The sequence below is a fragment of the Myxocyprinus asiaticus genome, chromosome 5 (assembly GCF_019703515.2).
Source record: "Myxocyprinus asiaticus isolate MX2 ecotype Aquarium Trade chromosome 5, UBuf_Myxa_2, whole genome shotgun sequence".
Taxonomy (NCBI): domain Eukaryota; kingdom Metazoa; phylum Chordata; class Actinopteri; order Cypriniformes; family Catostomidae; genus Myxocyprinus; species Myxocyprinus asiaticus.
This window is the reverse complement of record NC_059348.1, coordinates 29,201,555-29,345,733: the sequence shown is the minus strand read 5'-3', so window position 1 is coordinate 29,345,733 and position 144,179 is coordinate 29,201,555. Positions and strand designations below refer to the sequence as shown.

Genomic DNA, 144,179 nt, shown 5'->3' with positions numbered 1-144,179 from the left:
TGTTTCTGTTTTCAAAGTTCTGAAACAATAACGAAGCTAAATTATTGAATGATGTGTCTGATGATCCATTTATCAAGACTGCCTGAATATGAATAATGGATTGTGAAAAGATAAACAGTGAACACAATAAATGTCACTTGCTTTTCACTTAATTTTGACTGTATTCTTTCTAAGGCACAACCATACATTTTTATTTGAAAATGCATTTATTTCACTACGCCTCTCATCCACTAGACTAAAACAAATAAATTATCAGAATTTAGTAGACTCTCTGACTAAAAGCAGATATTATTATTACAATTTTATTTTTCAAAGTTTGTTACAAAAACATTGAGCAGCAAAATGAAAGAGGAAATCCCTGCTGATATGTAACAGTCCATCCAAGGTCAAGAAGACACATAAATAACCACACATGCAACACACACAAACAAGCATGAGTACATTATATTTTAGTATAAAAAGGATAAAGTGACTAGGCCTACATACTATTCCATACATGTCAAAAAGCGTTCATTAAGGACTCACAGAAAAGTGGTGTGATGTGATTGTTTACCTTTCCATGTTTCTAGCCCACACTAAAAACTGTCCCATTTCTTTTGTATCAGCAAGTCATTAGTGAACAGCAACATGAGTTCCACTTGAACAGTAAGGTCTAATTCCTTGTGTTGAAATAAAATCCTAAATAAAAAAATTAAAAATGTAAATATGGTTGGAAGTTGTCTGGACTTATAAGAAATCATAATATGTGTTTGATCTTGATAGAGGCAGGCAAATGTTCCTGCACTTTCAATTTTGTGAAAATGGTGGAAAACAGAAACCCTAGAAACATTTATTAATTACAGCTTGATTTTGAAATTCAGTTGGGCTAATCATGTTTATGGGACAGCATTCCTCACAGATTGTGCATATAGACTCAATTGCCCCTCAAGTCTGTGTGAGCCTTCTGGCGCTCCACTGCACTAATTCACCTCAGATGCTCAATGTGAGATAACCAAGAAGCCAAGAAGTCTTCTCTCACCATCCACTGAAGAAAAAAAAATATTCACATTGGATTTCTCCTAAAAGAAGTCTGTAGTGTTCCTGTTTTAGCCTACAGTACCATCCTTAGTCTTTAAATTGTCTGTTTGTTTGCAAGTTTTTAAAGAAGTGGTCAGGTTCTGGGTGGGGCTGACTAGGCTCCCAATCTTTAGCTGAGATTGAAGACTTGTGGTGAAGGGACAAATCTCGGCTGAGGCTTCTGTCCAAGAGCAGGTCAGGGTGGGGTGGGGGAGGCAGAATCCCTGGGTCCAGCTCACTGGTTGAGGAGCAGAGGGAGTCTGTTTTGATGGGACGATAATCATGTAGGTAGTCCTGCCTGGGCAGTGTTCGGCTGGTCTCATGGACTTCTGTGCTACCATTGGAGGTGCTCCTCCAATCCCAGGTGTTCCCATTGCCTGAAGACAGGCGCACCAATGCGTGGTGAGGGGCATGCGCGTCGACCGTGACAATGCTGGTGCTGTCTCGGTCTGAGGGGATGCGGTAGTGAGGAGACTCTGAGCCTGTGCTGGAAGTGGCACAAGAGGAGGCCGTTTCTGAGGACTTGGGTGTGGTAACTGTTACCAGACCGTGTTGCTTAGACATGGCAATGACCTGCAAAACCCGAGGCTGGTTGGGCAGTCTTGGAGGTTCTGGGGTGGCTGCTGGTACCAGACCTCCCTTCTCTGTCATGGACAGCCATTTAGCCCGTGTGGTTGCACTTTTAGGTGAAACTGGAGGCGGTCTGGTGGCTTCTTCAGGGATATGAACCAACTGAGGTGCACCAGGCCTCGGAGGCATCATCACCCTGGCACTCCCTGTTGCCGTTGCTGCGGCTGCTGCTCCCCTGGTTGATTGCACAGTTGGATAAAGGGAGGATGGCATACCCAGCTCATCTTCAGCTTCCCCCTCAACTCCATCAACTCCCTCTGCAGTAGCTCCTTCCTCCTCATCATCCCTCAGGCTAAGACAGTGCATTTCCATAGACTTCTGCTTCCATTCAGACACCAGCTGTTTAGAATGCTGAGAGTCCATTGGCACATGAAAAGTCATGTGACGCTGGGCAGGCTCCTCCATTGCATTTGTATTGACACGTGGAAGCGTGTTACTGAAGGTCACCATGGTCTCCTTCCCCATTGGGCTGCGAGGAGCCAGGAGCTCCACATCTGCACTAGCTCTCTTCAGGCTGCCCATGGAGGCCTTCTCTTGGCGAACCTTACGGTTCAGGCCAGCGACATGTGGCGGCGCAGACAGTTCATCGTTGCTCTCAGAAGCATGGGCCTTTTGGTACACTGAGTCATGGCCACGCTGGGTCAGTTCTCTTAGAGGATCTTTTTGTGGAGGATGGGTCTGCTTCAATGGCCTAGGGTAGGACTCTTCATTGGACTTAAAGTTCCCAACTGCATATAATGCCTGGAATGTGGGAGAGATGGGAGAAAGTGTTGTTATATGAGAGTCTACTACTTTTCTTAATCTGCCATTTTTACCTTTTGAAGAGATTACATGAAGGATTACATTTCACATAAGTACCAATCACACAAGGTTCCCCATTGCTCCTTTAAAGAGCTTTAATATAGAGTTTTTGGTTTTTAGTCCATGTTTATTAGCTTTGAGGTCATCTTGAACCCTTAAATGCATGGGTGTTTCAATAAACATTAATACATACCTCAGGTCTTTAGTGTCCTGGCAAGTATATCTATCACAAATGGATCTACAAAATACCCAGATAGTGAAATATTTTAAAAATATTTTAAAGACAATTAGAAAATAATTGCATAGAATATACTGTGTTATATTTTTATTTTAGTTTTCATATTTCAAAGAGATGATGCAACAAAATTATAGAACAGGATTCATTACTTCCATGCTGAGATTCAGCTGGCAGCAAACGCATACTGAGCCACACTTAACACATAAGCTACACATAAAGGAACACATATGTAATTTATCAGGCACTTACTGAGTCTAAATAGACATACAACTTAAATTTTTTTTATGAATAGCAATATCATACTGTTGATGTGTTACTTGCTATAGTTACTTCCACGATGGCTCTATGCCCAAAAGCAATGTCAAGTATAAATCTAGTCAATCACTGAAGCAACAGCACCATATGGGATAGTGATATGGGATAGTGATAATTCACCATTGTTGCACAGAAAATCGACATGATATAGTAGTAATTTGTATGAATAGAGTACTCATTTGTCTTGTAATAACCAATTAAATATACAGGTGTATGCTGTGATAGTATACTTTCATAGATATAAAATAATCACAAAAATATTTTGTGACACCTTTACATATCTTGGGTCACTAACGACCCTTTACACTTTTAACAATTAAGCAATTAAAAATATATATATATTTAGCAAATTTGGCATGTTTTTTTTTTGTTTTTTTTGTTACACTACTCATAAGAGAAAGGTTGAGGAATACTAAGGAGGCAGGGGCATAATTAAAAAAAAAATGGATGAGTCAAAGGGGGTGGAATGAGGTCCTGGGTCACTAAAGACCCGAGGTATGCATCTGAGGGATATGCAAGTGTATTCATATACGTTGACAAAATTCACTTTAATAGATGTCTTTGTCTTCTGGGGAAATTATATTTAATTAAAATATTGATGACTGTTTTTGCACTACACAGATTTTTGTCCAATTAAATGCTCTAAAAAATGAGATTGCTCCTCCACCTTATCCCACCTGCAGCCAACTAGCAAGTTGAAAATTATAGTTCATGGTTGTGACGTAACTAAAACCTATTGTTTATTCTTTTTTATTATTATTATTAAAAAGAAAAAATGGACAAGCCCTTCGATATAATCTGCCCAAACTTTCTTTTTCAATAGGAAATATGTCAGCACAGTAATGAAAACTGCACTCGTCAAGAAAATTCATGGGCTCTTTAAAGAACTTTAAAGCTTCATTATTTTTCCACTTTTTTCTATTGATTTTTTATCTTTTACTTATTTTAGATTTTAATAGAAATGACACTTTCAGAAATTATTTCTATGCTCTTGACGGGTTAGAGCGAATATAAAACAGAAGCATATCACACAGTGAGGACACAAAGTGAAAAGATGACAGAAATTGAAAAAGAGCTGTGAAATTGTTCCGCTGTAAAAGAATCTGGGAGGATTTCTCTTCTTCCATCAGAATAGAAATCCTAAATATAGAGCTTGCAGCAGACAGATTATAAAACAGTGCAAAGAGGAAGACAAATAAGTCTTGAGATCCTCCGCAAACCCAGAATTTAAGCTGTCAAAACAGTAGACAATTAAAAGACTCACTAGATAAACAGCGATGCCAGCTCCAATCACAAAGCCCACATAGACGTCAATAGGGTGACTTCGATACTGGGTGATCTGGGTCAAGCTGGCAAGGGCTGCAGCCATGGCGAATGCAAACACCAGCACAGGCTTTAACAGTTTGGTGCTGTCTGAGATGGTTGCATTGAAGTACATCTGACAGCAGAGAAGACAAACATAAGTACGTTCACAACAACATGATGAATATGCACATAAAAGCCCATCTGAAATGACCTCTGAGATCCTAACACTTATTTCCAATTAGAATCAAGCAAAATATTCCAAATGTAGTAACAACAGCTTGTCTGCCTCTCTTCACAGTCCAGAGAGAATGATTTCATTAACAATAGGAATCCCACATTGAGGTCAATGAGGCATAACTAACAAAAGAAGACTAATAAGCATCTCAAGCTCTGCAGCTGGGAGACACCAAGCTGGCTGTGGCCTATATACTCCAGCGTGCACTTATTAGGGAATCAGCAGAGGTCACTCATCAGCTGACCTCGACTGTGTCCAAAACCTATAAAAAGCTGCACTCGCAGACAGTATACAGAGGTAGGAAGGTATCAAGGCATGTTTGATTCCAATGTTCCCACTAAGATGCATTTCACTGGTCATTTTTTGACTGCAGCATAGATGAAGCCTTTACTGCCTATAAAATTCCACACTACTGTGCTTGCAGTTTGGCGACAGGTTGAAAGAATTAAAATGGTATCTTATTGAGCGGTTGAAAAAACACTCAATAAGCGTTTTTTACGTACATAAGATTACATTTCTAATGAGAAATAGTCATTAAATATTTGCAAATATATATAAAGCTCACTTGAATTTGTTCTACATCATTAGATATGATGTTGTGATGCCTTGGAAGCTGGTCTGAAACCAGTTTCCATAGAAGGTACTGTCATACACGAAGGCTGAAAGTACCTCAAAAATATGCAGATTCTGTCGTCATTTATTCACACTCATGTCGAATTTGACTTACTTTCTTCCATGGAACACAAAAGGAGATGTTAGGCAAAACGTAATGGTTTGATGGAGTCAGTCCCCATTCACTTTCATTGTATGGAAACAAGAGCAGCATGACATGAGGTTCAGTAAATGGCAACATAATTTTCATTTTTGGGTGAACTAACCCATTAAGTCAATGACTTACTTGGCAGCTAGGGCCACTGTTTTCCATTGCTTAGTGCTGGATCCTTCTAATACCAGTGCTAGCTCTTGGATCGCAGTGGTACGACATTTTTCAGATTAGAAGTATTTCTGTCAGATCATATTAAAATCACTTTAAGTTCCCTGAGGAAAAGGAGTAAAGAGAAATTCTTACGGATATGTAAATGGCTGCGAAGCCAGACAGAGTGGCGTGCTGGGAAGGGAACGTTTTCCTGATAACATAGAGAGAGAAAAAAGTGGCAGGGACTTCAGGAACACATAACATGAATAATCACAGTTTTAGCATGTAAGAAGAATATGTAAATCAGCCAAGCAAGACATGCCAAGTAGGTATAGCTGCAGGCCAGAGATTTTCAAATGGGGCGGAATCTCCAAAAGATGGTGAGGTTACTCCAGAAGGGGGTGGGGTAACTCCACAGGGGGCTGGTCCAACCCCAAAAGGCGATGACACCACACACGGTTAGGGAACGGGTTAGGTTAGGGACTCTCTATACTTTTGCTGGTGGTTTGGAGCTCCCGTCCATTTTTGGAGCTCTGCCTGCAGCTATATCCTTCTCAGACATGCAGAAGGATTGCATCACGCTTCAGTGAGAAAAGCACAATATCATATATCTGTTTGATAGCTTCTGTGTACTGCGTTGACTAAGAGCGATTTGGAAACAAAGAAGGCATATATCCATTGGTAATACTTGCTGGGAAACATTGTGAGGGGATAAGCAAATAAAACATTAAATAAACATCAAAACTAGACGTATATCCTCTTATCTATTCCACACATTGGATATGCAATATACAGTATGACTTTCCCCCCTCTATGGCCACATACACACTTCAACATTTTGGGAGTGACACCTGCATTTAAATGCAGGAGTGAATTCCCTAAATTTTCATTTTGTGTGTGTACAGAAAACAGGAGTCATTCCTGAAGTTCTGATGGTTTACATAGTGATGCTAACAGTTTAACCCAAATGGTGTTAGCTATTTTTGATGGAAGAAATATTAGCTGCCGGAGATGTATTACATCCGGCAATTCTTATACCGCTGTCAAAAGAAGTGTTTTGTTTATGCTGTTTAATCCTAAAACTGGCAAGAGTGGAAAATGATTAGCAAAAAATCATTTCATGTCACTTTTTACATCATTTGGACTTAAGTAACAGATCTCAAAAGGAATTTTTGATATATTTTATATATTTGGGATTTTATGAGTTGTATCTCCCAGGATATGTTGCCCTATTAAGATACAAAAAAATGATGTGAAAATCATCAATATTTCTGTGTTTTATTTGATGCAAAAAATGATTTGACTACCCCTCTTCTTTTAAAACACCATGGGTTAGTTTTAGGTCAGGCTGACTTAAAGATCACAGAAAATTTGAACCAATTCTTGTGACCCACATACTCAAAACAGACCCAACTATGATAAATGATCACAAGATTGGGTGAGAAACATTACCATACCCCTATAAGACACTTAAGATGATGTATCTTGTGGTGCACGTTGCCTGTTTTAGGGTTAAGCTGCTTCTTTTAAGCAGCGTGCACTTTCTGGACCATAATACTGTATTTTAATTGCTCCAGGACTACAGGGCTGGTGGATCTGCAAATGAATCAAGACATGTACATCTGTTTCTGTCATTTTTCCAGCATCACACTTTAGACGAGCTGTTAGTGTCCAAAAGAGGGTGTCGACACTGCATTAACTGGTTGTTCAGTTCGGGGGTTTTTTCCCAACAGTCTGCTGATTTAATGTAAAAGCAGTTTTTTGGGAGTGAATTCAGTTGTAGAATGCTACTGTCTCTCCCGTAAATATCTTAACTCTTAAATATGGAAATTCTGTCATCATTTAGTCACTCTGACGCTGCTCCAAACTTGGATGACTTTCTCACTTCCATTGAATACACAAGGAGGTGTTAGGCAAAATGACATTGTTTGTAAAAAATGTCTAACATCTCCGTTGTTCCATGGAAGAAATTAAGTCATACGGTTTTGGAACATCAGTGTGAGTAAATGATGACAGAACTGTAATTTTTGGGTAAACTATCCCTTTAAGCACTAAGAAGAGGAGTGGCAACCATATTTAGCTGCAGTGTATACATGGCCTATGTTTGAGAAAGCTGGTGTTGTTTTGTATGTAACAGAGTGTTGCTGTATTCACCTAGCTGACAGGATGGCATATTGGTCCCGGCCAGAGCAGATGTCCTGGGTTATGTAGAGGTTTTTATCACAGGCCACACCAGGCAGGGTGTAGTTGGGTTTGCACACGGTGAGGAAGAAGGGTGCATGGTAGCCAGTGGCCAGTTGAATAACGTCAGTCACCAGTGCCGTGGCGCACAGCCCAAACACATGAACGCCTGTGACGGGAAGAGAAAGCGTCAGTGCGGAACCGTGCTAACAGAGACAGACTGAGCCAGGCTTGTTTTTATGTGTGTGTATGTGTGTGTGTGTGTGTGTGTGTGTGTGTGTGCGTGTGTGTGAGTGTGAGTATTACATGGCAAACACTACACCATATGCTTCTTCAAAAATAGATAAAAAAAAAAAAAAACTGTAAAAGTGCCTGAATGCTGGTGAGCATCTGAATAATGAATGTCAGAGCTCGTAAATCATACAAGGTCCCAAATTCCTAGTATTAAAAGTTAGGATTAGACATCTAGTGGAGCATTAAATAGTTTTCTACAAGCTCAGGATAATTCAAAGTGGTTTTGTGTACTATTTTTGTTGTTACAATAACCAGTGAACAAGTCAACAAATAACAAAATAACAAGCCTTTTTGTATTGTTTATTTGTGATATAGCAATTTACATTACATGGCCAAAAGTATGTGGACACCCGAACACCATACCTACAGTACATGTGCTTGTTGAGCATTTAATTTCAAAACCATGTACATTAATACAGCATTGGTCCTCCCTAACAGCTTTAGCTCTTCTGGAAAGTCTTTCCACTAGATGTTGGAACATGGTTGTGGGGGTAATACTCCCATTCAGACACAAGAGCATCAGTGAGATCAGGCACTGATGTTGGGTGATGGGGTCGAGCTTGGCATTGGTCTTCCAATTAATTCCAAAGGTGTTCAGCGGGGTTGAGGTCTGGGGCCGGATTCACGAAATGTTCTTAAGAAAAAAAAATTAAGAAAGTTCTTAGGATAAATTATAAGAAGTTCGTTTGAAAGTTCCTAAGTGCAATTCTTGAAAAATTCTTAAGAAGTACTCAAATATTTTCTTAAGATCATCTTAATTTTTTCTTAAGAATAAAATGTTTGGCTTTGACATTGTCTGATCAGCCTGCTAATGGAGTTGCCTTGTCTAATAGCCTACAACAAATTCAATACTTCAACACTGGTAAATCGTAATGATACTGTGAGGGTTTCCACAAACAGAAGGGAAGAAGTTCCCAGGGAAGTGGGTTTTCCAGACTCAGGTAAGGCTTTTAATCGGCCACTTCAATGCTTTGCAGGGGTGTCAAACTTGGTTCCTGGAGGGCCACATTCCAGCAGAGTTTAGCTCCAACCCTAATTAAACACACCTGAAGCAGCTAATCAAGGTCTTCAGGAGTGCTTGAAGATTACAAGGAGGCATTTTGGAGCAGGGCTGGAACTAAACTCTGCAGGGCTGCGGCCCTCCAGGAACTGAGTTTGATACCCCTGCTTTACAGCTTCACAAACTCAACAGTCTCAGAGGCACGTTGGCACTCAAACTCATTAGCTTCACGAACATAAAACACATTAGCTTCACAAATATTAATCAGCTTTCACGAGCACTGTAGGCTCCCTTGTGCCAATCTCTCTCTGCTGGTGGCATGGCCATTTATATGCCACTCTCCCCATGCTCACTGGAATTAGAGACATGTGTTAGACATAATCTAGCTCAGGTCTAAGCGCCCTTACCGCTTTCTCTCTCTCCGGACGGATGCTTGACCACGCCCCCCGCTGCCACAGATACATTTATCTATTCGTTTTTTTAAAATAGCAAGCACCTCGCAATCATTTTATTATTTATTTAAAAAGTGTGAGATGTGTTAGTTTAATGACATTAACCGTCATAGGAGAATTTACTTGCTGCTAAACATTTGATCACTTTTAATTTGACATGGAGGAAAAGGAAAGAAACAAAAACTTCAGCAGACAAGAGCTGGAATTTCTTGTTGAGGAAATTACTGCAAGGAAAAAGTTCTCCTTGGGAAGCCTGATAATAGTATCACGTCAGAAATTAAAAGGCGGGTAAATGGGAAAAGGTGGCGGAGGCTGTCTTCGCTGTGCCCGACTCCGATAGGGATGTGGATGGGGGGTGAAAAAGAAAGTCTCAGCATTCTAAAGTTATAATTATTATGTTTCTATGAACTCTAAAGATCATGGAGAGAGAGTGCTATATGCAGCGCATCCTTTGAATAAGCATGAATGGTCACCACATTAAGAAGCTTCAAAACAACATTTATTGTTTGAATTTGGTGATGACATTTACATGGTTTACAAGCTGAAAATAAAAATATCATTAAACACAAAACAGTCAAAAAGGTTTTTTTTTTGGTCTAAAATCACATTTCTGCGTAAACAGCCCATTGTGACTTCAGACTCAACATGAAAAACCCAGTAAATTAATCAAACATCTTACCTTTTAGGATTTAAGACAACTGTTAGGTTATCCTAACTTTAAGATGTTATTTACTGATAAGATGCTATTTTTAAGAGCATTTTTTTTAAGAGAATTTTTTTTTCGAGAATTTGAATGCGTCTTAATTTTTTCTTGAGAACAGTCTCAAGAAAAAAGATAAGGACTTTCTTAATACGTTTTTTCGGGAATACAAAATATTTTTAACTTGTTTCTTATGTTAGAAATGAAGAAGAAAATGGTAGTTAAGAAGAAATTTCTTCTTAAGAACGTTTTCGTGAATCCGGCCCCTGGGCTTTGTGGAGGCCAATCAGTTCTTCCCCACCAGACTCAGTAAACCATTTCTTTACGGACCTCACTTGTGCACAAAGGTGTTTTGGTATGACTCATTCTTCTGTAAATGTTTGTCTAAGGAGATTGCATGGCTGTATGCTTGATTTTATGCAGCTGTTAGTAATGTGTGTAGCTGAAATAGCTAAACCCATTAATTAGAAGTCGGTGACTGCATACTTTTGGCCATGTAGTGTATCTTTATGGAATTACCCACGAACATACCCACAAAGCGCACTGTCCTGCGTAAGAAGGAGTTGAAGTTGCAACCTCCTGCATTTATACTGCTTTCTGAACCAGAGCGAATCTTCAGCTTGGACTGTATGCAGTACATCAAGGCCTCTCCCAGCATGATCTAAGCCAAAAAACACACACATAGAAATAAGACCTGCCTGAAGCAAAATTTCAGAAATCCAATCTGTCAAGTGTATATGTAAGCTTTATACAAAACTCAATCCTTGATCGTGCAATGCACTGCATCATTTGGTTAAATACAGAAACAGGATACTGTGTAATACTCACAGTAGCTACACTGAGATAAATAGGTTAGGCCGTTTATGAATAGAGGATGAAAACTCACAGACGCTGCAGGCCCAGCGAAGGCCAGGCTGAGCAGCATGAGCAGAGGGATGAGCTCGTCTCCCGTTTCCACATAGGGCATACTCAGTGTGTGGTCATGGCAACGGAACCCTACTTTGGCCGGTTGAAAAACGTCTGTCAGCTCCAAGAAGTAAAGAGAGATCATGGAGGAAGCCACTATTGGCAGCTGAGAGACACAGACAGAATGATTGGTTTATGGAAAAGGTGGCATGGGAGGATTATGGCAAGTGGAATCAGTCAACACTTCCTGCTTAAAGGGATCATTCACCTAAAAATGAAAATTCGATCATTGTTTACTTGCCTTCAGAGTTGTTCCAAACCCATATTAGTTTATTTCATATGTGGAACACAAAAGGAGATGTTAAGGAGAATGTTAGTCAGTCAAAATTTACTTTCATGGTATCGCATACAATAAAAGTGAATGGTGACTAAGGCTTTATATAGCTAATTTTCTGCTTAACATCTCCTTTTGTGTTCCACGGAAGAATAAGTGGTTTGGAACGACATATAGCGTGAGTAAATTATGACAGAATTTTCATTCTTTGGGGATTGACCCTTTAAACACAATCACAGCATTAGACATATGTACACATTTTTAAACAGTTTGAGCATCCAAAAAAGTCTAGCAGTCACTAATTACCATTTTCCATTCAGACAAAAAAAAACAAAAAAAAAAAAAACATTTTAGAATGATATTTTTAAATCAATATTATCGCATTGAGAATAAGAAACTATTTAAGCCCAAATAATCTTTGCTGGAATCCTGTTTAAAGCTCTTAACCCTCTCTAAAAACATGCAGTTGACATCACCTTAAACAGGCTAAGAAGCACATCATTCCTGTTTCCAGCTCATTATTCACTGTGTGTCAAAACAAACAGCATCTATGGCGCTAAATATCACTTCTATGACAACTTCACACTTGTAAGTCATAGCATGTGATTTATTACAGTTAAGATGCAAATTTCATTTTACAGGCTCAGAATTTACACATCATCACATCGTAAAATTGTAACTTGAAGAGACATGTAAACGGCATTCTACTCTTGTACAAGAAGTCAGTGGTGCGTAACTATGTCACTACAATGATCGTGCTTTTCTTTAGGCAGTTTAAAGGGGAAACTTAAGGCAATTAAAAGTGCTTAATAGAGACTGTCAAAGCTTCACCACAACAGTTTGAATACAGTGACATATGAGAGCATACCTCCACAAAATAGAAACAAGGCAGCAACGTCATGCTGTCTTTGGGTGGCTTCTTCTTGGGCTTGTCTTTAGGAGACATCATTTTGGGGTTTGGTCGAGTAAAATCTGAACGTGATGATAGTCAGGAAAAAATAGGAAGAGCAAACACAAGATTATTCATTAGATACCTGCTGATAAATAAGATACACAGAGAATTAATTCAGTTATTAAATGGATAGTTCCAGTCCTGGATGGTTATTAGTCAGTAGCACTTATTGCAGTGATTGTTTTGTTGCATAGCTACGGTCTGTTATCTCACAGCTATCTTCTAGTGAAAGGATGACACTTGCTTTATAATGAATTTGCTTTATTAAAAAAGTGTCCTTGATGTTCTTATTATAACTGTTTATGAAAGCAATTCAGCACTCTAGGAAGTGCTATGTTGTAAATTGACCATTAGCTGTGACTACATTCACAATATAGTGTTTTGTTGCTTAAATATATAAGAAACTGTCTAATATTTGTGATATTGAATACACAAAAATTTTTTAACCTCAAACATTTTCTTCATGTGGTAACATCTACATTAACTGGTTTGATTCAAGTCAAATATAATATTTAACATGTCTGAATCAACCTGAATGCATTAGGTTACCCCAACAAAACTAAATTTTAAGGGTTAGATCATGTAGAAATAGCTCCTTAAGGTATAAATTGCAGGTTAACATATTTTACAACTTAAGGTGTATCCTACAACCTTAAGTAACTATTTGTCCCAACCTTAAATGTTATTATAAAATCTAAGCATTCAAAACAATATGGTAAATGGCTCACTGGACATGCTTGTAAATCATCTATCTAAGCATGCAAATATTCAGTGCAATTGATGCAGATGGGTAGACACAAAGGCACACTACATTCAGGGAGTGTAAAATTATTACACTCATTAGTGTGGCATTACAGTTAAAGGAATAGGTCACCCAAAAAAGAACATTCTCTCATCATTTACTCACCCTTATGCCATCCCAGATGTGTATGACTTTCTTTCATATGCTGAACTCAAATGAAGATTTTTAGAAGAATTTCTCAGCTCTTTTGGTCCATACAATGCAAGTGAATGGGTGCCAAAATTGGGAAGCTCCAAAAATCACATAAGTCAGCATAAAAGAAATCCATAAGACTGGTTAAATAAATATCTTCAGAAGTGATATGACAGGTGTGGGTGAGAAACAGATCACTTACACATTCTTCTTCTAGTTTTTGGTGATTCGCATTATTCATGCATATCGCCACCTACTGAGCAGGGAGAAGAATTTCAAGCAAAAAGAAAGTACATATATATTGATCTTTCTCACCCACACCTATCATATTACTTCTGAAGATATGGATTAAAACAATGGAGTCATACGGATTACTTTTATGATGCTTTTATGTGCTTTTTGGAGTGTCAAAATGTTGGCACCCATTCACTTGCATTGTATGGACCTACAGAGCTGAGATATTCTTCTAAAAATCTTCATTTGTGTTCTGCAGAAGAAAGTCATACACATCTGGGATGGCATGAGGGTGAGTAAATGATGAGAGAATTTTTATTTTTGGGTGAACTATCCTTTTAAGGTTATATCTGTCATGTCAATCTACAGTATTTAAAAATGTATATATACCAATGTAACTACAAAAAACACGTGGCTTTACATAAAAAATAAAATAATATAAAAATCTGTATTTCTTCCATATGTAAACTGCATTTTTTCTCTTGAGGTCGATCAAAAATAAATTATAAGTGACACTTAAAGTCACAGTATGTGGTATTATACAGAGGCGATAAAAATCAATTAGGAAGCAAGGCAGGATCAGGCTTTTAAAAAAATCCCCATGCATGCAATGAAAGAGCCACTGGTTTGGGGGTTTAAGGATATAAAGCGAACTTTTTATTTGGCAATGAGAGTGCTTTAAATTACATGACACAGCAAAATGTCCTTAAACTGTTCAAGATCTTGTGATGTTTAAAAGCACAGTTTACAAGGGCTTCAAAGACGGCTCTTCAATGACACGCTAATGCAATCCAACCAAAATGTTCAGATTAGTGGTTTTGGATGTTATTACAGCATGCCGGCAGCAATTAATGAGACAGAGTACAGAGCCAGTCAATATCAGGATTCGATTCCACTGCTTAGGTATCAGATTAAAAAGAAGGTAGTGACTATTAGCAATGTAGATGTTAATTTTTGCATACGACCACACAACTGAGTACAGATTTACACTTCGCAATTCTGTATTGACATAGCATGCAATGGCCAGAATAGCCTCGTCGCTCTAGCAGCAGACAGCTAATGAAAGTTGGGTGACACATGGTGGCCATATCAGCTTTCACGCCTCACACTGCACAAACAAAGAAGGCTCCTTTCAGGGGAGAGGGGGACTATTTATCCTGCACAACTTTGTTTGTCTCTGGAGAGTGAGGGGGATATGGAGAGGGTTGGGAATGAACAGACTCAAGTCAGTGCTGTCAAGGAGTCTATTGGCTGGCAAATAAAAAGTAAAGCAGCAATCAAGTCTGCCTGTGAACCTCTTCAGCAATATGTTAGAGCCAGTGGGAAGTTGGTACTAAATAAATATGTACTACGTGTAGAGAAAGTGAGACAGATCTCTCAACCCATTGAAGGGATCTATATCAAACCATTTCAGTGTCCCTGGCCCGACAGTTAATTTTTTTTTTTTTTTTTTTTTTAAAGAACTTGAAAGAGTTTCTGCAATTCTAAGGCCCTTGTGCCCGGTATCTAAGACAACCTAAAATGCTTGAGTCCACACTGAAGTGGAGGAAAAGACTTAAAGGAATGTTCCGGGTTCAATACAAATTGAGCTCAATCGAAAATATGTGTGGCATAGTGTTGATTTCAACAAAAAATTATTTAGACTTGTGCCTCCTCTGAAGATTTATATATATATATATATATATATATATATATATATATATATATAAAGTGGTTATTTTAAGGCACTTACAATGGAATTGAATGAGGCCAGTCTATAAACGCAGAAATACACATCATTTCAAAATTATTTATGATTTTAATGTGAACAAATCACATACTAACCTTATCTGTGTTAAATTATGTCACATATCCAGTATTACAACTTGTTAACCCAATATTGGATATAACTTTACACAGATAAGGTTAGTAAGATATTTTGTCACACTAAAATCACGTATAATGTTTACTCTTTGTGGCTATACAGTACTTTTAAAATTATAAGTAAACTAACCCTTTAAAATAATGTAATGTAATCATAATCCTGATTTGAGCATCCAATTTCAACACAAATTTTCGCTTTAAAAATATGAGCTGTGATTTTCATCCTGGGAATCACCAGCTGAACCAGAGATATGGGGTCAGACTCGTGATCTACTGTACCAGCTGCGCTGTCCACTACATGGTACTGAAACTACTCTGACAGCGCATATGAGCAAAGCTTTGACACATTGCTATAACGGAGATGTAATACTATTAAGAGACAGCTGTTCACGAGGAAGATAAAAGAGGCTAATCGATGTCGTTCTGAACACAAGAGACACCACGGGACAGTTTGATTCTTTGTCTTTTAGTACATATTTTAACATATCTCACATGATGCAACGTCTGCAAATACAGTATTACATATTAAATTGTCGCGAAAATTTTGGCACTGCAAGATGTCCTCGTGGTCAGTTAGCAACACACTACACACCTCTCCTCCTCTCCTGAAATGGTGACATTAATTATTTGGTATTTCGTACAGAACACCCAGCTCAAAGGGTAGCCTACTTTTTAATTTTATATGCATTCCAGAATACTAATTTATATATATATATATATATATATATATATATATATATATATATATATATATATATATATATATATATATATATATAATAAATACTAAACTGCCCCGAAATCTTGATTCTCAGGTTGCCTGCTTTGTAACGGCCCCCAGTAACAGGCTCTGTCATCATCAGACAGACAAGACTGATCTCACCTCTTTGGTGTTGAAAATTCATCGACTCCCTCCGACCCCGTCTCCTTCGCTTCGTTCGTCTTTGGTGCTCCAGCTTTCCTCAGTGGCACTTAATCCATTTCACGCTTTTACAAAATATATTTGTGTTCACTTCACCTTGTTCGTGAAGGTAAGTGAACAGATAAAAGTATGAATGGAGCCGGTATATTTCCTCAACGTAGCAAAGTCTCAGAAGTGGATGTTGGCAATTTCCTCGCAATTGTGATGGGATTCTGGAGCCACTCTCTCGTGGAAATCTCCAACACAGTGCTTTCGGATGAGGCGGATAGTAAACGGAAAAGGAATGCAGTAGCTGTATAGGGCACCGTGAACACAAAAGGCTACTGGGAAGGGGGGTTTCTTGAGAGAGGGGAAAGTGGAAAAGAGGGAGGAGGCAGAACACTTTTTAACACACAAACACACTCACGCATGCATACACACACAAGGAGCTTCGTCTTTCTCTCTTTTATTTCCATTCACTTTTTAATAATGTTTTACTAAAGAGATGCAAAGACGCGAGAGATTCTACACATGGTCGGATGTGACCGAAAGGGTTAGGGGCCGTTCAGACCGAACGTGTTCTTACGTTTAAAAAAAGCTAGACGCAACGCATATAGGGTAAACGTACTGTAGGAGTCTCACGTTGACGTTCTTTCCCTACCTGACACGGCGTCTAAAAAACGCAAGACGTCCGTCTGGCGCATGTTTACATAGAATAACAATTGAAAAACATCGAGGATTTGACGCGTTCGTTGAGAACGGCCCCTTAAAGCGCTCCTCTCTTTGTGCATGTGCAATCGTCTGCTCCATCACTGGACGTTGGTTATTACATTTAGGTGGTAGGATCCTTATCGGAGCAAATATCATATGTGGTTTCAGTTATGAAGCTCATGGTCTTTGTTTATTTGTTTGGGATGGGGCCTCGTTTTGACCATGCGACGCGCCCCTTTGTGTCAAGGCATGTTTTAAGTGAAAAGCGGACAGCAGCACATGGCGACGCACGCCTCCAGTGAGCAAATGTCACCACGTCACAGACGCACGCTCGCTCCTCGCTGTTTTTCGATGAGTGAATGGCATCTTCCTTGCTGGAGACAGAGGGCAAGCATATGCGCCTTTCTGTTCCAAGATTATCTTATATTTTCAGTAGCATTGTATTTTTTGTTTATTTTTGTTTATTTATTTTTTTTACATTTCACGGTTGCAAACCCAGTTTCTTTCTTATGAATATCTATATTAGGTGTATTGAATAGATAATATTGCAATATGCTAAAACACACTATATCCAGTTATAAAAATAGCAAAAAGTCAGAGGGTTTATTTAAAAAAACAAAACAAAACAAAAAAAAAAACAGCTGTTTTTGTTTTAAGATGCAAATAATGTTTTTAGGTAGGCTAATGCTTGGTTTCATAAACAAATACCAGGAAATGTGGTTTGTGATTAGCAAATTTACATTTATTTATGTTGAAATTTATAAATGGCTACATTTATGTATACTGAAATCTAAATATAAGATGAATAGCCCTCGGTTTCATTTAAATTAAGTTAATTTGTATAGCACTTTTTACATATTGTTCCAAAGCAGCTTTACAAAAAAAAAAAAAAAAAAAAAAAGGAAAACGTAATAATAGAGAAATAGAGAGAAAAAAAGTAGCCCATAAGTGACCCACTAGGTAAATTCAACAAAATATATTGATTTCCTTCACCTCTGGTAAGGTGCAAAATAAAATAAAAAAAATAAAAAAAACGAAATAACAGATTAAATCTCTCATGTAAAATTTCAGCATTATTTCATACAGCACACATTGCAGCTGATGCGCTACAGAGCACTGCATCAAGGGGCAAAAAATAAAAACAGCTCCTCCCCCCCTGTTTCCCCCCTCTCTCACACAAGAAAAATAGGGGGGTCTCCTTTCAGCAATAGGCTCACCATTGGTTTCCCAGGAGACTGTATTAGGCCTCTTGGGCAGTTCTCCTATACCTCAGGATTGGGCCCAGCTGCATGGAGTTAATAAAATCATCACTCAGCCATTCAGTCTCACTCCTCATATCCTCTCTAACCAATTAGTCGCACACCCTATGTGGCTTGACCGCCTTCTCAACACGTTTCACGCTCTCATCAATTTCATACACACTCATTACAGACTCAAAATGGAGGAAGAGGTGCTGCTAGACCTTGCAGCTTCTTCCACCGTATCATTGTAGCAATATTCAAGAGCTTCTCGCTTGAAAAGATCTTCCACAGATCAGTCTTTATGTAATGCTTTGGGGATCAGTTTGTTTTCTGACAGCTGACCTAATTATTGTGTCCAGATATGCTGCTCTGGTTTTCCCAGGTCTGTTTTTATGGGCTAGCAGTGAATGATTGTATCAGGATTGATTTTTCCAAGCTATCACATCAAAACATATCTCATAAAGACATGTACTTCAAAGAAATAAGAAGAGTTGTATAAATGTGTGGTGTGCTGTGAGGGACCAGCTCATAAATCAGGGTACATATCCACTGGCATTCCCATTTTCTTCTATAAGAGTATAGCTCCCTGGATATGTGTCCTGTTTTGAAGGCTGTATGACATCATAGAGGTGAAGGTACCATACCATGATTAGATTATGGAGGGGTGTAAATTGAGGTAGACACTATAGGGTTGAATAAAAGGAGGGGAATTAAACCTATTCCTTTCTATTTTATATATGTAGGTTATGTGCACAAAGCTGTAAAATATTTCTGCTATTAATTGCAAATTAGCAGGAAATACAGTTGAATTTTTTTCCTATTGAATCTTCATTGCAGTTGCTGGTAATGGAAATCCTAGAAAGATTGAACATCTTTTCATATATTAGACCTGTCCTGTGCCACAACACTACAAAACAGCTCAGGAGACCCCTTGTGGAGGAAGCCTGCCATCACAACAGTTGGTCTTTTACAGAATCCTGTTTGACACCTTGGATTTCTTGCTTTTGTCAAATGCAGTCATGATGCAATCACAGTACATTGTATTCTGGAGGCAACGATTCAGTCAATGTGATTGAGAAACCAAAACAAACATTTATTAAGTTTTATTTATATTTATTTCCAAAAGCAAAGACATTGCTGGGGTGGGGTGGAATAATATGGTTCAAAACAGTGTTACTATGAATGCAAATTTAATACAGTGAAAAAGACACTCTATTAGCATAACATAAATATATATATAAATAAATACAAATTTCCAACATTCTTTTGAATGTCCATGTACTAAAATATTTGATGCCATGAGTGTACCTTCATTTACTATTACTATTATTTTGAATGGCCATGGAAAATGAAGCAATGTGATAACAATTTTACCTGGTTGCAAAAAGTAGTCTGTTAAATTACCTGATGAACTTTCACCTTTTGCTGACCCTTTATGCTTCGCAGAGCTAAAGTGTGCTTCTAAATCACTTGCACCTTTATTAGCAAATGACACATAAGTGCCAGCTTTACATGTCATACATTCTGCTTCCCACGGATCTCGACCTGGATGAAAGCATGGGAATTTTTAGTGCAAATCTTCTGTAAATTTGCACTTTCGTTTGGGCATTGTTTCCACTCAACTGTCATTTGCTGCTACTGTCAAGCAACTGTTTGATTCTGAACACAACGGCGCTTCGTGCGTTCGCAGAGAGATTGACAGGCAGGAATTTGGCCAATAGTTGCTGCAAGCCTCTTATAATCGACCAATTGGTGTGCGAGAAGGCGGGACTTACAAAGAGGGGTTAAAGCAAATATGCTGCACACACGATGAAGTATTAGACCAGATGCACATCATAATGCAACTAAATCCGAATCCTGGACATTTTCGCAAATGTAGAAATCCCGTACGGACGCTTTTTTTAAGATCCGAAAAAGAGGACATGTCCGGGAAAAAGAGGACGTATGGTCACCCTACCTAATCTCGCTCAGCAGTCGCTGCTTATATAATATATTGGCCCCGTTTACACTTGACATTAACATGCAATCACCACGATCCGATCAAGCAGATCAGATCATCACCTAATCAGAACACAGCGCATTTACATTCTCCCCACATCAAGTAGCTCTGGTGTACAGATAACTTATCGGATTCCTTTCCCCCCCGCACAATAGTATTCAATAACGTCATCAAATACGCCCCCACCACTATTATGACTGGAAAGATGTAAACAAATAATTACTTGTTTCTCCGGTAGTCCGGTACCAACGAGAAAAAAACAAAAGAAATTCGAAACATAGTGACTGCAACAACATTTAAGTATAAATATAAAAGTTGGATAATATTTCACTAAGTGTTATGAGAAGATAAGTATAAAGATAAACGTCTCCGGTTACACATGTAACCTCGGATCCCCGAGATGAAGGGAACGACGACCTAGTTGAATCCCTTGTATCATAACGTCAATCTTATGATTGGCAATGAGGTTTGAGCCCCGCCCTTTTAGGTGCGCATTTACCCTATAGTTGAAGTCAGAAGTTTACATACACCTTAGCCAAATACATTTAAACTCAGTTTTTCACAATTCCTGACATTTAATCGTATAAAACATTCCCTGTCTTAGGTCAGTTAGGATCACTACTTTATTTTAAGAATGTGAAATGTCAGAATAATAGTAGAAAGAATGATTTATTTCAGCTTTTATTTCTTTCATCACATTCCCAGTGGGTCAGTTTACATACACTTTTTAAGTATTTGGTAGAATTGCCTTTAAATTGTTTAACTTGGGTCAAGATTTTTGGGTAGTCTTCCACAAACTTCTCACAATAAGTTGCAGGAATTTTGGCAGATTCCTCCAGACAGAACTGGTGTAGTTGAGTCAGGTTTGCAGGCCTCTTTGTTCGCGAATGCCTTTTCAGATTCTGCCCACAAATTTTCTATCGGATTGAGGTCAGTGCTTTTTGATGGCCACTCCAGTACCTTGACTTTGTTGTCCTCAAGCCATTTTGCCACAACTTTGGAGGTATGCTTGGGGTTATTGTCCATTTGGAAGACCCATTTGCAACTGAGCTTTAACTTCCTGGCTGAAGTCTTGAGATGTTGCTTCACTATATCCACATAATTTTCCTTCCTCATGATGCCATCTATTTTGTGAATTGCACCAGTCCCTCCTGCAGCAAAGCACCCTACAACATGATGCTGCCACCCCCATGCTTCACGGTTGGGATGGTGTTCTCCAAACATAACGATGGTCATTATGGCCAAAACAGTTAATTTTTGTTTCATCAGACCAGAGGACATTTCTCCAAAAAGTAAGATTTTATCTCCATGTGCACTTGGACCAATGACGTGACGTGCAATTTTGATGTCCAAACCTCTTTATGGAGTAAAAATTTTAAATTTATAAAAAAACACATTTATTGAATCTATTAATCTCTGTTTAACAAATTATATGAACATGTAATGAGGGTTTTACAAAGTTTAAGAATTATTAGACATTATAGTCACACAATGTTATACTGGATAACTGTCCGGACCTCATGGTGAAATGCAAAAAAGCTACAAAAAGTGTTAAAAATCAAATAAAACCTAAAATCTCTGCCACAGGCATTACTGTATGAGTGTTGCCAACAATATATTTAAATATTTAAAAAAATATGACATCCATCTGATTGTTATGCTTTGGAGCATTCTGTCCTAAAACTAGCAGTCAGCCAATGTCATCCGGGATAACAAGCAATCTGGAGCAATTTTATGGGGCATTTTATTTTGACACGTTATTAGACAGGATGTTACACAATCAGGAAGACCCTGAATGACCCCCAAACAATGGTGAAAGGTTAGTAAGTCTCTCTTAAAATGTGTTTAATTTACCCTTTTTGCCCACTGGTACACTATGTAATAATATCCCGTGTCATTTGGGATAACGCTAAAAAAACATATATAATGTTAATTCTATGCAAATGTGTTTATTTAATATGAATTTACATACTTGGAAGTTGAAGGTCAAGGTTGCAGATTTCTATAGGTAGCCAAAACAACTGCCTGATTAAGGTTCAAACTGAGTTTTGTCATACCGGATAACAATTTTGTCATATAGGATAACAGTTTTTTTCTGTTAGCCCATAACAGATGACACATGTTTGACATTATATTCTTTTTATACAGTTTTCAGCTTTTATTTGTATAATTTCCATTCTTATTGTGATATTAACACATTAAAGAACATTGTTTAGTTAAATACTAACAAATTATATATTAATAATAATATTAAATTATTAAATTATAATTAAATTAAATGATTGTCCAACCTGTCATATTGGGAAATCTGCCCCTTTAAGAAAAGGCTATCCACTCTAGTGACATCATGATGCAGTTTGATCATCATGGCTTCCGTAAATATTTAGTTTATACGTAAGGTTACGTCCTACCTAAATTTAATGGTGCAACACTCAAATATTTAGTAGTGCGTAAATTGTGACTTAGTGCCCATTTACACCACAACTAGGCTAAGTTGAAACTTACGTTCCCTATCTGTCACTCACTCGACGTTGGTGTCGATGTAGTGACACTAGGGGTCACTCTTGGGAGCCCGAGACACCTCTGGTCTTTGATAAAAGGCCAATGAAAATCGGCAAGTGGTATTTGCATGCCACTCCCCCGAACATACGGGTATAAAAGGAGCTGGTATGCAACCACTCATTCAGATTTTCTCTTCGGAGCCGAACGGTCATGCTCATTGAGCTGAATAACACTGTTCATTCACCTCTGCTGGATCTGACGGCGCATTTCAGCGGCTTCTCCCTCCTCTGCACTGGTGCACTGCAGAGAACGCCCCTGGGCGCTTCGGCAGAAAAACTAGAGAGTATATTTTCTGAAAGAGCATTTTTCCCCTCTAAAAGAGTATATTTCTCTAAAAGAGCGCACACACGGAACGTCTTTTTAAAGACGCGTCTTTTTAAAGATGCCTTTCCGTTCGTGTGTTATTCCTGGTTGCGGTCGTTTTCTCTCAACTTCGGATGGTCATGATCGCTGTCTCTCGTGTCTGAGCGCGACCCACACGGAGGCAGCGTTTATGAATTGCTCATGTTCTCACTGCGAGAACATGACCATGGCAATGTTGCGGTCGCGGCTTGCTTTCGTAAGAAAGCAAGCCACCCCAGCGGCTCCCCGCCTTGGTCCTCCTACCTACGGGTTTGAGGTCAGCGCGGCTGGCGCTGGGGGCGATTTGGGGACCTCAATGGGATCGCCTCCGCCGGGTATCCCCCCGCGGACCTCCCATTCCTCAGCACGCTCGTCTGCCCCAATCGGGCTTCCGGATGAGTTCGCCGGCTCGTCGCACAGCGAGTCTGGCTTCTCGTTCGAGGCCCACGAAGATGATGAGCTTTCGAGCGCAGCATCGGAGAGCGGGCTTGTCCAGTCGGACGCAGAAGCCTCAGCTGGGCTTCCCCCTTCAGGGATGGTCGCCCAGTTACAGGCCGACGCCGAAATGACGGACATGCTTTCCCGGGCGGCCGCGAGCGTCGGGCTAGAGTGGAACCCTCCACTCTCCCCTGAACCCTCGCGGCTTGATGATTGGTTTCTGGGCTCGCGGCGCCGCTCAGACCGGCCGCACCCCGCTCCAGTGCCATTCTTCCCGGAGGTGCATGAGGAGCTGACGAAGGTGTGGTCTCCGTAGTGCCCTCCCCTTGGGAGGGACACCCCCCAACTAGACCTGGCGGCCCAGTCAGATAATCCCCCTTCTTTTTTTAGGGAGTGGAAAAAGAGAAGGGGAAAAGAGGCCACGACTGGGTTAAGCCCGTCTCTATCAGTTTGGGTAGTCGACTTGTCCCCAAAAAGGGCCGTTCGACACTCATAACTATGTTGGGGGAGGTTACGTGTCGACCTGGTGCGCTGGCTATGAGGCACACAGCAAGTCTGCCCACCACACACCGCCAGTTCACGTAACACAGTTCAGCCTTGTGGCGTTTTGTATAGGGACCCCTAGTGTCACTACATCGACACTAACGTCGAGTGAGTGACAGATAGGGAACGTCATGGTTACTGGTGTAACCTCCGTTCCCTGATGGAGGGAACGAGACGTTGGTCCCTCCTGCCACAACGCTGAACTATCCGCTGAAATGGCCGGACCTTATATCGGCTCCTCAGCGTAAAACCTGAATGAGTGGTTGCATACCAGCTCCTTTTATACCCGTATGTTCGGGGGAGTGGCATGCAAATACCACTCGCCAATTTTCATTGGCCTTTTATCAAAGACCAGAGGTGTCTCGGGCTCCCAAGAGTGACCCCTAGTGTCACTACATCGACACTAACGTCTCGTTCCCTCCATCAGGGAACGGAGGTTACACCAGTAACCATGATGTATAGCTGGTGCAACCGGCCCCTGAGGTGAGTGAGTAGCTTACTTTCCTACTGACAAATTTTCCATAGGTTTGCTTATTTGCTTGCTCTGCCCAAGCTTAACATGTTAAACCTGTTGGCATAAAGTATGCCAGAAGTGATTAGAATAAAATTTTTGCAAAATATGTAAGTTTAACTATACCAAATTTTCTTCAACAACCAGACTAGCTAGTTAGCTAGTCCCATTTTGTTGTAAGCTAATATGCTAACTGAAGCTCAAAATGTTGTAAACTCATAAGGTGTCATATGGAGTAATAATTTCAGTCAGTCGGGATAATGCTGATTATTTCCCTTAAAATGCATAATTTCATTTTATGGAGTTGAGAAAACAATAATAGTATGATGCCAAGTATTGTAAAACATGTTCAGACATTTTGCAGCTTAAATCACATTGCAGCTTTAAAATGTGGGAAAAGAACTTTAACAAGTAGGGTCACGTTTAAAGCAAACACATTATAATGAGAAAAAATTATTGTGCAAGTTTTATTTTCCGAGCTCTAAATATTGGTTACTGCCTCACTTTATATATTCATTAAGTATTATTGATTAAAATGTTTTTAATATGATAATATTTTGAAAATTCATTAACGTTATTCCGTATGACATTTTGACTGGTGTTGTCACATGATTCTCAATTAAAACACTTAAAATACATTGTTTGAAAATAAGATTTTAGTAATAAGGCAATAACATCCTCATAAAAGCAAAAACTACTTTGATATGCAGTTTTAACCTATTTTAATTTTTGGTCAATTGAAAACCTTATTCGTCACTGGGCCACTTGCAAACTGTTGTCTGGCTTTTTTATGGTGGTTTTGGAGCAGTGGCTTCTTCCTTGCTGAGCAGCCTTTCAGGTTATGTTGATATAGGACTCGTTTTACTGTGGATATAGATACTTGTCTACCTGTTTCCTCCAGAATCTTCACAAGGTCCTTTGCTGTTGTTCTGGGATTGATTTGCACTTTTCGCACCAAACTACGTTCATCTCTAGGAGACAGAATGCCTCTCCTTCCTGAGCGGTATGATGGCTGCGTGGTCCCATGGTGTTTATACTTGCATACTATTGTTTGTACAGATGAACGTGATACCTTCAGGCATTTGGAAATTGCTACCAAGGATGAACCAGACATGTGGAGGTCCACCATATTTTTCTTAGGTCTTGGCTGATTTCTTTTGATTTTCCCATGATGTCAAGCAAAGAGGCACTGAGTTTGAATGTAGGCCTTAAAATACATCCACAGGTACACCTCCTATCAGAAGCTAATTGTCTAATTGTCCAAAGGCTTGACATTTTCTGGAATTTTCCAAGCTGCTTAAAGGCACAGTCAGCTTAGTGTATGTAAACTTCTGACCCACTGGAATTGTGATATAGTCAATTAAAAGCGAAACAATCTGTCTGTAAACAATTGTTGGAAAAATTACTTGTGTCATGGACAAAATAGATCTCCTGAACGACTTGCCAAAACTATAGTTTGCTAATATTATATCTGTGGAGTGGTTAAAAAATTTGTTTTAATGACTTCAACCTAAGTGTACTGTATGTAAATTTCTGACTTCAACTGTAAGCGGGTGCTCAGTCACCATTTCTTCAGAATTTTCTGACTGAAGGACAAGAACGCATCGCTCGTACCTCGAAACTCTGAAGTAAACGCTTTTGGGGAACGGAGTCCAATCACACTGCACTACATAACGTAATACCCTAAGACGCACCAGGGTATAAACACTTAGAAGAATATGTATATGAGGTCACGGCCCCGTTGGGTGGTGACTTATCATAATATGTCTTATCTATTATAATATGTGTGTATGAAAATGAATAATCCCACATGGTTAAATCCAGATGGGAAGTTAATCTTAATCTGATGATCTATATGAGTCATATAATACACACAGTATAATTTAACCCCTTCATAACCAGAGGTAGGGAGGGAGGTTTTATTCTTATTGTAAGTGCTTGTGACTTCTAGTGGGAGTAAATTGGATAGCAGCCTACACAGGTGGTCATATAAAATTTTAACAGAGTAGCTTGGGCTCACCCGTTGGGTTTTGGAATAGTAAGCTCTCTAGACAGAGAGAACTCGCAAAGCGATGGATGCCACATCTAGGTTATAAAACCTCGCAAACATGTTCTGCAAAGACGATCCTGCTGCAAAGCATATATCCTGTAGGGATACACTGTTTGAAAAGGTCATGCCTCTAGTTGAATGCGCTTTTATGCCAATAGTGTATCTCATGCCCTGTGATTCATAAGCGAGGGCGATCGTATCAGTGGTCCAGTGAGACAGCCTTTGCTTGGAAATGGACATGCCTTTTGTGCATCCTTCATAACAAATGAAGAGCTGATCTGACAGTCTATATTGGTGGGTGCATTCCACATACGTGTGCAATGCCCACACGGGGCATAATAAATGTGCTAACTGCTCCTCATCTGAATTAGATGGTGGGGAAAGAAAGCTTGTAGGAGATCCCTCCTCAGCTGTGTTTCCAATGGAGGGCCATCTAATATCTCCATAATTTCCTGAAACCGTGGCTGGTTGGGCCATTTTGGCACAACCAACAGAACCGTTTCCTTGTCCTCTCTGACTTTACTGATGACAGAGTGAAGGAGATGTATTGGGGAAAGGCATATTTGCATTTCGTCGGCCACTTGTGGGCCAAGGCATCAACCCCCAGTGGGGCTTGGGACATGGAGTACCAAAGAGGACAGTGGGCTGTCTCCGCGGAGGCGAACAGGTCGACTTCCGCATTGCTGAACATTTCCCAAATCCTCAGAACCATCTGGGGATGAAATCTCCATTCTCCCGTCATCGGTCCCTGGCGTGACAGCATGTCCGCTCCACAGTTCAGACGGTGCGAAACATATGTCATGCGCAGGGAGAGATGGCGGCGCACGCTCCACATGAGGAGGCATTGTGCCAAGCTCATCATTGGTAGTGATCGAGTGCCACCCTGGCGATTTATGTACACTACCAATGACATATTGTCTGACCGAATCAGAGAGTGATGATTCAGTATGTCAGAATGGAAAGCCTTCACAGCTAAGAAAATGGCTAGCATTTCCAAGCAGTTGATGTGCCACGCCGATTCACACCCATCCAAGTGCCGAAAGCTGGACGTCCATCGCACAGCGCACCCCAACCCTTGCTGGACGCATCTGTGGTCACCAATTTCTGTCTGAAAACCTGACCCAGCATAACACCCTGCTGATAAATGTTTGGACCTGTCCATGGTTCTAGAGCAGCCAGACAGCAGCGAGTCACGGTGACGTGCACACGCCCCCAGCACTAGGCATGATGCTGCACGTGAAGTTTAAGCCAGCACTGGAGAGGTCTCATGTGTAAAAGACCAAATGATATGATGGCACTGCCGCCATAAAACCCAGAATTTTCTGAAATGACTTCAGTGGAAATGCTTTCCCCAGTTTGAACTGAGACACACTGATAAATGGTCTGAATGCGCTCACTCGTGAGGTGTGCACGCATGCTCACGCAGTCGAGTCGAACCCCCAAAAAGGAGATTTGTTGACTGGGAGGTAGTGTACTTTTCGCCCAGTTGGCATTGAGACCTAGGCTATTCAAATGGTGAAGTATCAAGTCCCTGTGCTCACATAGCAGGACCTCTGATCGGGCCAGTAATAGCCAATCGTTGAGGTAATTCAGAATGCGCACGCCGTTCATCTTCAAATGGGCGAGCACCGCATCGACACACGTGCACAGGGCCAGAGACAATCCGAAGGGGAGGACTTTGAATTGATATGTCATTCCCTCGAACGCGAATCTCAAGAACAGCCTGTGATGCGGTACAATTTGGACATGAAAGTACGTGTCCTTTAGATCTATTGACGGAAACCAATCCTGTGGGTGGATATGCGATAATATATGTTTCTGAGTTAACATTTTGAATGGGCATTTTGCAAGCACGCGATTTAAGCGTTTCAGATCTAAAATTTGCCGAAGCCCACAGTCTTTTTTTGGAATGGCAAAATAGCGGCTGTAAAACCCTTTTTGAGCTTGACAGTCTGGAACAATCTCTATTGTGACTTTCGTGAGAAGATTGTGAATTTCTGCCCGTAACAGCGGCGCGTTTCATGACGGAACCGTGGACAGTATAATTTCGTTGAATCAGGGCGGTCAGTGTGCAAATTGAGCGTATAACTGTGCTTGATCGTTTTTTGCACCCAGTCTGACACACTCTGCTTCTCCCCGCATCTGCATGGGGAGACAGCGGGTTCCTTCAGCATGGGGTTTGCACTGAGGCGATTTCAGAAAAACCTTTCATGGCATTTCCGAAGAGGCCCTCAGGGGAGAAAGGGGTATCGAGCAGGGCGGCTTTCTCAGCGTCACACATCTCCGTGAGCGTTAAGCAGACATGCCGGTCCAAAACCACCAGATGACCCATCGCTTTTCCGATGGCCTGCACGGTAACCTTAGTAGCTCGCAGCACCAGATCTGTGGTGGTGCAAAGCTCTTTGAACACATCAGGATTCGGGCCTAGCTCTTCTAAATCTTTGAGGAGCTTGGCCTGAAAGACTTGAAGCTCTGCCATGCTATGGAGTGCAGCTCCTCCGATCTGGACACGAGATGAATAGGGCATGTGCCAGGTCTTCGTGAGCTCATCGTGGACTTCCAGGAAGAACGATGCAGTTTTCCGGGCCGCAGCCTCTGTCAGTGGCCTGTGCATGCTCCTCACCCTCGCTGGGGGGAAGGGCTGCAACATCTTCCATGGACCATTCTCCCATGTCCGAAGCTGCAAGGGCCACAGCATCATTATCACCATCAGACCTGCCAAATATGACAACACCGTGCTCATCCATAGAGGGCAGAAAGTCATCACGTGCATACTGCACTAGCAAGGATGCTGCGAGGGAAGATTGAAGGGCTTGCGCTGGTGCGAGATCCTCCTCGGGTTCTTCCATCTCTACCTCGCGCCCCCACTTTGCTTCCTCATGTGGTTCCTCAAGGCTTAACACAGAGGAAGTGGTTGGGAGGGCGCGGGAGGCGGAATTGTCCCTCAGAACGAGGGCGACCCTAGAGTGGAGCGTCTTGAGACTTATGCCCTCACAGTGAGGGCAGTCTGTCCCCATGAGAGCTGCTTCGGCTTGGGTGTGGCCCAGACAGCAAATGCAGCTCTCATGTTGGTCTAGCGATGTTTCACTTATAGGAACACTTGCGATACGGCATCTTTAAAAAGATGTGTACACACAAGCGGCTCTTTATATGAGTGTTTTACGTCACTTGGACAGAATATTATATATTTGCATTTCAAAGGATACAGCTCCTGCTGGAATGCTGCGGCAAGCGGGTAGATTTCTCGCTGAGGCGAAGAACCTGGTGCCGGCAGCGAGGCAGAGAAACTCTTCACCGGAACACAAGAGGGGTGGGTGAATCCTCCGCTGCAGGCACTGAGAGTCAAGCGAAGAATGTCCTGATGCGTCTGCAGGGAAAACCCGTCTGCTTGAAGGAGTCCATTGACAGCGAAGAGAGGCAGATGATTGTCGTAGTCAAGACAAGATGATGTTGGTTTTGAAGGAAGAACATTCTGAAGAAATGGTGATTGAGCACCCGCTTATATAGGGTAAATGCGCACATAAAAGGGCGGGGCTCAAACACCATTGCAAATCATAAGACTGCCGTTATGATACAAGGACTTCAACTAGGTCGTCGAAGAAGGAATTCCCCAAAAGCGTTTCACTGCAATGTCGAGTGAACTGAATTGATAGGGAACTTATTTTATACCTGACATTACCCACGTAATGCGATATCATCATCAATATTTGATGCACATTTTTAATGCTTACACAAGCCAAGAATTAAATATATTTAAATCAAGTCATTATTTTGTCTTCGGTCAAACAGTTAATAATTTCGGAATATTCATTAAATAAGAGCCTATGCTATCAAACTACACACAAGATATAAAAGCAAGCTTACATGCTGATGCTCATGAGTCCTGACTGCTTTATGTAAACAAAGTACACAATGCTAGTGTTGTAAGTTCAAGATTCAATTTATTGTCAGTCAGCATTTACACAGGTGTGCAAAATGTAGCCAAGTGGAGAAATTTCATGTAATTTAACTCTGGTCATAAATTGGACGTGGCCCCTTTAAGAGTTTTTGCGACACCCGCTGTGTTACATGTGTGCTGATTAGAACGTGAGAGCATACGTTGGGCAAGAGAGCTCGAGTTGATAAGAGAGTTGATAATTCTTTGGGTAAATATGAAATTTTACACAAAATGTTGTAAGTTGCATTAAATATGTGTTCACAAGAGTCGTATGTCAAAACTGTTTGTTATGGATCATTTTTGAAGGATGCATATGGATTACATGTGTGGAGTTTGAACATGTTTGTGCACACGTGCAAGAACTGGGTATGTAAATTTAGTATTAATCATATCTTATTTAATGATTTATGGCCCAGACCATTTTCCAAATAAGTGTAACGTGTTATATGTGAAAATATGTGAATTCTATTGTTTTAAACTGTTATACATGTCCTTAAAGCCTGGTTAAAAATAAGTAAAATACTGTGAATGATTTAAGCATGTGTTAAATGCATAAAATGCTTTGAGTGTTTAAAGCAAGTACTTAAATGTATAAAATGCTGTGAATGTTATAAGCATGTATTAAGGTGATGTATGCTGAAGCATATGGGTAGGATAATGCCCTGGTTGTATTTTTTATTTTTATTTTATTAATTTTTTTGACATTAGCATCTACTGTATTTCATTATGCCGTTTTTCATTTTTGTATTTCATTTTTGTATTTCATTTTTGTATTTCATTTTATGTATTTTCTTCCTTTTCTTTTCTTTTTATATAATACGGCCCCATCGACTGCTGTTTTTTTCCTTTTTTATAAACAGCTATAAGAATAAAACCCCAAAAGTTATTTTTGTATCCTGTGGTGATTATTTTCAACCCACCGGCTACAAAGAGATAAAAAATATTTCACTAAAGGGCCAAAACGGCAACAGATGAACACTTACAAATGGAAGAAACAGGCAGGTAAACTTTAGCGTGCCATTAGCCCATGGAGAGAGGAGCGGGCATAATGTGGGCGGAATATGTGTGACATCGACTTCCGAATGCAGATATGATGGCTGAATTGTGTTTAGATTACAGTTATCCAGTTTTCCAGACCAACCACTTGGCGACGCCATGACGATTCTGATTGCCTGTTTTGTATTTCTGGTCTCAAGATGCCAAGTAAAAACTGCCAAAACGAGCAATCCAGAGGAGAACAACAACCATTTAAGTTCTTAAGTCTTAATTTGTGCAGTTGTTGGCTGTCATGACAACTTAGAATAATTAATTATATCAATGCAACTAACCTTGGACCATCACTTCATGTCATCTACACACTCAGGTGAGGCGCTGTCTATAAAAAAAACAAAAAACGGTCATCTGTACTCTGTGAAGTATCTGCATTTTTTTTGGACAATTTTACAAATGTAATACATTAAACATTGCATTACCTGCTTAGAATATATGCCGATGCGAGTGAAAACACTGGAGACCGGAAATTGAAAACAGTTGAATCGTGGAACACTTCTGCATTCAGGAAAAAAGTGGATAGCCAATCACAATGCATGCCCAACTATCTCGGGATCAGGACAAGCAAATTAGAACACTAAGATGTTAAAGATGGCGCCGAGTATGGCTGCTGCGTTGCGAGCTCTGACCCAACATTGCAGTTTTTTGTTTGTTTTGTTCTTATGTTTTTTGTCTTGGATGTTTTCTGCCTTATTGTATATGATAGACAAACACTTTTGGACATTGGTTCTGCAATAGCACACTGAAAACCGGACTTTAAATACCTTAATGTTTACCAACACAACAGCGGAGCCTTTTATCTGGGCAGCCCGGCTGCGGAAAAGCAGCTGGAAAAGGGGAAGGAGAGCCGGCGTTCTCATCAGACGAAGACGTCGCGCAAATCGACCCCAGCTACCCAGTATTCTACTGGCAAATGTTCAGTCTCTGGACAATAACCTCTGCAAGGTGAGAGCGCGGATCTCTTTCCAATGAGAGACGAGGGACTGCTGCATTATCTGCCTTACAGAAACTTGGATGTCTACAGAGATTCCAGACTCAGCCATTGAACCCATGGGGTTCTCTGTGCACCGAGTGGACAGAGCGAAAGACCTCTCAGGTAAAAGCAGAGGTGGTGGTGTATGTTTTGTGATCAACAAATCCTGGTGTGATCAGAGGAATGTACATTCTATCAAGTCTTTCTGCTCTCCTGATCTGGAATTTCTCATGCTTCTGTGTTAACCATTCTGGCTACCGAGGGAATTTACAGTGGTCATTATTACAGCTGTGTACATCCTCCCACAAGCCGACACAGACCGGGCACTCAAGGAACTGTATGGGAGTATAAGTGAGCAGGAAACCACGCACCCTGAAGCCACGTTCATTTTGATCGGGGACTTTAACAAAGCCAAACTCAAGTCAATAGCACCGAAATACTACCAACACATCAGCTTCAACACACGAGGGGACCGGGTTTTGGATCATTGCTACTCTCCCTTCCGGGATGGCTACAAATCCCACCCCCGCCCACCATTTGTTAAATCGGACCACTCTTCCATTCTGCTTCTGCCCGCTTACAGGCAGAAACTGAAACAGGAAGCACCTGCCCTCAAAATGATCCAGTGCTGGTCGGACCAATCAGATTCTATGCTACAAGGCTGTTTTGATCACATGGACTGGGAGTTGTTCCGGTCCAGCTCTGATGACGACATCGAGGTCTACGCTGATAGCGTAACATGTTTCATCAGGAAGTGTGTAGATGACGTAGTACCAACCAAAACTATACAGATCTACCCGAACCAAAAACTGTGGATTAATAGCTATGTTCGTGCGGCACTTAATGCACGGACCTTCGCTTTTAATTCCGGGAACATGGAGGAGCATAAACAAGCCAGTTATGCTCTCCGCAAAACTATCAGAGCAGCCAAACGCCAGTACAGGGACAAGATCGAAGGACAGTTCAACACCACCGACTCTAGAAGAATGTGATAGGGAATTAATATTATCACAGACTTCAAAGGGAATAAAAACTCTGCCATGAACACCGCTGCCTCTCTCCCAGATGAGCTTAATATTTTTATGCTCGTTTCGAGGGAAATAACACTGCCCTCGTGGAGAGAGCTCTCACGGCCGAAGCTACAGAGGTTAATTCACTCTCCGTCTCTGTAGCGGACATAACCCAATCCTTCCGATGGGTGAATATCCGTAAAGCAGCGGGTCCAGATGGCATTCCGAGCTGTGTCATCAGAGCGTGCGTGAACCAACTGGCTGGTGTTTTTACGGACATTTTCAACCTTTCCCTCTCCTTGTCTGTGGTCCCGACTTGCTTTAAAACATCCACCATTGTGCCTGTATCAAAGCAATCCAAAATCACTTGCTTAAATGACTGGCGTCCTGTTGCTCTGACCCCCATCATCAGCAAATGCTTTGAGAGACTAATCAGAGATCACATCTGCTCTGTGCTGCCTGCCTCACTGCACCCACTGCAGTTTGCATACTGCAACAATTGCTCCATTGATGATGCCATTGCATCTACACTACACACTGCTCTCTCCCACCTGGAAAAAAGGAACACATATGTGAGAATGCTGTTTGTAGACTACAGCTCAGCATTCAACACCATAGTGCCCTCCAAGCTTGATATGAAACTCCAGGCTCTGGGCTTATACAGCTCGCTGTGCAGCTGGATCCTGGACTTCCTGTCAAGCAGATGCCAGGTGGTTAGATTGGGCAGCAACATCTCCTCATCACTGACCCTCAACTGGAGCCCCGCAGGGCTGTGTTCTCAGCCCACTCCTGTATTCCCTGTACTCACATGACTGTGTGGCAACACATAGCTCCAGTGCCATCATTAAGTTTGCTGATGATACGACGGTGGTAGGTCTGATCACTGACAATGATGATACAGCCTACAGAGAGGAGGTGCACACTCTGACATGCTGGTGTCAGGAGTACAACCACTTCCTCAACGTCAGTAAGACCAAGGAGCTTGTGGTGGACTTCAGGAGAAAAGACAGAGAACACAGCCCCATCACCATCAATGGAGCACCGGTGGAGAGAGTCAGCAGCTTCAAGTTCCTCAGAGTCCATATCACAGAGGAACTCACATGGTCCGTCCACTCTAAGGCCGTTGTGAAGAAGGCTCATCAGCGCCTCTTCTTCCTGAGACAGCTGATGAAGTTTGGAATTAACCACAGCATCCTCACACGGTTCTACACCAGCACGGTAGAGAGCATCCTGACTGGCTGCATCACTGCCTGGTACGGCAACAGCTCTGCCCTCAACCGAATGCCAATACAGCACAATACAACCTACTGTATATTTTATATATACTATTTTTATTGCTTACTGTATATTATATATTGTGTGTATGTGTATTCTATATTGTGTGTATTGTATACTGTATATTATACTCATTGTATATTATTATTTGTATATTGTGTTGTGTGTAATTATGTGTATATTGGATATGTAAATTGTGTTGTGTAAATCTGATGTTTATTGTAAACTGGTGTATGTCTCATCACTGTCATGACTGCTATGTTCTCAGAACTGCACCCAAGACTTTCACCCACTGTTGCACTTGTGTATATGGTTGAGTGACAATAAAGGGATTTGATTTGATTGATTTGACATTCCGATCACAAACGCATTTACACTTGTCTTTTCAGTGCATATGTGGACAACATCCAGATACAGGTCGCATGTTAATGCCAAGTGTAAACGCAGCCAATGTTACAAAAACAGCCACACTTCACGCTACGTGAACAGCTGTTACACTATTAAAAAAATTTAAGTCAGCGTCCCTACTTTTAGTTCTTCTCCCCAACACAGCAATTTAGTTAAATGACATTTATACATTTTGTAGACTTACAAAGTTTCAAGATTGTTAAGAAAAGTTGCCTCTTTATGTAACCTGGATGGCATTATTGTTGACAAACCTAGCTAAACAATTGGGCTCGCTGGGCTGGGTGGAAACTGTAAATTTCTGAAGATTTAGAAAGATTACTGTAGAAATCTGTAGATTTAAAGCAAAACACTATTTTGCTGATTTATGAGCATTTTAACTAGTAAGGACCACTTCAAATGTTCACAAATTTGGCCCTCACAATTAAGGCCAAACATGTACACACTCGCACACACATTTGCAATAAAAGCAACTTAAAGTGACCAGGCAATTTTTTTTTTTTTTTTTTTTTTTTGTACGACAGTAGCTAATAATAAGACACAGAGTTTTCTCCTGATTAGGAATTAGCAGTGTCAGGCTGTGTGTGGTATGGAACTCAAATCATAATGACATATGGCAGCTCTGGATTAGGCCATGTTGTGTAAACTGTAGCAGCAGGGTTGCACTACAGCTAAGGGCTACGATATGATGGCAAGGATGATGCGCATGAGATAGTTGCAATGATTATTGTTGCGATACTAATGATTTATGCAGCATGCCCTGCTTTGACAGAATATAACAGACTCAATGTTCATGGTTATCTGACATGTGATGGGAGACAGGCCCCATAAATGCTTTAGCTTCCTGTGTGTTTGCAGTTTGTGGGCATTTTCCATGAATAGAGATCAGTTGGTGTCACATTAGGGTACAACGGGGCTAAATGCTCCCCCGGGTAAAAGTCTGCTTTGATTTTATTTTCTCCCAAAACACTAAATAGCATCAAAAACTACAGGACTTTCCTAAACACCTGTTTGTCACTATGTACTGCACAATTTTCCTGTTCCATGAGATCTTTGTGTGTATGTCTAAAGTTTGATTTTGAGGCAATTTGATCAAATATTTATTTTTTATTTTTTTATGTTGTAAATGTAAGTAGCTAATGAATATCCTGGAAATTATCACATTTATGCTGAGACAAAATACATATTTGTCATTTAAATTTTTGTTCAAAGCGATTAAATAATAATTAAATAACTGCCCAATAAGTGAAAGGATAGTTTTTGGGGTAAAAAGTCCCCCTGTTGCAGGGGCTAAAGGCCCCTATTAAACACATTGTTTTTCTTGTTAAGGGAATAGATTTTTTTATGAAGAATGTTTAAACTGGGCTCACATTGACTTACCCAATCACAATGAAGATTTATTTGTTTATAGAATATTAGAGATGTATTGAAATGTCAAGATTGAAATGAGCAAGAAATTATGCACCCTTTTCTAAAGTGGTTATTCTGAATAAGCATTATTGTAATTTGTTACTTAAAAAGGCACCTTGCTGTCTTAAAAGTATTTGCATAAGTTGACAAATTGTGCCTTATAACTATTGCCCCGGTATCTACACAATATCAATATTGTAATATATTGGGATCTTTTACCCCAAGTGAGGGAGGCCCCCTCACCACCTTTTAAAAAAAAAAAAAAACTTTTTTTGAATTTTATTCAAAATAACCTTCTGTTGTTATTTCTATTCATACGCATGATGTTGTTCCATCAATATTCAATAAAAATAAATGTATTTCTTGAATCTTGATACACTTTTTGACCAGAAATAGCTATTTTCCGTTAGGTGTGCCTTTAACCCTGTTAAACCCTACTATAAAATGGTAATTTCTTACCTCAGTGGTTTTGTCCTTCGCTATCCAACAGTTAAAATCATACAGCAATGTAACAGTTTGGTGAATTAATAGCAGGTTAATTGTTGATTTTTTTTTAAAATCACTACATGGCTCTTAAGTACTTGATTCTGATCAACCAATCTGGTGATTTGGCAGTCAAATATTTATGTGTAATGACAGCTCCAGGAAACTGTATAATTGACCACTGACCCAGGGGCAATAATATAGTCAGTTGGCCATATTGCAAAATAAACCATTTAATTTTTGGGTCCTGATTAACCCATTAGGGGTTATTATGCTATAATGACTGAGGTTGACTGTTCATACTTATTAATCTATTTTAATGCTCAAAAAGCCCACATTTTGATCAAGTTATTTGGACTCCATTTGTGGAAAGTGCCAGTGCTAATTTCAGCTTAACAAAAACTTAGTCTTTAGGGAATAGAATTTCCTCTTCCCTCATGGAACTGATAGTATGACTTGTGTTCACTTCACTCTTTTTCTGTTTAGCTGTGGCAGTTCTAAAACTCGAAATAGAGCATTTCCGGTTAAATATTTTTTAACAGCAAAGTTACAAGTTTTAAAGTTTACAATTTAAGGTCTGCCAAGAGAAAAAGATAGACTGATTCTGAAGTATTTCGATTGGTAAAGAATGTTGATTATTACTATTAGTCGCTTTTACACATACTGTACATTCTTTATCAGGAAAATTAATGCTATTTGTCTGTTTAGAGGTCATGAAATACTTGTAAATCAGCTCTGGCAATTTCCCGGAATAAGATATTTAACATCACCAGAAAAATTGCATTTTGATGTTTTGTGTGAACAAAGCTGTATGATTACCGGTTTAAACACATGAGGTAAGGACCTGCTGTTGTAAGAAGTCTGCTTTAGGCCAATCACAAAATTGTGATGGAAATAATGCAATTAATCTGCGCTGTGTTATTTGACGGTTAAACTAAAGTGAGCTTAATCCAAGCAGATGTAGACAGGAACAGTAAATGATTCCATTACTTGTGATAAAAAAACTAGCCTTCTTCAGGAATGAATATACAAAGGTTCAAAAGCCAGGTGAACAGCTAAACAGTTTGACAGTTTAAAGGTCATTTCCGGCAAATGACGTCACAAAGTTTAACTGCATTTTGGTGCTGAATAGTGGCAAAATTGATAAAATTCAGAAAATGGTGACATGTGTGAATACTGTTTCAGAGGTGGTACATTTACCAGAAAAGGCAATCTAGCAATTTTACTGCAATTTAATGTGAAACTAGTTTATTTTTTTTAGCCTTTGACCTTAATCAGAAAAAAGTCAAAAGAAATGAACCTGAAACACATTAGGGCCCATTTGCAAGAAACCCCTTAACCTGTTGAAGCGCATAATTTGATGTATAATTTGTCAACATTATTAACAATTTTGAACAGCAGACTATATAGTAAATGTGAACTCATTTAAGCAAAGTGAAGTCAGGCCCTTGGGTGGGGTAAATTAGCCTCAACAGGTTTTAAAGGAATAGTTCACCCAAAAATGAAAATGTTTGTCATCATTTACTCACCTTCATGCCATCCCTTATGTGTATGATTTTCTTTCTTCAGCAGAACACAATTGAAGATTTTTAGAAGAATATTTCAGCTCTGTAGGTCCATACAATGCAAATGAATGGGTGCCAAAAATTGTATGCTCCAAAAAGCACATAAAGTCATCATAAAAGTAATTCATATGACTCCAGTGTTTTAATCCATATTTTCAGAAGTGATATGATAGGTGTGGGTGAGAAACAGATAAATATTTAAGTCCTTTTTTGCTTGAAATTCTTTCCCCTGCCCAGTAGGGGGCGGTATGCATGAAGCATATGAATCACCAAAAACACAAGTAGAATGTGAAAGTGATCTGTTTCTCATCCACACCTATCATATCGCTTCTGAAGATACTGATTTAACCACTTGAGTCTTATGGTTTACTTTAAGCTGACTTATGTGATTTTTTGAGCTTCAAACTTTTTGCACCATTTCACTTGCACTGTATGGACCAAAAGAATTGAGAAATTCTTCTAAAAATATTCATTTGAATTCAGCATATGTAAGAAAGTCATACACATCTGGGATGGCATCAGTGTGAGTAAATGATGAGAGAATTTTCATTTTTGGGTGAACTATCCCTTTTAAGGTGTTTCGTGTATCTGACAACAGACCTTTAAAACAGCAAAGGCAGTAAACCTAAGACTTATAAAGCTTGACACTAACTATTTTTTCAAGCACTTAATGGTCAGTCAAGCATACTCACTCTCTGAAGGGAAACAACTCAACATAATGAGGCCATTGTTCATCTGTCTCCCAGAGGAAAATGGTAGCTCGTCGATCAGTTTGACATTCTGCTCCTCAGCCCTCTGACAGTTTGCTCTCAAAAATGTACTTTGAAGTCCGCTCTTAAAATGAATGAGGGAACTATATCATCTTGCAAACAATGGAACAGTTTGACAGCCACAGTCAACATTTCAGGGTATGTTAACCAGTTTAACACTGTTCAGTAATCAATGATTTCATTTCATTTTCATTTCAGAGTCATTTGACAGAAATAATGAACTTGTTAAATCTAGCATAAAAATATTAAGTGACTTTTACAAAGGGCATTTACAGCTAAACAACTGCTAAAACAACATTGTTTTGATGCACAAATTACTAAATCACAAAGGGGAAAAAAACAAAGTTTCTATATACTACTTATTATTTCAAAACAAGAATATAATAATTTAAAATCCTTTTTTAATATGTGTATTTTTAGAGTTCACATACGTCCACTACAGTAGAAGACAGTAGTTAATAATCCAGATGCCATAAATATAACATACATGAAATATAAAAATGACAGTTATATAGAATTATTGATAAGGGTGCAATGTAATGATGGTTTGTAACAATGAATTGTTAAAGGGATAGTTCACCCTAAAATGAAAATTCTCTCATCATTTACTCACCCTCATATCATCCCAGGTGTGTATGACTTTCTTTCTTCAGCAGAACACATTTGAAGAAAAATAGAAAAAATATCTTAGCTCAGTAGGTCCTTAAAATGCAAGTGGATGATGATCAGACAGTCAGCATACATGTCATCCATACAACTCCAGTGGTTAAATGGCTTTTAAAGTGACACAATCGCTTTGGTGCGAAAAATATCAATATTTAAGTACTTTTTAACTATAAACCATCGCTTCTGGTCAGCAGCAGTATGCGCGTGTGACGTAATCGCGTTGGCATGTTCACGTGAGAACTGATCTGCTGAGATATTTTTCTATTTTTCTTCAAATTTGTTCTGCTGAAGAAAGAAAGTCAAACACATCTGGGATGGTATGAGGGTGAGTAAATGATGAGAGAATTTTCATTTTTGGGTGAACTACCCCTTTAATAATGGCTTTTCAAATATGTCTCCATTCTAGTGGACACCATGCAGCAGAGGGTTAAATTAAATAAATTCTCTAATAAATATTTATTCCAAAATGTATTTATTAATGACAGTAAATGCATTAATAACTCATTCAGACTTTATAATATTTAGATTATACAGTGTAATACAGATGGCCCGTGACATCTAAAGGGGTCAAACATCTCCAACAGAATCATACTTTATCACCATTTAAACACACAAGCAAACGTCATATCTATTCATACAATATAAGTGTGGAAAAGTTCACACAGCAAGACAAGTAGTAACATAGTCAAAATTTTAGGTTTGGTCCATTGTTGCTTTCCCATTAAGCAATCCCATTGAATTATTTACAAAATGAAGCTATTTTCACGCTGGATGTTTGTTAATGCAGATATTCATCTTGGCCAGCAGTGAATGGCGTATTAAAGGGACAGTTCACCAGAAAATGAAAATTCTGTCATCCTCAACATCAGTTTTTCCATAAAATGAAAGTGAATGGTAACTGAGGCTGTCACTCTGCCTGATCTCCACAGAAGTGTTCCACAGAAGAATGAAAGTCATACAGGTGTGGAACAAGGTGAGGGTGAGTGAATGATGACAGAAATTTATTTTGGGGTGAACAATGCCTTTAAGTGTCTGTTCTAGGTCAAGTACACTCACACACACACACACACACACACACACACACACACACACACACACAGACAAATGCTTTCTCTCTTGAGCTGGAGGTCAGCCAGACTGCAGTATTACAAGCTGATTCTCTCACAGAGTGCTCCATATATCCCTAACTCCCCATCAGTCAGTGTGAAAGGGGAAGGCAGAATAAACGGCTGCATGGCTTCTCAGATGAGAGAATGTCCCTTATCCCCCATATCCACTGTTACCCTCCTGAATGTCCAGCCACTTACATCACCTCTCCCTGTTGATGTCTTTGGTCAGGGTATTGTTGGTGGAAGAGGCTGACCGCTCAGCAGGATTAGAGGAAGCGGCTGTTTGGGTCTGGCTGAGCCTTTGTCTGACCAGGCTGCGCTGGAGCTCAGCTCTCCTGGATAGGGCGGCCCTGAGCTGGCCACGAAACTCCTCAATCCTCCCTTGCAGCTCTTGGAGCTCTTCTTCCCATGGTGTAGAGTGTCCAAAGCAGGCTGGGGGTGAGAGCACCAAACTGAGACTGAGATTAGGACCACCGTTGGAGCACAACTGGGTAGGTGGACTGCCCACCAGCCCCCTCCTGCCTCTGTCTGGTCCAGGGGACGGAGCTTGCAGTTGATAGCTGTTGAGTGTCTCTAGGTTGAAGTGGACACGCTTATTATGCTCCTTGGCCTCTCGACCGGCCTTGGCAGTCTGATTGTTCCACTTGGTTGTAGAGGAGGAAGGAAACGTTGAGGAGGTGGAGGGTGGAGGAGAAGAAGAGGCAGGTGTTGGCAAGCGGTGAAGATTGCAGTTTTCTGATAGGCACAAGGTGGGACTGAGAGGAAGACACAGCACCAATCAGTTTTACAAGCTGCAGGGACACAGCACTTCACAAACAGACTCTATAATCAATGGCAACACAGAGCCTCTTCAGTATGCCATCAATGTGGCAAATGGAACAGTATCCACACAGCTTTCTTTTACTGGAGAGATATTGATACTTGCCGATATTGATTTTTGTCCTTTGTTTCGCAGGTTCTTTTACAGGTTTTAAATTTTTTTATTTAACATTACGCTGAATGCACACATTTGTTTGAGGCTCAAAGACGATAGTAATTCTTGCGAGGACATACATCTGCGATACAGGGATACTGTACTGTCATTATTGCAAATAAACCCAGATTGATCAACCTTGTATCCAGTGTTGGGTAAGGTAATTATTTTATTTTTATTTTTTATCATGTAATCACATTACTAATTATTTTTAGTTACTTTCTTCTTCATACAAATTTTTTACAGAAAAGTTTTTATTTTGAAATCGCTGTGGAAAAAAAAGTATATTTCCTCCCTGTTCACTGTTGCATGCAAGTCATACACTCAGCACCAGTGTTTCTCCTTTACAACGACTTGTTCTAGGGTGCATGCTCTTCAGCTAGAAATGCAAACAAACAAATTAATTAATTCATGTTTTAAATGTATTTTACATAAATATTATTTTAGAAATATGTGTAACCCAATGTACTTAAAAGTAACTTCCTTGAAAGTCAGTAACTGTAAACTGATTACAAAAATTTAAAATGAAATGCATTACACTACTTTTTGTAGTAATGAGGGTATAATCAGATTACACCCAACACTGCTTGTATAACACTGAAGGGGTTTATTTTGTGAAAGTGACCCACTGACTGTACGTTATTGCATCGCTACTTACCAAATAAGTAAACAAAAGGACATTAAATGTTCATTTTAATTAAATTATAATTTTTTTTTTAGGTGAAAAAAGTGGCCTAAAAACTAGCACAGCTATGTATGAATTCAGTTGCCTGGTAAAATGGTCAATTAAGCGATCATTATACAAAAATATTTCACTGCAGAATGCTGTGATTGACCAATCGGAATCAAATACTCCAGACAGCCTTGTTTAGATAATTATATAGATACAAACTTCAATAAGGAGAAACAATGGCAGTTGTTTTAAGAAAGTGTGGTGTAATATGTAAATTGGTTTTGGTATGTGATAACCATAAACAGCTTACCATCTGTCTGTGCTCTCAGCCTCTGATTTCCTCTCATCCTCGCACCGCATATTTAATGCACGGTGGATTTTCTGTAGTAAAAAAAAAAAAAAAAGGCCACTGAACCACACTCAATGTTGAATATACTTTTACAATGCAACATGTGCTCATCGCAAATAACCCACAGACTTGTGCTTTCAACTTTAACACTAGAGGGTGCAGGTGCCCCTGTTTTGTATCACAGGAACAAAACGATTTCCCCTTGTACCTTGAGAGTATTCTGCAAAATACTGAAATTATGAACATAATTTAAACTCTCCCAATAAGTAAGCTTTCTTTGGAAGTGCATGCAGTTGGCAAGTTGGCACTACTTTAGCATCATAAATGTAGTTTTATTTGCAAATAGCATTGAGGAGACCAAGGCTAGCTGTCACAAATGTCTAGTCGGGGCAAGTTGTTACACATGTTTTAAATATTTAAAATGCACACATTGATCAATTACAACATTCTTTGGCAGAAACAATAGTTTGATATTCCCTATAATACCTTTTACATTTTTGCTGTTACATGAATTCTTATGTTTCATAATTGTTTAAATGTTTACTTTTTGCTGAAAAGACTATAATCGGCTGCAAGCGATGTTAGCCATTCTGGAACTTAACCACGCACCCTCTTTTCAAAACCCTGCCCTCCAAAGATACCGCTGAGACTGCCACCGAGCAGAAGAGCAAAAGTTGTCTTCTCACTGTTGCAGTGATAGACAGTAGCTTTGCTACAAATTGGTACTTTTATTCACCAAAGTGGCATTCAACTGACAATGTATACACAATGTATATTCAGAACATTAATAACATGAAAAATTACTATTACAATTTGATTACTATTACTACTTAAACTACTTAAAAGAGTTCTCATCAAAAAATCCTCCTCGTGCAGCAATGACAGCTTTGCAGATCCTTGCCATTCTAGCTGTTAGTTTGTCCAGATACTCAGGTGACATTTCACCCCATGCTTCCTGTAGCACTTGCCATAGATGTGTCTGTTTTATCGGGCACTTCTCATGCACCGTACAGTTTAGCTGATCCCACAAAAGCTCAATGGGGTTAAGATCCATAACACTCTTTTCCAATTATCTGTTGTCCAATGTCTGTTTCTTTGCACACTCTAACCTTTTCTTTTTGTTTTTCTGTTTCAAAAGTGGCTTTCTTTTTTTTTTTTTTGCAATTCTTCCCATATGGCCTGCATCCCTGAGTCTTCTCTTTACGTTGTATATGAAACTGGTGTTGAGCGGGTAGAAGTCAATGAAGCTGTCAGCTAAGGATATGTAAGGCATCTATTTCTCAAATTAGAGACTCTGATGTACTTATCCTCTTGTTTAGTTGTACATCTGGGCCTTCTATATCTCTTTCTGTCCTTGTTAGAGCCAGTTGTCCTTTGTCTTTGAAGACTGTAGTGTACAATTTTGTATGAAATCTAGTGCCTGACCGGTATATCGATCCGCTGATATTATGGGCCGATATTAGCCTTTCACCGATATATCGGTATCGGCGTATATGTTTACCGATATGTGCAGATATGAAAACTATTTTTCAGAACATATAATGCAGAAATCAATGCTTTAGAATTGGTGTCATAACGTTGTTTGTCCAGCAGAGCGCGCTCTGACTCATCCCCCCCCCAAGATTCCGCCCTGGGCAACTGCCCATGTCGCCTATGCCTAAATCCGCCACTGGTCAGTGCAGTCAGTAATGTAGCAGATTGAAAGGACAACATGAGAAAAAGAGCATCTTTTTGCAGCTCAGCAGACAACAGTGTGGTAGTGGATTGTGTCTGTTGAGTGTTGATTTCACGCTACGCTGTTACCTAGTTGGTGAGACGCATTGCTGGAAAGTAAATAAAGTCCATCTTTTACTCTCCATGACATCGAGCTTATAGCTAACTAGCAAACCATATAGCTACTTTCATTGCTTACAGCTGAGTGGAAGCTAATGTGTAAACATGTATTCACCAAACTGTTTTGTTCAGGATTCACAGTTCGGTACCCCCTTCAACCAAACAATTCCAGTCATTGCATTTATAAAATGTAATATTTACAAGTCTGGTTTTCCACCATTGAAAGTTTCCCCTGAACTTGTATAGCAGAATACTGTGTCACACTGCTGCCGCTGTTTATCTCTTGTCTCAGCAGGTGTAAATGATTTTTGTTTTACAACCTGACAATAATTGATTGGCAATATTAAAATAGTCAGCATTTGACTGATACTAAACAATACTACTGATGTTTATTTAGCTATTTATTTTATTTTTATTTATTCTTTATTTTAATGGTCAGCATTTGACTGATACTAAACATACAGTATTGATGTGTATTTAGCTATTTATTTTATTTGAATTTATTCTTTATTTTAATGGTCAGCAACTGACTGATACTTAACATACAGTACTGATGTTTATTTAGTTATTTATTGTATTTTTATTTATTCTTTATATAAATGGTCAGCAATTGACATATTAAACATACAATACTATTTATTGTATTTTTATTTATTATTTATTTTCTCAGTGTTCATTTCTAGAATTTGTTGACAATGTATAATAATAATGTCAAATATTCTTTGATAAAAATATTTGTTTAAGAAAGCAGCCTTCTGAGTACCTTTGCATAGTCATATCGGTGCAAAATTGGTGAACAATCCACATAGAAAAGGTCTGTTTCATTCCAGCTCAAAAATTAACTACATTGGCCACCATATCGGTAATTGGTGAATTTTCCCCCTCTAAAATTGGTATCAGTCTCAAAAATCCCATATTGGTCGGGCTCTAATGAAATCTTCAGTTTTTGGCAATTTCAAGCATTGTATCTTTTTCGCCATTTTTGAACTAATATTAACCTTAAGACATGCCAGTCTATTCCATACTGTGGCAACTCAAAAACAAACACAAAGACAATGTTAAGCTTCATTTAACAAACCAAATAGCTTTCAGCTGTGTTTGATATAATGGCAAGTCATTTTCTAGTATCAATTTAGCAATTTTGCATGGTTACTCAAGGATAAGGTGTTGGAGTGATGGCTGCTGGAAATGGGGCCTGTCTAGATTTGATCAAAAATTACTTTTCTCAAATAGTGAGGGTGCTGTTTTTTACATCAGTAATGTCCTGACTATACTTGTGATTAGTTGAATTCCACTTTGGTGAATAAAAGGACCAATTTCTTTCCATAAGAGCAAAATCTGTACATTATTCCAAACTTTTGGCCACCAGTGTATATTTCTGATTAGATAGCAGGGTAGAGTTGACAAACGCTACACCGCTACATCATGCGTGCACCTGGGGCCGGTTGCACCAGCTATACGTAAGTTTCAGCTTAGCCTAGTTGTGGAGTAAATGGGCACTAAGTCACAATGTTTGCACTACTACAGTGCATCCAGAAAGTATTCACAGCGCTTCACTTTTTCCACATTTTGTTATGTTACAGCCTTATTCCAATATGGATTAAATTCATTATTTTCCTCAAAATTCTACAAACAATACCCCAATGAAATCTTTGCAAATTTATTAAAAATAAAAAACAAAAAAATCACATGTACATAAGTATTCACAGCCTTTGCCATGACACTCAAAATTGAGCTCAGGTGCATCCACTGATCATCCTTGAGATGTTTCTACAACTTGATTGGAGTCCACCTGTGGTAAATTCAGTTATGATTTGGAAAGGCACACACCTGTCTATATAAGGTCCCACAGTTAACAGTGCATGTCAGAGCACAAACCAAGCCATGAAGTCCAAGGAATTGTCTGTAGACCTCCGAGACAGGATTGTATCGAAGCACAGATCTGGGGAAGGGTACAGAAAAATTTCTGCAGAATTGAGGTCCCAATGAGCACAGTGGCCTCCATCATCCGTAAATGGAAGAAGTTTGGAACCACCAGGACTCTTCCTAGAGCTGGCCGCCTGGCCAAACTGAGTGATCGGGGAAGAAGGGCCTTAGTCAGGGAGGTGACCAAGAACCCAATGGTCACTCTGACAGAGCTCCAGCATTTCTCTGTGGAGAGAGGAGAACCTTCCAGAAGAACAACCATCTCTGCAGCACTCCACCAATCAGGCCTGTATGGTTGAGTGGCCAGACGGAAGCCACTCCTCAGTAAAAGGCACATGACAGCCTGCCTGGAGTTTGCCAAAAGGCACCTGAAGGACTCTCAGACCATGAGAAACAAAGATTGAACTCTTTGGCCTGAATGGCAAGTGTCATGTCTGGAGGAAACCAGGCACCGCTCATCACCTGGCCAATACCATCCCTACAGTGAAGCATGGTGGTGGCAGCATCATGCTATGGGGATGTTTTTCAGCGGCAGGAACTGGGAGACTAGTCAGGATCGAGGGAAAGATGAATGCAGCAATGTACAGAGACATTCTTGATGAAAACCTGCTCCAGAGCACTCTGGACCTCAGACTGGGGCGAAGGTTCATCTTCCAACAGGACAACGACCCTAAGCACACAGCCAAGATAACAAAGGAGTGGCTCTGGGACAACTCTGTGAATGTCCTTGAGTGGCCCAGCCAGAGACAAGACTTGAACCCAACTGAACAACTCTGGAGAGATCTGAAAATGGCTGTGCACCAATGCTCAACATCCAACCTGATGGAGCTTGAGAGGTCCTGCAAAGAAGAATGGGAGAAACTGCCCAAAAAATAGGTGTGCCAAGCTTGTAGCATCATACTCAAAAAGACTTGAGGCTGTAATTGGTGCCAAAGGTGCTTCAACAAAGTATTGAGCAAAGGCTGTGAATACTTATGTACATGTTTTTTTTTTCTTATCGTTTTTTATTTTTAATAAATTTGCAAAGATTTCAAACAAACTTCTTTCACGTTGTCATTATGGGGTATTGTTTGTAAAATTTTTAGGAAAATAATGAATTTAATCCATTTTGGAATAAGGCTGTAACATAACAAAATTTGGAAAAAGTGAAGCGCTGTGAATACTTTCTGGATGCACTGTAAATATGTGAGCACTGCACCAGTAAACTTAGGTAGAACGTAACCTTACGTATAAACTAAATATTTATGGAATTAAAAAGCAGACTAATTTAATGACATCAGTGAGCTCATGTTTTGGTTGACAGGCCATAATGTTGCATTACACTCGTTTAAATTTATGGGAGAAAACATTTGGTAAAAAAAACTTACTTCTACAGCGTGAAACCGAACTAACGGTGCACTTTCCTGTGTACGCCGCCTGGAGTCAAGTTTCAACATATACGAAATATATAAGATATTAAAATGAAATATAGCTGCGAGCAGCGATGACGGGCATTTGACATTATTCTAAACAATTTTGAAGCAATTTTGGTAAACATAAGAGGACTATTTTAAAGTCTGTTGTAAGAGCCACACTTCCTGCTGCCAGGTGGTGGTGCTACATGACCCAAAATAGTCACATCCATGTGATTATCCCCCAAGACTAAACATACATCTCAAATTTGATCTAAATCACACATTGCACACAGAAGATAGAAGACACCTCCTGTTTACCATTTTTCACCATTAATTTAATGCCTCGCCATGGCAACATAGTTCGATATATCAAATCTGTTCACAATTTAGCATCTTCAATGTCTTGGTATTATGTTGTCTAAATGTGGTGACAGTCTCATGAATCCCCTAGGAGGGGTATTTAAAAGTTCAGAGACTGTAGTATTAAAAAAATTCCAAAATGGCTTACTTCCTGTTGGGCGGAGCTAATAACTCTAATTATGAAAGTTGTCCGGCTTGATGAACTATATATGTACCAATTTTGGTGACTGTAGGTGAAAATGGGGGTGCTACAGAGGCTGTCTTACATGCCATTTTAAAGGGAGTGCTACAGAGCCCCCCCCCCCACATGCCCATGCGTGAACTTTTTCCCAGCTTTAATGGCCAACGACTCTGATGTTTGTGCAACATTTCATGAAATTTTAAGCATGCCAAGTGCCTCAAAAACACCCAAATATAGGAAGAAAGGAATAATAACAATTAATGTGTTGCCATGGCAATACTATTTAAGATATCAAATATCCCTTGACAGTTTTACATCAGCAGTGTCTTGACTTTATTCAAAATAATTTTGAAGCAATTCATGAAAACATAAGAGGGCTATTTCAAAGTCTGTTAAAAATACCATACTTCCAGCTGCCAGTTGGTGGCGCTATGACCATGACCCATAATAGTCACATCCATGTGATCAGCGCCCATTACCAAACATACAGCTACATTTTCATCAAAATCACACAGTGCACACAGAAGATATAAGGGACTTCCTGTTTCCCATTTTCTGCCATAAATGTATTGCTTCACCATGGTGACACCTTTCAAATTTTAAAAATCTGGTCGCAAGTTAGCATCTACAATGTCTTGGCATGATGTTGCACAAATTTGGTGCCAGTCACATAAATCCCTTAGGATGAGTATTTAAAAGTTCAGAGCCTGCGATTTTCAGATTATCCAAAATGGCCAACTTCCTGTTGGGTGAGCTAATGACTGTAAGTATGAAAGTTATTCGGCTTGATGAGAATTATATACGTACCAATTTTGGTGACTGTAGGTGAAAAGGATGGTGCTACAGAGCCCCCCCCTTACATGCCCAATTTTAAGGGGATGCTACAGAGCCCCCCTGTACACCCCCCCCCTGCAACTTTACCCAGCCCTAATGGCCGATGACTCTGATGCGTGTGCAAACTTTCAAGAGTTTTCACACATGTTAAGTACCCCAAAAGTACAGAAAACCTTGAAAAGAAGAAGAAGAAGAATTCTTAGAAGAGCAATAGGGCCTCTGCACTTTCAGTGCTTGGGTTCTAATAATAATTATCCTTAGAACAATAGGGTCTCCACACTTTCAGCACACGGGCCCTAATAATCCTTTGATGAACAATAGGGTCTCCGCACTTTCAGTGTTTGGGCCCTAATAATAATAATAATCCTTAGAAGAACAATAGCGCCACCACACTTTCAGTGCTTGGGCCCTAATAATCCTTAGAAGAACAATAGGGTCTCTGCACTTTCAGTGCTTGGGCCATAATAGTAATTATCCTTAGAACAATAGAGCCTCCGCACTTTCAGTGCTTGGGCCCTAATAATCCTTTTAAGAACATTAGGGCCTCTGCACTTTTAGTGCTTGGGTCCTAATAATAATCCTTAGAAAAGCAATAGGGCCTCCGCACTTTTAGTGTTTAGGCCCTAATAATCCTTAGAAAAGCAATAGGGTCTCCACACTGAAAGTGCTTGGGCCCTAATAAATGTCTATTTTTTTCAGCCTGTTGTATTACTATTTATTTATTTATTGCACCTTATTCATTTCAGATACAGCTATTGAATATTGTTATTTACATAGGCTAAATATACCATTAATGAAATATTGTTTTATTACGTATCGTACTTTCATGGGGATATAATTTATTACAGCTGACAGTTACGTGAGCAAACAAGGTTTGAGCATCAACCGTAAAAAGATCAAAATGAAATTCAAGGATTTTTAACACTTCTGTGTACAAATTTAAAGGCTGTTTATTAGATCAATAGAAGTAAATGTCATATTATGCAACTATGCATTACTTTACGTTGAGCTTATGACCTACTAGTTAAGTCTTGCCTTAAGAACAGGTGGTGCAACCAAATTAAGCACTGACTTAGTTACAAACTAACTAGTAGTTACTAAGCCCTTAGTGTGAACTTTACATCTCACCTTGAGTAAGACCTTGCACAGCTAATGCAACCCTACCCTGGTGTTTACTATCGCCAGTTTTGAATCAGAACTAAAGATGTCAGACTCACAAATGAATCGTTATTCTGAGTCGGTTCTGTACAATGAATTGGTCACACGTGATAGTAAAGAGGTCTGAATCAATCTGAATTACTCAGAAAGCTCACGTGCACGCTGGTGAATCATTTGGTGAGCCCTCTCACTTACCAAAACACTCACGGAATATTTTAAAATAGACCTTTTTCACACTCTGGTTTTGGAACGCGGAAGTAAAAGTTTGCAGGGTAAACTTCGACAGTGGTGAATGGGAGTGAATGGGAGATCACAGCAAATATTATTTTCACTTACCATTTGGTTCAAGACCAAAAGAAAAAATCCACTATTACGTATGAATGACTTTCCAGAAGAGGAAAAAAATAGAGAGAGGTGGATTAAAGGTGCACTTAGCGATTCCTGAGAAACACTGTTGATATTCGAACTCAACTGCCAAAACAAACACACCCCTCCCTTCAGTTCTCCTTTGGAAGCTCCGCCCCCCAAATTCATGCAAGCGAGACAGTTTTACACACACCAGCTCCAGACACTTACAACTCTCCTGCTACTAAATCTAACATCACAACAACAGCATATATGGGTTCTGTGAAACATAGCAACATTTATGTTGCCCACCTATCAAGAAGAAAAAGAGCAACTTCTGCATCCATCTTCAAGCCTTTTACCTCTCCATTGCTGCATTGCTGTTGACACGGCTCCTAGCCCTTGACTTACATAATTCTTCCTTTTTAGTTTATATTCATCTGACCTTTTTCTCTTGGTCTGTTTCTCAGCCATTTGTCCTCCTTGGAGTTTTGAAAGTTTGCATCAGCCAGATTTACCATCGCTCTTCTAATAAATTTCCCTATCGCCCTGCCCCCACCCCCCATCCTGTGCACGCACAAGAACCACTCCCTGATGCTGATTGGCTGGAGTAGTGTTGTGTGGATCGGTCCGATACACTTTGTTTTTGTCCCATTTACAGTGCCAGGGCTGTGTACAAATACTAGATTTTTTTTCAGCTCACCCACAGAACAGACAGCTAGCAGACTGTGAGGAGATATTTGCAGAATTTGACAAAAAGTGTATTGGATTAGAATTAATGAGTGCGCCTTTAAGATAGTAAAATGGGATAAGATGCCAAATTTACCATGGTTGTGTCTCGTTTGGAAGGCTGCATGCTAGGTAGGACGCGTCCTTTGAAGGCTGCAGTATACCGAGTGTCCTCCTTTAAACAACCCTCGTTTAAATGAGACGGCCTTCGTAGGACAAATGGAAATGTAACGTAACATGGTTGCTATGACAGCACGCCGCTCTTTAACAAGTGCTTTGAGTGAGAACAAAGTCCCTCTGGAAGGGAATGTATGAGGTACATTTTAGGAGAGTTATAATGATGTAAAGAGAAAAGAAAATAGATTTTACAGGTGTACTTTTAGTCTAATACTTTATTTTAATTATATATTAATATAATTTTACATATTATATACTCTGCACCCATCTACTGAGGTACTTCAACTTGGGAATTAACATTCCTTGCGTTTGAACATCATATTTACGGGCAAACTGGCGTCATTATTTTAGACATTTCCGTTGAAGCAAAGAATTGTGGGTTGTGAGTGCCCATGAAGGATACACCTCATGCATTCCTCCGAATTCCCGTGAAAGAAGGTCGCATTCGAAGGCTGCATTCGAAGTGTCCTACTTGCTTTTCTGAAACGAGACAGCCTCGATGATGTATGCGGCCGACAAATGCGACCTCCGCAGGACGCATCCTTCCAAACGAGACACAGCCAATCACTCTCTCAGCAGCTGTATTTGAAACCCCCTTGCAGCTGTGCTAATTAATTTTTTTAAACTAATTCCAGGGTAATATAAGACAAAGCATAATGTTATAAATTTACACTCAATATTTTAAATATGTATAATAAAAAAAAAGCGAATAAATAAGGCTGAAACGCTACATCACAGTCTGTGAAAAAGGTCTATATGGAAAATAAAGATAACTTTGGTTGCAGTGGATCTGCAATCAATGGAAATCAAACATGCAAATGCATCCTATTGTTTGCCAATGATGAAGAAGGTCTTTATTAAGTTCAACACGTGTGCAGCTTGTGAACGGCACTTCAGGTAAAGACATTTTACCACCAAAAGTTTATCAAAACATTTAGTAGCCTACATGAAAACACATAAAAAATTACCATGGCATTATCATGTTTTTTGGACATGTACCATTACCTGGGGGTGTAACAGAGTAAAACTTGAAATGTTGGGTAATTTGAAGTTCAAAATAAAGAGGAAATGTTTTTCAATATAATTGTAATTGTTCTGTAAAAAGAAATTATATTCAGTCCTGTTAATGGACAAAATGTGTTCTCTAGTGGGGGAAAGGGGAACATCTGGTAGAGTTTTCTCGCACCTACCATCACGTTTCTCTCAGTCTGAGTTTGGCTGTGAGAAAGACGGTAGGTTGAAATGTGCTCCACTCCACCAGTACTAAAGAATTAATTCTTTATTTTCATAATTTTACATGTATATGTCTAACCTGTTAAATAAGTGCTTAATGAACAACTGTAAATGTATTATGTGCAAATTTTAGCATAGTATTTTAAGATGCAGTGTTTCTTTATCAGCTAATTTGGGAAAGATATAGGCTAGCTTTGCTAGCGCTGTACAACATATAACATTGTTCAGGGCAATGAAATGCCTGCGCAAGTGTGTGTGATAAAATAAACGCTTGATTTTTGCACTTTAGTCTGAATTTGGCTGTGAGAAAGATGGATGAGTTTTGGAGCGGAGAAAGTGTTTTTGACAGTGTTTATCCCCCCACTGTTGATCTCACAGATCGTGAGCAGATTAAAAACAGATATGCCAGCTCAATAAAGAGGATGAACTCAATCTGCGCTTGACTAGCATCATCATTTATAAGGGACCAGAAAAGAAGGGGGTTACAGGGAATTACCCTGAAGCACCATTTAAATTTAATTGTACAGTATATAAATATGGTAATCATATATGAAATTACCATGATAGCACCATGGTATTCTTTGAAGTACTTTGAAGCACCATGTACAGAATAGTACAAAAATATGGTAATTGTATCTCAAAGTACCATGGTATTACTATCTGATACAATCAGATATCACACTGTTATTGCCCACATGTGTTCACACACACCCACACACACATGTTGGTGCAGCTATCATTTTGAGGACGCTCCATAGACATAATGATTTTTATACTGTACAAACTATAGATTCTAACCCTAACCCTACCCCTAAACCTAACCCTCACAAAAAATGTTCTGCATTTTTACATTTTCAATAAAACATCGTTTAGTATGATTTATAAGAGATTTGAATTATGGGGACATTAGAAATGTCCTTATAAACCACATTTATAGCATAATACCCTTGTAATTACCAGTTTGTAACCTAAAAAAATGTCCTTGAAAACCACTGAAACCTGCCCCCCCCCCCCCCCCCCCCACACACACACGCAAATGTTGGTGCAGCTATCATTATGAGAACTCTCCATAGACATAATGATTTTTATACTGTACAAACTATAGATTCTATCCCCTAACCCTACCCCTAAACCTAACCCTCACAGAAAACTTTCTGCATTTTTACATTTTCAATAAACATCGTTTAGTATGTTTTTTAAGTGATCTAAATTATGGGGACACTAGAAATGTCCTCATAAAGCACATTTATAGCATAATACCCTTGTAATTACCAGTTTGTAACGTAGTCCTCGTAAACCACTTAAACCTGTCCCCCACCCCCACAAGAAAGTACATGCAGAAATACAACAGCTAGACACAGAATTAAAGGATAAGATGAATAGTATATGTAAAAGTTTTTATACAGAAGTGTTCAAAGGACATTATGTTCAAATGGGCATGGGTTTGTAGAGGTAGTATGTATAAACAAGAATTTACATGTTTTTACATGCACATACATTTCATATTGCACCATACTGTATACTGTATTGCACTATACTGTACCATGGCATAAGCCCTTTTTGGGCAGGATTAGTTTTCTAAACGACGTTTGAGTTACAATTATTATCACCTGACGTCTGTGATTTCATGTACGGATTCAGACGGGACTAAGATCTCCATGTTTATTACAGAGCTGGGAGTGTCTGTTTTCTAGATGTGGGCATTACAGATGGTTGAACACATTGAATTAATTTAAGTGATAAAATTAATGTATCTTTTAAACTTTATCTGTTTAAGTTTAAAATGACTTATCATTTAAAAATCTATTTTAAATAACTTTATTTATTTATTTTTATTTAATTGTAATTAATTATACATAATAAATTACTTATTTTAAAAAGCCTATTAAAATAAACTTCACATGAGTTTATAAAAGTGGCTGCTTACAATAAACCTACTGAAATAAACAATACTTATCTGTGAATTATACAAATATAACATTATGTAATTGAGCGGAGAAATTACGATGAGTATCTTACTTTACCTGAGCAGTTTCCACGATTTGGCTCTCCTTTATAATTTTATTTTTTAATTTTTCTGTCGGATGTAAAAAAAAAACATCTACATCCAAATTGAAAGGTGCTCAGCAGGCGTTCTAGACAGTAGTTTAAGTAGATCAAAATACATGAGGAGAAGCGTTGTGAAAATTCAATATAAAGCAATCACATGCTTTTGCATTCGGACAGGATTATATATCTCAGAGGACCCCTGAGTTTGCCGAAAAACAGTAGGTAATTTGCTCTGGAATTTTTACAGAGGTTGTGTGAGAAAAACACAGATTTGTCAGATTCGGACGGGATTAAAATCTACAAAGTACGTCTGTGAAACACAAATTTCTCTGACCTCTTCAGGGAAAACTAGTCCTGTCCAAATAGGGCTTTAGATAAACATCACGTGATTAGTATTTTAGATGTTTAGTCTACAGGATGCTCTGTGCATCTTAAGTAGCTTAAATGTAGTAAGCTACTTTTGGCGTGTAGCTTGTAGTGTAACTTGCTACTTTCTCTGAAGTGTGGCTTTAGTTTAGCTGAACACATTTTTTGGAGTAGTTGGTAGCTTAACTAGCTAAATTTTTTGAGTAGCTTGCCAAACACTGCACTGTTGTCATAAACAACAGTAGCAAAATAGTGCCCTTCACTGATGACTGTTATGAATTTGAATATGTCGTTAAACCTGAATGATCCGTTTCAATTACTAAATTTGCATTTCAACGCACAAAATGCTTGACAGACAGAACGCACATAAAAGTCTGCTGATTGGCTGATCAAAGAATTTGACAGCAGTTTGTGGCCACATTATTATCAATAAAAGTGATTTGATTTGATTTGTTTGCGGTTTACACAGTCCAATGCTAAACCAGTGAGATATCTCAGGACACTTATTTTAGGAACATTTTCTGCATACTATTTCATAAAAACACTAATAAACAAACATACAACAAACAAACAAATACGTAAAGCACATTTAATGTCAGATTTCATTGTGACAACTCCTAAGAAATATTCACTGGAGTAAAAAGTTAGATAACTTGCCCAGGTCTCCCCTATGTGTTTTTGAAGGTTATTAAACCATCATGCTGCTTTTTCATTTGTAGCATATGGTGGCACGAACTCACCTGACTGGTGTGGAGCCAGTATTTGAATCTCTGCTGGTGGCGGAGGTGAGGCAGGATGAATCTGAAGAAAGCGTGCTCCCCCAGCAGAGTGAGTAAAGCACCCGCCACCCCCACACACAACAGCACGAACAGCCCCGAGAAATGCTGGATACCCATCTGTAGAGTCTGCGCACACAATATAACAAACAAAATCACACACAGTCAAACAAGAGAGGATCTCTTGTCATTACAATAAATTACAGCTCTACTGCTAATTGCAACTTAACCACAGTACTTTATTTGAGTGGGTCTGTCATTCCAGAGACCAAGTATTATCATCAATAAGAATTGCTGAAAGTCTACCAGCAATCAAGTTATTGTCCCTCCATCCAAATATGCATATTTCCCTGCTACACAGTATCTAAACAGCAGTGCGTCAAATGAGTATCGTGTCTGAATACAAGTATTTATGATACAGATAATAGATAATAATGATTAATTTTGGCTTTAATACAATGACAATACTGTATACAGTATATCTTAATAAAGTAACACTCACCATTTTTCATACACAGTATAATGTATATAATTTATACATGAAAATATATAGCGGTCTGTATATTTCATGAATAGGGTCCCTCACAATCATTTCATCATATTACGGGGTCCTTCTTGACATTAAAAAGTTTGAAAAACCCTGTCTTAGTCTATGATCTCTTCTGTGACAGACTGATTTGCCTTGACTATTCTCAGGTTAAAAGAAAACAGACATAGTTTCAGTAACTATAAAATCCACAATTGAAGCCATTTTTCCAGTGTTAGCATAGTAGTTGCTGCATTTTTCCTTTGTAGGGCAGAACAGGTACCAAGAATGTTGTTCCTTGTGGTTAAATGGTGCTTGTTTAACCATGCCCAAAAGAACTGTTTTTTTTTTTTTAACGGTTGTTTTTAGTATACCATAGGTCAAAGTTAGTAACTAACTCAAAGTGAGCTCTTCATTGAATTCAGAACATTCTATGAAAGTACAGGAATTCAGACGCAGCCTTTGAGACCTTGGTGATTCCCCCCGTCAATATGAAGGAGCTCTGCACAGCTGTGTACACCTCTAGGGGACAGAGCAGTTAGGTAGACGACCTGCCTGACCCATCATTATTTTCCCCTTGGGTGCTGGAAGCACTGACTTCCACAGAGAAATCCATCATTCCTCTGCCATGGCTTTGATCTGGAGATAGAAGGACTCCTGCTGGCCAGAACTAATAACAATTTTATAAAGTATCACCATTCTAATTTAAATTCAAATCACACTGATTTTGCATTGTTGGAAAGGGAAAAATATTCCACTTCCTGTCGGTCATATGTGTGGGACACACTTTGTGAAATAAGACACTTCTTTCCAAAAGGAGCACATGTCAGTGGACAAAGGGCTTTTCAATACTGTCTAACCATTGCACTGATGTTGCATCCCCATCTAGTCCTCACATTTTGAGGGGCCCTGACCTACCCACTCTGATGATTATTGAGTTGCATGCACAGAAGACAGAAAATACAGTAGGACACACTGATTGACACGATGGATTGGCAGTGTAAAGACACCGCAGGAGCTTTGCAAGTTCAACAGCTTTTCTGTGAGGTGAAAGAAAGTTTTTAGAACTGAACTCCATTCTAGAATCGTGGAATTGCTTCCCTCACATTCATGCTATGGTAAAATATTTAATAAATTGTTTAAAATTAGAATCTTCCGCACAAACCCGACTTGATATATCCCACCAGTTTCCTATCTGTCACTCAATCAACGTTGTGTCGATGTAGTGACACTAGGGGTCACTCTTGGGAGCCCCAAACACCTCTGATCTTTGAGAAAAGGCCAATGGGAATTGGCGAGTGGAATTTGCATGCCACTCCTCTGGACATACAGGTATAAAAGGAGCTGGTTCGCAACCACTCATTCAGATTTTCTCTTCGGAGCCGAGCGGTTGTATTCACTGAGCTGAATTCCTCCGCCGATTCATTCACCTACAAACTGCTGGATTTAAAAACTGGCCCGGCCCCGGCGTGGAGCCACCCGCAGGAAGCAGATGCCTCCCGTCTCACGACCCGCCGCCAAGAACCCGAGAAAGGCTTCAAAGCACCCCTGAGATGGGCGACCCAGGGACGTGGAGACCCGCTGCAGTGGAGGTTGTGAACAGACCACTCCATCCCACGGTGGAGGGCTGGGAGGAGAATCTTTTGTTCCCTTTTTCTTTGATTTCGCCACATGCCCAAGGGGCTGCAGTACCAAATTTTCAACAAAAGAGTGGTTTCCTTATACCCTGGGTCACATACCCGGTGCTCATGGCCGTCGTTATCACGACCGCCGGCCACTGTCCCTTTATGGCAGGTATGGCGCTCCAGGGGCGGCCCCCCCCCCTCTGCACACCCAGCTGTGGCACAAACACGGCCATGCCAGGCCAGTTCTGACGGACTGCAGGGACGATTTCCCTCCTCCCCCGTACCTGACCGGTCCTATGGTGGGTATCCGGAGCCAGGTAAGTGCTTCGATGTCCCCAGGCTCAGCACAGCCACGGGTTCGGGGCTCGAGCCCCCTCAACATGGCGCCTCAGGCTCCACCCCACCGCGATGCCCCACCTGCCGGTAAGTCCGACGTGATTGTCTCCTTGGTCCCCCTTGCCCGGAGTTTGGAGGCTTGGCTTGCGCTCTCCAACCCGTCGTGATGGCTGACCTGGACCGTCCGACTCGGCTATGTGATTCAGTTCACCTGGCACCCGCGTCCACTTCCCTGCATGCGGAGATCGCGACCCTTCTGCGGAAGGACGCGATAGAGACTGTCCCTCCAGCCGAGATGAAGAAGGGGTTCTACAGCCCCTACTTCATCGTACCAAAGAAAGGTGGTGGGTTGTGGCCAATCTTGGACCTGCGAGTACTGAACCGGGCCTTGCACAGGCTCCCGTTCAAGATGCTGACGCTAAAACGCATTTTAGCAAGTGTCCGGCATCAAGATTGGTTCATGGCGGGAGACCTGAGGGACGCGTACTTCCACGTCTCAGTTTTACCTTGACACAGACCCTTCCTGTGGTTTGCTTTCGAGGGCCGGGCGTACCAGTACAAGGTCCTCCCCTTCGGTCTGTCCCTGTCACCTTGCATCTTCACAAAGTCGCAGAGGCAGGCCTTGCCCCGCTAAGGGAAGTGGGCATCCGCATCTTCAACTATCTTGACGACTGGCTAATCCTAGCTCACTCTCAGGATCTGTTATGTGCGCACAGGGACCTGGTGCTCAGGCACCTCATCTAGCTGGGGCTTCGGGTCAACTGGGAAAAAAGCAAGCTCTCCCCGGTTCAGAGCATCTCTTTTCTTGCCGAGCATGCGCAGTCGGTGCTGAACTGCCTGAATTCATTCAGGCAGAGAACGGCGGTCCCACTGAAGCAATTTCAGAGGCTCCTGGGGCATATGGCATCCTCAGCAGCGGCCACACCGCTCGAGTTGATGCATATGAGACCACTTCAGCACTGGCTTCAGACTCGAGTCCCGAGTTGGGCATGGCACCGCGGGACACATTGCGTGGCTGTCACAACGATCTGTCGCCGCCTCTTCAGCCCTTGGTCGGACCTGGCGTTTCTTCGGGAAGGAGTTCCCCTTGAGCAGATCTCCAGGTGTGTTGTCGTCATGATGGATGCCTCCATGACAGGCTGGGGCACCGTATGCAACAGGCACGCAGCCGCTGGCTCTTGGACTGGCCCGTGACTGCATTGGCACATCAACTGCCTCGAGTTGCTGGCAGTACTGCTCGCCCTGCGGAGGCTTCGGCTGTTGATCCAGGGCAAGCATGGGTTGGTCCGGATGGACAACACGATGACGGTAGTGTACATCAACCACCAAGGCGGCGTGCGCTCTTGTCGCATGTCGCAACTCGCCCCGGGTCTCCTCCTCTGGAGTCAGCAGCGTCTCAAGTTGTTGTGAGCCACTCACATCCCGGGTGACCTCAACACCGCTGCAGACGCGCTGTCACGACAGGTCACCCTCAGGGAAGAGTGGAGACTCCACAACTAGGTGGTCCAGCTGATTTGGTGTTGATTCGGGCAAGCACTGGTAGACCTGTTTTCTTCCCAGGAATCCTCCCACTGCCCGTTATGGTGGGCAGTGGGAGGTGGGAGCCCTGACCGAGGCTCCCCTCAGTACAGACGCGCTGGCACACAGCTGGCCCCTGCAGCTATACAAGTATGCGTTCCCCCCAGTGAGCCTACTTGCACAGACCCTGTGCAAGGTCAGGGAAGACGAGGAGCAGGTTGTCTTAGTAGCACCCTACTGGCTCACCCAGACTTGGTTCTCGGACCTCACACTCCTCGCAACAGCCCCTCCAGTGAATTCCCCTGAGGAAGGACCTTCTTTCTCAGGCACCATCTGGCACCCACGACCAGACCTCTGGAATCTCCACGTCTGGCCCCTGGACGGGACATGGAAGACCTAAGTGGCCTACCACCTGCGGTGGTAGACACAATCACTCAGGCTAGGGTCCCCTCTACGAGGTGCCTGTATGCCTTGAAGTGGCGTCTGTTCACTAAGTGGTGTTCTTCCCAATGCGAAGACCCCTAGAGATGTGCAGTCGGGTCAGTGCTTTCCTTCTGCAGGAGAGGCTGGAGGAGCGGCTGTCCCCCTCCACCTTGAAGCTGTATGTGGCCGCTATAGCGGCGCACCATGACGCAGTGAATGGCAAGTCTCTCGGAAAGCATGACCTGATCATCAGGTTCCTTAGAGGCGCAAGGAGGCTGAACCCTCACAGACCGTGCCTCATCCCCTCGTGGGATCTCTCCATGGTCCTGCGGGGCCTGCAGGGAGCCCCCTTTGAGCCCCTGGAGTCAGCTGAGCTAAAGGCACTGTCCTTGAAGATGGCATTCTCCTTGAAGACTGCCCTCCTGACTGTACTCACATCCATCAAGAGGGTAAGGTACCTGCAGGCGTTCTCTGTCAGCGACACGTGCCTGGAGTTCAGTCCAGAATACTCTCATGTGGTCCTGAGACCCCGACCGGGCTATGTGCCCAAGGTTCCCACGACCCCGTTTAGGGATCAGGTGGTGAACCTGCAAGCGCTGCCCCCCAGTCGCCGTGTATGTAGAGCTCCTCCCCCCTGGGTAAGACCTACCACAGGGACCACTCCGCATGCGACACTGCCGGCATGACTCGGTAAGACCATGTGACGTATTTCCACTCACTACCCTCCCTTTGGGCGTGGTCTCCGTGGTGTCTTCCCCTTGGAAGTGACACTCCCCCGACATGGACACTTATGGACCCCAGTCAAGGTAAACGATTTCCACTCTTTTTGGGGAGAAAAAAAGAGGAGAAGAGGCCACGGCTGGGCTAGCCTGTCCCCATTTTTTTGTGCAGTCGACTTGTCCCCGAGGTGCAGGGGACCGTTCGACGCTCGTAGGAGCATTGGGGGAGGTTACGTGATGGCCAGGTGTGCTGACTACGAGGCACACAGCGGTCTGCCTGTCTCGCACCGCCAGTCCACATAACGCAGTTCAGCTTATTGTGCCATTTTGTAAAGGACCCCTAGTGTCACTACATCGACACAACATCAAGTGAGTGACAGAGAGGGAACGTCTTGGTTACTTTTGTAACCTCCGTTACCTGATGGAAGGAACGAAATATTGTGTCCCTCTTGCCACAATGCTGTACTACTCGCTGAAATGGCCGGGACCTTGTCTTGACTCCTCAGCACAAAACCTGAATGAGTGGTTGCGAGCCAGCTCCTTTTATACCCATATGTCTGGGGGCGTGGCATGCAAATTCCACTCACCAATTACAATTGGCCTTTTCTCAAAGATCAGAGGTGTTTGGGGCTCCCAAGAGTGACCTCTAGTGTCACTACATCAACACAACGTCTCGTTACCTCCATCAGGGAATGGAGGTTATGAAAGTAACAAAGACAATTTACTCTTTCAATATGACAGAAATCTAGAAAGACGAACAGACAATATTTCAAATCAAAATCAACAAAAAAGTATAAGAGAGGGCTAAATTGCCCAAAATACCACGATACAAATACTTGTGCATGACTTCACCACTTGTGATGATCACACGTCTCATTGTTCGTGTAGGGCAAGATTTGCAATCATTGGTCATCTAAAATTGCACATATTGGGACTGCAGTACGATGTTTAGTGTCACTACATCCCTCACAGTCCTGCTATCTCTGCTTGTTAATTTGTTCATTTTCAACATTTAACAGGATTTGCTACAGCCCTTTGTTATGATGTCTGTACCCTTGAGAGTTAAAGAAGAGGATAGTGGAAAATGCACATGCAAAAAAGCATACATGCAAACTTGTCAGCCTCTGCTAAGCTCTGGCTGACCTTAGAGGCCATCTGAAGTTCAGTGCTCACTGCAGTTTGTGATAACTAATCCAAATGTCACTACTGATTTTGCAGAAGAGCATATCATGTCTGTTTCCCTGATTCCCTCAGCAACTGAAAAAAGACAAAGACTATTTACACCAACAACCCTATTTTAAGACTGCTATGTGCTATGTAATATGGCATATCTTAAGCGCGAAATCACTTAGCATGGCCATGAAGTTTTGTTTTTTTCATGCAAGTCTAGGCATAAATGGGGTGGCGAAATTATGTGTGCAAAGCGCAAGCGATATAAATGAAGATCGCCCATTGTCATTGATAAGACATTGGTTGCTAGTGAACAACATAAATATAGACCATTTGTGTCTTACATTATTTTGGGCAGTAACTGCGTACTTCTTGAATGTCAGGTGTATCTCTAAGACATGCTCTTTATACAGTACCTGCATGGAAAAGGCTGTGCTTGTTGGGACTAACTGGATGTTAAATTATAGACTATACTATAGAACAGTGGTTCCCAACATTTCCAGGAGACCCATATTTTAACATTCAAAATCTCGAATGACCCCCTGTCCTGCGAACCCCCCAAATTAAATTACTGACATGACCAGTATATTCATTTGTTATTTGTTGAGTGAAATTAACACAGCTCAATGAAAACAACTAGCAAAATGCACAGGTTCACAAGAATAGATTTTCCTTGTAACAGAAGCAAAATATAATCTGTTAATATAAATATCAATGCATCGGAGGAGAAATCACAAATGTACAAATGTATTCATTTTACTTAACCTTTAAAACTTGGAAATATAAAACTAATAATTTAAGAACATTATTATTGTGGGATGGGATATTCACCTAATAATTATACGCATATTTATAATATTTATTGTGAGCTAGTCAAAAGATCCCTGAAGTTATGGAGTCTATTTTGATAGTACGGCTTTTCCCAAAAAGAATAAAACTCCCTGGGTTTACCTACTATCTGAGGGTGTTTGGTTCTCTGATGGCTCTACAGTACAATATGAAGGAACAAAGCTATATGCGTTTGTAACGGGAGACAGCTGGTAAGTGCGGTGTAAACCTCACTCCCCTGGCCTCGAGGCGCACTAGCGATTGACATTTGGGGCTGTAGCCTTTAGCCTCCTCTTTAGCATGCCCGCCTCCCATGCCGGAGATGCCTGCTCGAGTCCCATTTGGAGCGGGTCGATCAGTACTGGTTACAGTTGTGCCGTGACCCGGAGGGGAGTGAGGTTTAGTGGTGTTGGAGTGGTGGTGGCGTAGTAGGCACATAACTGGTAATCAGAAGGTTGCTGGTTCAATCCCCACAGCCACCACCATTGTGTCCTTGAGCAAGGCACTTAACTCCAGGTTGCTCCAGGGGGATTGTCCCTGTAATAAGTGCACTGTAAGTCGCTTTGGATAAAAGCGTCTGCCAAATGCATAAATGTAAATGTTTAGGGGGGTGAGTGTAATGGGAGACAGCTGATTCATGATAGCTGTGCGGTGTAAACCTCACTCCCCTGGCCTCAAGAGGTGCACTAGCGACTGACGCTAGGGGCTGTAGCCTTTGGCCTCCTCGTTAGTGTGCCTGCCTCCCATGTCCTGTTCGGAGCAGATCGAGCAGGACCAATAACACGTTAAATTGTTGGAAAAAGCAATATGCCAAGCGATAATCCTGTGATGATGTCATCAGAGTGTGTGGAACATCGGAACCCCCACCGCCAAATATACAAAATTTTGTTGGGGGACACTGTCTATTCCAGAGAGCACAAACATATTTGTCTTTGTTCCAAATTGCAGATAGACTGCTTATAATATATGGTTTTCCCATTAGCTACATATCCACAAATGTGACATGCTCCATCATTTTAATCAGAAGAAGTGTTTTGTAGAAACTTGACTTTAGTCTCAGCCTTCAATTTATGTCAATTTGAGTCACGTGGCACCATGCAAGGGTCGTACATGTGAATGGCGAGCTCTGCGCACTTTGCTAGTTTTTAATACTTTTTGTGTCATAAACCGGTGAGATTTGATACACCCTTTTCCATAATTGTTCTATGAAGACAATATGTCAAAGAATTCAAAATCCTCCGGCTCTGGAGACATTAAAAGTCACTTACGTTCTCAAGCTGATACCCCTGATAGGGCTACAGACCAGGGACTCAGTTTGGACGGTGCGGTGGGAGAAATTCAGCATCAACTGTCGAGCATGTTGCATTGCTGGCGAAAGTCATTGCTGACTTGGAGGATTTTGCTGTAATACGTCGATCAGTCACTGCCATGGAGACTAAATTCTCTGAGTTGGTTACAAGAGTGGGGGAAGTCGAGAAACGGATCGATTATCTGGAGTCATCGGATAGGGAATTAGCTGCTAACCCGCTAGTGACTAAGACAGACTTGGAGCGCGTTTGGGAAAAGTTGGAAGACATTGAGAATCGTAACCGGCGAAACAACATCCAACTTGTTGGAATTCCTGAGAACGAAGAAGGCAGAGATATGGTGAAATTCCTAGACGAGCTCTTCCCGAGTCTGCTCGACATAACAGGCCATAAGCTAGAAATCAAGCGAGCTCACAGGGTTTCGGTGCAGAGATCTGCGAAGGAAGACAGGCCCCGAACAATTCTGGCCAAATTTCTGAGATCATCCGATAAAGATCTTGTGTTATGCGAGGCGAGGAGTACAGGAAGACTTTCTTGGAAGAACCACAACATTTTCTTGTTCCCAGACTTTGCGAATTCGACAAGAGAGAAATGTGATTGATTCAAGGAATGTAAGAAACTCTTACATCAACGGAAGGTCGCTTTTGCACTGATGTTCCCGGCCAAATTGAGAATAGATACTAAGGATGGCCGCAAAATATTTACATGCCCACAGGAAGCAATGTCCTTCATAAAGTCAATGGAATGAGTAAGTCATTGTGTGATGCTCTCGATGCAGCCGAGTGAACCTGACTCACTGAACATTCACTTGACTGTCCGAGGAAAGTGGGTGCCTTATTTTGTTTCTTTTTGTGCTGATTCCATCTAGCAGCTGGAGTTTGTTTTGTGGAATAACACTCCTTCGGGACAGTTCATGAATGAATCTGCACGTTCTTCGTGCTTATGCTTCCTATTGGATGGAGTTTGTTTTGTGGAATATTTCTTGAAAATCATTAGAGTGATTACGGCATGTGTTACACTCATGTAACAGCCGAATTGGCCAGCTCACTGAACATTCGTTTGACTGCCCGAGGAAACTGAACTGCCTTTTTTCATTTTTTTTTTTTTTTTTTTTTGCTGGTTCTGCTAGCAGCTGGAGTTTGTTTTCTGGAGGAACACACCTTCCGGACAGTTATGTGGATGAATCTACACGCTCTTGGTGCTTATGCCTCATATTGACTGGAGTTTGTTTTATAGATAATTTTCTGCTATAGATAATTTTCTGTCGTGTAATTCCGTCTCACAAAATTTGTATAGAAACACCGGACTTGAGCAATCCGACGGCAAAGTTGTTGCGGGGGCTCTCGTAGGCGTACATGGACTGTTTGAGTTTAGAAGGACGGACGCCAGTTGGCGATGTCGTGCGCGGGGTTAATGCGCATGTTTTTCTTTGGTTCTGGGGGAAGTTTGGGGTTTGTTTGTTGCTCTAATGTTCGAATGTGGTCTTTATAATTTTGTTTTTGACACAATCTATTTTTTCTAATATGTCAAAATGTCAAATGTTAATATGAGTGGATTGTCTCTCTCCACGTGGAATGTGGATGGGTTGGGGCACCCCATAAAAAGAAGGAAGGATATTTCTTTTCTTAAATGTAAGAAATATGATATAGTGTTTCTTCAAGAAATGCATCTTTCCCAGCAGGAAGATGAAAAATTTGAGAAGATATGGGGTGGACATGTTTTCTTTAATTCTGGCTCAAGTAAGAGCAGGGGAGTCATTACATTGATAAGTAAGCATCTACAATTCAAATGTCTCAAACAGATTAAAGATAAATTAGGAATAGTCATTATTGTTTTAGCAGAAATTCAGGGGCAATGGTTGATTTTGGCTAATATTTACGCACCTAACGCTGATGATCAGGGCTTTTTTATATATCTTGAAGGGATGTTGCTAGCTGCTGGCACCCCTCATGATATAATATTGGGAGGAGACTTTAATCTTTTGATGGACTCAGTCCTTGATCATAGTGAAGCAAAAGTGTGTAAGCCCCCTAGAGCAGCAATGACTCTTCACAGGATGTGTAAAAATCTTGGACTTTTGAACCCATCTGGTAGGGACTATACATTTTTTTCATCAGTCTATAAGATTTATTTTACAATATAATTTTTTTTATATATATATATATATCTAAATCCCTCATTTCATGTGTTCAACATTTTAGTCTCAGATCACGCCCTGGTGAGTTTAGAGGTGTTGCCACATACAGAGAAAAAGAAATCATATAGTTAGCGCTTTAATGTATCCCTTTTGCAAAAATCCTGAATTCCTACAAATGCTAAAGGCTGAAATCAATGTCTATATGGAGACCAACTGGACCTCACTATCCTCTGTGGGTGTGGCTTGGGAGGCACTTAAAGCAGTTCTTAGGGGTTGGATCATACAGTATGCCTCATTCACCAAAAAACTCTGAAGGTTCAGAGTTTTGTGTGTGATGTATTGGTCACTTGGGTCCATCATGTGATGGATTGCTAATTTTGCCCCAGACTCTGTATTTTGGGCGATGGGGCAGTCATCGATGTTGAGAATAGACACATAAAGAGTTGGGTCCTAACCAGTGTCATGATCGCCTGACAGATTCTTTTAAAGGGTTGGAGGTCGGCTGGAGTGCCCTCATTTCAGGAGTGGTGCTCGGAGATGGGGAGGGTGGCAGCCTTTGAAGAAGGGTCATTTAGAAGACTAGGGAAATTGAATTTGTTTGTGGAGAAATTGGGATATCTGATGTTGCTGGATGTGAGTGGTGGTGGTGTAGTGGGCTAAAGCACATAACTGGCAAAAGGTTGCTGGTTCAATCCCCACAGCCATCACCATTGTGTCCTTGAGCAAGGCACTTAACTCCAGGTTTCTCCAGGGGGATTGTCCCTGTAGTAAGTGCACTGTAAGTCGCTTTGGATAAAAGCGTCTGCCAAATGCATAAACATAAATGTGTGATTATTATTATTATTATTTTATTTTTTGTGTGTGTGTGTATAATCATGTACGACCACTGGGATGTTGTTGGGGGCCAGGGTGGGGTTGGGAATTGGGAGAGGTGATAGTGGGGTTAATTGTTGATTCTGTGTATACTGTATATGTGTTGTTTTTCTGTGTTCATTATGTGAATCAATAAAAATTGTTAATCAGAAAATTATGTAAATTTTATCATGAAATCCAAACAATAAATATTATTTTAATGCTCTTTAATGCTTTGTGTGACAGATTGCGGCAGCTACACATTCAAACAGAGCGGCACAACGCTCTCTTTCAACATAGCATGAAAAAACATGAATGAATATCAGAGGTTATACTGAAAGAGTACAGTACAACTTACTGAAATGTATCTCCCATATATACACCCACACACACCCAGTTAATTTAGTCACCCTAAGTGAGGGCATGGATGAGCAGCCATCTGGGGTGAGAGAAAGCGGTAAGGACATCCGCCTCAGATGAATTGTGACTAATTACCATCTCTATGTTCACAGAGTTGGGGGAGATAAAAAGATGGCCAGTTCACAGAGAGAAGAGAGAGACAGGCAGACCAGAGTCTTTGTGTCTGTTCCCTGAGGGAGAGTCTTGTATTGTGTGAAGCTGAAAAGCGGACTGTTTATTTGAGTGATGCTGAAAAGCGGACTGCCGCAGTCCCGAAGAGCATCACCAGCGGTTCTAAACCCTGACACTGAGCGAAGTCGGCCCCCGTTTGCCTTCGTTCAACAGCTCCGCGATGCCTGCCGGTGGTGGGTGCTGGCCGAGGAGCCCAGCGACGTCGGGGGCATCATCGATCTCATGGTACTGGAACAATTCGTCACCAAACTACCGAAAGGAACTGCAGAGTGGGTCCAGTGAAACTGACCGGCATTGCTGGATGAAGCAGTGCAGTTGGTGGTGGACCATTTAATGGCATACCCAGGGACCGGTGAGCCTCTCTCTCTCTCTCCTTCTTTCTGACCTATCCCATTCCCCCGGAAACATGCTAACACTCCTGTCTCTCTCTCCTCCGGCTCAACCCATTCTTCCTCTCAGGTGGGGAAGCTGCTGCCACTGGTGTGGGCGTGAGGTTTGGGCCGGTCTGTTGGAGTTGCGTCCGCAGTGGAGTGATGGAGGTGGGGACGGTGATCCGGGTCCCCGACACTACACAGGCCGCCCCCCATCGAGCCGGGATGTACCAAATACCCGTGAGTATTGGGGGGGTACATACCAAGCCTTGATGGATTCAGGTTGTAACCAAACCTCTATTCATCAATGCTTGGTTCAAAATGGGGCATTGGATTCAAATAATTGGGTAAAGGTGAGGTGTGTGCACAGGGATATTTACGATTATCCTGCAGTGACCGTCACTATTCTATTTCAGGGTCAAAACATAACATTGAGGCCGTGGTTTGTTCCTGCCTCACCCATCCACTAATTTTGGGTACTAATTGGCCAGCTTTTCCCGAATTGTTAAAGGGGTTGTGTGTGGATGGGTCCTGTAATACAGTGGGACGGTGTGGGGTGTGCAATGCGCTGACAGGGGAATTCCCCAGCCCTTAGGGGAATTCCCGCTGGGGATTTCCCTCTGGAGCAGATGTGAGACTCTTAAGCACGCTTTTGGCCAAGTGAAAGTAATTGATGGTCAGTGCCTCCAGCCACGCATTGCACTCACATATCCATATTTCTCAACTATATATGATCGGTTGTATTGAGTGACGCAGGACACTCAGACAAAAGAAGATACAACCCAGTTGTTCCAGGCAGCACATCATAGTCCGATGGCAGGTCAATTGGGACAGGGGAAAACACTAAGCCGTCTCATGGCCCATTTCTATTGGCCGGGCATTCACAGGGATGTTATCCGGTGGTGTGCATCAGCTGGTGAATCCGCCGGAAACTCCAAAAGTGACATTGCACCCTCTTCCGTTGTTCGAGGTTCCCTTTGACAGAGTTGGCATGGACCTCATCGGCCATTAGAATGGTAGCACACGGGCATCATTTTGTGTTGGTTCTGGTGGACTACGCAACGCGATACCCGGAAGCAGTGCCTCTTCGCAACATCTCAGCATGTAGTGTTGCAGAGGCACTCTTCAGAATAATCTCCCGAGTGGGGATTCCGAAAGAAATCCTCACTGACCAGAGCACTACTTTCATGTCACGTACACTATGCGAGCTGTACGAATTATTATTATTAAATCGATTCGGACAAGCGTGTACCATCCACAAATGGACGGCTTGGTCAAACGATTTAAGAAGACCTTAAAAAATATGATTCATAAGTTTGTGCACGAAGATGCTCGAAATTGGGATAGGTGGCTCGAACCCCTGTTGTTTGCAGTATGAGAGGTCCCACAAGCCTCCACTGGGTTTTCCGCATTTGAATTATTATATGGGCGTAAGCCCTGTGGTGTGTTAGACATCATAAAGGAAAATTGGGAGGAGGGAACTTCACAGAGCAAAAATGAAATTCAATACGTTCTTGACCTGAGAGCAAAACTCCACACACTGGGTTGACTATCACAGGAGAATTTGCTACAGGCACAAGAACGTCAGTATAACAGGGGAGCTCGGCTATGAGAATTTGCACCGGGAGATAAGTACTTCTATCACTGCCCACATCGAGCTCTAAATTACTCGCAAAGTAGCAAGGGCCCTTTGAGGTCACACGGCAAGTTGGGGAAGTCGATTATGAGGTAGTGTGTACGGATAAGGGCAGGGCTCATCAAATTTACCACCTCAACCTACTAAAACCATGAAGCAAGGCAGTCCCTGTATCCTTGGTGATGGTAGTCCCGGAGAGGGTGGAGCCTGAGGGTGGAGGTGAGTCTAAAAGCTAATCAGTTGACCCTGGTCTCTTGCACAGACCACCTCTCGCCGTCACAACATACGGAGATTGCCAGATTGCAAAAAATATTTCTCTGACGTGTTCTTGCCTCTCCCCAGCCGCACTAATCTCATAAAACACCACATCGAGACAACTCTCAGGGTAATGGTACGTAGTCATCCCTAACACTTACCCGAACACAAGAAACAAGTAGTATGGGAAGAATTAAAGGCCATGCTCTATATGGGTGTAACAGAAGAATCTCACAGTGATTGGGCCAGCCCGGTGATTCTGGTACCTATGAGCGATGGCTCTGTCCGGTTGTGTGTGGATTATAGAAAGGTCAATGTGGTGTCTAAATTTGACACGTATCCAATGCCTCGTATTGATGAACTGCTCGATTGGTTGGGCTCGGCTCTCTTTCATTTGACACTGGATTTGACAAAGTGATATTGACAGATCCCCTTAATGCCAATGTCCCGTGAAAAAACTGCCTTCTCCACACCGTTTGGATTACACCAATTTGTGACCTTTCCATTCGGTTTGTTTGGGGCCCCAGCTACGTTTCAGCAGCTTATGGACCGAATCCTCAGACCGCATGCTGCGTATGCCGCTGCTTATTTGGATGATATCATTATTTACAGTAATGATTGGCAGCGGCATATGCTGCATCTGGGGGCAGTTCTGAGGTTGCTGCGACGAGTGGGGCTCACAGCAAACCCGAAGAAGTGCGCAATTGGACGGGTGGAGGTACGGTATCTGGGGTTCCACTTGGGTCACGGGCAGGTGCGACCTCAAATTGATAAAACCGCAGCAATTGCGACCGGATGGTTCCCCTGGCCTGTGTCGGGTGGTGAAGGTATGTGAAGGTGAGGGCATGAGCGCCCGTCTGTGGAGAGAGAAAGCGGTATCTCCACCTGAGATGAACTGTGACTAATTACCATCTCTATGTTCACAGTGAAAGTCAGGGGAGATAAAAAAGACAGCCAGTTCACAGAGAGAAGAGAGAGACAGGCAGACCAGTGTCTTCGTGTCTGTTCCCTGAGGGAGAGTCTTTATAGAGAACAGACTGTTTATTTGAGTGATGCTTAAAAGCCATCTTATCTTTTGAGTGAAGCTGTACAGCGATTGCTGGTTATTTGTGAATAAAATGAACTCACATGAACTGTGGAAACTGGTTACCGCTTCCTCCTTTATCTGCCCAACCTGAACCTTTGTTACACATACCTTTAGAGCTATTAGAATAGAATAGCATAATACTTACTAACATATACTATTTCAATTTTGGTGTATATTTTGGTGCTGTGTGGCCAGTGCTATTTACACTATTCACTCTGTTCAAAGACACAGCTGCTCGTAGACAATATATATATATATATATATATATATATATATATATATATATATATATATATATATATATATGTTTATTTAACTTTGTACACACACTATTGGCACAATATCTTGAGTTCTGAAGCTGTGAACAACAAAGTATTATTTAGGGACAAATACTGGCATTTTGTTAATTCATAATTTATTCATTTATTTTGAGTGTATGCCAGATGCAGCACTTCATGTTAGATTGTTGCTTTAAATTCCCCATCTCTCTCTGTTCTCCATATCTTTGTATCTGACAATGAATCAAGATGCTGTTTGAAAAACACTTTCTAATTTAATTAAGACAGAATAATATTGAGGAGATAAAATGCTGCTGTTTGCATTTGAAGCCGCTTTTATAAACAGCTCTGGAATAAACAGAAATAAACATTCAGTCAAAGGGGGCAACTGACTGTGCGGACTTCATGTTCGATTCTGCCTGTTAGTTTCCGGAATTTATTGCACAACAGAGTAGTGCTTTTACAGCAGAGAGTCGGTGATGACAGGATAGTTCGGCTTCAGAGCAGAGAGAGAGAGAGAGAGTGAGAGAGAGAGAGTGCCTGAGATGGTTTCCAGCTGGCAAAGGGGCCGAAAACAAATGTCATTGCTTCTGCTCATGAAGTACCCCATTCATAACCACAGCAAGGTAATGAAGCCAGACTGTCCAAGACAATGTCTTACAGGAGCACTACAACTCCTGGGAGGTTATTGACTGGGACTCCATTGATGGAGTGTTGTGTTGGCGGCTGCTACACAGAAGCTCAGGTGTGTGGGGTGGTACAGCTGGCACGGAGCCCTCTGGAATAAAAAAGGATTGTGGTGGCACTGCATCCCTCTGATGGAATTGCTATTAAACAGCAGGTGGCAGTAATTCCAAACAAAAGGATTTTTCAGATGGAAAAGAGCCGGTCTGACAGTAAGGAAAACTGGTCAAGGGCAGAACCCACTAACTCATCTGTACAAAAACAGACATATAGAAGCACACACATACACATACGAACCCTTGTATTTACACACCAGTGGCGACTGCTTAAAAAAAACTGTTCGGCAAACATGGCTTAACCTGAATTTTATTTTTTAAATTAGCTTATTTTAAAAAATTTAAAAGATTCCGAAAAAAAAAATGGCAAAATGTTTCATTGAATATCTCAGCTTAATCTAGGTGTTGTTGTAAAGCTAATATCCTCAGCTTTGTGGGTTGCATTAATCATCAATGGTCAACAACATATTTAGCTGATAATTTGTTTATCTTGCTTTTTTTGCTGGACTACATATTTTGTTCTGGAGATCTGAGATATGACATTGGGTAATTTACCCAAGCAAGTTCACAAAAATGCCCATTTTGAAGAAAACAGCCTAAGGTAAGAGCTGATCTACAGTTTGTGGCTATTTAGGGCTTACAGAAACCATGATCTGAGCAGACAGAGAAAATTTGTCTTTATTGTTTTACAGAGGTCATATTTCACTTTGTGATTCTTTTGACAAAATAAAATGCATAGTGTGCATTTCTGATAACGAGTGTTTTCTTATGATATTTAATTTGACTTGATTTCAGTGCTTTTTGAAAACCTTAATATTCATATTTCTACATCATTACCAAAAGGTGGCGCTCATTTGCGATGCAGAGGATGTCAGGTCTAATCTTGTTTTTTATGTAACATAAATGCAAAATGAGTTCTGTGAAAGTTCAGATTCTAAGATTTAAATGGGACCACATATGGCTTACTACATTTTAAGCGTAAACTTGGCTGGTATTGTCTAATGTACAGTAGTCAGGTTGATACAATTATATTAAATACTATTTTTGACTTGAATTAAACTTGTTAATTTAGATGTCATCACATGAAGCACATTTTTTAGTTCCTGACAAAACATTTTTACAGTATGTGATATACAGTATGTAATGTGGCTGACAGCGTCACCAAAGATAGAGATGCAGTTGGTTTTAGTTGGCTCTTGCTATTTGTAAATATTAAAAAAATTAAGTTCTGAGCTTGGTTCAATTATTTTTGTCAGTCCTCCTGGATTTTGCGGTCGTGCGATCGCAAGAAAAAATGCAAAAATGTATTCTATAAATTTTTGATAATTCCCGCATTGTGAATTAAAATATGAATCTGAGGTAATCAGATTGCTTTTCTCCATGTTTGACAGCGGCAAATGAATGCTCAAAGCTTTATGCAGTTGAGACATATCCAACTGCACAGCCGCCATTCTATCATCTCCACAGTAACAGAGTGAGCTGGCATTTCCTCTGTGTCACTGCTGGTCATTAACACTCCATGTATGAACCTGCAATGACCATGAACATTTGCCATTACATAATTTTTAGATTAAAGTGGAACAGATTGCTTTGCATTCACTATGAAAATCCTTGTCTAAACTTCTGCAGGACCACAGACAGCACTTGTAGGCCTACATCGCAATCTTCATGCGCTCTTCAGGAGTTGCTCTGAGTGCAGCCTGCGGTGCAGGTCGGTAATGGTCTGAGTTAATTTGGAGTGCTCACATGCACTGTTGTAAAGGAAAATGAGACACAGAAACACTGCATTCATGGCATTTCTATAGTAAATGTGATTAAACTTTAAAATGCACAATAATCATGGTTCCCTATCTGTCACTCACTCGACGTTGTGTCGATGTAGTGACACTAGGGGTCACTCTTGGGAGCCCGAGGCACCTCTGGTCTTTGATAAAAGGCCAATGAAAATTGGTGAGTGGTATTTGCATGCCACTCCCCCGGACATACGGGTATAAAAGGAGCTGGTATGCAACCACTCATTCAGATTTTCTCTTCGGAGCCTAACGGTCACGCTCACTGAGCTGAATACTACTGTTCATTCACCTCTGCTGGATCTGACGATGCATTTCAGCGGCTTCTCCCCCCTCTGCACCGGTGCACTGCAGAGAATGCCCCTGGGCGCTTCGGCAGAAATAAAAGAGTATATTTCTCTAAAAGAGTATATTTCTCTAAAGGAGCGGCACACACGGAACGTCTTTTTAAAGACGCATCTTTCTAAAGATGTTTTTCCGATTGTGTGTTATTCCTGGTTGCGCTCATTATCTCTCGCCTTCTGATGGTCACGATCACTGTCTTTCGTGTCTGGGCACTGCTCACGCGGAGACAACATTCGTGGATGCTCATGTTCTCATTGCGAGGATATGTCCATGGCAACGTTGTGGTCACGGCTCACCTTCGTAAGAATGCAAGCCACCCCAGAGGCTCCCCGCCTCGGTCCTTTACCCACGGGTATGAGGCCATCGTGGCTAGCACTGGGGGCGATTTGGGGACCCCAATGGGACTGCCTCCACCGGGTATCCCCCCGCGGACCTCCCATTCCCCAGCACGCTCGTCTGCCCCGATCGAGCTTCCGGATGAGTCCGCCGGCTTGTCTCACGGCGAGTTCGACCTCTTATTCAGAGCCCGCGAAAGTGATGAGCTCTCGAGCACAGCATCGGAAAGCGGGCTCGTCCAGCTGGAGGCCTCAGCTGGGCTCCTCCCTTCGGGGATGATTGCCCAGTCACAGGCTGATTCGGAGATGACGACATGCTTTCCCGGGCAGCCGCGAGCGTCGGCTAGAGTGAAACCCTCTGCTCTTCCCTGAACCCTCGCGGCTCGGTGATTGGTTCCTGGGCTTGCGGCGCCGCTCAAAGCCATGCCCCGCCCCTGTTCCTTTCTTCCCAGAAGTGCATGAATAGCTGACAAGGTCGTGGGAGGCACTTTTTACTGCTCGGTCCTGATCTTTTCAGCTTCCTCACTACCCTCAATGGTGGGGCGGCCAAGAGCTATTCGGCAATCCCCGGTGGATAAAGGTGCTCCCGTGCACCAATGCCCGCAGAGCGCTGCCACCTGGCGCGGGTGCCCAAAGCCCCCATCCAAGGCCTGTAGGTTTACGACGTCTCTGACGGCCAAGGCCTACGGTGCCGCTGGACAAGCCGCCTCCACCCTGCATGCCATGGCTCTCCTGCAAGTCTGCCAAGGTCCTAAAGGAACTGCACAAGGGTAGTTCAGCCCTGGGATTGATGCAGGAACTGCGCTCGGCAACCGACCTCGCTCTCCGAGCAACGGAGGTCACGGCGCGGTCTCTCAGGCAGACGATGGCCACACTAGTGGTCCAGGAGCGCCACCTTTGGCTCAACCTGGTCGAGATGGGTGAGGCCGAGAAGACACGGTTCCTTGCTGCCCCATTTCCCAGGTGGGCCTATTCGGCGACACCGTCGAGGACTTTGCCCAGCAGTTCTCGATGGTGGAGCAGTAGACAGATGCTAGCCGGCATATCCTGCCCCGGTGCAGCTCAAGATCCTGCACCCTGTCTACTCATCACCAAGGGTGTCCCCCTTCGGTGACTTGCCTGGCCCCGGCGTGGAGCCCACCACAGGAAGCAGACGCCACCTGTCTCGCGGCCGCCCAGAAGCCGTGAAAGGCTTCAAAGCGCCCTTGAGATGGGCAACCCAGGGACAAGGAAACCCGCTGCTCTGGAGCTGGTAAGCAGATCTCTCCATCTTGTTGTTACCTTTTACATTTAATTGCACTGCATGCCCAAGTGGCTGTAGTACTCAAGAGCTCAGCAAGAGCGGTTTCCTTGTCCCTGGGTCACATATCCGGTGTGCACGGCCGTCATCATGACCCAGTCCACCACTCTATTTGGCAGGTTTGGCGCTCCAGCGGCGGTCTCCCGCCCCTGAGTGCCCAGCTGTGGCACAAATCCGCCCCTGATGTGGCAGTCTCCATGGGTCACGAGGACAGACCTCTTCCTCCCCCATCCCAGGCTGTTTAGGGGGTGGTCACAAGGAGCCAGGTAAGTGCTTCGATGTCCTTAGACTCAGCACGGCCACGACGTGTTGTGGCAACTCGAGCTTCGCCCCGCCACGAGGCCCCACCTGCCGGTACGTCCGATGACGTTGTCCCTTTGGTCCCCCTTGCGCGGAACTTGGACACATGGCTTGCACTTTCCAATCCATCGCGAGGGCTGGTCCGGACCGTACGACTCGGCTACGCGATTCACTTCGCCGGGCGTCCGCCCAGATTCAGTGGTGTCCACTTCACCTTGGTGAAGGACGAAAATGCTGCTACCTTGCGTGGAGATCGCTACCCTCCTATGAGAGGGTGCGATAGAACCTGTCCCTCCAGCCGAGATGAAGGGGATTTTCAGCCCCTATCTCATCGTACCGAAAAAGGAACTAGGCTTTACACAGACTCCCGTTCAAGATGCTGATGCAAAAACGCATTCTAGCGAGCGTCCGGCATCAAGATTGGTCCGAAGGATGCGTACTTCCACGTCTTGATCCTTCCTCGACACAGACCCTTCCTGCGGTTCGCGTTCGAGGGTCAGGCGTATCAGTACAAAGTCCTCCCTTTCGGCCTGTCCCTGTCTCCTCGCGTCTTTATGAAGATCGCAGAGGCTGCCCTTGCCCCGTTAAGGGAGGTGGGCATTCGCATTCTCAACTATCTCGACGACTGGCTAATCCTAGCTCACTCTAGGATTAGCCAGTCAGCTGACTAGGGCTTCGGGTCAACTGGGAAAAGAGCAAGCTCCTCCCGGAGCATCTCTTTTCTCGGTTTGGAGTTGGACTCAGTCTCCTTGACGGCGCCTTACGAACAAGCGTGCCCAGTTAGTGCTGGCCTGTTTGAAGGCGTTCAAACAGAGAACAGCGGTTCCACTGAAACTTTTCAGAGACTCCTGGGGCATATGGCATCCTCGGCGGTGGCCACCCCGCTCGGGTTGATGCATATGAGGCCGCTTCAGCACTGGCTCCAGACTCGAGTCGCGAGATGGGCATGGCGCCACGGGACACATTGCGTGGCCATCACGCCGGTCTGTCACCGTCTTTTCAGCCCTTGGACCGACCAATCATATCTATGAGCAGGTGTTCCTTTAGAACTGGTCTCCAGGCATGTTGTGGTCACGACAGATGCCTCCAAAACGGGCTGGGGCGCTGTTTGCAATGGGCACGCAGCCGCCGGCCTCTGGATGGGTCCGCGACTGCATTGGCACATCAACTGCCTCGAGTTGTTGGCAATTCTGCTCACCATGCGGAGGTTTCGGCCATTGATCCAGGGCAAGCACGTGTTAGTTCAGACAGACAACATGACGACGGTAGCATATGTCAACCGCCAAGGCGGTCTGCGTCCTCGTTGTATGTTACAACTCACCCGCCGTCTCCTCCTCTGGAGTCAGCAGCGCTTCAAGTCGCTGCAAGCCACTCACATCCCGGGCAACCTCAACACTACAGCGGACGCGCTGTCACGACTGGTTACCCTCAGGGGAGAGTGGAGACTCCACCCTCAGGTGGTCCAGCTGATTTGGAGTCGATTCGACAGGCACAGGTGTACCTGTTCGCCTCCCAAGAATCCTCCCCACTGCCCGCTCTGGTACGCCCTGACCGAGGCTCCCCTCAGCATAGACGCACTGGCACACAGCTGGCCCCCTGGCATGCGCAAATATGCGTTTCCCCCAGTGAGCCTGCTTGCAAAGACCCTGTGCAAGGTCAAGGAGGACGAGGAGCAGGTCATCCTGGTAGCACCCTACTGGCCCACTCAGACATGGTGCTCGGACCTCACGCTCCTCGCGACAGCTCCCCCCTGGCGAATTCCCCTGAGGAAGAACCTTCTTTCTCAGGGACGGGGCACCATCTGGCACCCACGCCCAGACCTCTGGAATCTCCATGTCTGGCCCCTGCGGTGGTAGACACGATCACTCAGGCTAGGGCCCCCTCTACGAGGCACCTGTATGCCTTTAAGTGGCGTCTGTTCGCTAAGTGGTGTTCTTCCCGTTGGGAAGACCCCCAGAGATGCACAGTCAGATCAGTGCTTTCCTTCCTGCAGGAGAGGTTGGAAGGGAGGCTGTCCCCTTCCACCTTGAAGGTGTACGTTGCCGCCATAGCAGCACACCAAGATGCAGTCAACAGTAAGTCCTTAGGGAAGCACTACCTGATCATCAGGTTCCTAAGAGGCTCCAGGAGGCTGAATCCCTCCAGACTGTGCCTCGTTCCCTCATAGAACCTCTCTGTAGTTCTTCAGGGTCTACAGAGAGCCCCCTTTGAGCCTTTGCAGTCAGCCGAGCTTAAGGCACTCTCCTTGAAGACTGCCATCCTGACTGCGCTCACTTCCATCAAGAGGGTAGGTGACCTGCAAGCATTCTCTGTCAGCGAAACGTGCCTGGAGTTCGGTCCAGGTTACTCTCACATGATCCTGAGACCCTGACCGGGCTATGTGCCCAAGGTTCCCACCACCCCTTTAGGGACCAGGTGGTGAACCTGCAAGCGCTGCCCCAGGAGGAGGCAGACCCAGCCCTGTCGTCGCTGTGTCCGGTGCGCGCTTTACGCATCTATTTGTATCGCACGCAGGGCTTTAGAACCTCTGAGCAGCTCTTTGTCTGCTTTGGTGCACAGCAGAAAGGAAGCGCTGTCTCCAAGCAGAGGATCACCCACTGGCTCATTGATGCCATAACTATGGCATATGTCGCCTAGGACATGCCGCCCCCAGTAGGGCTACAAGCCCATTCTACCAGGAGTGTAGCGGCTCCTGGGCCCTGGCCAGTGGTGCCTCTCTAACAGACATTTGCAGAGCAGCTGGCTGGGCAACACCCAACACCTGTGCAAGGTTCTACAACCTCTGGGTGGAACCGGTTTCGTCCCAGGTAGTGGCACGCAACACAAGCAGATAAGCCTGGGATAGCTGGCTGGGTGTATCGCTTGCACATAGCGCTTTCCACCTCCCTTGGAGCTGAAGACGTGCGCCATTAATTCCCAGTAGTGTTCACAAACTTTGTTCCCTGGTTGACTTCCTCCGAGCCCTGTGGCAGTCGAGTTTTCGGAGAGACTCGCTGCCGGCCCGGTACACGCGCTAACTAAGAGCCCTGTTCTGGGGTAGGTGCTCCGCATGTGGCGGTTCCCTGTAAGGCTAACACCATGTGATTATATATCTTCTGCTAATTCGTTTCCCTGTTGGCAAACTGCATTTTCCTTGGGCAGAGCCCTCTGCCCCAGTCTCAATGTTTGTAGTAACTCCTCCCCCGTTGGGCAGGATCTACCTTGAAGACTCCCCACATGGTTGGAAAGACCATGTGACGTACTTTGGGCGAGGTGTGGTCTCCGCAGTGTCTTCCCCTTGGGAGGGACACCCCCTGACTAGACCTGGCGGCCCAGTTGGATAATCCCCCTTCTTTTTTAGGGAGTGGAAAAAAAGAAGGGGAAAAGAGGCCACGACTGGGTTAAGCCTGTCTCTATCTTTTGGGTAGTCGACTTGTCCCCAAAAAGGGCCATTTGACACTCATAAATATGTTGGGGGAGGTTACGTGTCGACCTGGTGTGCTGGCTATGAGGCACACAGTAGTCTGCCCACCACACACCGCCAGTTCACATAACACAGTTCAGCCAATTGTGGCGTTTCGTATAGGGACCCCTAGTGTCACTACATCGACACAACGTCAAGTGAGTGACAGACAGGGAATGTCATGGTTACTTGGAGGGAATGAGACGTTGTGTCCCTCCTGCCACAACGCTGAACTACCCGCTGAAATGGCCGGACCTTATATCGGCTCCTCAGCATAAAACCTGAATGAGTGGTTGCATACCAGCTCCTTTTATACCCGTATGTCAGGGGGAGTGGCATGCAAATACCACTCGCCAATTTTCATTGGCCTTTTATCAAAGACCAGAGGTGTCTCGGGCTCCCAAGAGTGACCCTTAGTGTCACTACATCGACACAACGTCTCGTTCCCTCCATCAGGGAACAGAGGTTACACAAGTAACCATGACGTTATCAGATATAATCTTGGTTAGATAAAAACATCATGAACCAGAGATGTAATAATCACGGTAGACATAGATTTGTGTATTTAGTTTACGGTTTTTAATGTAGTTCTAATATTTTAACCATACTAATGTTTCCTTGCATTGTCTGAGGCAGAAAACTGTAATACAAAAACGAATTACAGGTCTTGAACTCATATTAGCCATATCACAGATTTTACCTGTGAGAGTGTATATTTGTTATTGTTTGCCTGCTAACTGCATATTCAGTTATTATGCACTAAAATAAATTTAGGTAATTGCACTTATACTGTCATAGACACAAATTACACAAGTACACTATGATTATTTGTGAGATTTCACTGCAAAACAACATATGTGCACAACAAACAAACAAAACAAAAATGCTGCAAATGGCATTGCAATAACATAAAAAAAAAAAAAAAAAAAAAAACTGCAGCAAATTCAGTAATTTTGTGCCGCAATAATCAAGAAAAAGGGCTATAAAATCCGGCTAGACTATTTTGTTAAGTAATTCCACTCTTTTTTTATTATTGCCCTACAAAGCCTCAACACAGTAACTACTGCAACACTGAAACTGAGAAAAATTGTCCAGCTGAATATTAATTATAAAAATCACTGAGCCAAACCCTTCTGTCATAGGGCAGATCATAGTTAAAGACACCCGATTTCAGTCATTACTCAGTTTTAACAAAATGTGCAGTTACTGCTTTTGCCTTGCAGGTGAGAGTAGTAATTTGAGTAGCAGCTTTTAAGAACAACATTACAGACACCAAAATAATAATAAAAAAAGTAGATCTGAGTACAAACTCTATTTTGCCATTGATAAATTACATTTGTACTTCCCCACTCTTGAAAAGCACCAGCCATGACTGCTACACACTCATGATACTCATGTAAAACAGTTTCTTTAGATGGCTCACCTCTGTCACAGCAAAGACCCTCTTTCCACAGGGAACCACTTTATACCACTTGTCGTGGAGCAAGTCCATGTAGCCATCAGACTTGTAGCGGCTGACATATTCAGAAATGTTTCGGGTAAGAGGAGAGTTCTGGGGCAGCCCAATCCCATAACCTGAAAGCAAAAGGAGATCCAGAGGTCAGTCAGTGGAGGAGAATATTAAAACAACAACTCCAAATCTTGGCGGGCCCCGATTGGTATACAAAGGTGTACACAAAAAGCTTGTGAGGCCAAAAGCACACTGTGGAGTTTTGTTAAAGTGTGCATCCACATTCTTGTGTTTGTGTTGATCGTAGTGTTACCACTATTATTGATATGTCAAAGAGCCTTGGGATGAACAAGCATGAATCTTTGGCACTCTGTGCCAGTGCACTGCAGACAGCATGTCTGTCATTGTGCTGTCTCTACAGCCAGGCAGCTGGAGAGATACGAATCCACAAATTTCATCAAAGCCCTTGCCTCACAGCAAACCCACACATCACTCTTGGCAAGCAATCCCTCCCCTTCTTTCAGCACACGGCACAACACCCCTTGCATCCTAATAAACTTCTGTACTCTCATACTTTTTTTTTTGCCAATCTATTTTACACAGCTCTCTACAACTAACAAATGTGTACTTTTAAACTCTGGGACCACTGCCTGGTTAGTGGAATATCCTTGATGAAGTAGATCTAGGCAGTCATAAAACTAAAGTCTGGTGCACTCTGTACAATATTGGCCATGATTTTGCCTTCTAAGACAAATTTCAGGAATTGTGAAATATTTATTTAGTCCTAGGGAAAAATCTGCAGTCTTTGATCGTTTAGTGTGATATGCTCACTGACAGCCGACTGATTGCCTTTACGATTCATTGTAGCCTACCAAGTTCTGACAGTGTCAGAAATTTTGGATCACAGTCTTGGAGAATGACAGCTCTTATGATGGTCGTCTAGTGAAGAACAAGTAGGAGCACAGCAATTGATGACCTAGATGTGTGAGAGGTAGAGAGCAGGAGATGTTCAGTTTAAAATGATGCTAGCTTGAACATCATATTCAGCACTGTAAAAAAGTATTTTGCATTATTGTTATCATAACTTAAAATGTTGCATTACAATAACTAACCTGGATTGAACTTGAAATAACTCACTTATTCAAGTTTTTGTGGACTGAACTTGTTAGAAGTTATCAAACTTAGAAAATGGCAGCTAATTTTACCTTTCAGATGGGATGGCCCAATATACAGCTGACAATATTGGTGAGAGAAATCAGTAATAAAATTGTATTCCAATGATAAGATGCATTTCGTTTAACTTTAGCATTCAGTTTGAACTAAATTAGTTGAACTGTTGGGTGCTATCTAATCACAAAGTAATTAATTACTGTAACCTAATTAGTTTTTTAGTACAAAATAAATGTAACAATGTGGAACAATTTAAATTTGTAATTCTTGTAATCTGATTACAATTACTAACTTTTAAATACGTTTAAGTTCAGTACACTTAAAAGTTAACTTTTCCTGGGTTACACATATTTGTAAAATAATTCTATGTACATGTAGACTACATGTAAAATTATCAGTTGTTCATTTGTATGTCTGTTTGCATTTCTGTGACAGATGAAGGGTGTGCACCCCCTAACGAGTCATTGTAAAGGAGAAGCATGTGGTGCATGACTTGACTTGTGTGACAATGAATAAGGAAGAAATAATAGACATTATTTTGAAAGTGTTTTTAGAAAGTAACTTAAGAGATTACTTTTTCAGTGATTAGTTGTTACAAAGCAAAAATGTTAAGGCAGCATGGACACTAAACGTGTCTTTTATATATATATATATATATATATATATATATATATATATATATATATATATATATATATATATATATATCGTTAATTAGTATCCAGCACCCTTGGTAAATATGAGCAAAGAAGGCTGTGAAAAAATATATATTTTACTCATAATAATTCTAGAGGTGCCAATAATTGTGGCAAACATGTTTTGGAGAAAAATATTTATTTAATTATGAAATTTCCCCCCATTTCAATTAGTTTATTTCAATTAAAGGTTAGATTTTTGTGAATATTTTGAATTAAAGATTAAAAGGATAAACAATAAAGCCATATTTTTCACAGCCTTTATATATATATATATATATATTTAACAAGGTTGCCAATATTTTTGGCCACAACTGTATCTGCAATACTATTATTGTCAACAGTAACAGTATCAGGGGCATTGTATATGACAAGGGTACTGGGTACATCACAATCCATGACCTCTTTTTCCCAGCCACAACTGGCTCCAGACACCCTGATTTTTCCCCCTCATTATTAATGCAAGGGCATGCATGGATTTGTGCAGTATCATTTCAATAAAAAAAAAAATTGTGATTAAAATGGCCAGCTGATGCTGTCAGTCATGACCAAGTCTTATTGACGATGCACATCGCACAGTCTGACACAAAACACAGTTGATGCCACACAGTCTGTCTTGGCTTTAACCCAAGATCTCACTGGGATCACAGTGTGCAATCTTGACAAGCAAAAATCCTAAAAGACAGAAAGAAATCGTGCAGTGTGCGCCCGGCTTAACATAATAAGGGATTTTCCAGCTGTGTTAAAAGGACAGAGCCCACTCTGAAGTGAAGCATTCTCCTGAATTGAGTTCTATTTATTTAAGGATGTATTATCATAATGTTTACAGGGATATTTGCTTGTAAAGCTTGTGAATTGAACTGATGCCTGACTCCAGCTGTACGTCTGCATACCATGAGTACGCACCACACAGGGCTTGCAGAGCCTGATGGAGCTGTCCATTTTGGGGGCAGCAGATGTTAACGTGATGGCTCAGTCTTGATCAGCCATCTAATAAAAAGCTGTCTCAAAAATAAATAAAAATAAAAAAATTAGGAAAGACTGAAGGGAAAATTCCTATGCACACAGCAGGATACAACATCCGGATGAGACGTGTGGACATGGCTGGGTGAATGCCATGAAACCCATCTACACTCTGTAATAGCTTTCGCTTATGAAATTACCTATGTCAAACTTGGCTTCGTTTAAGTTGGGGGTAATTACAACAGCCTTGAGGTAAATTCATTGATGAGGCTTAATGTGGGGTGTAGTTCTAATTCTTTATATGTAGAATAATTAGCACAACTTTGTGGCCTTTCAAAGAAGGACTTTATAGGCTTTTGTAAGCTAATGTAACTCAATGTTACATGACCAAAGGTGCCTGGATCTTCACGGACACAATCCTGTTAAGACAGCTGCAAAATGATTATTGAAAGCAATATGGACAGGGGTCGTTACCTTCAATTGCAAATGGTTTTCCTATAGTCAGGAGTTTGCAGTCTGCATCTATGGACACCTCGTAGTCCAGCAGAGCCTTGTCCATGATGAAGGCATCTAGCTGAGGGGGATCTGTCCTTCAACACACAGGAGAAGATAATCAGACTTAGGCTAATTACAATTCTCTTGAAATTGGGTGCTGGTTGATTGACAATTGATTGAAAAACAGCACAATAGAAAGTAATAACAGTGCTGATTAAAGCAAATCAAAAACTCAGCATGAATTATATCACCCTGAAAAGAATAATAATAAAAATAATAATTGCCAAATCTGAGGAAAATTCACTAAGAATGAAATGGGGCTGCTGATTGTGTGGTTTATTTGCATTCACTGTCTGTGTTGTTTTAGCACCCGATTTACTAAAGCATTAATGCAAATCAGATAATGCCACAAACATGGCCAAAATTTATTGCAGCAAGCAATTCCAGATCTTGTAGGTCAATTCTGAGTGCTAGAATCTATAATAAGCCAAATTTACATAGAAAGGAGTCAAAGAATGACTTAAGGGGTTGTCACACTATGCCTCAAGCTCCATTTACTCCCATTCAAACGCATCAGAATGCGAGAGACCAGAAATGCAAGCTCATGTGAAGAAGTTTTGCACTGCGCTGTGGGGTTTAGGTTTGGTGAACTCTGAACTGCAAATCTGGATGACTAGATGATTTCTGACCAATAGAAGATCGAAACGTCTCACACTCATCTCTTGGCTCAATTAAAGAATACATATTTCAAAGCTGTGTTTTTATTGTTGCTGGAAACTGAGTAGACTGTATATTCTAAAATTTTGAATATATTATAATTTGATATTTGTAATTTATTATTTAATAAAACCAGTAGGCCTTGCGCGTGACACCATGTACTGGTCTGTTGCGATGTCTGAAATAATTTCAGGTCCTCAAAGCCTTGTGTGAGCCATGCTTTAATGTTAAATACTTATGAGGTAGTGCTATTTCAGCACATTTTGCTATGAGAGAAGCTTGTTCACATTGGTTGTGAGTTGTCACAAGAACTTAAATTTTGGGTTGTGTGGTGAGCAGGGCGGAGCTGAGTGGCGTCTGGGCAGAGCGATGCTGCTCGGCTCTGCCCTGCTCACCACAGGTTGTTTTTCACCAAAACCTATTATGCCTTTAGAAGACTTTAGAAGAGGGTAAGTAAATTAATGCCTTAATGAATTTTAGGGTGAACTTTTCCTTCAGTGGCAATGCTTGCTCATCAACTGACCTCATCTTACCTCGAGTGAGACAGAAAAACGATAAAGTGCAGAGTTCAGGAAAATTTTGAAGGATGAAACTAGGACTGTTACGCAATGTTTTTTGAACATAAAATCTGTCCGGATGCTGGTCGAAAAAAGCCTGCCCCCAAGGACTCAGAACTATAGCTACGATCTCCACTGTAAAAATGCTGACCATGTAAGGTGTCTCTTGTGAGTCGAGCGGGAGGAATTTGACATGGGAGAAAAAGTGGCGTCAGTCATGAAAGGCAGTACAAAGAAAAATACTGGAGCTTGACTCTGTATCTTTGTATGTGTTTGTGAGCATATAAGTGTGTGCTTGCTGAGGTGCTATCTGTCATCTCTGAAGAGAACCTTTGACTTCATTCAGCAAGTTTAGAGGATTTGACTTGAGAGTGACTGCCTCTGCTTACTTCTAAGCTTGGAGTCTGCAGCAGTCTCTGTTCTTTCAGGGATGAATGTAAACAGAGAAAACAGAGAAAAAGACTGGAGAGCAGACACTTGTAGCTGTCGACTCTTCCCATGCACTTTGTTTGTGTGAAAAAAGGGAGCTATTTGATACACATAATTCCTCTTGAAAGAATGATGATTTTAACTGTGCACGAGGACAAAGACTGCACAGCAAAATCAACAGCTCATGAGGTTCTGAGAACTGACATGTTGCCCTTGTATTGTGACTGTTTTTGTGACCCCCTTATCTGGATCAAAGATTCTGAGATTCAGGAACAAATTCACTACAGTAAAAGTAATGCTAACAGTTGCGGCACTTGTGGCACAGTTGAGGTATTTCCCCTTAATAAAGTTTAAATACAGGCACACAATTGGTTGAAATAGTGCTACTCCCTGAATCTTTAAAGGTATAGTTTACACAAAAGTGATAACTCTAATTATTTACTCACCCTCATGCCTCATGTCTTCTGCACTGTGTTCTAATCGGACAGGACGACAAAATTTAAAGTGAATATGGACTTCAATTTTGGTCTGTTTCTTACACAAAACAATCGTGGAATAAACCACTCAAGTTATATGGATTACGTTTATGATGCCTTTATGTCCTTTTTGGAGCTTGAAAGTTTTGGACCCCTTTGACTTACATTGTATGGACAAAAACACATCATAGTATCTTTCAAAATGTGTTTGGGTTCTGCAGAAAAAAGAAAGTCATATGAGTTTGGGAGGACATAAAGGTGAGTAAAAGATTAGAGAATTATAATTCATGGGTGAATTATTCCTTCAAATTAAGTCATTGTCTTTCTTTTCAGTGCAAACACGCCACGTTTCTATGTAAATACAGTTTATTATATTTCATCTTATTCACAAATAATTGCCTGCAATTAACGTTGTGCTATAGACAGCTATTTAATGAATGAAAACAAGGCTGCGAGGGATAGAAGTACAGTCTGTACAATGGCATACACTGTACAAAGCTGTATAAAGGTCCTAGATTACATCTAATTTTCTCAGCTCGTATTTTCTTTCATTTTTTGTCTACTGAACATTTTTTGGAAAGATATACTTTCAATATTTCGTCAGCTGAATGATCTACACCAATTTAAACAACAAAACAACCCATTGAAGAGACCGTAAGTCTGTCCCCCGCAGCCTCGTTTTTATTCACGTCTTAAATATGGTGCTACTCTGTAGAAGGTCCATTACTGCCCACGGAAAGCAGAAGGTGAATGAAATATAATGAAAATAGATTCAAAAAGGGCCATACAAAAATCCCCAGTAATTCCACCACATTGTCAACAGCTCTTAAGTTGGTGAGAACTGACATGTTACCATCGTATTGGGTTTTTGTATGTACCATTTAGTATGATCAAGATTAAACAATTCTGCCTTCAGGTTTTTTGTCAGCCTGACAAAAGCTTGGTTTTGTCAGCCTGTGTATAGCTCCTGCAGCACTGTACAATTACTGAGCACTATTCCATTTTAGCTCTATTCAAGATGCCTAGTTCCTATCAAACTCTTATTTATTTTCTGTGAGCTGGGGCCTGTGCCCAATACCATTCGATTTGATCATGTTACAAAATATTTCAGTGTGTGGTTTTAAGTTGATAGCCTTTTAAATACCACAAATACTCTGCATTGCAAGTATTCACAGGCCACTTAGAAATTCAGTTTAATCATTTCATTAGATCTACCTCCTATTCCCAAATTTTTTTGTTGTTACCTGGACTTTCCAACATCTGTATGTTCAAGTGCTTGTTATCTCTTCGGTCTCTCTCCTGGGTTTAACTTACTTGAGTGTAGAAACTCCATCTGGAGTGGTGGGCTTGTTGAAGCGCCTCATGTACTCGTGCATCTCAGGGAAGCTCTTCTTCACGTAGTCCTCAGCACTACTCTCTCGAACTGTGCCGAAGCGAAACCCCAGAGATGGGTGATGGAGCTTGAAAAGGCGAATGAAACAGGGATTGATTGTGTAAAAAAAGTTTTTGAAAAGACCCGATAAACACTTAGACATAGATTGTATTACTCGATAACAACACACACACACACACACACACACACACACACACACACACACACAAACATTGATTTAAATTTTGATCATTAAAACAACTTTATCAATAAATAATCAATTATTAAAATACCATTTTATCTGCTTGGTATTATTTTTAAATCTCTTTTCTCTCTTTTCGCTTAGATTCAGAAGCAAAACCCTTAATCACATATTTGTTTCAAATTTAGCCTTACATTTGATACCTTTTTGGCGACTATAAAGCCTATGAGATTTGAATGTATGGTTGATGAAGGTGTTATTTAATAATTATTATTTAATAATAATTAACAAGCTCTTCCTCATTTTCAGTCTAAATTTCAAGTAAATGCTTACTGTGCCCTCCATACCATGTGGTGACATGGCATTTGACATCACTGTGATACAAACAATACACAAACATTTGTACCAATTCACACATTTCTTCCAGTCAACACTGCAAAAAATGACTTTCTTACTGAGCATTTTTGTCATGTTTTCCAGTAAAAATATATAAACATTCTTAAAACAAGATCAGTTTACTTGAGAACAGAAATTACATAAGATATTTGTTTTTTTTTTTTTTTTTTTAAAGAGAAATCGAATAAAATTTAGAAACATTTCTACTTATAAAAAGAAAATTGCCAAAAACTTTGAGGTTTTTTTTCTTACCCTGTTGGTATTGTCATTTTGCTTTGCTTGGATTTTTAAAAATATTTTTTTAACAGATTATATCAATATTTCTGTATTTATTTTCAGTAAAATATCTAAACATCCTTAAAACAAGTTAGATTTACTTGAGTAGCAAAACTGCATATGATATTTAGATGTTGAATTATGATACATTTTCTTTATTTCTGCAAAATATTTTCTCCTGTTTTGAGCTTAAATCTGACAAAATTTTGTGAAGGTTATGCTTAAAACAAGAAAAAATAATTTGGCGAATGAGCTAAGAAAAATAAACTTAATTCAGCATATACTGTATGCTCTAAAAACAAGTCTAATAATCATTTTTTTTTTTTTCAAATAAATGTATCTTGTTATAAGACTGTTTACATACAGTATAAGCTACTATTTCAGAAAATAATTTTTGCAGATGGTATATTGCCCACCTTTTTAAGAAAAACATGACCCCTAGAGTAATTTACTTGGAAATGCAGTGTTCTACCTTGATATCGTGAATCCCTGACACCTCTTCAAAGGTCTTCTCCCCCACCATGACAGCTGCTAGGTTGGCTGTGTAACTGGACAAAACCAAGAGGCAAAAAATGGCCCAAAGGTTCATGAGGAACCGGCCTGTCCAGCACTTTGGAGTTTTACTGGCGACAGTTCGGCCAAACAGAATTGCGTAGCAGAGGTTCAGAGCAGACGAATACGAGAAGACCCTGATGCGGTTGCGTCCGTGCGGCGTCATGCCAAATGGACTGTTCCACTCGTACAGGGTGATGAAAAGTGCTGTGATATGCAATGCCACAAAGATGCCCACCCACATGGACCAGTGGAGGGGCCACATGAATGCCCCGATGGGTGCAGCTGTGTCCTTGCTGCGCACCAGGATCCCCAGACTGGTGGAGAAGAAGGGGCTTGTGAAGTCTATCACTCTACTACGAGCTGAATTGATGCTAAAGCTGGTGACGGCCATATCAGCCATACCACTGAGAAGGTCACCCACCAGCCCAGTCCATCTACCACCTTTCCAAGCCCCATACTTCCCATCACCCACAATGTAAAGATCAAACTCAAAGTTCATGTCCTCTGCTAACTTCTCCAGCAGGTCAATGCAATATCCATAGCAGCATTTACGGATGTCAGCTGGCAGTGAGCTGCTGTTGGTTTGTTCCAGCTCTCTGAACAGCTGGTTGAGGACTTCAGAGCTGTTGGTTTGAGGGTCAAGGCACATCTGACCTGCCAGACACTGGCCTTCATCATCCACCTCCCGTGTGAACACAAACGGGTGCTCGACCAAAGTCACCACCCGCAATCTGCTGCCTGACACTGGAAGCCCTGCTTGCCAGCGGCCGCCTAGCCTGATCCCTGGGCCCTCCTCCCGGTGCTTGGTCATGCCTGGCCACAGGCCCTGTTCCTCCACTTCCAGCTGGCCCGACTGCCAGCTTGCCACGGTCACCCAACTGGGCTGGCCTAGAGGGTCCCTCTGTAGACTCCAGATGTGGAAACGTTGGGAGGTAAGGACCCTGGAGAGGGAGCGCTGTACTCGCACTGGGCCTGACAACCCTGTGAATGAAGTGTTTGACAAAAACCTGTGCACAGCAGGGACAAGAGCATTGTGAGGAGAATTAATATGCTTCCAGCAAAAGCATAGACAGTGATGAGATGATAGAAGTGTCTAAATCTCAAGGGAACTGAATCCTATAGGACCAAGAGGAGGTGAGCCTTTTAAACTAGTGTAAGGTATAAATATTCTGCGTACACTCAAAAAACTATTTCAGTCTATTTTTAACATTTATGCATTTCAATTTTATGACAAATTTCCCCCCAAAAAACTGAATAGAGTAATCTTTAAAAACCTCCATTATTATAATTTAAGCATAAATGTCAATGATGCTTAATTCATAATATGTACAGTAATATAATAGTTTCATTTAAGAGTATACGCACATTTTACTATGAAATAGAAATAAATAATAACAAATGTAGCAAGCAATGAACGTAACAAGCAATGTGTAGCACACATACCAAGGGTGTTGATTAATTTTTTATAATTGCAAGGCTATGAAGTATTTCCAGTTTTATTGACCACATTACAGTAGCATATCACCTTGCAATTTTATTTCTGAATTCTTTTGAACTAGTAACAGTGGCTTGAGCTGTTTCTTTGGCGTCAAGAAGTAGTTTGACACAAAAGAGAATTTTAGAAACAAAAACCTATAAAATTTCTTGACACACGTACATGGGTATTTCTCAGAATAGAGGCAGAAATGGGTTGCTGGAATTTTGGGTGTCGTCATTACCATCATGACCCATAATCACTATCACAAGCTGTGATGTGCTGGTGATGACTGTGCTTGTGATGACATCTGAAGACAAAAAAAAAAAAAAAAAAATAGTCTCATGGATGACTAGCAAGTCTAGCTGGATAGCTACATTTAAAGTACAGTAAATTAAATAGAAAAGAAGTAAAAAGTCATCAAAATAATTTATTTTCATGCCTATCACAAGCCAATTTTCTTTACTTTCTTTTACCATGGCAACTTAATGTTGTAAAAGCTTTATTTCAGCGCATTATATACAGTGTTGGTAATGACAGATACATTAAGTGACAGGATGAAAGGAAATAAAGAACAAAGTCCAGATGTATACTTAAAATTTGCTAATAATATGCTAGCTTAAGCAATGTTTAGTTAAAATACACTAAAAATGGCAAAATGTTGTAGGAAATCTTTCATTTAAATATGGCATTATATTTGAAACAGGGTTGGGGACAGCATCAAAACATGCATTTTCTACCATAATACAAAAATAATGTACTAAAATAATTATCCTGAAACACAATAAAAAAAAGTCTAGATCTGACTTTTTGCAAACTGACTATGGACATTTAAAATAGTTGAAATTAGCTTTTCCTAGAAATACTGTACATCTCAGGGATAGAACTATCCCTGCAATCTGAGAATCACCCACATGCAGTCAGGACCATCACTTAATTTCACAGGGGCCCTTAAAATGGTCATAAAGTCTGAATAATTGACTCCTGACCACTAAATTATTGAAAAATATATGCACACCCAAGGTGTAAATAATTTCTTACATAATCAACATCACCTGATTTTCACAGGTACCTGGAAATGTTTTACCTCAATTTCTGACACAATATATTTTTTTTCTCACAGCTAGAAAAAGGAATCAGTGAACAGAAGGATATATAGATCACTCTTGTGTCTTGATGCATCTTAAAGTTCAGAGACTTTCTTCAAAGTCACAAGGATGGAAGGGTAGGATTATGACACAGACACCCATCCAGAGGCTGAATAATTAAATATTTAGCCTCTCCTGAAAGCAAAACCAGCCAATGTCCTTCACTATTAGGCTACCATTGTGGTGTTAACTACCGTATCATTGGAATATAAAAAAACAAATAAGTAAGTAAAGCATCGTTCATAGATAAATAACCCTCCATGTAGCTCTGGATATTATATTCTTGGGCTGCTCTGCATAGATCACTTAATTGTCATTCCTTGCTCTTGCCTAGCTACACTGCTTTTATGGCTGAATATATGCCATGAATTAGTTAGATGATCGATTTTCATCAATAAATCAGCTGAGGATGTAGAACAGTCAAAGGGCTAGTGGGCAATATCTGGGTAACAGAGGGAGGATGAAAAATCCCCAGTGTAAGAGGCTTGTGATGTGTGGCTAAATGAGACCATAAATGATATGCACTCTGTGCGACCATAACCGCACACTTCCATTAAAACAGAGCAGAACAGAGAAAATAAAAGGGGTAAATTGATTGCCTAGATCATTAATTTCTTCTGATGGCTCGAAGCATGACCCCTTGAGAACACTTGGTTTCGTGTGAGAGCAAAAGTTAAAAATCAGGATAATGTGTTGACCATTACAAAAGCTGATTCTCTTACTAAATATGCTATTGTTGTGAATACTATTAAACTCTCAGAATGCATTAGCACCTCTGTGGAACAATAATTGTTTTGAGGTAATTTATGTTTTCAGATTTTAACAAAGAATGCAATGCACAGTCCTATTACCTGTGCTCCTGTGATATACCCTCATTTTGCAGAGCAAATAAATTTCTTAACATGGAAGCCAGGGGCATTTCAGACTGTGAGGTGAATATTAAAGATTACATCACTGCATTCAGTCCAGTGGGAAATCTCAGGATTCCTCTGTCTCATATTTTATAATTTCATGAAAAGTTTACTTATCTGAGCAAAGACTTATACAACAACAACGGCACTTTAATCTTACATCTGAAGGTAGTTTTATACTTTTTTCACCACAGAAAATCTAATTTGTGGAAGAGAGCAGATAGTAAGGTTTCCTCCTGTCCTCGGTGATAAGTTCTTCAGTATTGTGGATAGGGATTTGATCACAACCTGAGTGAACTCCACCACAGCGGCATCTCTTCAATTAGTTTTCTAGTTATATATCTTTTACTTTCTCTCAGGTTATTGCATTTAGTGAGACATGGTCCAATTGTTTCCCTCAGGGTGTACAAAACCAATCTAATAGACACATAGGCTCAGTTTAGTGATAGTATAGTGAGCTCAGCTGCCTATGTAGGTAGCATTTTAAGGGATCATAGGCACACTGCAGACATGAAGACTGTTCAACAAGGTAGGCATCCTGATTATGCTACCTTCTACCTTCTTTTTGGCAAATCCTAAAGCATCATCCCATCCATGATGGTGGACAAAGCAAGAGAAATGTCAATTATAAATGCACTTGGGCTATCCAACTTTTTCACAGGCAGTGAAATTACCCATTATGCTTAGCATGTTCTTCCAATGCGGATGCAACAGACTTCTGCTTTGCAACTTATTCCCATTACCAAGAATTATAATATCACTAACAACTGTAAAAAATGGAAGAACAGTCTGTGTTTACTTAATGTAAATCACTTTCTCACTAATGTCTGCGTATAGACATTAGGTTTCGACGGCAATCCCAAATAGATGAGAACACAATCACACACACATTTGCACGGTAAGTTACTGGACTCTAGCGCTCACTGCATGTGCCCTGTATGTATGTGAAAGAGAGAGAGATACAGACATACAGCATGCAGAGAGAGAGAGAATCCTCGAATATGATGTGCTGGATTTCATTGCGTTTCTTGTTGTGCACTTCAGTATGAAAACAGCCAAATCCCGGACATTTAGGGAATCTAGAAATCCGACCGGATGCTTTATTAAGGTTAGAAAAAGAGGACATTTCTGTGATAAGAGGGTGTATGGTCATCATAGGTTCCATTTAAAAATCTTCCGATTTATGGCATTATTTCTGCATTAACAAGTGCCGCCTTCTCACGCACTCTGCCAACAACAATCTGTCTCTACCTCATTCACATACAATCACAGTGCGACAGAAGATATGGACCTTGTAAAGACGATTAATAAAAAAATAAATAAATAACAAGGAGCTTAGTTTAAATGTTTTTCATCTTTGTTATCTTCCAAAATGACGGACATCATTTGGAATTATCTGTCAATGTTTTAAAAAATAGGCAAGTGGTGGCCTGGGTAGCTCAGCGAGTATTGAGTCACAAGTTCGAATCCAGGGTGTGCTGAGTGACTCTAGCCAGGTCTCCTAAACAACCAAATTGGCTTGGTTGCTAGGGAGGGTAGAGTCACATGGGGTAACCTCCTTGTGGTCGTGATTAGTGGTTCTCGCTCTCAATGGGGCACGTGGCAGAGAGTAGCATGAGCCTCCACATGCTATGAGTCTCCGTGGTGTCATGCACAGCAAGCCACGTGAAAAGATGCGCGGATTGACTGTCTCAGAAGTGAAGGCAACTGAGACTTGTCCTCCACCACCTGGATTGAGGTGAGTAATCGTGCCACCACGAGGACCTAGTAAGTAGTGGGAACTGGGCTTTCCAAATTGTGGAGAAGGGATAAAAAAATAAAATAAAAATAGGCAAGTGACAGAGAATCCGCTAAATGCAACCTCTAGGTACTACTTATAACATCTGGTTTGACTCGAAATGTTTCAGCATTGGCAGCTTTTGTGGGAGCTTATTGTTGTGACATTTTTTTTTATTTATTTATTTTTTTAAAATGTTTTTAAAAGTTTTTAAGCCACCTGTAGTTGTTATAACAGCACATATTCATCCAGAGCCTCTGCTGCTCGCAATCACCAATAACGTTAGTCTAGCTGATAACAACAACTAAGCAGAAGTGTGAAGCATCTGAGAGGAATGGCGCCGCCCATGGAGAAGTCAGGAAAAAGGTGGATAATTCAGAAAAATTGTTGATAAAAATGTGACTTTTTTCCCCTAATATTTGTGCGCGCCATGTATTTGTACGCTTATTAAAGTATCATTCCATTAGCTTAGCAATATGCTAACACCAACTGTCGAGTGTCCTTTGTGCTTCACGTAAGAAGCACTGTTGGAATGGTGATTTGCAGCCTGCTCTACGGGTCTTTTCCAAAACTTAGTGAGCTGCCTCGCTGTCTCCTGCTTACATAGGCAGCTGTCTTCTATGGCAGCATCCTACCTGAAATGATGCCCCATAAGAGAGTGATTTGGAACATTCAACATCATTCAAATAGCGTTCCTCATGCGCAGCACACAAAAAACACTCGACTCACAACTGATTTCAATACAGGTGACACAATCCTCAATGAGCATAAATACACACAGCACATACACATTTTGGGTAAAATAGTAATTTTTGCATAATATTAAACTGTTATTTATCGATACTTTGCAGTGTTGAATGGATTTTAAGCATATTTATAATCTTAATTTCTCTCGCTTCGTCTGCCATCTTGGATTTATTTTTCCGCCGAGCTCATCACGGTACATACTGGGATTGCCTACCTGGGGAAGGATACATACGATGCTACCTTACAATTTGGCAAAAACAAGATATCTTAGGAGACTGCATAATTAATATACCTAACTTTTGGAACAGCCTTCATGTCGGGAGCACGCCTATGATGTCTTAAAATGCTGCCTCCGGAGGAAGCTCACTAGGTTTGGAACAGACCCATAGTAAAGTGTTCCAAATCAGTTACTGAGGTTCCATTTCCATTAGAAAGCTGCCTAGACAGCAAGGCAGCTTACTATGTTTTGGGACAGAGCTAATTTCACAACCCTCCCAGAGCCATCTCTCCTGGCTCAAAGATAACAATGCATCAGTCTGAGAGGCAGTGGACAGGAGGCTTTGTGAGCTCTTGACATTGAACTGGACACTGGCATTTAAGACAGAGGAAGAACTAGGCAGCTTGAATACAGTCTTGTTTTTAGAAGTCAGAGAGTGAAAAAGAGGACATGTGCAGCCCAGAGGAAAATTTTATTGGTTGCTCTGTCATAACTCAGGAGATTAAATTGAGTTCTTAGTAAACCTTATTTAACCCTCAACTTTGTCTGAATGTTTCTCTTAAAATTCCTTAGGAGAAATAAAAATAGATACACTAGAGATACTCTAGAGCAGTATTTCCCAACCAAAGATTGTCAGGTGTGCCGTGGAAAATGAACAAATTCCACAAAATAATTAAATGCATAAATAAATAAATAAATAAATAAATAAATAAATTCAGGGATCCAAACTCCTCACCTTTTGGAGAAATTCACTGTTTTTAAACCATAATCAGTCACTTTTGTGATTGTGAAGAGCAATGATTAATGTGCAAAAGTGAGTGATATTTATTCGCATTAAGGGTCTTTCACAGACTCGCGTCATCGCTGCAGCATACATTGAAGTCTATGAAGTGACGCCACTTTACACCAAAGTGTTTTTCACACAAATGTTTTTGCTTCACCAATAATGTCTTTGAGAGTACTAAGCAACAAGAAATATTTAAAAACTGTCCAAATTTGTGAAGAGACATTGAATGTCTCATAATGTCTTTTAATTAAATATTACCTTATCGTTTACGAATATCAGAGACCCCAGTTATTGAACTAATTTAAATTCACCAAGAAAACGCTTAGACCTAACCATAAATGAGTCCTTTTATTACTTTCTGCTATCAAAGCAACTGCAAGCTTTTTTTCTCTCTTCCAAATACATGTTTTCAATGTTTATTGTGCACACCTCCCACTTTTTTATGTGGCAAACTCGTAAAATCGCCCCTCTGTGATGCTTTCTGCAACTCTTTCATGTGGAGGGCAATGCGGCGCTTGACGCTGGCGTTGAACGGAGAGTTGACACCTCGACTCAACTCATGTGAAATGTGCTTTACAATGACAAAAGAACATTATTGAAATTATTATTATTTGTCTATTATTGTGGTCTTTACTGATAAAATCCATGCTCAGCAGTTTAAATAGGCTTCTGTAGGAAAATTATACCATAGATCTGCTTTGTGTTTATAATTAATTTACTGAAGTCAGTAAATTTGTAGCCATGCAAGTTTTAATAAAGGAGAAGGTAAGGACGTTATTGAAACTCACTATTATTAGACTATTATTGTTGTCTTTTTGGATGAAAAATAATGCTCAGACTGAAGGAAGACTATAGATCTGCTTTGTTCTTTTAATGCTTAAACACTATAAAATCTCTTGGTAGATTTCGGTCATGAACGACTCAAAATGATTCACTGACTCACTCATAGCACATAAGACACTCATTTGTCACCACCTAGTGACATTTCCAGAAGGGGTACTGAACTAATCAGATAATAAAATTTAACACATTTGTGATACAGAAGCAAGCCTCACCAAAATACTCTTTATTTTGCAGCTAATTCTGCACAATTGTAAACTTGAATAAACTTGAATCACTAAAATAGCTGGAATGGGTGCTTTTAGATTATTCTTTAAAAAAAATATCCCCAGAAAAAATGTTCGTGAACCAGTGCTTGTCTTAACTTTTTCGCCCCTCATGAGTTTGCATCCCTGTAATTTGTTGTGGCATTGCAAGAACAAATCTACAAATTATAAAAGAAGCAAATTTGTTGTTTTTTCATTACTCATTTAGCACTCTTGCCACCTGTGACCTCACACAGCATAGCCTACCTATGTGATTTTTTTATTTTATTTTTTGCATAGCCGAATTTCAAACATTACAAGTAAATACGCTACAAAGACGGACAGAAAACATGGACGTGTTCTTGAAAAGAAAACATATTGACGATGGTTAGCCTATGTGGGATAGTGGTGTGCCGTAGAATTTTTTAGTTGTAAAAAGTGTGCCGTGGCAGAAAAAGGGTTGGGAAACACTGCTCGAGAGGAGACAGGTCTGTTTCTTAGGAGAAAAATGTAAGCAGGAGGCCCGAATAAATTGTTTTTCTTTCGTGGAATGCAAAAGGACATGTGTGGCAGAATAAGTCACCATTCACGTTCATGGCATAATTTTTTCTTTGTCTCAATTTGCTCTCCATTCAATGTCATTGCTGTCTAGGAGAAATAATTGAGATATGAAAGAGATCTCATTTGTGATTTGTCTTTTCTATGGAAGTCCACACCACAGAGTGGGGCAGACAAGTGGCATAAACAAATTATTTCCACACTTCTGAGGATATACGTTTTTTTAATATACGAATATACAATTATATATTGTATAATTGCTAACTTGACGGTTTATGTAAATCCACACAGGGATATTGTTTTGATTAAGGAGGTATATATGTATTTAAAATGCCCCATAGTCATGTAATCGCATTTTAAATTCTCCAGTGACTCCATATGAATTATAACTTCAAGATATGCAACCATGCTGCAGCCAAGAAATAATATTCCTGCAAATGAATACAAGTGACTGGAATACTAATTCAGCCATTTTCCCTTGAGAATATTTACTACCTTATAATAATAACCTTAATGTAAAAATGTGCTAAATATGTCTACACACTAATGGCCAAAAGTGAATTTAAAGCTTGAAATGACTGCACTGCATTTGCAGCTAGCAAATTAATTAGTAATTACGAAATACAAATATAATCAGTTTTTAATATTGTCAGTACATTCACAAGTGTTGGGGAATTCACTTTTAAGTTAAATTTCCAAGATTCAATCCACTTATAATTAAAACAGTTAAGTTAAAATCAAGCAACACTTCTGAAATTATCAAAGAATATCAAAATAAAAAGTAAATAAATAAAGATAATTTATATTGCTGAAGTAGTAAGCTACACTACAAGCTGCTAAGAAACAAAGCTACGTTAAAAAATCAGTCACTGTTTTACTATATTACCAAAAATTTGGGATAAATATCTATAATATGAAAAATATTTCAAATAAGAAATACCATTACCAGTGATACAGTGATACTCAAAACGTCTTTCCCAACATTATAAGTTTGCATACTCTATCCTTAAATTGATGCTTGATGTCTTGGACACATACAGTGCTTTGATTGTCTGTTTGCATAGCCTGCACACAGATGTGTATAATATTTGAATCTTTGAGAGTCATACATTTCAATAAATAAGGCCATGGATAGTTGTATCCTTATCTAACATCCGATTCCTCTGCTATTTCCAGCTCCCCTGTGAATACCTGGGCTTGAAGTTTTGTGGTCCCTTTACGACTACATACAAATTCGACAATAATCAGTAACGGTTGGAATGGAAATGGTTAATGGGGAGTAGCCTACCTCTGCAAAATGAAGGGTTTTAGTGACAATGAGACATAAACAACAGCGATGCAAGTTTTTGTCACGCTACACCACTACTTGTTGGAAAACAATGCTTATTACTGGAAATGCTACACTATCTCACAAATAGCTCAGCTACTGTCATGCTATTGAAAAATGTACTTAAATTTGTGGCATTGCTACTTATTACTATTACATTTTTGGTCTAGGTAAACATGCACAAGGCCGTTAGGGCACGTCTCACAGTTTATTCAGCATCTTGCAGCATTAGTGCAGAGCATCAATGTCAATTTTAATACAATGAACCAATCAGATGAATCTATTTACACACAGACAAGCACTTCAAGTACCTTTATTAGAAATGGTGTATGGCATTTAATATGCCTATAAACACCCCTTCTGTTTAATCCCACTGCGCTCTATTTAGCTGTGTGAACGGCCCCTTACACTGGAAAATGTTACACAAAAAGCATGCTTACCGGGCAAGGTACTGTCCAGAGGAGGGCAGCTCATGTTTATTGGGCTTGTCGAAGCAGTTGACCATATTCTGGATAAGTGCCAGGTCCGGTCTCACCATTGTAGCAGCATACACAGCCCTGCCAATCAGCTGCAGAGTATCCCTTATGTAGAAGTTTAGGGGCTTGCGATTCACCTCGCCATAAGCCAGAAGACCCAGGGGGGAGCCAATGGAGTGTAGAGAATCCAGACTAAGTGGGTATCCCATTATCCAGTGAATTGGGGGCAACCCAAAGCTCAACTCTTGGGCACTACGCAACACAGTGGCCATACATTCTGGGTCAGAGCCAAAAAGAACCACTGAAGAGGCCGGAGCAGAAGGAGTCCTGCTGAGGAGCTGAGAGAGGAGCTCCATCACCTTCTGCTCCCTCACTTTCTCCTCTCCCTCCTCTGTGGCTCCAGTTTCTAGTCTGGACAAGTTGAGAGTCTCCCAAAGGTGCCAGTGTGCTCCATCCAGGCCCAGATGACCCCTCTGTTCCAGTTCATCCAGCATTCCTGTGTTCCCACTTCCTGGACAAAGAGTGGCCGCCCCGCCCTTCCAGCCCCTCTTCAGCAACACAGCTAACAGCAGCTCCGTCAGTCCTGAGGGGGGCGTACGTGTCATCATCTGCAGATGGAATCGGTTCTGGACCAGAGAACATACACAACATACATATACATGTTTGTTAGCCTCTGAAACTTTACCTTTAATACATTTAATGAATAGTAACATTAATACATTTAATAATGGCCATTATTAAAAACATAAAAGATCAGATGTTATTAAAATATCAGCCTGACCTGTGTTCTTCTTCATTGTATTTTCAGACAAAAAGTGATGCAAGTGCCAGCTATACAGAGGTGGCTCTACAAATATCTGACAGACTGAGTTGTACAGTTTCCATCAAGCTCTATTTTTATCTGTCAAATTAGTTAATAATAAATTAATAATACATTTTCCTGATATGTAATATATTTGATGTTGTCTCGATAGAGTCAACATCTTCAGTTAAATATGACAACGCATAGTAAGCGTGAGTCTGATGAAACAGATGTTCTACTGAATAATTCATAGAGTTGGGGAATGTACTTTTAAAAGTGTACTTGCGTTATTGAATTTTCTGGTAGAGAACTCTTGTGATCTCTCTCACATGAACACACATACAGCGCACACAGAGAGAGAGAGAGCAGGTGGGTGAGCGAGAGGTGGAGTGTGTAAAAAAAAGTACTTTAAAAGAGTGCACACTGATAGGTGAAAAATTATACACAGTTTCAAATACACAGAATGTATGATGGTCCTAACTGTAGAGAGCAAATCAATATGAAGACAAAGCCAAATCCCAGACAATTATAGTAAACTTTTAAATCCTGGCAGGATGCTTTTTTCAGGTCTGAAAAAGAGGACATGTCTGGGGATAAAAAGATGTCTGGTCACCCTAACAAGTGCCTGGATAATGTATTTATTCAACTGAAATAACAAAGTGTGGAAAATTGGGCACTTCACGAACTCAGCGCTTGTGGCTTGCCATAGGTAGCGGAAGGGGAGGTTACCTTGTCACGATGCTAGACTGAAAAAACAATTAATGGTGAATGTGGTAACTACTGAAACTTCTGTGAAGACAGCACCTTAAAAATTTGAGTTAAAAGCTTTACCATCACCCCATGTTGAAACGTCACTTCCATTAGCTGAAAAACAGTGAATGCTTCCTTGTAGTTAAAAACAATTTCAGGACCCGTTCACATTGTCAGTGATTTTGTCACTAGATGTTGTTAGACTGTATTTCTTGTCGCTAGTGGGTGTTCCTACTGCTGTCGCTCTAATGTGATTGGTTGGCTGCACCACTGGCCATAGCTTTAGAAAATATGATCACAGATGAGCTAGACTGCCAGCAAAACAAATATATATTTCTCATTTGACATTTGTTTAGCCTCTAATGAACATTCTGCAGGGGAGAGTGCTTTTATATAAACCAAAGCTGTGCTCAATGCATCCTATCATGAACAAGACGAACAGTCTATTAATGTATAAATTAAGCTCACTAACAATGTCGACAATGTCTGGTACATTATCCAATTTGATAAGAAATTAGTTTACTTGCCGCTAAAAATGAGCATTCTGGATGGGAAAGTGTTATAAACTGCAGCACTACTCAATGCATTATATCAACACAAAGATCAGTCGTTCAATGTATCAATCAAACTCACTCAGAATGCTGACATTTCTGACATGGTTTTCCACGAATCATTGTTTTATTATATCCATGTAAGTTGTTACAGAAATATGATATAGAACAGTGAAATCGATGACAACAACAACAACTCCATCTTCCAGCATTCGGCTCCAGTATCTCTCACAGGAGACAGATGACGTGAGCTTCACTGTCTTTTCTCATTGGCTGTCGCTGTGCGATATCGCTCTGCATTTGTATAAAGTTGAAATTTTCTCAACTTTGTTGCGTCTCTTGACACGCCCACATCCTGTCACCAATGGTCATTTTCGCTCGTGTCGCCCAAAGTCGCCAGCTCTCATTGAAAATCAATGGTCTCCTGTCGCATCCAACTACAAAATTGCTGACAATGTGAATGGGGCTTAAGCCGGTCCCACACTGGACGAGAAGCGCTGCATCGTGGCTAGGACACTGCAGGTCAATGCGGTGCAGGTGGAAGTCCAAAGTTGTGAATAGTCACCATTCACACAAAAGTTAAAAAAGGTTTATGTACATCGTCAAGAATGAACAAAGTGATCTTGATGAGTTTGCAGGTTAGTGTATTAATCTGGTGTAACTGTGTAAACTAATGGCAACATTTATTATGCAATTTCTCTGTATTTAGCCTTGAAGGTTTCATTCAAGCTGTCAAACCACAAAAATACATACTTGCAACTGATAATACATTGTGGAGGCTATATGAAAGAAACATATACACAATATATCATCCAGGGATGTCTAGAGTAAATAATCTATGTACTTTTATAATGATTTGAGTCAAATTTAATGGACAACTATGCAAGCTGTGCTCCGTGGCGTGGCAGAAATTTGAGAAGCCTCCAGAGTCGTAGCTGGGCGACACTGACAGACGCCCTTGGTGTGCGTACTTTCATAGAAAACTATTGTTTCGAATTTTAGAACACGCCTTGTCACCTGCTAGACATGTCCGGTGTGTGACCCCCTTTAGTGTTCCATTTGAGACAATACTTTTACTTTGAAAATTCATACAGTAGATGGTCGAGTGCATACTGCATAATGTAAGTGCACAGTGCATAGTGCGTTGTATGGGACACATCTTTTGATTTCATTCACGTAAAATTCAATATGGCGTCTCACTGACTTAGGTCTATTACTGTTTTCACAGCCTCATCAAAACAAAACCCTACCGTTGTATAAAGATTGCCTCAGGCTACAAACACATATTGCATTCCCTAATGACTCTTAGTTTGAATAAGGAAAAGAAAGATGCAGGAATCTCTGGACTTGCATCTCCCCAAGCTGCCTCATATGCTAAGAAAGACATATTTTACTCACTCTAAACTTATTTTGACCCCATACTCAAGAATATCAATACAACACTCCTTTTCACACAATCTCTGCCCAAATGGAGACATCATCTGAATCACTTGAATGACAAATATACACCAAAGCAATCAGGCCGAAAGCTCTCTCATAGATCTGGAATGGCTCCTGGTCATGTCTATGAGAACACTTGGTTGTTTTTGATGGGTACTGACGGGGCATGCATGAATGTGCTGTGAGAGAATTATGGGATGCTTGGTGTTCTGAGGGCCAGAGGGAGTGTTTGAACCTGGTGGGGGGCTGTAAGCACACAGCATGGGGCCACAGCGCTCAAGTGAAGCCCTTACGCAAAGCTAAAACCTGTGTGACATGAATAACATTATTGCCAGTATAGTAGATCTGACATGTGTCCCAGTGATTTTCACCATTACCCACAGCACAACCCGTTCACAAATTAGTACACACACTCTGACAAATCAATGCAACAATGCCAAACCAAACAGATTTGATGAAGAAAGATAAAAAAAAAAGACAAAAAGTGTGGGCTTTTGGTTCTGTTTAGTGTTGTAGTTATGCTCTGATGAAACAAAAGTATAGAAAAAAGGTTGTTTTTTAAAAAAGAGAAATGGACCAAAGGGGTCTCAGGTTGTGCTGTGTACGTATGGGAGCTCAGATAAGAAGTGAGAACTGGAACAAGCTTATTGTTTATTTACCAGTATATCCAAGCATTGCCAGGTGAATAAAAACAAGCAAACAAACAAACAAATGCCCTATATGTGAATGCGAACTTTAAGCCTTGAGGCCTCTCATTGCTCAATCGATTTGAAAACACCTGCTCCCCCAAACAACAGCTGCACCCTGTAGGAACACTTCCCGTGTCTAAATGGATCCACTGCCTGACAGTCAGACAATCAGAGCAGCATGAATAGTTTGATTTGCTGTCTGCCTAAAAAAAAACCGTGAGGGTTCTGCTAAATATGTCCATTTCCTTTATGACTTTTCCACACCCCGCAAGCAATTTTCAGAATATGTTTTAACAACCAAGGCCAAATAAATGTGTATTATTTTTTAACTGACAGCTCATAAATGCTCCAAATGCCATGGAGTAACATTTTATTCATAGCTAAAATAGCAATACACAGGCTTTGCGAACGAACACATGCAGTAATTTTGCCATCCAATTATTGTGCAGGTGTAGAGATAGGATGTGCTAAATCTATCTGTCACTCTCACATTGCACCAGCACCTGATGCCTAAACAAACCATAATTGAGCTGAGGAATTGGAAATGAGTCTATCTTCCCCAACCAGACTTGTTAAACTCGATGTCTGCTCCGATAGGTGATGAGCTTGTATGGCAACTTTGTATTCATACAGTAAGTAATTTTGAAATTTTGGTCCGTTTCATTTCATTCCCATTTAATTTTGCACAAAACAGACTGCTGATTCACCGTTGTTATTTTAACTCCATAATCAACTTTAAGATAATCTTTACAATGCCACAATACTGTGCTTAAGTGCTTTAATGCTGTGAAGAAAAGTGCTATTCTAGTGAATGATCAGACTGTGAATGTTTTGTAGAAATAAATGAGGTGGCAGAGAGAAAAATGTGAGCGAAAGGTACATCAATACAATTTCTTCTCTATTAGGAATGACAGTAAGCTAATTAAGACAGACCACTGTGGGAATCAGCAAATATTTACTATCACATTTTAATCATTTAAAAACACTACACAGTCTCGCAAAAACCAAATGTCTATAAAAAGAAGGCCCTCTCTAGGGGTCTGATAGAAATCTAAAGAGGATCATGTGGGGATGAAGTGATTTATGGAATGTATCAGTAGACATATGAATTGTTTGAGGCATTATGACCTGAGAAGTGATTCATGCTCTTGGATGTAGACTACTCACGTAAATTAGTCAGAATTGTTTTTGGTTTTTTTACATACTTAAAGGGGGAAAAAATAGAAAGAGCATGTAGATGAGCTTGTGTAAGTGATGAACAGCACAGCTATCATCCTTCATAATGTGTCCATGTGGTGTGAACGTGATACTTAAATACTCTCTCAGCCTGCCATATATTGAGTGGCATCCCCTCTGTATTCAGTTAGCCACATCATTAGGTTTAAGCTTAGCTTAGCAAATATGTGGCACTGTGAGTCTGTACCCGAGGCTCACTTAAGTGAGATCAGATAAGTGGAGAGACGTCCATCAATGTTACCAATAAAGTCCATGGTTCTCTGCTTTGCATTCACTGATCTGCTACGGTAATAATTGAACACAACAAAGAAAAGAAAAACTGGATCATTTAATTAATTTCTTTGCGCTGAGATCTGAACTGTAAAAATTATTTGTGACAAAAGCTGCACTCTGATTTTCTTATCTTAACTGTGCATATTTTGCACCGCAATCAGAACTTTATGTGGTAAAAATGATGAAACCTAAATCAAGGAACCAAAATCTCAGCTCTTTTAGGAGCTGCCAGTGTGGGTTTTTGCACCAAACTGTGATTGTTTTTCCTGCTGTTGGTTACATTTTGCGCATATCACTATATCACTGTCCCGTGTGTAATGCTGTGCTCAGTTGTGTCCAAAGTAGAATGGAGTTCCTGTGAAATTAAATGTTAGCTGTCTGTACTCTGACCTGTTATTACTCTTGATAACATTTCCAAATTTGTTTGTTCCGCAGTGCCATGCTGCAAAAATGTCCCGTTTCTTGAGTGAGAGGAGAGCTCATGAATTTACAACACATAGGATAGAAAACAGCACCGTAATGAGATGTCTGGAGCTTTGAAAGCAAAATATATTTTACACTATATAATAGGAATGATCTCTCACATTAGGCCTTATGAGTAGCACGGTGGACTCCCACTGGATGCTAAAGTAATATTTGAAAATGAAAGCCATTTGGGGACATGTGAGGTTATGGATGAGGTGATTTACCAAATAATTCTGTCCAAATTCTTAAACATCCAGAGGAACTTTGCACCAGGGGGCCAGGGGTATAATTCCTGATGAAGGTGTAAAAACTGTCAGACATGAAAAACCAAATATTTAGTTGGTTATTAATAATTAGTTTGACATTATTTGGGCACTCCAGAAAATGTGTTTACTATTCTAAAGATTCATCTATTACTTCTTCATTAAATGCAAACTCGCTATGCAGGCGAGGAAAATATATGTGGCTGCCTGCTTGGGAATTAGAAACTGAACTTGAAAATAAATTTATTTTATGCATAAAAATTTGCAGTGGCTTTTCATGCAAAGTTACAGTACACTAATTGGTGGGACAGTCCTGTGGGGTTTATTGCCTTGCATAAGGATGGTACAGCAGGATTGCACTCTCAGTGACTCTCATTGGTCTGGGTGATTGATACAAGGTTCAGTCCTATGCTCTTTGATTTAATTTAAAAGGTGAAGTGTGTAATTTCAAAATGATCACACAGGAAATCGGCATGTTGCTACCGAATGTTCCGGTATCCTGAAATTGACCCTATTCTGCCAAATTACTGGCAAGTGCCATCATCCATCAGACATTTTTGCATTAATTCAAATCCTTTTACCTTTTCCTGTTGCACTGCTGAGAGCGAATTGCAGGAGCAGCCTCAGAGACATAGGTTTTGTTCCCATGGAAACCAGGAAGTAATCGCTTTCACATAATCCATGATAAGCATGATTCAGAGGTTGCATTTCCCTCTTAGATTACATTTTTACTCCACTGATGATTAGGTTTAGGGTTGAGGTTTTGGTACGTTTGTATGGTTAATACGATATGCATTCCCGTTGACTGTATTTCATAATTTACAACTATTTTGGCACCACTCATGCACATGCGGACATTTCACAAACTGGAGCTCACACAGCCTGATCTTATGAAAGTTAAGTGACTGTGGTAATATTTTGCTAAATAAAACAATGTGGTTCATGACATGTATCAGCAGTTTTGATGTGAAATGTCCACTGAGGGGCACTAAAAGCAAGTTACTGTAAATGTTCTTCCAAAAAGATAAGGTTTTTAAGGTTAATAAAGTTTTAAAACAACAAAACCTACCTAAACCTTAAGCCTAAACCTAACCAACATTGTCATAAAAAGCAAATGTGAGATGATAGATCATTATCTTTAAAAACCTCATCTGTTTTTCTATTTTTAAATAAAACAGACATCGCTACCCCAAACCCTACACCTAAACCTTAACGAAAGTGTCAAAAAAGCAAATGTTATGTAAAAAATCCAATACCAGAAGCAACCATGTCATTTTGTGGCACTTCTATGGCACTTTCAGCTCACATTTAGACCCACGTGACGCAAAGTCCAATGCTCTGTCAGTTAAGCTACTGTACAACTTAGTCATGCTGGAATAAGCTTGTAAATGTAGTTGGTTATGTAATGCAAGCCTTAAAATATATTGTCTTTCAAATCATGCGTTAAGTAAAAAAAAGTGTTTCGATGTCATAAGATAGCATTGTGTGAGTTATAGAGTGATGTCATTCTATGAGACTAGGCTGAGCTCACACGTGTCCATACATTCAGCAACACTTCCGGCTTTGGCCACTGGTGGCAGTGGTTCGAATTTCAGTAAGCACAGAACGATATCAGCAGCAGAACTTTCGACCTACTTTTGCCAAATTCGCAGTAAGATGGCACCAAACAGAATTGCAAAAATAATTATTGTTTGGTAAAACAGTTAGTCCTATTTTTATTAAATAGGATAGTACAGCACTGATAGGAAATTGGAGTGAGAAAGAAGGGGAATGTGATCAACCCATGTGGGACTCAAACGCAGGTCCCTGTGAGCTCAACACCTCATTTATATGTTGAAATCAACACACTACTACACTACCACAACTCAGACTTGCTATTGTTTGAGCCTAAAAAACTGCACAAGAAAACAGAGCTATGTTGTGAAAGTTCCACAAAATCAGTGTTAAGACTTTTTGTGAGGTCAGCCTATGAATGGCTGTGAAGTCTCTGCACATTATAAAGTGGGATAGAAGAAAGTATTTAAACTAAACTCAATGAATGGAAAAAAAGGTTACAATATAATTTTATTGTACTTTTATTTTTAGTTCTACTAAATGTAATAGTAAAGACACTAAAAGTTAAAATGAAATATCAGAAGTTAAAATTCACATCTTATTATCTTCATTAATAATTAGACACCTTTGGATGAGTTATCTAAATAATTATCTAAAAACATCTTAAAATTGAATTATTTGTTCCTGCTGCACATCCAAAGAGTGCCTGCTTAATTGACTTTTGTCATGTAAGCCTGATAAGATGTTGACATTAACTTTTCTGTTTAACTGTAACTGGGGTTTGAATGCTATTAGTTCCCTGATGGCCAGAGGAGACATCAGACTCAGAGAGGAATAGACACAGATTAACTGGCTTCCCAGTGGCCTTGGACATCTCTACCGAAATCAGTGAGCTAAAGAGGAAAGATAACAAAACAGCTCATCCATTAAAGGGACAGTTTAATAAAAATGAAAATTCATTACACATCATTTCTTCATCCTCATGTTGTTTCAAACCCATATGGCTTTATTCCTTACATGGAACACAAAAGGAGACGTTAGGCCTAATGTTCAGTCTCAGTCACCATTCGCTTTCATTAAATGGAAAAAAATATGAAAGAGAATGGTGACTGAGGCTAACATTCTTCCAAACATCCTTTTGTGTTCCACAGAAGAAAGAAAGTCATACATGTTTGAAACAACATGTAAACATTTAACCCTTTAAATATGGGCTCATAGCACTTTTAGGAGCAATCTGTTCAAACCAATATCCTGCTCTCAATACTGCTCTCCCACTCGGCGGAGAGGTTAAAAATCCTCTTTAATGTAAATAGCTGCATTAAACTTTCTGATCGCTAAGAAGTTTATTAGCATTTCTTCCGTGAGGCATACATACACTGCTTTTGGCTCAATTAGCAAGAAAAGCAGCAGCTAGCAAAAGCTGCCTTCCACACTCATCCTGAAACACCCTGAAATCCTCTTTCTATACAGCCTAGCATGTGCAGCCTGCTCTGCTCTGCACTGACTTATCTAGATGTTTTTATATGCAAAGCTGCTCTCAGAATGTTGACTGATAGCATTTGAAATGTACAAAGGACATCACAAGTAAAGAGTAATCTTTATGCAGTGCTTTATGCAGTGAAATATGCTATCTGATTCAAAGTCAGGTCGGCAAAAGGTTGAGGTAGGCTGCACCACGATGGTCTTGAAAAAGGATCCTGATATATGATGCATGACACATAATTTGTCCCAAGATTTATGAAAGAGCAGTGATTAATTATCTATTAATATTTAACAAATAATGAACTTTAATTAACTTCAGGGTAATCCTTTGCAGCCTGACCGAAGACACCTGTCACTGAGAAATCATGATATATAAAAAAATAAACAGACTTTATTTTTGGTAATGGCTATGCATGCAGGTAAAGTGTTTTGAAAAGCCAGTTATAAAGTGAGAGGATTTAATAAGGATTTGTTCCTTGCGCTTTCATATCTTTGTCATAAGAATGACTATCAACAGACTGCATTTCAGAGAAATCTAGCTTTATGGCTGTAGGTTTACAACTGCTACTCTTAAGCTCCTTTTCCAATTCCTCAGTTTGGAAAGAGCAGCAACACTTCTCTGTAGTCCATTGATATTCTCCTAATCTAAAGACTATTGGTCTGTGCTTTGCAGATAATGATGATTTCATGCTTGGATCTATTTTCCTTTTTTCAAGTTTTGGTTGACATTTACATGGTCTCTGCTCAGAAAGAATAACGTTTTGGAATCGATGTCTGAACACAGCAGGCCTGAATCCCCCAGGAGTTCGGGATGCCAAAAAACAAAGTCTGTTGGTGGGGGTAAATTTATCAGGCTGAGCTGAGATGAAGGCCTCTGGTTGATGGCTTTGGGCAGAGTACAAACACAGCACAACCCCAGAACAGGATGTCTGAGAGGAGAATGTGGGGTTGGTCTAGAATCCAGCTACAAGATCGAGGCTTTCTAGGATATTGGTGATTTGACATGTATGCTGCTCTGAGGGAAGATCAGGCCAATTGGAAGGATTTCCGGAGAAGGTTTATCATTTGGAATAAAATAAAGTAGAGATATAGCTAGTGTTATTTTAGCAAGTCTTAGTCAGTCTTCAAAAATTAAAGCTAAACTGTGTAATTTTATTTTATTTTTATTTATTTTATTTTTTTTGCCATTAGCAATAGAATTGCACAAATATGACTGGTTTCAAACAGGTTTCCCAGAACACTCCCCCCATCTGACAATGGTCAAACAAACAGATAGTCCAAACTCAAGCCATTTGTTGAGGTAATGTTTTAATGTTGGGCTGGTCAAACCTTCCAAACAAACAGCAATGTTTGGATAGCGCCACAGAGCCACAAAATGTACAGTAGTCATAGTAACATGATTCTATGAGACCAGGTTGGAAAGTTAAGGGTATGAAAGAAAAATCCACATTGCAGTATGCATCCAAAATAAATACGAAGTCAGTCTCTAAATGCATTGTTTTTTCTAAATCGCCAAAAACATTTATTTTGATTATGAAAATCACCAGTTTATTCAGGTAATCTTTACACAAAATCAAACTACGTGTACCAGCTTAATGTCGCAGTAGCTGCGACTAATGTTTATTTAAAACTGTGACATCAACTGTGAATGTTGATGATTGGAGCCTGTCATGCCAGGATGGGTATAAAAAGGAACACTTGTCTGTGGAAAAATAATCCCCCATTTCTTTTTTTTCCTTTCCTTTTTTTTTATCCCCTTATCTCCCAATTTGGAATGCCCAATTCCCACTACTTAGTAGGTCGTTGTGGTGGCGTGGTTGCTCACCTCAATCCGGGTAGCAGAGGACAAGTCTCAGTTGCCTCCGCTTCTGAGACCGTCAATCTGCACCATCTTATCACATGGCTCGTTGTGCATGACACCACGGAGACTCCGCATGTGAAGGCTCATGCTACTCTACGCGATCCACGCACAACTTTCCACGTGCCCCATTGAGAGCGAGAACCACTAATCGCGACCACGAGGAGGTTACCCCATGTGACTCTACCCTCCCTAGCAACCGGGCCAATTTGGTTGCTTAGGAAACCTGGCTGGAGTCACTCAGCACACCCTGGATTCGAACTCGTGACTCCAGGGGTGGTAGTCAGCGTCAATACTCGCTGAGCTACCCAGGCCCCGAAACACCCATTTCTTAAGCCATATTTTTACCTGTCAATGTCCTGCATTATCCTGCAGGGCATCTAAACCCTCTGATTTATTATTAATATGAGTGATTTTCCAAAGTTTCATGGGGTTTTTGGATTCAAAGGTGAAGCTGTAAACAGAAAAATTTAGTTGACGTCTGTTCCCTCTCGGTCATCTGAGTCGTCCATACGGGGAAAAAACAATGTTATTGGATATGTCAAGGCAATGCAGGTCATGTTTACAGATTCTTTTGAAATGGCAAGAGGGAAACGAAAAGAAAAAATGGAAGTTAACAAGAATTCTGATAGCTAAGCAATGTGCATTTATGGGGGTTGGGCAACTTTGCTAGAAGGTGCAGGGAGGCACAATAGTAATTCAGCACAATGTCTGCAATCATCAGCAGCACACAGCTGACTGCAAGTGAGACTGACAGAGCTGAATAAACACTTCCACATGGCTGTCTTTGCATATCCCCTGTTACTGTTGAGAGTATCTTCAGCAACAAACTCCTAATTGCACTGTAACTACAAAACATTCAAAGCCTGACCCACCTTAAGGCACATTATAAGACTACGAAATGAATTTTCAGCTAACAGAATGAGTTAAGAATGATATTAATGAATCTGTAGGTGAGTCTGTGAGACAGTGAAGTTTTACTGGTGCATCAAAGCAGATGGGCTTCACTTTATTAAACAGCATTGTGGCTGTTAATTTATCATTTTATTGGTTTGCATCTGGCATTAAAAACAGTAAAAGCTTTGACGACTTAATGTGTTTATAGTATAAATACTTAAAAAATAGTTTTTTTTTTCTAAGCAAGAAATTTTTTTTGATTGTTCACCAACAGTTGCACAAATACTGTAGGTTAAAAAGTCTAACGTGTAAAACGCTGTAGCAGAAATAACACATTCACATGTCTAAATCTGGTCAGTCCAATGGAGTCACACCTTTAACAGATAATTTGCTTTAATCTGAAAATTCTGTCATCTAGGGTAAATGACTCAAAGGTAATCCACCATAAATTATTATTGAAAATGAATGGTGAATGAGGCTGCCGTTCCGTCTTACCTCTCCTTTGTGTTCCACAGAAGAAAGAAAGTCATGTGGGTTTGGAACAATATGAGGGTGATTAAATGACGACAGAATTTAAATTTTTATGTGAACTATGCCTTTAACTGTTAGTGTCAAAAGACAGGAGTACATGTGTGTATTTTATGAATCAACATTAGAGTTAAATATTGTAGACAGAAAGTAAAATTCCCCAATTACAGCTTAACTGAAGCCGAAACATGTTTGTGCAGATGGGGGAGAGTCTTTGCTCTGATCAGAAGTGCAGGGTACTTAAAGTGCATGCACAGTCAGTAATAAGCATAATACCAAAGTTGCCTGTGCATGCTTCACACATGATGCACCATGAGAACATTCATCAAATCTCCTGCTTTGTTATCCAGTCAAAGTCTTTTTTTTTATCACCTCCAAAAAAGTGGGGAAGATAATTGAAACATGCTTACTAAGGGAGTTGAGTAAAAGAGATAAGACAAAAGTAATGGAAATAAAAGAATTAGATGGAAGAGGCAGAGGAGATGGGAAATGAATTATAGAGGGACTTTGACACACAGAGGGAACTTTGCATGAGAACTATCCATAGTGCCATAATACCCACTTATGCAAATCACTCGTGCGTCCTTTAGTCACGTCACGTCACGTCAAGTCAAGTCAACCTTTATTTATAGAGCACATTTAAAAACAACAGAAGTTGACCCAAAGTGCTTTACAGATCAAACAAAACAAAAACAATTATAGTGATTTAAAAACAGATTGATTTAAAGTTAAATATAAAACATAATAAAATAAATAAAAACATTTAAAATACAACATCATGTATCTATCTATTTCAAACTATTCAATGATCTATTCAAAAGCTACATAATATAAATATGTTTTTAAAGAAGATTTAAAAATGGCTAATGATGAAGCTGACCTCACATGGAAAGGGAGTCTTGTTCCAGAGAAAAGGCACGGTCACCGTTAGATCTATAGGGACAACGAGATTATTAGATGCTTTAGATGCTGTTTGTGGCTCCCCTTACCAAGAAAATAGACTCTCTCTCTCTCTCTCTCTCTCTCTCTCTCTCTCTCTCTCTCTCTCTCTCTCGTGCGCATGTGTGGGGTGACTGTGGGGAGAGTGTGAGTGGAAAGAGTGTGTGGTGGTATTGAGTGAGTTTCAAACTTTTTTCTTCTTTTCTTGGTTTATTTCTTCTGAATATTGCTTTGGATTAGAAGATAGGGCGTTAGAGTGCTGATTTTTGTCAGCATAGCTGATAGAAATGGGCTCAAATTCCGATGGTTTTTCCTGTTTGTCTGCTCGGCATGCGTGCAAGTGCACGCCGGCAGATGAATCAGTATCCATTGAGAGTGTTTTGGTTGCTATTAGCAGAGAAATAGGTGCACAAAACATCATGTCTGCTTCTAGAATGAATAAAGCAATGGTTGTATTCCTGAAAGAAGTTGAAATGGTTAATCATTTAGTGGAGTGTGGTTTGACTGTCCAGGATGTTTTGTTCCAGTTTTACCCTTATCTAACCTCTCGAAAAAGGTGATGTTGTCAAACGCTCGAGTCTATTAAATTAATGCTTGAGGTGTCTGTTAAATTAACAGTGCTTGGTAAAGATTATACGATCTTTATCAGCACTGAGTCTATGAAATGCTTTGTCTGTGGAAAACATGGTCACATTAAAACAGCCTGTCCTGTGGTTAAAGAGACTCAAAATGCAAGGAATGGTTTTGAATTTAATTCAGAGCAGAATCCGAATGTTGCGGGGAATAATGATCCGGCTAAAGTGACTAATGAATGCGCAACAGCTGATTCGAAAGCTGAAAAGTCTGCGCTTACTGAAGTCGGAGAACAGTTGCATCCAGGTTGTAGTGTTGAGATCACTGAGACAGATGTGAAAATGTCTGATGCTAGACAGAGTGGAATGAATGACAGTGTGGAGGCTTTTGGTGAGTTAGAGCAACCCAGAGAACAAGATGGGCCTAAAGTCAGTGATGCCTCGAATGAGACATCAAGTAGTAACTTGTCTTACACTGATACTGATTTGCTGACTGAAAAGACAATTGATAGTGATTCAGATAGTGAGTGTTCGGAATTAATTACTGATGATTTGGCTGAATTTAATTCACAGGAAAGTACTGTTGGAAAATTTGCTAAGTCTCGTTATTATACTGTGGAACAACTAAATGACTTTTTGAATGCTACAAAAAATCTGAGAAAGCCAAAGATTGAAATGTTCTTTCCTGAATTAAGGCTTTTTATTGAATCTTCTGTAATGGCCATGAAGAGAGCAACATTAGAAGAACTGGATCAGCCTAAGCGTTATCGACTAAAGAAGTTTGTGAGTGCTGTCAGAAAAAGAGTAAAGAAAAGCCCCTAAAGAGTTATTATGCACAATAAATTACATCAGTATTGGATTTTATATCTTTTCTCTTTTTTAATCCTGATGGTATCCTTTAACATTGGATCCTTAAATATAAATGGTTGTAGGGATGTACGAAAGAGAGCTACTTTATTTAAGCACTTGCACCTTAAAAGAGCAGATGTAATTTTGTTACAAGAGACACATACTGATGCCTGTAATCAAGCGGAGTGGATAAATGAATGGGAGGGCAACATTAACCTTAGACATGGTACAAACCTGAGTGCTGGTATTGCGTTTTTATTTTCAAAGTGTGTAAAAGATGATCCAGTTTTTTTAGAAATAATACCTGGATGCTTGTTGCGAGCTGATATAATGATAGACAATAACTGCTTTTCTTTTTTTAACATTTATGCTCCTAATATAGTGTAGTGATTTTTTTGAAAAACTTTCTGAAGAACTGTTGAAATGTTCTCAAGATAAGATTGTTGTAATAGGTGGTGATTTTAATTGTACTGTAGATCATAAATCAGATAGGAACCATGAGGAACCTCATCCTGGTTTAGCAGATGTTTTTAAATCTTTAATTAATAGACATAATCTGGTAGATTTGTGGAGGGATGCTTACCCTCATGTTATACAGTATACTTGGTTAAAAATGAATTCAAATAATGTCTCTGCTGCAAGACTGGATCGTTTTTATGTTGAGGAGTGTAACATAGGAAGCTATTTTGGTAGCTGTATCTCACCAACATTAATGTCAGATCATCATTATATTTCCATGTCTATGTCTGTCCTGTCACCTAAACCCTATCAGTCACACTGGCACTTTAATAATAGATTACTTCAAGATCACATCTTTGTGCACTCTTTTGACTGTTTTTGGAAGTCTTGGAGGGAAGAGAGATCTAGTTAATCTAAGTCAGTGGTGGGATTTGGGAAAAGTGCAGATAAAGACTTTTTGCCAACAATGTACTGCACATAATACTGAAAACTTGAAAATGAAAATGAAGATATTGGAGAAAGAAATTCTTCAGCAAAGCTACAATAACGATGGAGGCAGATTATCATCAACTGATATCATTAAAGCGAATGAATGCCTTTTGAAGGATTTATTGGAAAAACAGGAAAAGGAAACTCTTGTGAGAACAAGATATATAAAGTATAATGATATGGATGCTCCAACTGCCTTCTTTTTTGGACTAGAGAAAAAGTCAAGAGAGCAGAAATTTTTCCATAAACTGAAACTTTCTAATGGCAACGAAACTACTAATCAACGAGAAATTATAGTTTCTGCTATTTCTTTTTATGAGAAACTCTACCAGTCAGAACATTGTGATGAAGCAGCAGTTGAAGAACTTTTTCTAGATCTTCCACAGCTGTCTATGAAAGAGAAGATGGAGCTGGAGAGATTTCTGACTTTTTCTGAGCTGTCAAGTGCTGTGCAGGGGTTGAACAGTGGCAAATCACCTGGATCGGATGGTCTTTCTGCTGAGTTTTACAAAAGCTTTTGGAATGTGATTTGTATAACATTTTTCTAGAGTCCTTTAACCAAGGTATCCTACCCTTGAGTTGTCGAAGATTAGTGCTGACATTAATACCCAAAAAAGGGGATCTTGGATACTTAAAGAATTGGCATCCTATGTCATTACTGTGTACTGATTTTAAAATACTGTCAAAAGCTATAACCAATAGGTTGAAGAAATGTATGGCATCTATAATTCATGAGGATCAGTCATACTGTATCCCCAAAAGGACAATTTTCGACAACCTATTTTTGTTAAGTACATTATTGCAGTTGCCAAAAAACATCAAACTGATATTGAACACTTATCTCTAGATCAAGAAAAAGCTTTTGACAGAGTGAACCATTTATACTTACTAAAGACTTTGAAAGCCTTTGACTTTGGTCCACAATTTGTCTCTTGTATTAAACTGCTATATAGTGAAACATCTAGTATGCTTAGAATGAATGGTTGCCTGACTAGGCCTTTTGCAGTAACGAGAGGCATAAGGCAAGGATGCCCTCTTTCAGGACTTTTATATTAAATATCTATTGAACCTTTACTGTTATCTTTAAGGAAACGTTTGTATGGACTTGATGTTCCTAGGTTTCCAGAAATTCCACCTGTAAAACTGACAGCATATGCAGATGATATAACTGTTTTTATTAGAAACACTGATGATATGACTGATTTGACTTCTAGTTTGAAAATCTTTCAAAAACCAACATCTGCTAAAATTAATGGGGATGAGTGTACATCCATGCTGCTAGGTGAGTGGCGAAATATGGAATCTCCTCGGCTTCCACAACAATGCACATGGATTAAAAATGGTTTTAAAATTCTTGGGATATATTTAGGAACTGATTCTTATATGAAAAATAATTGGGAAGGCCTAGCTGACAAAGTTACGGGGAGACTACAGAAGTGGTGGCGGATCCTTCCAAAGTTTCTTTTAGAGGGAGATGTTTAATTGTTAATAACTTGGCAGCCTCAATGTTATGGCATAGATTTACAGTGTTAGATCCTCCTGAAGAGCTACTTATTACAATTCAAAAAGCTTTTGTTAATTTTTTTTGGGATGGTTACCATTGGCTTCCTCCTGGAGTTTTATATCCCCCAGTGATTGAAGGAGGACAAGGACTTATACATTTGAAGGCAAGAGTTAAGACAATGAGACTTCAAACATTACAAAAATTGATATACTGTTCAGATAAGATACTCTGGATTGCATATAGTTTGTCTATTTTACAAAATATTGGGGGAATTGGATTAGATAAGCAGTTGTTCTTGGTTGAAAAACCTTTTGTTTCAAAAGTAAGTGGTTCTCTTTTAAATTTTTATGTGTCTGTCTTCCAAGCCTGGCAATTGTTAAAGAAGTTTAGAGAGGACAGTGAACATTATGGTGTTTTAGAACCATTGTTCTTTAATCCTCTTTTTAAAACAAACTCTTCAATTTCAAGTTCAGTGATTGATAAGTTTCTAAAGACAGGAATAGCTACTGTAAAGGACTTAACTGATTTTACAAAAGGTCAATGGCATGCGACTAGGTCAATAGCTGATCAAGTTGGGCTTAGATCAGAGAGATATGTTGAAGGGTTAATTGAGGATCTTAAAAAATCCTTTCCTCAATCTTTCTTGACCTATGTAAACAATTTTATTGAGAATAGTGAAACGTCTTTGACTTTTCCGGATCTTAGAGTAAAAATAATTTTTTTTTAATTGGATGAAGATTTAAATAATAATTTGTTATTAAAGGGGTTTAAAGATGTATTGTTTCAAAATGTTGAAAAGAAGATGTTAAATTTTATGTGTGTGAAATCCTTGTTTTATACTCAATTGAAGAGACGTACTGATACTAAATGGAGAGAATATCTATCAATTTCTTCAGAAATAACTGTTTGTATAAGCCCCCTATTCCCAAGAGATCTGGAGATCTCCAGTGGAGAGTGCTCCATTGTGCTGTGGCAACAAATAGTTTTGTGTCAAAATTCAATGGAATGGTTTTTATCTGTATGTCCTTTTTGTAATATTCTTGATACTGTTTTCATCTTTTTTGTGATTGTTTTAGATTAACTCCTTTGTTTGAATTGTTAAACAAAATATTCACTGAGCTTGAAAGTTGCAAAGTTGGCTATCCTAAAATCCCACAAATGTAAAATAAAAATATTGATTTGGTTGGAATGTTTAAATCCTTAGTAGAGTACCGGGTTGCTGTAGAACATGCATATTGTAAATTAACAAATTAACATGGTTTTTTATGCGAGGTGGAGTGTGAAATATGCTCTTGTGGTGAGAGATGAGTCTGGAGTGTTATGGTTTAAATGGTGATATGCTTTATCTAGTTGTTTGATTAAAAGAGTTTTAAAAGTCAAAAGTCTCTCTCTCTCTCTCTCTCTCTCTCTCTCTCTCTGTCTGTCTGTCTGTCTGTCTGTGTGTGTGTGTGTGTGGGCAGGTTTAAGTGGTTTACGAGGACTTTTTTTTAGGTTACAAACAGGTAATTACAAGGGTATTATGCTATAAATGTGGTTTATGAAGACATTTCTAGTGTCCCCATAATTCAAATCGCTTAAAAAACATACTAAACGATTTTTTATTGAAAATGTAAAAATGCAGAAAGTTTTTTGTGAGGGTTAGGTTTAGGGGTAGGGTTAGGGTTAGGGGAAATAATCTATAGTTCATACAGTATACAAATCATTATATCTATGGAGATTCCTCATAATGATAGCTGCACCAACATGTGTGTGTGTGTGTGTGTGTGTGTGTGTGTGTGTGTGTGTGTATGTGTTTTTACACCAGCTCAGCCATCAAAGCAATCAGAGAAGCTATGAGATTTCAGATTTAGATAGGCTTCAGCTAATGCCAATCTACTGAGTGTATTCTTCAAAGGAAATTTTATTTAAAAAAGGTAAAAGGTCTGTAGGATCTAATAGATAAAAAGATAAACATGCTTCTCATTGAGTAATGGCTTTATCGTGAAAACATTAAAGGTTTGGGGTGCACTATTAGGACAGTGAAAACAATAATCATTCCATAACAAAATGAGAATTAGGGACTCTGGAGTGAAAAAACTGGCACAAGATGCATCCTGGTCACATATGTGCCCACCGTAGTGCTGCCAACTGGCAAAATAAAGACAATGAAAAATTTCTGTAGTGACATGAATAAGTGCCAGTGTGATTCATCAGTTGTGATTCATCAGTTGGCCATATTGACTCAGAAGTGAGATTGAAGTGGGGTGAAATCTTTGTGTCATATTACATTATATTAAGAGATCAGCCACAACATTAAAACTCACCCTAGTCAGACAGAGGGCTGAATTTCAAACACACACATTGTAGTTGGAAAAAAGGTATACATTTAAAGTACCTCAGGACAGTTTAAATCTGAGCTGTGCCACTTGAAATGGCCTTTCAGATTTAATTAAGCTCTCATCTTTTTGCAGGTGCATCAAAATAGAGAAAAACGAGTCATTACCAAACGTACACCAACCCAAAGCTTTCAAAAACATCCCTCAGCTTACTTGTTCAATTAGTTTTGATGGGTCAGAGCATTCTCGGCTTATAGCATATGGGCATTAACCCAAATCCAGAAGGTATTAAACCACATACCCAGCTGTATTAAAACGTTTAAATGTCCTAGGGTGCTGTAAAGCTAGGTGCCTGGCAACACGGAGACATCCTGACCCCATGAGCACTGCTCAAAGCACATTCTCCCTCACCTGGCTGGCACACCCCTTGTCTTCCTACCTCCTTGTCACAGACTTCAGTGGCCCATATGCTCTTATCTCAGCCTTGCACATGTGGGAGATTACAGACCATCTCCTCCAGGTATTTCACACTTTATTTACATCCTCAGTCTCTATAATGGAGTGATACAGGCTGCAGACAATCACAGCAGTAATACAATGATAATCAGCATTGTTCGAGCTGGGAACAGGTGGAGACTTGTGAACATGTATGCATGGAAATGTACTGAGAGAGGGAGATAGAGCATAGACCACCTCTTTGACTATTAAGTGCTTGTATACCTGGTGTTTTCAGAAATGTGTATTTTTTGGGCATTTTTTTTTTTTTGGGATGTTGTGTGATTTACATCCACTGTGCAGTTTTATACTGGATCCCTGTGTCCGAAATTGCGTACTGTCAGAGTATGTATTGTATTTGATGGAGGAAACACTTCTTGGCCGGTAAAACAGCATGTGCTTTAGGTATGCATGTGAGTAGTATGAATAGATTCTGGACACGCTTCATCCGGGGACATGGGTATTGACCCGTGACCCGAATATATGACGTAATTACAACAACCGTGAAAATAATCTACTCTGGTTTTGTTAAACAAGCCCTGTTTAAGCACAAGGAATTACTTTCTTGGAATATATATCACTTACAGTTGAAAAGAGCCGTCCGAATTACGGCACCGAGGATACACGATCTGGTGATACTGGAGCGGTTCGTCAGCAGGCTACCGAAATGGATGGCTGAGCGAGTCCAGTGCCATTGCCTGGCGTCACTGACGGAGGTGTTCCAGCTGGCTGAGGACCGGGTGGGCGGTGTGTTCAAGAGAAGACAATTTTTTTCTCTCTCTCGCTCTCTCCTTCTCTCGCTCCTCCCTCCCCCTCTCCTTCCCCTAGAGCTGTTCCTGTTTCCCAGAGGCTGGGAAAACCATCTGGTACTGGGTCGGCCGAAAGGGCAGCGGCTCCTCTCCATAAATGGGGGGGGGGAGTAAGGCACAGGCCAGAGAGCTCCCCGGCCTGAGTCGGGTGATGGGGGTATGTGGCGAGTGGGGCAGGGCCGAGCGACGACAGTGCGGCATGAGATTAAGATGGACACCTGAAGTGTCCATCCTAACTGTTGGTTATTGCAGAGATGCAGTCGGGAGAGACACAGAGAGAGAGCGATGCAAGGAAGCTGTGTGCGTCTGTGTGGAGCTGAAAAGCACCCCATTAATGCGTGTTCGTGCTGCTAAAAAGCAGTGGTGTTGAATGTTTTGTTACACTGAAAAGTGCTGATAATAATGTGTCTTACGCTGGATGTTTGCCCGGCTCCCGCCTCCTTCTGGCAGTTAAAGAACTTTGTTACTCCAGCGTTTTGAACGTGATGTCACCTCAGCTCCCAAGGGATTATGGTATTGTAAATTGTCCAGTCGATCCTCACTTCAGAATCTTGCCAGAAATTGTTAGTCATCCGGGTGTTTCTCACTTATTGTTTGGTGAAAACTGAGGATTTGGATGTACTACTCCACTGGAATACTGCTTTTGACATACTAAATAGTAGAGAAGTATGGATTTTCAGATATAGCTCATATGAAAATAACAGTCACTTTACACTGTAGAAAATGGTAACCTGCTATTGTTACCTGCTATTTCTACCTTAAAGGAGTCATGTCATGAGGAATCAAATTTTTCTTGATCTTTTTACATATAAGAGGTCATTGTACTATAAAAACATACTCTAAGTTTTAGAACTGAAAACTTCCTCAATAGAAAAAAAGAGCATTTATTTAAAACAGGATGTTGAAATGGCTCATTTGGAATTTGTGTGTTTTGTGATGTCACAAAGAACAATATGTCAGCAAAATGCTGCCTCTACAGCAAGTAGGGATGCGTGATACCACTTATTTTCTTTTCAATCCAATACCAAGTACTTTTAGGCCAATATTGCCGATATCGATACCAATACCGATACCTCTAATAAATTTAATTTTTATGAATTCTTTGGATAAAATTAGTAACTTAAATTATTACTTAATTTTATATATTTATAGGCCTAAACAGAAAATTATTAGGCTGTTTTGGTTACCCTTTAAAAATTTTAAAAAGTATAAGCCACATATAAAACCACAAAATTAACCATAGATATTATAATATGGTTACTATTACTAAAACCAAGTTACCATATGGATACTACAGTAATGCTGTAGTAAAACCAAGGTTAATTGTATCAAAGCCTTGGTTACTGCCAAAAAGAAAAGAAAAAGAAAAACATGGTTACTGCAGTCATGGTTATTACAATATATAATATTACTACAGTAAATACATGGGTAGTTTTCATAAGAGTATCATTAACGAGGATTACAGATCATTATCAATGTTTTAACAACTCTGAATTTAAATAAACCTGTAAAAATTATCACACAAGGCCATTATAATACATGTCATGTCTAGGTTTGTCATTACTTGGTCCCTCTTTGAATGAACGCTATGACTGAAAGGGTGAGCGCAGTCTGCTGGTGTATTTTAGCATTTCTGCGTGTCAAGATGAGCGGAAGAAAAAATAGTTCCATTGCCATGCAACAATTCGCTAATATAATTCTTTTTTTTCCACTTCGAAGCTCACGAAATGCAATGTTATCTAAATTATAAGAGCACTAGTTAAAAAAAAATTCAAAATCTATATTTTTATGTGAGGATCAATATTCCTGATACCACATCAGTATCGGAAGTATCGATACTTTAGAATCGATCCACCCATCCCTAACTCAAGATGGCGCCGAGTATGGCTGCTGCGTTGCGAGCTCCGACACAACACTGCAGTTTTTTGTTTGTTTTGTTCACAATTCTGTTTTTTTTGTCTTGGATGTTGTCTGCCTTATTGTCTACGACAGACAAACACTTTTGGACATTGGTTCTGCAATAGCACACCGAAAACCGGACTTTAAATTCCTCAATGCCGACCCACTGTTTACAAACACGCCAGTGGAGCCGTTTGTCTGGGCAGCCGAGCCGCGGAAACGCAGAAGGAAAAGGGGAAATAGAGCCGGCGTTCTCAACAGAGTAAGACGTTGCGTAAATCGACCCCCGCTACCCAGTATTCTACTGGCAAATGTTCAGTCTCTGGACAACAAGCTCTGCGAGCTAAGAGTGTGGATCTCTTTCCAACGAGAGACGAGGGACTGCTGCATTATCTGCCTTACGGAAACTTGGATGTCTGCTGAGATTCCAGATTCAGCCATCAACCCACGGGGTTCTCCATGCACCAAGCGGACAGAGCGAAAGACCTCTCAGGTAAAAGCAGAGGTGGTGGTGCATGTTTCATGGTCAACAAATCCTGGTGTGATCAGAGGAACATACATTCTATCAAGTCTTTCTGCTCTCCTGATCTGGAATTTCTCATGCTTCTGTGTCGACCATTCTGGCTACCGAGGGAATTCACAGCAGTCATTATCACTGCTGTGTACATCCCGCCACAAGCTGACACAGACCGAGCACTCAAGGAACTGTATGGGAGTATAAGTGAGTAGGAAACTGCACACCCTGAGGCCGCGGTCACTGTGACCGGGGACTTTAACAAAGCCAATTTAAATCAATTGCACCAAAATACCACCAACACATCAGTTTCAAAACACGAGGGGACCGGGTTTTGGACCATTGCTACTCTCCCTTCTGGGATGGCTACAAATCCCTCCCCCACCCACCATTTGGCAAATCAGACCACTCTTCCATTCTGCTTCTGCCCGCTTACAGGCAGAAACTGAAACAGGAAGCACCCACCCTCAGAACGATCCAGTGCTTGTCGGACCAATCAGATTCTAAGCTACAAGACTGTTTTGATCACACGGACTGGGAGATGCTCCGGTCCGCCTTTGATGATGACATCGAGGTGTACGCTGATAGTGTAACATGTTTCATCAGAAAGTGCGTAGAGGATGTTGTTCTGACCAAAACAATACGGATCTACCCCAACCAGATGCCATGGATAAATAGCGATGTTCACGCTTGATGTGCGGACCTCCGCTTTTAATTCCGGGAATGTGGAGGTGCATAAACAAGCCAGTTATGCACTCCGCAAAACTATCAGAGCAGCCAAACGCCAGTACAGGGACAAGATTGAAGGACAGTTTAACACCACCAACACTAGAAGCATGTGGCAGGGAATTAATATCATCACGGACTTTAAAGGGAATAAAAACTTCGCCATGAACACCGCTGCCTCTCTCCCAGATGAGCTAAATACTTTTTATGCTCATTTCAAGGGAAATAACACCACCCTCACGGCTGAAGCTACAGAGGTTAGTTCACTCTCCGTCCCTGTAGCGGATGTAACCCGATCCTTCCGACGGGTGAATATCTGTAAAGCCGCTGGTCCAGACGGCATTCCAGGCCGCGTCATCAGAGCGTGCGCGAACCAACTGGCTGGTGTTTTTACAGACATTCTCAACCTTTCCCTCTCCTTGTCTGTGGTCCCCACATGCTTTAAAACGTCCACCATTGTGCCTGTACCAAAGCAATCCAAAATCACTTGCTTAAATGACTGGCGTCCTGTTGCTCTGACCCCCATCATCAGCAAATGCTTTGAGAGACTAATCAGAGATTACATCTGCTCTGTGCTACCTCCATCACTGGATCCACTGATGATGCCATTGCATCTACAATACACACTGCTCTCTCCCACCTGGAAAAAAGGAACACTTATGTGAGAATGCTGTTTGTAGACTACAGCTCAGCATTCAACACCATAGTGCCCTCCAAGCTTTATGTGAAACTCCGGGCTCTGGGCTTAAACAGCTCGCTGTGCAGCTGGATCCATGACTACCTGTCAAGCAGATGCCATGTGGTTAGAATGGGCAGCAACATCTCCTCATCACTGACCCTCAACACTGGAGCCCCGCAGGGCTGTGTTCTCAGCCCACTCCTGTATTCCCTGTACACACATGACACTACATGACCACGAGGACTTAAAAGCACATCGGGAATTGGGCATTCCAAATTGGGAGAAAAATGTGGAAAAAATCCACAAAAAAAAAAAAAAAAACGTTAAAAAAAAAAGAAAAAAAGAAAAAGGTAACTGTGATGAGGAGGAGGGCGTGGTCGGGCCGTAAGGACACACGCCCGGCCCTGAATTGTTCTAATCAGCTGGGAGGGGGATAAAGACGAGCCAGATGCACCAGTTCGAGAGAGAGAAAGACACACAGGGCTGCTGTGAGTGTCTGTGCGTTTAAGTTGATTTAAGTTGATTTATGTAATTAAAAGTTTAGTTGACTGCTCAGCCGGTTCCTGCCTACTCCTTGCCCATCCTTACCTGTTACATTGGTGGCAAAACCCAGGAAGGAGGAGGGATGCACTGTCGTGGAGTCCTCGCTGCTGCCGTCCGCCAGGTGATGGAGGAACTGCTGCCATCCACCAGGAAGGGGAAGAGCCGTTCTGTCCACCAGGGATCAGCGGACTCACTGCCGTCCATCAGGGGAGGAGCGGCTGTCATCCGCCAGAAGGCGGCGGAGTGGCTGAGGACCAGGCGACAGCGTGTCTGGGGACCGGCAAGCGAGCTTTTCTCTCTATCTCCTTTCTCTCTCTCTCTCTCTCTGTCTCTCCCCCTCACTCTTTCCCTCTCCCCTCTCCCTCCCCTCATCTCTCCCAGGGCTCCAGAGCGGCGGGGAAGACCTGTCGGTTGAAGGACGGCCGGAAGGGCAACACCTCCCCTCCAGGAAGGGAGGGGAGGGGAGGGGAGGGAGGGGAGTACGTCATGCCGGAGGATTCCCCAGCCTGAGTCGGGTGGTGGAGGAGTGTGATGAGGAGGAGGGCATGGCCAGGCAGTGAGGACGCATGCCCGGCCCTGAATTGTTCTAATTAGCCAGGAGGGGGATAAAGACGAGCCGGAGGAGCCAGTTCGAGAGAGAGAGAGAGAGAGAGAGAGAGACACACACACGGCCGCTGTGTGTGTGTGTGTGTGTGTGTGTGTGTGTGTGTGTCTGTGTGTTTAAGTTGATTTAAGTTGATTTATGTCATTAAAAGTTTCAATGACTGCTCAGCCGGTTCCCACCTCCTCCTTGCCCATCCTTACCCGTTACAGTAACCTAAAAATGTGCTTCATGTGGTAACATCTAAATTAATTGATTCAAGTAAAAAAAAATATTTAAGCTGACAAAATCAACCTGTCTACATTAAGTTCCACCAACTAAAGTAATTTTTATGGGTTAGATCAAGTAAAAAGAAATCCTTGAGTTAACAATTCCAGCTTACCAATTTTCACTGTATACTGTATTCTAGTATACTAGAGGTTGACAGAAAGAGGATTTTACCGATAAGATAACTAAGGTGGTGGAAAAGGCTGATAATCGATTAATCGGCCGATAGTTTTTAAAATGTATAGTGTTTACAAATTTTCTTAGGCTTTCCTTAGTATGATGGGCACAGACATAGAGGCTGCAAGAGTCCACAATGAATACAATCACAGATGCAATTTTATTCAACCAAAATCCCAATAATAATCAGAAAAAAAAAAGAAAAAAAAAAAAAAAGATTTGTTGCATAACGCAGGACTTCAACAATAAACATGCTTCAAACACATCTTATTTTCGCGTGACAGAGACTTGGCTATGTTTAAGTTTTTACCAAATTAAGCTTTTGATAGACTATTTATTGGCCAGATGAAGGGTTTTGTATATTTGATCATTTGAGGTTTAATGAAGAATAAAGTTTATTATAATTCACAATATATAAAGTTGAAGACTTGGCAAGATGTGCTGACAGGGCATGTTTTCATATACTTGCATTTTATTTTCATGCCCTCAAATTTTTTTTTAAACAAAATTACAAAATATGCATTGAAAATTGATTAATATTGTCAATAATTAAACATTAAGACTCAGCAAATCCCCACCAGGTGTCAGTGATTGTTTTTATTTCACTTCTAGAGGCCGCTGTTGAACTACAGAATCAAGCCATTCTAACTGTAGAATCCTCCTTCACTGGCCACGGAGTAACATGGAGGAATAAATAAATAAAAAGCTATCAGCAACTATTGCCGTAGAGTTCCAAAAAGCAACTATTAGCACCAGTTAATTGTAAACTAATATATCAGCCTACCTCTAATAAATACTATATAATCCTGTAATCTGTCAGATTTCATCACTGTTGTCATGGTCCTCTAACTCCTAGGCCTATATGATTTCAATAATGTGTTACTCTTACAAAAGTTATTCTTTTCTGTGATTACAATTTAAGACTTCAATGGCAAAAGGCCAGGCTATACTATAATGAGGAGGTCATCCACAAGATAATGATACCTTTTGCACAAATTAATGTCTTCATTTAGGTGTACATGAAAAGTGTCATTTTGGAGTTCCACTCAGGATGTTAAGGCCCCTGATTGAACTCAAAATCAACATTTGTGCAGTCACTCTTGAGTTAAGGATTCATTAAGCTTAATAACTCTCCCAGCAGTTGTCCATTGGTAATCAAACAATGAGGCATAATTCAGAAAGACCTTTGGATTAGAATGTAATTTCATTCAAAGGGACAAAATGAGTTTTTCATGTGCTAATCTTCCTTTTGTACTTCAATAGAATGGAGACAAGTTAATGAGCACTCAAGCTTTGAAGAGCAGAAGAATTTTTCCAGACAAAACAGGCCTGGAATATTTGGTCAGCAAACAAAATAAATTAAGACGCATTTACAATAAAGTAATCTACCCCATGTTTGATTGGCTGGGGGGAATATAGTCACGGAAATGTGAGAAACTGTGTTTCATTTGAACCACTAAGGCGGATATTGCAACTTTAGGGCAGTGCTCAGCAAAGGACACCAGTGGATGGCTATTTTTTTATTTTTTTATTTAAAAAGCCAAAAGCGGAAGCTATCCACCAGGATAGAGAATATTACTTTGGAAGCTAAAAGCATTCAGACAGCATGAAGTCTATGCAATATCCTGGGGTTCCAGCCTAAAATAAATTAGCATACTGTACTTGTCCTCTCACTGGCCAGGGAAATTTATAACATTAAATCTTTACTCTTTACTTTTAATTTGTTAAAGTAACTTGGAAACTTAATGACTACAACTTGATGCCATGAGCCAAGCATTGCTCTGTCAAGAAAAAGATGATCTCTAATGATTGCTAAAAATGACGCACTAATGATTTCACGCTTCCTGGGGGCTGTGTCAAAATGGTGCAATCACAAAAGAAATTTTGAATAATTTTCATTAATCACAGAAATGGGCCTGATTATGTTTCTGCTCTGGCTCAGAGTAACACAATATATGAAATCGCTTGTGCAAGCTGCCTGTAAATGTAAAAGATACAAAAGCCTGACTGACTGACACTTTATAAGATGTAGAATAAATCTTGCTGTTATGAAGGAACATCTTATAAAGTGGAGTCTCTCTGCTGACCCATTGTTCAAGCCTCTTTATTCAAAATCAGGGGTGCCTTTGCTCCTTTGTGTCCATATGCTGGCAGAGTATGATGGGAGGAAAATCTTTTGAGGCTTCCCTGCCAGGAGAAACCGCTGTAGCTGGCTGCACTGCTGGAGACTGATACAACTGGTGTGACTGGCATCCTCTCCGTTTGCTGCTTAGAATACTAATGAGAGTTCACACATCTTAACCCTGAGCCCTAAACAGCATTGGGATTGTTCCACTGGAATACACCAGGATCTCTGTGTCTGACCCCTCATTTAAAAACCAAGAAACAAAAACACTGCAAATAAAACACACAGCTACTCTAGAGAATCAAAATTCTCCTTTTTCATGCCTCTCTCTCTCTCTCTCTCTCTCTCTCTCTCTCTCTCTCTCTCAGTTTATGTATCCCTCTCTTTTAATATAATCAAACCGTATATCTGTTTGGAAGTACAGTGGGCAGAACTGTTTGCTGCCAGCTCTCATCTCATTTTCTGCATCATTACGCACTGTTTTGTCAGGTAAGTTACATAAGGTTCATGTAGTAGGCTATCACCTAAATTATCTGTCTAAAATATTATTTATTATGACCAGGGTTGGGGAGTAACCGAATACATGTAACAGAATACGTATTTAAAATACAAAATATAAGTAACTATTCCACTACAGTTACAATTTAAATAAAAAAATCAATTCAAAAAGTATTTTGATAACTGAAGAGATTACTTTGCATTTTATTGTCATTTGTTTCATTTAATATTTAGTCCTTTCAGATAGAATACATTTATACATATAAATGATGCGATCCAAAGTGCATTTGAACAGTGGTGAAACACTTTCTTATGATGTGTTACATTCATACGAGCAGACAGAGAAGTTAGTTTGAAGTAAGTTTGGAGCAGAAGAAATAGAAATAAATCTTGTGTAAATTGTCAGCTTTACGCTAAGCTAAAATGCTATTTCTAGCCATTTTACATGCACGTTACCAGGCACGATCATATATTTTTATCAAGAAAATTCACGTTGGATCATAATTTCTTTTTTTCTAGTAAGACCTTTGATATTAGGCCAAAACTCATATTCTTGATAATAATTTTTGTATTGTTTTCCTGTAAAAATATCTAAAAATCCTTAAAACAAGATCAATTTGATTTATCTTGTTTTTGAAACAGCACTGCATAAGATATTTAGGTTTTTCAGAGAATGTACTTTTAACATGTGTATTTTGTCTTACTGTACTGGCAGAGTTTTTATAGTCAAAACAAGTGAAAAAATCTACCAGTGCTGAAGAAGTAATCCAAAGTATTTAGAATATGTTACTGACCTTGAGTAATCTAACGGAATACGTTACAAATTACATTTTACAGCATGTATTCTGTAATCTGTAGTGGAATACATTTCAGAAGTAACCCTCCCAACCTTGATTATGACTGAACCAGCCTGACTACATTAGGTTACACCAACAAAAGTGATTTTTATGGGTTATATGATCAGGTAAAAAAAGATGGTTAAGGTAAGAAAAAAAAAAAAAAAAGCTAGACGCTGCGCAACGCAACGTTTTTTTAAAATGTAAGTTCTTTTAAACGTTGACACAGCGTCTAAAAACGCGTCGCTCCTGCACGAGACTGAAAATAGCGACGCAACAGTCAAAGAGGTCTAGCGCATGTTTAGCCTACACAGAGAAACAAAAAGAGGCACGCAGATACGTGTTTGATGTGAACGGCCCCTTACATGCTAAGTCGTTTTCGTAAAAAAATAAAAAATAAATAAAAAAGCCACTGATTTTGCCACGTTTACGACACTAATCCACACATGAATAGCGTTAAACTCTATCAAAAATGGAGACATCCATAACCATAACAGCATTCTTTGGTAAACGAATGACGTTGGGAAACTGAAAACAGAGTTTTCAAAAAAAATTAAAAAATAAAATAAAATAAAATAAAATACAAATAAATTATCTACTAGTTTAGCACGTAAAAACGAGTTTAATTCTCACCTGTGTGTTAAGAGGTTCGCCCTGTTCAATGATGCTGATGAAAGGTATTTCCAAAAACGAGGACATAAACTCCACTTGTATGAGCTCCTCGCGGCTCTGTGGGAACGCGAGCACAGCGGAGACTCCTTGAACAACGATATCCTGACACACGCACCTGAGCATGGACTCCGGATCGCCATTTAGCGGTTCTCGGGATAACACTTCCAAGCTCAGGTTGTACGGCAAGAAGTTGTTCCCACTTTGCCGAAGGTGGATCAGGGCGCGGTTGAGGGCGCCATGTATCCTGGACTGCTGACGGGTCGGCAGGAGCGCACCCAAGCGCACTGTGTGTCCAATGCGCGCCAGGATGTGACAAGGCTGGGGATGCAGATGGCAAGGGTAAATAAACATTTGGAGAGCGACGTGGAGCCCGACGTGAAGGAATGCCAACAATCTGGTGAGCATTAAATTCATCCTGCTCCTTTCGCAACTGGATTGAGGTTTCGTCACAAGATGGCATCGCTCTATTCTTGTCCAGTTTGTCAAGTCCTTAATGGGTTTTACGCGCACGCTAAAGAAGCCTCGGTTAAGATGCTACTGCAACCATTCCGTCTACTCCAAGTGTTGAAGACTAGGTGGTCCGCGCGCCGTTGAGGGAGGAGGTGCTGTGCCACTTGAGATCTTCATAGCATCACTGAGCTGGTCGGAGGACAGTTGCGTTGTATTGCGAAGGACTTGTCTCTTGGCTGTGGCCACGCCAGGTTTGGTACAATATCAGAATATGATCAAGGAAATAATTCATGCGCAAATGTTGCTTATGGAACATTATTAATATATCCTCAAATCTTCTGTTAATTAATCATTAATCAAGACATCAGGTGCATACCTGTGGCTGACAAGGCAAATATTTTCACAGTTAATGATTTAAGCGAAATCTTAGAAAGAGATAAAGAGGTGACTGGTGCAATACTTGTTTCGTGAATTAAGACTAGGACAAAACCCCATTCATACGACACTTAATTAAAGAATAATAACTGAATGGAAACAAGAATGTATTGTTCAGTAGAATTAATTTACAGAGGCCTTTGTTTGCTACGTGTAATCTAAATACATTAAATTGTCACTCTATTTGAGCACAAACATCAAATGCAAAGTAATAGATTTTTTTTTAAATCTAAAATAAGGTTTTAGTAATAATTATTACAGCATTTAATTTCAGTTCTGTATTAGCCTACAAAAGGCATAGGTGATAAATGCAATAGGCATTTCTCCAGGAAGGGATGCTTAATATGTTGCAATAAACTCATTAAATATACTTTTCTCCTTGTGTAATTATACAGATAAGTCTTCAATAGACTGCTCATTTTACAAGTTTGTGCTTCCCTAACATGATTAGGGACTAAGGGCTGATGATTTTATGGAATTATCTCTAATGCCCATTTGCAAACAGTCAGCTCACCCTTGGGTGTCTACTGATCTATAAGAATGCAAATAAGTGCCATTGCCTCATCTTAGACTACACATGAACACAACACAATACAAAAACATGAGCAATGATAAAGGGATAGTTCACCCAAATAGTTACTCAGCCTCATGCCATCCCAGATGTGGATGACTGTCTCTCTTAAGTAAAACACAAACAAGATATAACAAATATCTCAGCTCTGTAGGTCCACACAATGCAAGTGAATGGTGATCAGACTTTTTTAGCTCCACAAATCACACAAAGTAAACATAAAAGTAATCCATAAGACTCCAGTGGTTAAATCCATGTGTTCAGAAGTAATATAATAGATTTGGGTGAGAAACAGATCAAAATTTAAGTCCTTTTTTATTACTCTAAATCTGCACTTTCACTTTTACATCTGAAAATCACATGTGGTGCCTGTTTAGTTTCACTTTCACATCTGAAAGTGAAAGTTAAAGTGGAGATTTAGAGTTAAAAAGGACTTAAATATTGTTCTGTTTCTTACCCACACCTTTTCGATTGCTTATGAAGATATGGATTTAAACACTGGAGTCATGTGGATTACTTTTATGTTTCTTTTCTGTGATTTATGGAGCAACAAAGGTCTGATCACCTTTCACTTGCATTGCATGGACCTACAGACCTGAGATATTCTTCTAATTTTTTTTGTGTGTGTGTGTGTGTGTTGTGTGTGTGTGTGTGTGTGTGTGTGTGTGTTCTGCTGAAAAAAAAAAGTCATACACATCTGGAATGGCATGAGGGTGAGTAAATTATGAGAGAATTTTCATTTTGCGTGAACTATCCCTTTAATTTGTGTATTTAAAGAAAATAGTTTGTTTATATGTTTAATAATGGCAGAGAATCAGACTTAGCAGATCAGATTTTCAATACTAATCTGATCCAATAGAATTTCTGTGCATTTTCCTTCCAAGCAACTGTTTCATTTCCTATCTGACAAGAAACATATTAGTAGTACTGCAAGGCATGAAACTGTTTTTAACCAATTACTTGTGCATTTTGGAAAACGTTGCACTCTCATATCCATTTGCTGGTAATAATAGCTTGGATCTCAAAGACTAATTGAGGATTAGAGACCACTGACTGAGTAAAAAGCACATGAACCATGTCAAAATTCGGGCAACATGTCCTTCGCGTAGCGTAAGTTTTGACAGTTTAAATGTGCTATACAGGCAACACATAAAGAATCCTAAGGCCCATACCATGTAATCCATTACAGAGACCAGTCATATACAGACTTACATTTTATCTTTTTTCCTGTTCTAAAATACATACAAATCTTTTTGCTTGAATGATATTACCAAAAACCATTTGCTTAAAAGTGCTTTCAATTCCACTTAATGGGTGTGTGTACCATGCTGTCTGTCTGAAACTAGACACTAACATGTAACCAGTGACGCTTGCTTGATTGTTTTGTTTTTTCAGCTCCAGTGCATACAGAAATACACATTTATACAGTGTATACGGAAAGTATTCACAGCGCTTCACTTTTTCCACATTTTGTTATGTTACAGCCTTATTCAAAAATGGATTAAATTCATTATTTTCCTCAAAATTCTACAAAAAAATACCCCATAATGACAACGTGAAAGAAGTTTCTTTGAAATCATTGCAAATTTATTAAAAATAAAAAATGAAAAAATCACATGTACATAAGTATTCACAGCATTTGCCATGACACTCACAATTGAGCTCAGGTGCATCCTGTTTCCACTAATCATCCTTGAGATGTTTCTACAACTTGATTGGAGTCCACCTGTGGTAAATTCAGTTGATTGGACATGATTTGCAAAGGCACATACCTGTCTATATAAGGTCCCACAGTTAACAGTGCATGTCAGAGCACAAACCAAGCCATGAAGTCCAAGGAATTGTCTGTAGACCTCCGAGACAGGATTGTGTCGAGGCACAGATCTGGGGAAGGGTACAGAAAAATTTCTGCAGCATTGAAGGTCCCAATGAGCACAGTGGCCTCCATCATCTGTAAATGGAAGAAGTTTGGAACCACCAGGACTCTTTCTAGAGCTGGCCACCCGGCCAAACTGAGCGATCGGGGGAGAAGGGCCTTAGTCAGGGAGGTGACCAAGAACCCGATGGTCACTCTGACAGAGCTCCAGCGTTTCTCTGTGGAGAGAGGAGAACTTTCCAGAAGAACAACCATCTCTGCAGCACTCCACCAATCAGGCCTGTATGGTAGAGTGGCCAGACGGAAGCCACTCCTCAGTAAAAGGCACATGACAGCCCGCCTGGAGTTTGCCAAAAGGCACCTGAAGGACTCTCAGACCATGAGAAACAAATATTGAACTCTTTGGCCTGAATGGCAAGCGTCATGTCTGGAGGAAACCAGGCACCACACATCACCTGGCCAATACCATCCCTACAGTGAAGCATGGTGGTGGCAGCATCATGCTGTGGGGATGTTTTTCAGCTGCAGGAACTGAGAGACTAGTCAGGATTGAGGGAAAGATGAATGCAGCAATGTACAGAGACATCCTTGATGAAAACCTGCTCCAGAGCCCTCTGGACCTCAGACTGGGGTGAAGGTTCATCTTCCAACAGGACAACGACCCTAAGCACACAGCCAAGATAACAAAGGAGTGGCTACGGGACAACTCTGTGAATGTCCTTGAGTGGCCCAGCCAGAGCCCAGACTTGAACCCGATTGAACATCTCTGGAGAGATCTGAAAATGGCTGTGCACCGACGCTCCCCATCTAACCTGATGGAGCTTGAGAGGTCCTGCAAAGAAGAATGGGAGAAACTGCCCAAAAATAGGTGTGCCAAGCTTGTAGCATCATACTCAAAAAGACTTGAGGCTGTAATTGGTGCCAAAGGTGCTTCAACAAAGTATTGAGCAAAGGCTGTGAATACTTATGTACATGTGATTTTTTTTTTTTTAATTTTTAATAAATTTGCAAAGATTTCAAACAAACTTCTTTCACGTTGTCATTATGGGGTATTGTTTGTAGAATTTTGAGGAAAATAATGAATTTAATCCATTTTGGAATAAAGCTGTAACATAACAAAATGTGGAAAAAGTGAAGCACTGTGAATACTTTCCGGATACACTGTATATTTCAGATATGCAGGTGATTTTAAGGGTAAATCAACATTTAACAAGACACCTACACAACTGTCCTATCCTGACACTTAGATGGCTCTGCTTGATTTTCAGTGGAGGCATGCCACGGTCTCTTACTCACCTTCAACAAGTCTCACGCAGTCTGAATGCATATTCATATATGTCTTTCTGATTTCTATTCAGTCGGCTTATATCACCGGACCCTCCCTATAGTCCATTGCATTCAACTTGGTATAAAAATTATATAAAAAAATGGATTACACTTTAATCAGAAAACCAATTAAAATACACATTTATCTTGGAGGGATTACACTCACCATATTTAACACATGTGAGTGCCCATACAGATAATCCTCCACAGTCTTCCCTTCCATGACTTCACACTGTTATTTTGACATTTGCAAACATTAGGTAGCCCTGCATTTACACTGTGTGAGATGCAATAGTTGAGTCAATCAATGAATTTTAGCCTTGAAATTGAATTTTGAAAGGCACCTCTGAGAAGTGTTGCAATTATATCATGGATAAATGTAGCATCATGTTTCCGTCTAACTGCGTGTCACATCGGTACATAATCTGCCATAATATTCTATAGAACAACTTGTACAGTACAGTGCTGCTTTCAGATATCACTGTGTGACATCAACAGTCTCAGCATATCTTACTTGACTAATTTCAGCACAATCTTTGTGACCATAGACAGCAGTTCAGCAGCATGCTAGATGAGATGAACCATTAGGACGTGCTGTGCAAAACAGAAGAATCTAAAAGGATAATTCTATTAAAATCTGATGTTCAAGAGAATTTGCTGGAGGCAAGGGAGTAGATTTTCCTTGCTGTGCCAAATAAAAAAAAAAAAAGATATTCGTTCCTGCTTTTGGAAAGCTTAGCACTATCTTTCAATTCAAACGAATGACTCTGTGAAAATGGGAACATTGTGAATCTTAGCCCTCCCCCAACTTGCAAATGAGATGACTAGAATGTAAAAACTATGAGGTAATTTGTTCTTCAAATTAGGGTCAGAATACATAAATAGAGAGTGCCAGCCAGTTCACAGCAGGAGGGTATCTATATGAAACCTCAATTAATTTTGTCAAACATTCTGTAACCCCTCTGTTTTATCATACTGAGCAAATGTGATTCTGATAAAAACTAACAAGTTACTTTACAACATATTATTAAAGTGTAAAGCAGTGTGACAGCACAACTGTGTTACTGCTTAAGATGGAGTAAAGAAAGTTTGTGAAAGCTTAACACAACTCAACAATATTTTTGTGCTATACATGATTACAGTACAGTGGATCCAAAATTCTGAAACCACAGTTTGGGGTTTAAAATATAATTTAAACCTGGAAATAGATACTGAAAAGTTTTAGTAAGAAAAATTTTAGTAAGAAAAAAAAGCATTACTGTCGATCGCTGCTGAAAGTTGCAACAGATGCAGGTAATCACAAACGTCAACTGCTCTCTCTCTCTCTCTCTCTCACAGACACACACACACACACACACACACACACAGACACACACACAAACACACACGCACACACACACACACACACACACACACACACACACACACATGTCCTTGTTACTCTAATAACTTCTTAGAAACAGCCCAATCCATCGTTGCTAGTTACAAAGTGACATTTTCAAATTAGTAATTGATGCTTGGGTGCATCATTCAATCTAGCAATTGCAGCTTTTTCTAAGCAAGATCTGAAATCTGTGGCAGAACAAAGTAGTTCCACACACATGAGTGTTTTGGTGTGCTCCTTGGTTTTTCCTTCCTTATTTATTTACTTGTTCGTGGAACTGTTGTATAAGTAACACACTTGCTATCGTGCTGTTGGTTCATATCAGCATGGCTGTGATTACTGACTGATCTCACAGTGAAATCGGGAACATTTGGTTGACTTTTCTAGCAAATTTGTGACATTGAGCATGTAAATTTCTTTGACGAAATGTCAGATTTTCTTGCTGCCAAAGAAGCACACAATGTGCTCTTTAGAACATTCTCAAATCATTCTGGGATGACATGGATCATCGGGTTTTGCACATACTTGTGGAGTCTATGCCAGGTCAAGTGCATGCAGGGTTGGGAGGGTTACTTTTGAAATGTTTTCTACTACAGATTACAGAATACATGCTGTAAAATGTAATTTGTAACATATTCCATTAGATTACTCAAGGCCAGTAACGTATTCTAAATACTTTGGATTACTTCTTCAGCATTGGTAGATTTTTTCACTTGTTTTGACTATAAAAACTCTGCCAGTACAGTAAGACAAAATACACATGTTAAAAGTACATTCTCTGAAAAACCTAAATATCTTATGCAGTGTTGTTTCTAAAACAAGATAAATCATATTGATCTTGTTTTAAGGATTTGTAGATATTTTTACAGGAAAACAATACAGAAATTATTATCAAGAATACGATTAGGTCTTACTAGATTAGAATACAAAGATCTTACTAGAAAAGAAGAAATTATGATCCAACGTGAATTTTCTTGATAAAAAAAAATATGATCGTGCCTGGTAACGTGCATGTAAAATGGCTAGAAATAGCATTTTAGCTTAGCGTAAAGCTGACAATTTATAGAAGGTTTATTTCTATTTCTTCTGCTCCAAACTTACTTCAAACTTCTCTGTCTGCTCGTATGAATGTAACACATCATAAGAAAGTGTTTCACCGCTGTTCAAATGCACTTTGGATCGCATCATTTATATGTATAAATGTTTTCTATTTGAAAGGACTAAGTATTAAAATACTTTTTGAATGTAACTGTATTCTAATTACCAATTATTTAAATTGTAACTGTAGTGAAAAACATTTAGTATTTTAAATACATAATCCCATTACATGTATTCCGTTACTCCCCAACCCTGAGTGCATGTTATTATTAAAGCATAAAGGGCCAGGGGGACATACCAAATATTGAGAAATTGTCACTCAATTTGTAATTCTGATAATATAATTGCTAGAACAATTCAAGACTGAAACAATTTAATTAGTGCTGTAAGACTTTTTGACCCCACTGTACAGTAGTTGAACAGAACAACACTGAAGATTTGTAGTTTTCAATTGAGTCTGATCTGACCTTGATTTGCCATGGAAAATGTCTCACTGTCAGCTTTCCTTTTTCCTGAAACACAAGTTGTGTTCATTGAATTAAAGTTTAATGAGGGCTAAGATTCTATATTTCAAGGCATATTTCACCACATGCACTATGTAAATTCATGCATCTCACACTGCCACTGGGTAGGCTAGTATTGCTGAGCTGGATTTATTTTTTACCATGGTTCACATTTAGTTATCAGATCCACAGAAATGAGCCCTCACTACCTGGTGTATATATTTATAAATATGCTTGTGTGCAAATGTGAATGTGTGTATGTACAGTTTATAGCCACCATCATTTGAAATAACCTGCTAAAATGTACTTTTTACTTAACAGAGCAGGGAGCAGGAGGAAAGGCTGTATTGATTTTCTTACAGGTACCAAAGCACAAGGACAAATTTTGAGTGGGGAACCTGTTTTAACCCATCAATGAGAAGTGAATTAAAACAGGGATGCTATTTAGTCATCTGTACAGTAGCTGAGGGCTGTCTTCATTTGGTGATTGTGTTAGCAGTGCAGGAGATGTAAGTCCCAGTCTGAGATTTGCAGTTGGTTTCTGCATGTTTCAAGGTTACAATTATGCAGAAGTTGGAGTTAATGAGTCAGTGGGACTTGTTTTAGTCTAACACACATGCAAGCAGACAAAACATGATTATCTTACGCTTTTGGCAAAGAATGATTTAGTAGGTCACTAATTTAAGGTCAAATGCTAAGGTCATAAAACCAAGAGACTAGGAGTTAAAACATGGCTCTTTGTTTCAACTCTGATGCATATCTGAGAGCCTGCCCTTTAGATCCAGAAGTAACTGAGGTCAGCGGTAGTGTGTACGAAAACAGAGAAGTTCTGCGGCACAAGAATCTTGGAATTCCACTGTTATTATCAGCAGCCCTCTTCATTCCCTCTAATAGGGCATTCCTCAGTGATCTCATCAAATTGAGAAGCAGAGCATATGTAGCTTTTGAGATGATTAGCCCGCCAAGCATTTCATTAACCCGACCTGAGTGATTAAAAGGGGCAGATCCATTGATCCCTTTTGTGGTTCATGCATTATTACTTGGAGACCGCCTTCATGCAACAACCCTGATTCCCCTGCCCTTCATATGATGATTTGCAGTCACTGACCTTTGCAGATCTGGAGGTGTTGAAAACGGGTAGAGCGTTCATGCAGAACACTGGCACAAGAGACGCGTGGTCTAGTCAAGCCTTCTGCTCTGCTCGCCCAATCTTTCATACCTCATCTCACAAACTAGGCTCTGCAAGAAAGGTGAGATGCTTCATTCAAATAAACCACTCAGAGAAAAATGTGCTCTATGTTGCATTGTGCATCTGTATGGACTATAAACCAAATGCAGAACAAGACTATTCTTTGACTGAACTTGACACAAGCCTTTTTCATAGACTTCTGAGAGGCTAGTGAGTGGCATAAGAGGGCTGCAAAGACTAAAATAATGAATGCTGGCTTTTTTAATGCTTTTCAGGTGTGTCAGGTTTCTTCGTCTCGGAGAGAGGCTGAAGTAGTCTCGCTGGCAGTATAAAGAAAACTGGAGAGCTGTTGGCAAGCATCAGTTTTCCAGTCCTGAATAACAGTGGAAATGGAAAGCTTCCATCTGCAAGGCATCTCCCCACCACTTTGGAGATATTTTAAAATGTTTACCTTATATACTGTATGTGCTTTCACTGGTGCTAGGGATGAAAGAACACATGGAGCCATGTCTGAATCCCAAAGGAATGTGTTGTTTGTTTTTTCCACACATGGCTGGTTCACACATATGTTGACCTGTGAAAAAAAAGAAACCACATATCAACTAACTGTTGACTTGTTAAAAGAGTATGGTGGCTTAAGCTCTATGGACACATCTGATTCAGTATACTGTGGAATACCACAGAAAATAATTTTGTCCCTTAGACATTGGAGGTCTATGGGGCTATTGTACCGAGGGGATTAAAAGCAGAAATGTGAAGTTCATAATTTTGTTAAAATGCTTTATAAATCACTAAACTGAGAAAAAAAGTTTTTATTTGATTTGTAAAGTCTAAATCATCCTTTTGAGTTAGGGATATTTGGTGTCTAATTACATTCTCTATATGTCGTGACCAGTATATCATGTTTTTATCATGATTAAAGTGGTGTGAGCATTCTATGAATTTCTAATGTGCACTGGAACAACAATTGTGACTACGGGACAGTCCTAGAAATTGCCAATTCCATGGGCATTGCATGTCTTAGTGAACTAGGGAGCTGACTGAGACACACCCGCTGTTCTAGGTAGATGAACGTCAGATTATAAATTACCAACATAATTCCTGTGTGTGGAGTTAACTTCAAAAAACCTCTTCCAGGTATCCTTGCATCTATCACGCAAGATACTAGGTTTACATGGTAATGACATAAGAATAAAATTTGCACTGACAAGGTTGAAAAGCTACTCCAAACTAGTCTTATGCTAAAACATGTTTAAATGTTATGGCTATGCTTTTGTAACAGTGTGATAATTGTCTTATTCTAGATCTGTATGCCTATAATTATATTCAAATTGTGAATGTGAATCTAAAACACCCTTTTGAAACCCCATTTGAAATGATGTTCCTTTGTGTTTGTTTAAAGTTTTGTGAACTGATTGGACTACTCCACTTTAATTCTTTTACCAAAAACTGTATGAATCAAGCATAGCTAGCTCATCCATTTGGGTCAGCAAATTTAATAAAGTTAGACTGCTACAGCTGATTACATTTCTCATTAGTGATGATCAAGCAGCGAATACATCACAAGGCTAGTATATGTGCCTCCGTAATACTCCATCTAGAATTTTTCCACTAATGCTTTCTGAAATCAAATTAGGAACAACCTGATTAATTTCACCCATTATTTTTGTTTCATAATTTCATGGACTTGGAACCTGGAGTTGTCCCAAGAACTGCTGCTTCGTTAATGAAAAAACAGCAATATTAAACAGACTTTTACTATTATTTTTGTTCAAGAATTTCAGGAATAGGGGAGTCGATGATAGGGGAGTACTTTAATGAGTAGAATGTCCCACAGCCAAAATGAATACTCTCTTTTAAATTGAACACCTGCCAAAAAACATCACAAAGAACAAATTCACCAAATTACCAAAGTAATTTTAATAATGGATTTTGTTCCAAAAGAGGAATTAATCATATATTTTACAGCGTCAACATTATATGACTGGATTGGACTGGAGGTAGGGCTCATAAACACAGTGTCAGATCTGTGTTAAGTTGTTTATTTAACACATAAACATCACAAGAGCCTATCACCACACTTCCTATATGCCCAGAGACAAGGACAAGAATTTTGCAAACAGGACTTACTCCCCAAAGCTCAAGATCAGGGAGTGCATTAAACAAGTCCCTATAATTTCACCAGTCCAATGTTTCCATGTACTTCACAGCCCCAGGATGTTCAATTAGTCTGTTACGTCTTTAAACACCATCACATCCTGGATTGAATCATTAAATTATCCGAACTGCCTACTCATCCAAAAGAAACTGCTAATGACTTGAATCAGGCTGGTGAAACACTTCCCCACAGAGACCAGCCACTGCCAAGTCTGACATCATAGCCTGCTTTAACTGATGGCAGTGAATCAGACACATCATCAAACACTGAACTGATAAGAGCAAGTAAACTAAGAAACAAAAAAACCTGACTTGTTTTTGCACTATGATGTATCTTTATGAGGTTTGTCTTTACAAGTTTCAAGAGTTAAACTTAAAATATTCATAGCAGACTTTTTGTAAACTGCTCTCTATAAAAGTGTCTGCTGAATGGCTTAAATGTAAATCAAACTGAGGAACCTAGCAGCTAATTATATGACCTCTGTGACTTTGCAGTGTAAAACATCCCAAACTTTAAGAGACATGTTGAACAGATGCCCTAATGTGTTGGAAAGTTGGACTCTGCTTTTATGTCTTGTATTAATGAAGGACAAGAGGGGTGTTGGCAAGTCGTGCAACTGTCTTGGAATGGAAATGGATTATTATACAGGATATTCAGTGTGCAGGATGCCTCTAGGAAAGCAGCCAAATAGGCGCACAGGTTACAAGCATGCCTAAAATAAGCACCTTAAAGAACGTGAATACATTTCAATTTTCCCTTTGATGTCACCCTATCTTTGGAGTAAACAATGTTTGCATACCTCAGCAGGGTTGTTTCAGTGTGAATTCTTAACATGCAGGGGCTTTTTCCAAGTGTTTATTATGCTTGGCATTGTCCACACTGAACCGCACTCTCACAATTCTTTGGTGATTAGGCTGTTGATAGCGGCAGCTTAATGACTTCCTGCATTTGTGCGGGGCCTGAGAGGTGTAGATTTAAGCTTCTGACAGTGGTGAGGGATAGTGAAGAGATGGAGGGAAGTAATTCCTCAGTGCTGCGTCAGGGGATTGCATTGCCAAGGACGGTCAAACGCTCACTAACAATACCCAGGCTTTGATTTATAACGTCAAACTCACGATGTAAATCCTACAGTTTAGTAACCCCATTAATGGGGCTGGCTCATTCACAAAATAGATTCAATTTATTGAAACATCTCAGTAGATAAATAGAAATGCCTTATTAGTCACAAAGGGGAAATTCAAGAAACCTTTTTTTCTAGCAAGATAAATTAACCCGCATCTCACACAGTTTGGAGTATTCAACTACATGTAAGCAAGGCGCAAGTTGTCATGAGTGGTGTCTCGTTTTGGGAGGCTGGTGCTAGGTAGGACACATCCTTTGTAGGCAGCGGTATGAGGGTCCTCAAACTTCCAAGTAGCTTCGTTTAAACGAGATAGCCTTCGTAGGACAAATGGAAAGAGAATGTATTATGGTTGCTATGACAGCACGCATCACTCTCAACCTGCATGAACGCTCTGAGTAAGAAAGGGAATCTCTGAGGAAAACTTTAGGAGAGTTATAATACAACGATGCAGAGAGAGAATTATTATTGTTATTTATTTTCTTTCTT

General features: G+C 40.4%; 2 protein-coding genes across 2 annotated transcripts; both read right to left on the bottom strand.

Moving 5' to 3' along the window:
- Positions 1-284: 284 nt before the first annotated feature.
- On the bottom strand, positions 285-16,990 carry LOC127441519 (phospholipid phosphatase-related protein type 3-like). Its single transcript, XM_051699045.1, has 8 exons — positions 16,230-16,990; positions 12,232-12,335; positions 11,010-11,195; positions 10,655-10,784; positions 7,651-7,846; positions 5,650-5,707; positions 4,305-4,478; positions 285-2,427 (listed from the first exon to the last, which is right to left on the bottom strand). Exons 1-8 carry the CDS (start codon positions 16,249-16,251, stop codon positions 1,105-1,107), a joined length of 2,193 nt encoding a protein of 730 aa, XP_051555005.1. The 5' UTR covers positions 16,252-16,990; the 3' UTR covers positions 285-1,104.
- A 23,710-nt stretch (positions 16,991-40,700) lies between these two features.
- Positions 40,701-132,136, bottom strand: LOC127441516 (glutamate receptor ionotropic, NMDA 3B-like). The gene is made up of 9 exons (XM_051699039.1): positions 131,542-132,136; positions 100,789-101,450; positions 90,235-91,324; positions 88,831-88,976; positions 85,317-85,432; positions 81,988-82,139; positions 56,618-56,782; positions 43,254-43,324; positions 40,701-42,052 (listed from the first exon to the last, which is right to left on the bottom strand). Exons 1-9 carry the CDS (start codon positions 131,992-131,994, stop codon positions 41,497-41,499), a joined length of 3,411 nt encoding a protein of 1,136 aa, XP_051554999.1. The 5' UTR covers positions 131,995-132,136; the 3' UTR covers positions 40,701-41,496.
- Positions 132,137-144,179: the final 12,043 nt, after the last annotated feature.

Bases quoted from the DNA above. Each gene is read 5' to 3' on its own strand.
- LOC127441519 (XM_051699045.1), bottom strand. From the start codon at position 16,251: ATGAATTTTCAACACCAAAGAG. The intron at 10,785-11,009 runs GTGAGTTTTCAT...TTTTTGGCTTAG, and splicing joins TCGCTGGGCCTGCAGCGTCT to ATCATGCTGGGAGAGGCCTT. The intron at 2,428-4,304 runs GTGAGTCTTTTA...CCCACATTCCAG, and splicing joins CTGGCATCGCTGTTTATCTA to GCATTATATGCAGTTGGGAA.
- LOC127441516 (XM_051699039.1), bottom strand. From the start codon at position 131,994: ATGAATTTAATGCTCACCAGATTGTTGGCATTCCTTCACGTCGGGCTC. The intron at 101,451-131,541 runs GTGAGAATTAAA...TCTCTGGTCCAG, and splicing joins GCGAACCTCTTAACACACAG to AACCGATTCCATCTGCAGAT. The intron at 88,977-90,234 runs GTAGAACACTGC...CGCCTTTTCAAG, and splicing joins CAGGGATTCACGATATCAAG to CTCCATCACCCATCTCTGGG.